The sequence below is a fragment of the Macaca mulatta genome, chromosome 5, assembly GCF_049350105.2.
Source record: "Macaca mulatta isolate MMU2019108-1 chromosome 5, T2T-MMU8v2.0, whole genome shotgun sequence".
In the NCBI taxonomy this organism is placed as follows: domain Eukaryota; kingdom Metazoa; phylum Chordata; class Mammalia; order Primates; family Cercopithecidae; genus Macaca; species Macaca mulatta.
The window spans coordinates 45,418,086-45,562,264 of record NC_133410.1 but is presented as its reverse complement, the minus strand read 5'-3'; the positions used below and the strand labels follow the sequence as shown (position 1 = coordinate 45,562,264).

Below are 144,179 nucleotides of genomic sequence, written 5' to 3'. Positions count from 1 at the left end.
CCGAGTAGCTGGGACTACAGGCACCCGCCACCTCGCCCGGCTAGTTTTTTGTATTTCTTAATAGAGACGGGGTTTCACCGTGTTAGCCAGGATGGTCTCTATCTCCTGACCTCGTGATCCGCCCGTCTCGGCCTCCCAAAGTGCTGGGATTACAGGCTTGAGCCACCGCGCCCGGCCTTTGTCAGTGTTCTTAAGGTAGGGACACACATGATTAAAATAGTACATATGTAGTTTAATTACTTGTATTCAGTATAAACTTTGTTTTCCTTGATGCTTATATAAGATTTGTGTTAATTTAAATTTTGATAGTTATATAGGTGTTCTTCACTTTCAGACTACACCATTGAATTAAGTTAAATAATTTTGAATATGTAATTGCAGAAAACATATGGTATTTTTACTTCTTCAAATGGAATGTAATTACACTAATCCCTTCCTTTCAGAAATTGTGCAATTGTTTTTTCTTCTTTTCTGTTTTCTTTCCCCTTCAGTCATGTGACAAAGAGCAACTTTTTTTTTTTTTTTTTTTTTTTTTTTTGAGACGGAGTCTCGCTCTGTCACCCAGGCTGGAGTGCAGTGGCCGGATCTCAGCTCACTGCAAGCTCTGCCTCCCGGGTTCACGCCATTCTCCTGCCTCAGCCTCCCGAGTAGCTGGGACTACAGGCGCCTGCCACCTCGCCCGGCTAAGTTTTTGTATTTTTAGTAGAGACGGGGTTTCACTGTGTTACCCAGGATGGTCTCGATCTCCTGACCTCGTGATCCACCCGTCTCGGCCTCCCAAAGTGCTGGGATTACAGGCTTGAGCCACCGTGCCCGGCCGACTTTTTTTTTTTAACTAAGTGTAGACTTTTGTTTCTGCTTAGTAGGTAAGAAGCTGTGAAGAATGTCATCACCATCCTAAAATCAATAAAAGATGAATAATTTGAAAATCAGTATTTTTCTTGAGCTTATCAGAGAGCTAAGGTTACAAGGCAACTAAGTAAACTGATTTCCTAAGTAAACTAAAAGGACAGATGAGACATAAGAATTATTTCACTTTTAGCAAAGCACAGAAGAAAAGGGACATCAGCATACAATTGAATAAGGAAAAATCAATTACAAGTTTAAGAAGTAATTAAAGGCTAATTTCAGAGTAACATGTCAGTGTGGAATAGGTGAGGACCCCCAAACAAATGAGATTCATTTACCAGGAAGCTCTTCTTAACAGGACTTCACCTTTTGGGAAGAGGCAATGAATGAATTTCCCCTAAAACTTCCAGAGATAGTACAGCTCTGCCAACAATATGATTTAGGCCTGTCGATATGGATTTTATACTTCTGACCTCAAGTACTGTGAGAATAACTTCTTTTGCTGCAATTCATTATGTTTGTGGTAATTTGCTATAGCAGCCAGAGGAAACTAATGTAAGAGTCTTGAGGGATATTTTTCAGTAGGCCTTTTTCCCCCTCCTGTAAAATGAATTGGAAATTCCAAAATTTTATTTCCTGGAAGAATTTGTGTATCACTGATGCTGTTTCTTCTTTTGGTGTTTGCTAGTGTTTGCCAATGATGTCATCTGGGCATAAAGTTCTCTTTGCTCGAAGGTTGTTAACTACAAATTCCATCTTTGTAATAAATATGTAATCAATCCTGTTATCAATTTCTTTTTGAATGAACATTGGACATTTTTCTATCAGAAATACATTGTGCATTTTATTTACTACTTTCATTGGCCTAAATCTGTTCATAACTATTCTTTATTATCTTTTTAATGTGGGGTTGGCCAGATCAGTCTCACTACCTGCTTTTACATACTCAATGAGGTAAAAATTATTTTACATTCTAGAGAGTTCTAAAAATAAACAAAATTACAAGAATATGCAACAGAGACTGTGTATGGCCTCAAAAGTCTAAAATACTTACTTTTGATCTGTTTTTGGAAAAAGTTTGCCGAAGTTTGCTTTAACATCTGTAGGAGCTACAGATGTTCTCTCTTTCCTGAGTTTTGAGTCATTTGAATCATCTCTTGATTTTGTAATCAGTTTGGCTAAAGATTATAAATTTTATTGATCTGTTTAAAGAATCTGCTTTTTGCTTCATGAATTTTTCTCTAGTGTCTTTTCACTTTTAATGTAAATGTTTTATGTTATCTTTATTATTTATTGTATATAATATAACATCAGAGAAAACAAATTCTCCTTATTCCACATTTTTGTTCTATTTAGACCTCTGAAAGATTCAACGAGGCTGACCCACATAGAGGAGAGCAATCTGCTTTACTCAGTCTGCAGATTCAAATGTTAATTTCATCCAGAAACACCCTCACAGACATACCCAGGATAATGGTTAACCAAATATCTGCATACTCTATGTTGCAGTCAGATTGACACATAGAAACAACATAAATTGGACTTTCGAATTAAACCTTAAACCTACAAAACTTTTAGAAGAAGATGTAACAGGAAATCTTTCTGACCTTGGATTAAGCAAATAGTTTTCAAAACACACTAAGTGCAAATGAAAAAAACAGATTGATAACTATACTTCATAAAAATGATAATCATTTGGCCTTCAAAAGGTACTGTAAAGAAAATAAAAAAGATGAGATACGGACTTGGGGAAAAATTGGCAAATTATATATTTATTAAAAGTATTCTATCTTGAATCCATAAAGAACTCTCATGATTTAGTAGTAATAATAATAATAACAACAATAATAAGAAAAATACACGTATTAAAAATGAAAAATTGTTACTTTTTCCAGGACAGCAGATTGGAGGCAGTGTTAGCATGCCTCCCTCATTTGAAAGGACAGAACAGCACATAGAGATTCACACTGTAAGCTTTATTCCAGGAAGCAATGCCGGAACTTAACAGGAAAACTGAAAGAATCCACAGACCCTCTGAAAGAAGCAGCAGACTATAGCCTACTCCATAAGAAAGGAAAAAAAAATGTAAGTCGCCAAAGTGTAAGAGGGGGAGAGTCTACCTCCAGAATACAAATCCCCACTGAGGAATTGGAAAATTCAGATCATGGGAGAAGGCCTTACCCCTATCCAGAGCTGAAACTGATTTTGGAAGTGAAGAGAAATATGAAAGTAGAAGCAGCAGTAGGAAGTGCCTTGCAGGCATTTCCAGTCTCCAGTATGGACCCAGGGAAGCCATTCCTGGTTATATTTCACAGGGGCCGTTGGAGAAGTCAGTCAACTATCTCAGGGAGGAGCTGCAGGGTGAAAGAAGCTCCCAATTGAATTTTGTGATATAATCTCAAGTGGGAATGAACTCCCTTAACCAGAACCTGAGGAACAAGCAGGAAGTGAACTGCAGACACTAGTGCAAGAGCTGAGCACCTGGCCTTGCAGGCAGACAGGGAGGGCATGATCTGAAAGGTGTGATTGCTATCTCTGTTGGGAAGGCTTATGGCCTGGGGCACGTCTGAGTTCTGTCCATAGACAGCCTGAATCTCAACCCAGTGCTGTTAGGGGAGCACTGCAGAAGTGAGATCTGCCTTGCCAGCTGCATGGGAGCTGGGTGAGGCTTACTGACACCTGTTAGTCCCCACTTCCTTTGAGAACTCTTCTGTGCAGAATAGACAGTTATAGTCCCCTCTGGAACATTACCCCAGTGGCCTAAGAACGACATCCTGACCCTCACTGGGGACATTGCTTGTCCCTGCCAAGGAGAGTCAGAGTACACAGCCTCCTGATTCTGCTCCCAAGTAGTTTTGCTTTTCCACTCACTCTGGTAGCTTAAAATAAAGGACATAAACTTTGGGAGCTTTATAGCTCCACCCATCACCTGAGAAACCAAAATACTTTGCCAGGGAAACTTAGGGCAAGCTCAAATCCCACTGCTACTACCACAGCTGATGCAAGCACCACTTCTTGGCTGGAGGCCAACTGACAATCCATTACAGCACCTCTAGGTTGAATCACACTGTGCCCATGCAGGAGAATACTGCTGTGTAACCTCAGCTATAACCACTGCTTGCAACATCCTGGCTAACCAGAGGTCCTGAGTCTGTCCATGTGACAAATTCACTGCAATTATAACAAGCATTCAAGAAAGCCAGCACACTAAGCCAATCTATAACCAAGGAATTGCACAGAGTCTAACTCACTACTCTGACACTTCCATTAGAGTTGATGCTGGTACCCACTTCTGGGAGACATGAAGACAGGTCACATCACTGGATGCTTTGCAGATATTCCTCAGCACCAACCTGGAATGTGGCAGTCCCTCTGGGTGGCTAGATTCAAAAGAGCAATAACAATCACTGTAGTTAAGCTCTCAGGAACTCCTACTCTTAGGGGAAGGGAGAGAGCACCATATCAAGGGAATACCCAATGGAACAAAAGAATATGGATGGTAGGTCTCGAGTCTCATATTTTTCTGCTGGTGAGAAGTTTCTTACAGCAGAGACACAATTGCAGTGCTGGGCACAGCAGGGCGAGTCTGCACTTCTACTCCAACAGGCACGCAGCCTTTGTGCTCATGAAGAATTTTGGAGAATGATGCTTGTTCTCTCATAGTCCACCACTGCAGACACAGTTGAGGCTTCTCCCATGGGTACTCAGTGTGAATGCACTTTATAGGGAGCCTTTCTGGAACAATTCATGGTGATTGCATCCCCAAAGGTTCAGGCTTGCATGAGAAGCAGAATCACAATTCCTCTCTACTTGGAACATTAACTTTTCTACAGACAAAAAGAGACATCTGTTTTATTTCAATAGCTGGAACACTGAGACAGCAGTGAGACTGGGAGGTGGATAGCTTTCCTGTCTGGCAGGGGAGATGAAGTAATTTCCATCCTTTATCCTGATAAAACCTCAGTATATCAAATTGAGAGCTCTCCCAGCCACTTTCACCAAGGCTGGGACTTCTGCCCACCATGGGGCATTGCATCTACCCACCTGCTTTAGCTACAACTAGTTCCTATCCAGGAATCCCTCCCATACTGGCCTGAAGAATGATCCATCAACTCAGTAAATAAAGTACTGGGCAAAAAACAAATCAATAAGTAAAGTATGCACAATAGGGGAATGAGATACACTTCAAGGGATTCTTGCAATTTCAACCCCAAAGGAAACAGTCAACTTGCTACACACACATACTGTGGATGTAGCAGTACATAACTACTGCACCCAATGTGTGAGAAAGCCAACAAAGACTCTCGATAACTAAGGAACTCAGACAGAGTCTTCACCCCTAAAATCACCAAGAACCAAAATAGGCTAGAATAAACTATAAACATTAAAGTCATGTTGTTAAGAGGGAAGAAGAGAAATTAAAAAATATATAGCCAAGTCAAAAATAAAATCAAGAAAAGTTTGAAAAAATAGTCTACTCAAATGGGAAGGAACCAGAAAAGTAGTTCTGGTAGTATGACAAAATAGGGTTCTATGGTACCCTCTGCAAATATCACACTAGCTCCCCAACAATAGATCCAAACTAAGATGAAATATTTGAAATACTAAATAAAGAATTCAGAAGTTTGATTATTAAACTACTTAAAGAGACGCCACAGAAAGGTAAAAGCCGGAGAAAGGTAAAAGCCAAAATAAACAAAATTTTAAAAGAAAACAATTTGGGATATGAATATAAAATTTTCCAGTAAGATAGATATGATAAAAAAATCAATCAGAACTTCTGAAAATGAAAGACATAAATACATAAAAATTCAATGGAAAGCTTCAACAATAGACTAGAACAAGGATAAAGATTTCAAAGCTCAAAGATAAGGTTTTCAAATTAACACAATTAGACAATAATTTTTAAAAATTCAAAAACATGAATAGATTCTCCAAGAAATACGGAATTATGTAAAACGGCCAAACTTACGTAATTGGTTTTCCTGAGGGAGTAGAGAAGGATAAAAGTTTGGAAAACTTATTTAAGGGAATAATTGAGGATAACTATCCTGGCCTTGCTAGAGATTATTTAGATATCCAAATTTAAGAAACTCAAAAAATTCCTAGGAAATTCATGGCAAAAAGATCACACCAAGGTACATAAGAATCACACTATCTTCTTACGTATCCTTATCTTTAGTCTCCTTAAACAGAAGAATTGTCAACCACCAGTTTTGTATCCAGCAAAACTAAACTTCATAAATGAAGGAGCAACAAAGTATTTTTAAGACAAACAAATGCTGAGAAATTTTTTCACTACAAAACCAGCATTACAAGAAATGTTAAAAAGAGCTCCAAATCTTGAAAAAAAATCAATATGCACCAAAACAGAACCTCCTGAAAGCATAAAACTTACAGGGCCTATAAAACAATAATGCAATGGAAAAAAAAAAAAAAGGTCCTAGGTAACAAATAATATGATAAATAGAACAATATCTCATACCTAAATATAAACATTGAATATAAATCACCTGAATGTTCCCCTTAAAAGATACAGAATGGCAGAACGAATAAAAAAAAACAACCAAATATCTGCTGTCTTCACGAGACTCACCTAACACATAAGGATTCGTATAAACTCAAGGTAAATAAGTGGAAAAAGATATTCCATGCAAATGAAAACCAAAAGCAAAGAGGATTAGTTAGTCTTATGTCATATAAAACAGACTTTAATGTAACTGATACAAAGTTAGGCGCAACAAGACGTTATCACAAATCCTAAACTTTTATGCACCTAACACGGGAGCTCCCAGATTTATAAAACAATTACTACCGAACTTAAGAAATGAGATAGACAGCAACAAAATAATAGTGGAAGACATCAATGCTGCACTGACAGCACAAGACAGATTTTCAAACCAGAAGATCAACAAATTATTTATGGACTTAAACTATACCCCAGAAAAAAAATAGATGTAACAAATGTTTACATATCATTTCCCCCAACAACTGCAGAAAGTACTTTCTTCTCATCAGCAAGTGGAACATTCTTCAAGATATATCATATTGTAGGCCACAAAACAAGTCTCAATAAATTTAAGAAAATCAAAATTATATTAAGTATCTTCTCAAATCACAGTAGAATAAAACTTGAGATCAACTACAGAAGAAATCCTCAAAAAGATATAAATACATGGAAATTCAGTAATCTCTTGAATGATTTGGGAGTTAACGAAGTCAAGATGGAAATTAAAAATAAATCTTTGAAATGAATAATGCTGACACAACTTAACAAAATCTTTGAGATACAGTAAAAACAGTACTAGGAGGAAAGTTCATTCCTTTAAATGCCGACATGAAAAAGTCTGAAAGAACACAAATTGACAACCTAATGTCATACCTCAGGGAACTAGAGAAGCAAGAATAAACTAAACCCAAACTCAGCAGAAAAACAGAAATAAGAAAGATCGGAGCAGAATGAAATAAAATCGAAACAAAATTACAAAAGTTAAATGAAACAAATAGCTGGTTCTTTGAAAAGAGAAACAAAATTGATGTATCATTTGCAAGATTAACCAAGAAATGAAGAGAAAAGATCCAAATAAGCTCAAGTAGAAATGAATCCAGAGCTGTTACCACTGATACCACAGAAATACCCAAGATAGTTCAAGGCTATTATGAACATCTTTATGTGCACAAACTAGAAAATCTATAGGGAATGGATACATTCCTGGAAACACACAAACTTCCTGGATTCAATCAGAAAGAAATAGAAACCATGAACAGACCAATAACAAGCAGAGAGTTTAAATCAGTAATAAAAAAAAATGCCAACAAGTAATGTCCAGCACCAGATGGCTTCACAGCTGAATTCTATCAGACATCCAAAGAAGAGTTGGTACTAATCATACTGATAATACTCCAAAAGATAGAGAAAGAAAGAATCCTCCCTAAATCATTCTATGAAGGCAGTAACACCCTGATACCAAAGCCAAAAAATGAGATAACAAAAAAAGAAAACTATAGACCAATATCCCTGATGAACATAGATGAAAAAAATCCTCAACAAAATAATATACAACCAAATCTAATGGCACATCAAAGAGATAACACATCATAATTAAGTGGATAAAGTGATGGTTTATCATAGGTAAGTCAATAAATGTTACACATCACATAAACGGAATTAAAAACAAAACACATATGATTAACTCAATAAATGCAGAAAAAGCATTTGATACAATCCAGCAACCTTTTATGATAAAAATCCTCAACAAAGTAGGCATAGAAAGGATTTAAGTCAAAGTAATAAAAGCATCTAGGACAAACCCAGAGCCAACATTTTTCTGAATGGGAAGAAGTTGAAAGCATTTCCTCTGAAAACTGGAACAAGACAAGGATGCACAGTTTCACCACTTCTATTCAACATAGAACTTGAAGCCCTAGCAAGAGCAATCAGGCAAGAGAAAGAAAGAAACGGCATCCAACTTGGAAATGTGGAAGTCAATCTTTCACTATTCACTGATGATATATACTTAGAAAACCCCAAAGACTCATTCAAAAGGCTCCTAGATCTGATAAACAAATTCAGTTAAGTCTCAGGTCACAAAATCAATGTACACCAACAACCGAGCTGAAAGTCAAACCAAGAACTCAATCCCTTTTACAACAACTGCAGAACAAAATAAAATACCTAGGAATATATTTAACCAAGGAGGTGAAATATCTCTATAAGGAAAACTACAAAACACTGCTGAAAGAAATCATAGATGACACAAATAAATGAACATATATTTCATGCTCATGGATGGGAATAATCAATACTGTGAAAATGATCATACTGCCCAAAACAATCTACAGATTCAATGAAATTTCCATCAAAATATCATCAGCCAGACACAGTGGCTCATGCCTGTAATCCCAGCAATTTGGGAGGCTGAGGTGGGTGGATCATCTAAGGTCAGGAGTTTGAGACCAGCCTGACCAAGAAGGTGAAATCCCATCTCTACCCAAAATACAAAAATTAGCAGGTGCTGTGTGCTACATGGTGGCAGCTGCCTGTAGTCCCAGTTACTTGGGAGGTTGAGACAGGAGAATTGCTTGAACCTTGGAGGCAGAGGTTGTAGTGAGCTGAGATTGTGCCACTGCACTCCAGCCTGGGTGATGGAGAAAGACTCCTTCTAAAAAAAAATCATTTTTCACAGGACTAGGGAAACCAATTCTAAAATTCTTCTGGATCACAAAGGACAGCACACATAGCCAAATAAATACTAAGCAAAAACAACAAGTCTGGAGGCATCACATTACCAGACTTTAAATTACACTACAAGTCCATAGTTGCCAAAACAGCAAGGTACTGGTATAAAAATGGTCACATAGGCCAATGAAATAGAATAGAGAACCCCAAAATAAAGCCAAATACTTATGGCCAACTGATCTACAACAAAGCATACAAAAAGACAAATTTGGGAAAGGATACCCTGTTCAGTAAATGATACTGGCAAAACTGGCAAGCCATTTGTAGAAGACTGAAACTGGATCCCCATCTCTCATCTTGTGCAAAAATCAACTCAAGGTGGATCAAAGACTTAAATCTAAGACCCCAAACCATACAAACTTTAGAAGATAACATTGGGAAAACTCTTCTGGACGTTGCCCTAGGCAAAGCATTTATGACCAACACCCAAAAAGAAAAGATATCAAAAACAAAAATAGACAAATGGGATCTAATTAAACTAAAAATCTTTTGCACAGCAAAAGAAATGATCAGCAGAATAAACAGACAACCCACAAAATGGGAGAAAATATTCACAGCCTATGCAAGTGCCAAAGGACTAGTATCCAAAATCTACAAAAAACTCAAACAAATCAGCAAGAAAAAAAAAATCCCGTCAAAAAGTGGGCAAAGAACATGAACAGACATTTCTCAAAGGAAGATGAATTAAAAGTCATAAAACTTGAAAAATGCTCAGTATCATTAGGAATCATTATCATTAGGAATCAGTATCATTAGGAATCATTAGAAAAACGCAAATTAAAATCACAATGAGATACTAATTTACTCCTACAAGAATGGCCATAATTAAAAAGTCAAAAAACAATATATGTTGGCATGGAACTGGTGAAAAGGGAACACTTGTACACTCCTTGTGGGATTGTAAATTAGTAAAACCACCGTGGAAAACAGTACAGAAATTCCTTAAAGAACTAAAAGTAGATCTACCATTCAATCCAGCAATCCCACTACTAGATGTCTACCCAAAGGAAAAGAAATCATTATATGAAAAAGACACATGCGCTTGCATGTTTATAGCATCACAATTCACAATTGCAAAGATATGGAACCAAGCTAAATGCTCATCAACCAACAAGTGGATAAAAAAAAAATGTGGTATATATACACCATGGACTACCATCCAGCCATTGAAAGGAATGAAAGAATGTCTTTTGCAGCAACTAGGACGGAACTGGAGGCTTTTATTCTAAGTGAAGTAACTTAGGAATGGAAAACCAAATACCATATATTCTCACTTATAAGTGGGAACTAAACTATGAGGATGCAGAGACATACAAAGTGATATAACAGACTTTGGAGGTGAGGAGGAGTGGGGCGAGTGATAAAAGACTACATTTTGGGTACAGTGTGCACTCCTCAGGTGATGAGTGCACTAAAATCTCAGAATTCACCAGTAAAGAACCCATCCATGTAAACAAAAATCACAGGTACCCTAAAAACTACAGAGATATAAAAAATAATACTAAAAGTTAAAATTGAATGGATTATTCACTATAAAAGAGATATAGATGATAAACAAGCACATGCAAAATCATCATTATTTATCAGGGAAACTTAAATAAAAACCAAAATGAGATTTTATTACACATAAATAAGAATGGTTTTTAAAAACTGTGGCATCAATTGGTGATGAAGATGAGGAACAACTCTCATACATTGCTGCTAGGAATGCAAAATGGTACAGTTGCTTTGGAGAGCAGTTTAATACTTTACTTATAATATCTGAAATGTATATATGTATATAATGTAATATGAACCCAGAAATTGTTCTTCCAGGCATCTACCCAAGAGAATGGATATGTTTATAGCAGTAACTGGAAACAAGGTAAATATCTATTAACTATTTAATGAATAAATACACCTTGGGACATCTGTACAATACAAGACTGTTCAGCAATAAAGGGAACAAAATATTAATAATATATAATAAGGCAGAATCTCAAATTTATTATATTAAATTAAAAAACAGACACATAAGACTACAGAATTTATGATTCCATTTATACTATATCCTGGAGAAGGCAAAAATGTAGGAATAGAATTCAGGTTAGTAATTTCTAGACACTGGCTATTGGAATGAACTGACCATAAAGATGCATAGTGAAATTTGTGGGGAGTGCTCTGTATCTTCACAGTGACAGTGGTTACAAACTGTCAAAGTCAAAGGAATCATATACATAAAAGGATGAATTTTATCCTTTGTAAATTGTACCTAAATAACCATTATTTTACATACCTAAATAGTTTTTAAAGCCATTCTGATTCCATTTTAATTACATCATGATTTTTCAAAACAATTTCATCAATCCCTCATATAAGTAAACTTTATCTCTTAGCCTCATGTTTTTCACTATCTTGAAGAAGATGCTTTTTAATCTCCCTTTAGGGTGACATTGTTCAAGTTAATCTGTACTCTCCTTGCTTGATTGATTTACCAACTTCGAATCTCATACAAAGTATTGCTACCTAACAGGGTGAAGAATGTAAACTACAAGGACATCAAAATGATGGCCCTCCTGCATACTTGTCAGGAGCAAGTTCTAGCAATGTGCTCCGTTGAGCTGTATGAATGGTTGATAAACTTATCTCAAGATAACAATCTCTGTCTTGAATTCCATTATGTAAAAAATTAAAAACCAGACCTCTAAGGCTAGTACATGTGTAAAGTAATGTGGGAAAATGGCAGTATTTGATCTTGTTTCTTACTCATACTGTATTTTTTTTTTTTATTCTAAGGTTACAGGTTTGTGATAATTGCACTGAGACTTGAAATTTAAATGAGGTTGGTTGTGTGTCCAGAATAAAGATCAGTATACAGGCAAATAAATGGCTATATAAATACCTATGGCATTAGTTTTTAACCTTTAAAGGAGCGCTTTATATGTAGTCAAATACTTTCTGCATCAATAATGAGATGGAATCTAATCTCAGAAAAAAAAAGAATGCATAATATTTCTATATAGAGGAGTTCAGAGACTATGAATCTCATCCATCACTTCATTAAGAGGTCATCAGCTCTAAGAGGTCGTAGTTCACCCATGTATGAAGGATTATATTGCCATATAAATACTTAAATTCTAGGAAATATTTTAACATTCTTAGAAAATGATAAATTTAAAAATCATATAATTCATTTATATATTCACTGAAAAAATATATTGTGACTACATCTTGCCACTGTATTTGGTATCAGCAGTTTCAAATGCAGGCCTATGTTTACATAACAATCTCTTGAGAAGCTTCTTTAATGTACATATTTCAAGATTTCACCTATTGAAACTCTACATCAGATTGCACCAAGTGGAGGAATTTTATTTTTACAGGCTCCACTAGGTCTTTCTGTTAAACAGCCAAGTTTGGAGCAGCCAGGTTTTGGTTCAAGAGTAAACAATTATTGTGTCTACTTTTCATTGTTTATAAAGGTAATACATTATCTAACATATTCTTTAATTTAACCTTATTTTTAATAAAATTAGTGATTATAAATTTATTCTTGAAGACTATGACAGATATTTTCATGTTTTTATAACCGTTTCAACCATTTATTTTGGGCAGAATAATTCATAGGCACTTTTAGCGGTAATTAAAGGACTATTACTAAATGAAATACTGACTTCAAATAACTAATAGCATATTGCTAAAATTAAATTCAATTTTCAGAGAATAACAGAGCTGATCATAATGTGTATGATGTGTATGTGTATGATCACTGTGTATGATCACTGAAACGGGCTCTAAAAATCTGTAGTATTAATCGAGTATTTGATTTTGGAGAAATACTTAAAATATTATGCATATATGTCGTATAAATCTGTAGAGGCTTACTCCTCTCCAGCTACTCTACTTGCAAAACATTTTAGTGTGAATTTCCCCCCATTTGTTTCTGTATTCCTTGTTTATGTGCCTCATAATATTTCAGAGATTAATTGGCATACTCTTGTTCTTTGTCACTACCCTAGATATCCAGACAAATGTATTCCTCTCTTTTACCCATGAGATATGACACAATTTCCCTGATTAACTTTCAAGTCTGGTTTTGTCCAACAATACTGCAATATATCATAATTATGAACAACTAATTTGTAGCAAAGCCTTGAAATATCTCAATTGCTAATGAGTAATTTCTTCTCATATTAACCCTTACATATTTCACCATTTGCACTCAAATCAATTGACACGTCTTTAATTTTTACTATGTTTTCATGACTTAAATTTTGTTATTTTGCAGATGATAGTCAAGTAGATACTATGTTAGACCATTCTTGTGTTGCTGTAAATAAATAATTGACTCTGGGTAATTTATAAAGAGAATAGTTTTAATTGGCTCATGGTCCTGCAGGCTGTACAAGAAGCATGGTGCCAGCATCTGCTCAGCTTCTGATGAGGCCTTGGGCTTCTTAGAAGAAGGCAAAGGGGGGAAACAGTGTATCACATGACAGCAGGAGCAAGAGAGGGTTGGGAGAGGTGCCACACACTTTTAAACAACCAGATCTCATGACAACTCACTCACTATCATGAGGACAGCACCAACCCATGAGGGATTTGTCCCCGTGACCCAAACACCTCCCAGCAGGCCCCACCTCTAGCATTGGGGATTACAGTTCAATGTGAGATTTATAGGAAACATCAAAGCTGTATTAGACGGGTAAATTGAGATAAATAGATAATTGACAACAAATTTTCATTCTCTTTTTCATCCAATTTTTTCATACACAAGAGTGTGCCTGTTGTTGCTAGGTACTAGGGACACAAAATTAAAAGAGAGAGTTCCTGGCTGGGCGCGGTGGCTCATGCCTGTGATCCCAGCACTTTGGGAGGCTGACGCGGGTGGATCATGAGGTCAGGAGTTCGAGACCATCCTGGCCAACATGATGAAACCCCATCTCTCCTAAAAATATAAAAATTAGCTGGGCATGGTGGCGTTTACCTGTAGTCCCAGCTACTCGGGAGGCTAAGGCAGGAGAATCGCTCGAACGCAGGAGGCAGAGGTTGCAGTGATCCGAGATTGGGTCACTGGACTCCAGCCTGGTGACAGAGTGAGACTCCATCTTAAATAAATAAATAAATAAATAAATAATTTAGAGAGAGAGAGAGAGAGAGAGAGAAATGAGTTCCTGACACAGTCTTCTATTTAGTAAAATAAAATAAAATAAAAATAAAAATATCACCATAATAAAAATACAAATTGCTATAAATAGACCACATATACAGTGTAGTAGAAGTACAGAAAAACAGATGTTGATTTTTCAGTTCTAACCCTCCTCCCACCCTCCCACCTTAAGTAGGCCTTGGTGTGTATTGTTTCCTTCTTTGTGTTCGTGTGTACTCAATGTTTAGCTCCCACTTATAAATGAGAACATGTGGTATTTGGTCTTCTGTTCCTATGTTAATCTGTTGAAGTTAATGACCTCCAGCTCTATCCATATTGCTTCAGAGGACGTGATTTTGTTCTTTTTTATGGCTGTACAGAATTTTATGGTGTATATGTACCAGATTTTCATTATCTAGTCCACTTTTGAGGAACATCTAGGTTGTTTGAATGTATTTGCTATTTGAATAGTGGTACAGTGAACATACATATACTTGTGTCTTTATGGTAGAACAATTTACAGTCCTTTGGGTATATACCCAGTAATGAGATTTCTGGGTCACACAGTAGTTCTAAGTTCTTTGAGAATTCTCCAAACTTCTTTCTGCAGTGGCTAAAACTAATTTACATTCTCACCGACAGTGTATAAGTGTTCCCTTTTCTCTACAACCTCACCAACATCTGTTATTTTTAAACTTTTTAATGACAGCCATTCTGACTGGTATGAGATGGTATCTTATATAGGTTTTGATTTGTAATTCTCTGATGATGAGTGATGTGGAACATTTTCTTTCATATGCTTGTTGGCCACATGTATGTCTTTTTTTGAGACGCATCTGTTCATTTATTTTACCAAGTTTTAAATTGGGTTGTTCATTTTCTGCTTGTTAATTTGTTTCAGTTCCTTATAGATCTTTGTCATATGCATAGTTTGCAAATATTTTCTGTCATTCTGTAGGTTGTCTGTTTACTCTGTTGATAGTTTCTTTTGCTGTGTAGAAACTCTTTAGTTTAATTAAGTCCCACTTGTCAATTTTTGTTTTTGTTGCAATTGCTTTTAGTGTCTTCATCATGAAATCTTTGCAAGGGCCTCTGTCCTGAACTGTATTTCCAGGTATTCTTTTAAGGGTTTCATAGTTTTAGGTTTTATACTTAAGTATTTAATCCAGATTCAATTGATTTTGCATTTGGTGAAAAGATGGAGTCCAGTTTCAGTCTCCTACATATGGCTAGCTGGTGATCCTAGCACCATTTATTGAATAGGGAGTCTTTTCTCCATTGCTACAAAGTGACTGACTGATAGTCTTAGAGGATGTAACCATTATTGGGCTAAATATGAGGTTCTGCTATAAATAGACTAGACAGTCATCAAGTCAGACAATACCTGGTGAGTAAAATTCCATGTTGTTGAATCTATGTGTAACCTTCATCCCTGCTGCCTTGTTTACTTTAAGAGCACATTCCATATGGACAGGGGTGGCTGGTGAATGGGAGTGACTGATATCCACACAACAGATGATCTTGTTCACCTGATTATGGGTATCTTCCTCTGCTGAAGCTAATCTAGTGAGAATTCACAGATGGAACAAAAATAATATCTTGACTCCCTGCCCATTTATAGAGATCTGTCCAAATTCTTCTCCCTTACTCCTACTTTTTATCAAGTTTAAACTGTGTCCCTTCCAAGTATCTGACCCTTGGCTATAGTCTAGGATTGATGTAGATGCTATCTCTGACTAGCTCTCATTTCAGGAAGAAAAAAACTGCAAACAGGTATACTCTTTGAACTTACTGAAGATTTTTTTCCTTACCATTTTATTCAGAGATACCCTGAAGTAGAATTGTACAACTATGGTTTTCTTTTTGGGTGGTTCAAGTCAATCCTACAGAATCATTTGTAGACAAAGACTGATTTTTTTCTTTCCTCAATTAAACAGTATTAGAAAACTCCTAGTTAAGTTTAAGGGTTAAGGTTAATATGTGGTGAAATGAAGCTAGAGTAAGGTCCATGGACATCTGGCTGACTTGCTCATGGGGCTTTTCTACATCTTCAGGTACCACTCAAGCCTGATATATGTACCACGTGCCCTTTATGATTGACTTCTGTCAATTTTTATTTTATTATTTGTTGATCAGACAATATTAGTTCATTATGAGTAGCTCATGTTATATGGCAACTTGGTGGCTTATAGTAAGTGTTCAATCTCTACTAGATACCAGTAGCAAGCCAGAAATTATTTCTTTAAAAGGGGATAATAATCTTAGGTTTAGCTTATAGCTTTGTTCTAAACGTTTAAAAGTATATTTTGCGATTTATCAATAAGAATCTTCCCCAAAGGGGCATACAGTAACCCTATCTGCTACAATCATGCCAAACATAATTGAATCTTCAGTATCCTGTGGCCCAAGTGAGAGAGAAGCTTGTGCAGTAGTCTGAACTTATTGCAAGCTTTCTTTTTTTCTGAGTCCTAATAAAAAGAATAAAAGTCTAATGCAAAACAGAGTTTAAGCGTACTTGGAAATAGGTTGGAGTAATAAACCTAGATAAAGTATATACTGCCTCCAAAATTGAAAGAGATAAGCTTCTTCCTTAATGATAGGAAGAGCTTGATGCAGCAAATCGCCCTTCAACTTCACAGGTGTATCTAGACATGTGCAGACCATTGAAACCCTAGAAATATCGTGAGGTACCAGGCCCCTGATTTTTTTATGAGATTCTTTTTCTACCCTGTGTGTATGTGTCTTATGAAAGTTCTAGAGTATATCATTCTTCATGTTCACCAGATCCGATCAGCATGGTGTCATCCCTGTAATGGAACAGTATGATGTTTTATAAAACAGAAAGCCAATAAACGTACCTTTAGTCTAGATTATGTCATGGGGCTGGATGTTTGATTTAGCACTGAGGCCTGTCAGTTGGCAGTGTATTGTTAACTCTCTCAGCTGAAAGTAGACTTCTTCTAATGGGTCTTGTCACTAAATGTTTGCTACATACCAGGTGTCAGGGGATTGTTAATTAACTGCAGCAATAAAACCACATCTGGGATAGCAGCTACAAGTGAAATCATTACCTAATTACATTTTTTATTAATCCACCATCATTTTCTTTTATCCATCTGCCTTCCATACAAAACAAATAAGAAAACTGAATGTACATTTGATGAGAAATACCACTCCTTCACCTTTCAAGTCCTAGATGAGGCAAACATGTGGTCTTATGTGTTTCTTATTATGTTGGTAGGTGACAGTAGTTATTATGGCTTCCACTTGGTTTTGTCTCCATAGGTCAAAAAACCTTTTGTGTTCTGCCAGTTTCTATGTTTCTTACCACTGCACATTTTTAATTAGGATAAAGCCACAGGATATGTGCAGAGAGACATAGGCCTCCTGTGGACCCAACCATAATCACAGTTATCACCTGATATTCATAGGTCCTTACTATGACAACTAGACCACAGTGGCATTTTGAGTACCCAAACATTTCTGTTAGCTTGTGCCAGGGCATTACAGTCCCTAAAAGACTGGTTATTCCCTTTCTAAAATATTCAGTCACTCTAATAAATAGTGGCAGAATTTCTTGGAGGAAGACTAGGAAGTAGATTTTCAGTACAATTCTTTGATTGTATAGACACATCATTACTTAAAGGAACCTACACTCTCCTTTATTAAGATAGTCTGGGTCCATAAATTGGTCCACAACTAAAATTGGATAGGAGGTTTGGACATCACGGTGGTACTTGAAATCACATCTCTCATTATCAGATCTATTGCCTTTCTGCCTATACACATCAATAAGACTTTGTAGAACAATCACCTACTTCAGTTCTGAGGACAACATAATAAATTAGCTAACTCTCTTAGTTACATACTACTATGACAGAATAACATACACTTAGCAGCTTAAACAAAAGTTTATTTCTCACATTTCTGGAGTCTGGGAAGTCCAAGAATAAAGGGGCCAACATATCTGGTATCTGGTGAGGGCACTCTTCCTGGTTTGCAGATGGTGATCTTCTAGTGGTATTCTCACGTCACCAAGAGAAAAATCACTTTCATGTTTCTTCTTGTAAGAACACTAATTCTATTCACAGGGGATCTATTTTTATGATATATTACCTACCAAATCCCCCACCTTCTTTTAACATCAAATTGGGAGTTAGGATTTGCACATCTGAATTTTGGAGGGATACAAACATTTGATCTATAACACTAACGCCAAGGATATTTTCACGTCAAACTTCACTGTCTACTGCTAGGGTTCTTCTTTCCAATACGGTAATATTAAATTTAGTGCTCACATTAACTCTTAAGATGATGCTCATTTTATCTCTTATTATTGTTGCCAATTGGCCCCTGCCATTCTGGAATCTTATGCTCATTGAATACAGGGAATTCCTGAGATCCCACTGTTCCCATTGAATTTCAGGAATCCAGTTTGATCATACTATTTCCTACTATCATCCCTGGCCTTTACGTAATAGCCACCATAGAGTTCTTTAAATCTGCTGTAGTTTGCCTCATAAATGCATTAGTGGGGCTGGCTAACAGGTCTTACATGACCAACCCACTCTAACCACCATTTTTTCCTAAAACTTTGGATAACTGCTTTGCAGATCTAAGGACATTTCAACTTCATTATTATAGATTACCTTTGAGTAAAGGTTTAGTCAGCTAGTGAAGCAAAGTGTCAGAAACACTCTTTAGCTTCTTGGTTTAATATATTGAATTCAGAATCTTTGTTTAGTGTACCAATCATTTGAACACATTTATAGTCTTTTCAATCTGATCCAACTGACTTAGAACTCATTTCCATATGGGCTCCACAGATTTCTATCAATAAACACTGGCAATTCTCTTGGCGTGCATGGTACCTCCTCATGGGGCTCTAAATAATTTGGCGGTATTTATATGTAGTTGCTGAGTATTTTGGTGGACCGGAAGCTACCGTGAGACAAATGCGGGTGAAAATATGCAAGTATAAGAAGATTCTCTTTCTCTCTGGACCCTTTCAACCATAGGAAATTATATTATTCTTTAGCTGCTAGCCAAAGCCACATAAATAGACACATCACAGGCTATAAATTGGATGACTAGGGAGTTAGGTAGTGGATGGGACCCATTCAAAGATGCCCTGGGGGCTATTATTTCAATGCCAGTTCTGCAAGGAAGGCATTTTTAAAATAAAATATATTAGGCTACATATGAGGTAAGTGAGTAATTGATATCATAAAGCTCCATCAAAACCTTTAGGGTTTTCATTAAATGTCAGGCTACAATAAATCTCCCAGTGCTGGACATCTTTCCTGTAAGTCTCATATCTTAAACAGGATTATATTCTCTTGAAACATGGCTGCATGAGGACCATTCTTTAAAAACTCTTCACACTTTTGACATTTTTATGGCATGGCCCTTTAAAGTGAAATATGAAAGGTTTTCACAACAATGATATCCTGGTATGTAGTCACTGAAATAGCCAAGTTGGTTTATCTGAGGGGGAAAAGGTGGCCTTGGCAGAAATATGAACAATTTATTTTAAAGCAGATATCATGACTCGTCTGCTGTTCAGTACACTTTCACGTAGCAGTTCGAAACCTGGGCTCTGAAACCTGACTCTCTAGGTTCAAATTTTAGCTTAATTATATAGTTGCTTTGTGACCTGGGAAGCTTACTAAACCTCCTCTCTTCAGTTTCCTTATTTACAAAATAAAGGAAAACTACTGGTGACTGCCTGATAGGATTGTTGTGGGATTTAAATAAGCAAAGTTATCCAAATCAATTAAGATATATGATATGTAGCAAACTACAAGGACTATGTAATTGTTAACTCTTGATATTTTGTGTTTCTTTATTATGCCTTCTCTGATTCTTGTCATTTTGTACTGATCATCAAAAAGTAATAGCAATAATATTAACAACTATATTTCTGCATCACAATAGTTTACAAGGAGTTGCATTAAAATTATTTTATCTTCATACTCACCTGTAATGATAAAAATAATCATTAACTTCATTTTGTAATTGAGAAATTTAAAGTTCAGAGAGATAGGATCTGCCAAAAATCACAAAAATAATTAGTGTAAGCAGAATATAAATTTATGTTACTTGACTCTGCATTTCTTCTTTTTGCAAAGATAGCATAACCGCATGATTCATTATGCTCGCAGGGGTTTACCCTCCTGACTCCACATCCCTACCATTTATTGGGGACAGTTATTTGGTAGACAATTTTTTTAATTATATAATAATATTACCTCAATTCTGCACATTTCATATTAATATCCTAGCTTTTTATAGGAAAGAAACTTGAGTATACAGAAATGGAACATAATACCCGAATTATAGAGATAGTAATGTAGAAATGTTTCAGTTCATCCCTTTCTTCATTTATTCATTCAATAAATGGCTGTGATGGAGACTATTCTAGACTAGGGATAGTGTAAATAAAGAAAGAAACAATAATAACTGGCCATCAATGAGTTACAGTTTAGAAAAGAGATGAAAATTAGACTGGTTGTAAAAATATTTTTAAGAATAAAACTAAAATTTATATCATAGAAATTTTAACAGAATGCAATAGAATGCTTTTTATGAGAGCATAAAAATCCGTCTGCTTTTTGCATTTATGGCATCCTTAGTACATAGAAGAGTGCTTGAAACCCAGGTGCTCAGTGACTATCTCTTGAATTAAATGAATCAATTAATTTTAAAATACATCAAATATCAGGAACGAAAAGTGCTGGGTGTTATTAGATGTTATAATGGTGGAGTTAATTTAAATTGGAGAACTGAGATTTCTTTAAGGATGGGCTAGTGAAGCTGAAAGTGGAAATAGGACAAGGAAATAGCTGAGGAAGGGTGAAAGGTGAGGTGAAATAATTACGATATAGAAAAATCATCTACAAAACCATTGAGTGAAAATGAGGCATGGCAATGAGAGTCTAAAGGGAAGTCATTCTGGTTGGAACATATTGAGAAGAGGAGAGAACTGTAAAGATGGAGCAGGAGAGAGACGTAGGGGCCAGAAGCTTCAGCATCTCACAGGCCATGATAATAGTATTGCATTTTGTTCTAACTAGAATAGGAAGTAATTGAATGGTTTAAAATGGACAGAATTGTAGGTTTTCACCTTTTTTAAGGGCAATCTAGTAGTTATATAAATAATAAGTAAAAGGTAGACAAGATCAGAAATGGAAGGTGACTGTAGTGGTTTGATGGCCACTTAGATTAATTGGCAGTAGAGCTAGAAGGAAGATGAGTATTGACAATAGCAGTAGTAATGCTTGCTAAGATTAACTGAGCATTTAGTATGTGCTAGGCCCTCTTTTACGTGTTTCATATAAACTAACTAATGTAATTTTTACAGTAACCACATGAGAACTAAGGCATTGAAAAAATAAGCAAATAGAAGATCTTGGTTTTGAACCAAGGCCACCTTATGTATGAACCTATGGTTACACAATCTATTTACACTGGATAGTTTGAAGATAAGATTTGGAAATATTTTTTTAAAAGCTTGTGATAAATTAGATGACATATATGTCAAGGGAAAAGAAAAAACTGTAAGATCTCTAGTTGGGCTAGCTAGCTGGTGTTATTTAGATTTATGTGTATGAAGCCCAATAAAACTTCTTTGACTTGCAATATGATTTAAGGAGATATTTTTAAGTTCTTTCAATAATATATAAATATTTGATAATAGATGAGATTGCCAATGATGATAGTGTGATGCAAAAAGAAAAGAGGTCAGTCTAATATTTGAGGAACTCCAAAGTGTTGAGGCAAGGCAGAAAAAGCATGTTAAGAAGCCTAGAAAGAATTAGCAAAAGATGAATGGGAAAAAATAATATAATAACATCTAGGAATATTTTGAGAAAGAGGGGATGACCAAATGCAGATGAGAGATCACACAGGTGAGCGTTAGAAACCTCTACTGGATTAGCAACATGCAGGCATTAGTGTCACAGGGGCAAAAGCTAGATCAGAGAGTTTAGTGAGTGAGTGGCTGGTGAAAAGAGAAGGATGGCTTTAAAAAGGCATGGATGGCTGAGGGGGGAAAAGGAAAAGATGGTGTATATGTGTACTTTAATATTAGACACGAGAGCACAGTTACATGTTTGTGGGAAAATCAAGTAAAAGGAAAACACAGAAGACATAAGAAAGAGTAGAGATAATCAGTGATGAAAGTTCAGATTCAGAAATTATTAATACAGAAACAAAAAAGCTAAAACAACATTGGTCTTTAAATTAGAAGCCAGTGATCCATTCCTATCTGACATCAAGGACTAACTTCTGGACTATATCTTGGCAGCACTCTGGAGGCCAGGTACAGGATTAAGGAGATTGAACAGGTTGGCAAAGAAAGAGTGCAAGCTTTCAGTCTTTTAAAATATCTTTGTGCCGGTCATCACCTCTGTTTCATTATAAAAAATAATCTGATTATATAAACTGAAATGGCAGGGTTTGTTGATTTTGGTCTTGACAAGCAGTGGATCAGAAAAATAATTGCTCCTCATGGTCTCATGGGGAGGAATAAGTCAAGTATCAGAATCTGGAATTTGTCTACTTGGATCTGAACATTAGACACCACTACACAGGAACAGAGATCCCTTCATAGCATATATATATATATGTATGTCATATATATAAAACATATATGTTAAAGTTATTCATTTGCTTGTTTAGTACATTATGCATTGAATCTATATTCATTCTACAAATATTTATTGACTTCCTATTACCCTCTAGCCACTGCTTCATATGAAAGGAATACACAGGTGATGAAAGCAAATTAAGGCCCTACCTTCATAGAGCTACATTCTATGGAGAGAGAGGTGCTAATCAAATATGCACATATACTGTTAAGCACATGACATAATACCAGATCTGATAAGCAGTATCAATCCTTACTATATGAAATTTTAAAACAGAACTAGAAGTTTAGGTAGAAATACAGACAGTTCCCAAAAATGTAATACATTCCATGATGCAGAAATAAAGCATTTGCTTTAGGAGGACAGATAACAGTGTGCACCCATAACCTAGAACTGGTGAACAATGCCTGAGAACACAGCTAATGCTCAAAATTATTAAACATTGTTATATATAGGACATCTCTGTAACGCAGACTAGAGTGCAATGAACAATCAGTAAAGGGCTCTTTGAAAAAAAAAGGCCCATAAAATTAACCAGAAAGAATGAACAGGGATTAAATAGATGATGAAGAGGGAAAGGTCTCCTAAGGAATAGCTTGTGACAAAACAAAAATGGATGATTTTGAGGGATAAGTTTAGGAACTTGAAACTGATGCATTGGTTGAAGTATAGAGTTTTGGTCATGTGAAGAAAAGTGTATCAGGAGAGGTAGAATACAACTCAAAATTTCTCCTTGTTCTGGAGAAAGCAATATCAAGATAATGTTGAAGGTAGGGTGAGCACAACAGTGTCTCCTAATTATCTCATTTCTTTCTAATAGACTGTACATTTTACAAATTAACTCTTCTGTACCAGGTGCTATACTAGAGACTGGAATGAATAATTAGGTTTGAAACCGACCATCAGTGAGGTAACAGTATTAAAATTTTGAGTAATTTTAATTATCCAGGCACTGTTTCAAGTGATATCTGTGTATTAATTCATTTAATCCTTTAAAAAACTTTATAAACTAAGCAGAATTATTATCCTATTTTTTTATAGACAAAGAAACCAAGGCAGTAAGACTTGTTCACCATTGTATTTCTAATTCCGGGCCTAGTTCTTGACATAACAGTTTCTTAATAAATAGTTTTGAATTAATTAATTAACAATGGACAGAGGAATCATGCTGAACCCCTGCTTTACTAAGGTCGTGGTTGAACATATATGATCAGGTCTCTGTCTCGCTGGTTATTTTGTGAGATGATGGTAGAACCTTTGTCCTCAAACTTGGATGCATAAAAAATCTTCAGAATTTCTTGCTAAAAACTATATTTAATGAAGAAGCCCATGAATCTGCATTTTAAAGAGGTACACCATTTATTTTAAGATGATCCCTGAACGAATTTGGGGGAAAAAATTGTTGTGCACTGTGTTGATAGTCATTATAACTGGATATAAGCCTAGTGGATAATGACTGTGATTCAAAGAAGGAGGAGGGAAATGGTGACTTCGATGACAATATAAGGAAATCATCAGTTTTAGTAGACTCTGTTTACTGTTCTCTTCACTCATAAGTCAGGGCTTCTCAGCCTTGGTGCTATTGTCAGTTTGAGCTCTGCAATTCTTTGCTGTGGGAGAGTCTTCTTTTGCATTTTAGTACATATAGCAGCAACACTAGCCTCTACCCACTCAATACTAGTAGCTGCCTTTACCCCCAGATTGTGTTAACTGAAAATATCTCTAGACATTGACAAAAGTTCCATGGGGTCAAGTTGTCACCACTTGAAAACCACTATCATAATGGAAGAGAGCTTTCTTCACTTCCTTACCTATAGCAACTTCTAGTATTCTAACCTAGAATTCTGTAAGACACCTGATCTTATTTCTCCATGAGTCAATGAGTGTGCCCCTCTAAGACACTAGTTTATTTGATGAGTATGATGGACCTTATTTGCTTTATTCAGAATTGACAGTATGTATCTTTCCCCACTTTCCTCCCCACCATACGTACAGCTGGTTTATCAAATCAAATGAGACAGACTGTCAGGGTCAACACATGGGTGGTATCTAACACTATCGTTCCTTTTTGCCAGGTTCTGCAGGATTCAAACCCCCTTTACATATAATAGTCCATATGAAATTATAATTAACTACAGCAGAATAGGATCAGTTTCCCATAAAATATATTATAAAAATAGAAAATATATATCAAAGGAGGAAACATAGAAATGATTAAATAAAAGTACTTGAAATAAATGAATGAATCAAGTTGCAAGTTTCAGCCTAAAACTTGCAAAAACCTGGATTTTGGAGAATACAGGAAATTCTCTCCAGTTTTTAAAAATCTTTTACAAGAATAAACAGGCAAATTCTTACTACCCAAGGAGATATCCTTCACCATTCCTCATTAATTTCTTTTAACTGTTCTCAGTGTCTTTCAGTTGTATATGTAAAATTAAAGAGTAAAATCTTGTTAAAAATTATTGATGGAAGGATTACATCTACTGTTTCATGCAATATTATAAAGTATCATATTCCCATCAATGTTTACAAACCTTACCCAATGTTAGCAAAATGCAAAGAGTAATCAGACAAGTATTTGCTATTCACGACATACTTCTAATGAATTAATTCCTAGTTCTCTATCCAATCAGATCAGTGAATTAGTGTGTACATTCAATGAAACAGTTAAAGAGCTATCCAAAGCACATTCTTAATTGAACCAGTAAAAGAAAAGAAAACCTCAAATTTATATTGCCATCATATTTTACGTAAATTTATTCACCCTAAAATCTATTATAATTAAACTTTGCTGTTTTATAAGCTATTTGATATGGGCTACCTTGACTAACATGCATTGTGGAAGAGAAAAATACTGCCTAATTAATGTGTAGTGTGAGAAGAAAAACAAGGATGGTCAATGTGCATTTCCAGAGGAGACTAAAAGGGTGGAGAATCAATCAAAGACGGGGAGAAATGCCTAGCAGTACACTGTTTGTTATTTCGGGCGAGAACAAGAATCAGTAACCTCATTACCCCTATCCAGTTTCTTCAAGTGATTTCAGTAGGTAGTGCAGCAACAGTTACCTTACGGCCGTGCACAAGCCCTGTTACTTCTGGCTTAAACCGTTTGAGGCAGACAAATATGCTCAGGTAACTGGGTGGTAATTTGCAGTTCAAACCAGAATCTGGCTAATTCCAGGTAGTTGTGGGGTGGATTAACAGCTAAAGACTCCAACCCCAGGAAGCTTCCGTGGGAAGCATGTTCTTGGGAAGGCGTTTTAAGACAGAAGATGGCTGGGCAGAGAAAGCGCCTGCTTCCACCACCTCCAGCGTCTTCGCCTGTACAGTTGTTCCAGCTGCCGGAGGCTTTCTGGTTACCACGGCAACTGTCGGGCTCTGCTAGGAACTCAAAGCAGAGCCTCTGAAGTTAGGTCCAAACACTGGGGCTTAACAGATGCAAAAGAGGATTGGCCATCTAATAGGTCTACAGCTCCTATGGCTAAGACAACCTTTATAAAATCAGACTTTTGTTTTTGTGTTTGCAAGATGAGATAGTTCTTGCCTGGCATCATTCATTAGTGTCATCTTTCGGTGCCCGGCGGGAGAAGACTGCAAATCCTCTCTCACTATTAAGGCGGTGGAAGGGGGATGTAGCGAGCAAAAGTGGTAACCAGGAATGCACGGAGCCTGCTCATTCATTCGTTCATTCATTCAATTACATATTCAACATCTCCTGAGTGCTCATTTGTGCGGGGCATCCTGCCAGGTGCTGGATCTGCAAAGAGAAAGGAGACACCGCCCCACCCACAAAATTAACAAGATGATTAGCACAAATTAACAGAATCCCCGCGAACCTGGGGAAAACCAATTAGGCACTGCCTGCTTCCCACGGGTCTCTCTTGGAAGACAGATTTAGAATCCGAACGCGGGAGAGGAAAGAGGCAGTGGCCCCGAAATAGTCAGACAAGAGGAAGAGCAGAAGGGAAGGAGAAAGCAGCCTCTTCCTAGGGAGGGATTCTGTCAAGGCCACTCAAACGTTTCTCCGCGGCTGCAAGGGAGAAGAGGTTTGTTTTTCTTTTAGAAAAACGGAGCCCTTTTCCCTACTGGGCTCAATTTCTAGTAGGAGAACCCCGCCTCCTTGGGCTACCGATTGGCTCAACTCTTTTTAAGATAATTTATGCCAGCATCCTCTCGGCCTGATTGGCTCGCTGGCTCAATTCTGATGGGAGTCGCATCCTACCTGGTTGGGAGGTGCACTGCCTTTCCACACTCTCCCTTCTTGTACTCAGCCAGCTGCTGCTGAGGTGGGAGGAAAAGTCCTGGCTGGGAGAATTGAGCTAGTGCAGCACACGCATAGAAAAAGCGATTCCGATGGGTCCTTTGAAAGCTTTTCTCTTCTCCCCTTTTCTTCTGCGGAGTCAAAGTAGAGGGGTGAGGTTGGTCTTCTTGTTACTGACCCTGCATTTGGGAAACTGGTGAGTAAATTCAGGGGCTTAAAACTATTTTTTGCTATCTACTCCTTTCCCCTTATTCCTCTGTCTTTTAAAAATTATTCTACGTTAAGTAATTTGTATTTCCTAACACATATTTGGTATTTACCATCGTTTTATTTTCTGATTAGATCTATTCATTCTCAGATAGAAGGAAAGTAACATATTTTTGAAGCATGAGGTTGGTTCAGTTGTTTTTGACTTCAAGCAGAGTATAAATTAGTGAACTAGTGAAGGTTGACTTACTGGGAGAGAGTGAGGGGGAGTAGAAATGACTTTGCCAGTAAATTTGCTGAATGAATGCCACCGATGAACTTTCTGGATGATTCTGCATTTTAAAAACAAAGTTATTTCTGAAACTTGTTGTTAAACAGCGTGATATGTGTGATGCTTTTCTACCTACTGCTATTGCTTTTCCCCTTTCCTGGTTTTTGGTAACTTTCTGGAACAAACCAGTGTTTTACATCAAGAAAGATTGTAAATCTGGCTAAAAAAAAAATCTATCAGCATTAAAAATGTATAGTATCCAAGTAAAAAATAACCGTGTATATTTAATTTGAACCAGGTTTGAGTGTTTTCTTTTAATTGGTTGTCCATCAGTAATTAAAAATGTATGGCCGCATGAATGTCTTGGCTGTGTGTGTGTGTGTGTGTGAGAGAGAGAGAGAGAGAGAGAGAGAGGAGAGAGAGGCAAGAGAGAGAGAGAAGAGAGAGAGAGAGAGAGAGAGAGAGAGAGAGAGAGAAAGAAGAGAGTATTGCCAATCACAAATCTCAAATTTAACAGGAACAAAACTGGGTTGTAATACCTTTCAGTAAAATTTTTAAATCGTTCTGGTAGAAAAATCAAATGCTTAGGTATCATTCATGGATTAAATGTAGGAGTAGTGGATGACTTGAGCTAAAATATGTTGATTAAGATATAGACACTTATAAAGGTCTGGGACATGGTACTCATACCATGCAACTTGTTTCAAATAAATGTACTTTTAACATTACATTATTATAAATGTAATTCTGTATAGAATTCAAAAGTAAAATACAATCACTATGAAGATAGAAACATGCCTTTATAACTACTTGTATCACTGCTAAAATGAATTATTATTATAAACATACGTGTAAAGCTAGAGTGAATTTTTTTTTGCCACACCAGCATATAGAATGTGTATATTTTTCTTCCAGAAAATAGAGATTGGATTAAAGTATGCTAAGTAATATTAGACTTATTAGAAGTTTTTGACATAGTACTTTTTTAGGATTAAAGTTTTCTCTCTCTCTCTCTTTTTTTTTTTTTTTTTACCCTGTTCCCTTAGATTCTTAAATGTTTGACACGAACATAAACATACTACTGGATGAATTATTTCTTATATATGTCTTGCCATAATGGCTTATTCTTTGAATATATTATAGCATTTTATAGAAGATATTTAGGTAGACAAGTATATCATAATATTACCGAAGTAAAAACAGATTTACCAGTGGTTTTCTGAAACAACCTTTTATCATTGTATACAAGTTTTCCTTTCAACCAAATAGGCAAGCTGCTTAGTAAAGAGCATATTATCTATTCCAAGAGATGTTTTATTTTAAATAAACATGTTTTGTTTTGGGAAATATTTGTGATCATTGTAATTGGCTCCAGAACTCTCATCAAGCTCTCAGAGTTGAAGAGATGTGTGCTGTAGGGACAGAGGGCAGGCTTAGAAGCCTGGAGACATGATCTCATGTGGCAAGGGGTCTTTAACCTCTCTGAACACAGTTTCATCTATGAAATGAAGGAGAGTAGTAGACCACATATGACTTATTTAGATTTTCACATTCAACACATCTATGATTTCAACTGAAAAGTGAAATAAGTCAATGGTTGCTTCACTGTTTTATCTAAGTAGTTTTCAAGAGGGAAATTCTAAGTGTGAATGCTATGGACTTTGTAACCATATGTATAAGTGAGAAAGGTATTGTACAGTTAACACATAATTTCTATTATCATAGTAATATAGGTAACTGGGATTATTTTGTCCAGTGAATAAATATACATTAAAAGATAAATTTATAAGCCATTGTTCTAATTAGCCCATAAGGCCTCAGTTATGAGAGTTCATGATATACTGATATACTTTTAAAAGTACCCCCTAAATCCATAATTTTTAAAAATGAGATAGAAAGCTAGCAATAAAAGCCAAATGTGAGCGTGCTTTCCTTAAGATGCATCGTAAACTGTTTTCTTCAGTGACTGGAAAAAGTTTGACACAGAAACACTTTTGTAGGCAAACCAGGAGAATGTTATTAGAACAAGTTTCTTTCTCCATTGGATTCTATGAGACCAAGTTGGGAAATACGGCAATTAAAAGGAAATACAAGCATGCTTTTGCTAAAAAACAAATTTAAAAAATAATGCTGCAATGAACATTCTTTTAAAATAAGTAAAATAAAGTAGCTACTGTTGGGTGAACTTTTTTATCTTTTTAATATTTAGTTGGCGATAACAGATGCTAACATGTATAAATCATGTACTGTCATATTTTTCTCTCCTTTTCCCTTTCTTTTGGTTAGTTTTCCTTTCCAAAACTATCCATAAATAGTTCAGTTTGTAAGCATTTTAGTGTTTTATATGATTTCCAAAATATATCTTGAAAGTCATCTATTTTGGGGACTCCCCAAATTGGAAGCATTTTTTTTTAAAATTTAATCAGTTGCAGTGCTTCGTTTCCTCATTAATTTCCATCAAGAGTATGGAGGAGAGACACATTTTACCTTTTATTGATGAACTATGAAAAACTATCCTATCATTGTAACTAAAACTGTAGTCATGGTTCCTGCGTATCATTCTCTAGGAGATTCTTTGGCATCTTGACAAGTTCTGTAGAATCTCTTCAGCTTGATTTAACTTCTTTGTAATGTTGAAAAAAAAATCTAGTTATAATCGGTTTTTTTAAAAAAAAGTGTTTAAAAAGAGATTTTAGCTGTTACCAAAAGTAACCTACAATAAGCCTTGACTAAGAGTTGTATATTGAAAGAGCTCAAGGAAAAAAATCATAATTTTCTCTTTTCAAAACAATTTCCATGAGTCAATAATCATACTATGTGGCATTCAGTTGCCCAGTTGAAAATATGCAAATAAACTTGCTGTTTAAAATGAATTTTTTCAAGTAATTTCAGTAATATCTTTTGTGTGGGTGGCAATGAAGGAATAATTTTTTAAGTGTCTAGATTTTTGGCTTAATTTTGTAATAAAATGCTGATGATAACCATCCAAACTTGAGAACCAAATGCCTAAGTAAAGATATTCCATGATAGTTAAATATGAAAAGGACTGAGAGGAAAAAGATTTTTGAAGCTAAAATGCGAACGTCATAATTGATAAACCCCCTGAGTACAGAGTCTTTTACTTTATCCAAATGATCAGTATCTTTCTTCTATTCTATACTATGAAGAACCCTTATGATTAAGGAACATGAAGAAATGTTTGATATTTCTTCAAATATTAAACAGATTAATTGAATGTAAGAATATAATGATGAAGGTGGAGGCCCAAAGGAGGAGTGAAAAGAAAGAGTAAAAAAAAAACTGAAAAATGACTCTGGAGATACTGAGAAAGTGATTACCAAAATATGATAAATGACTGCCATGAAATAAAAGGAAGAATGAGCTTCAAGAGAGTAATTCACATATGGGCAGGGTTTCAAGTGAGAATCCTGGCCTTTACCAACAGATCTAAATTCCAGTTTCAGCTCCATCATTTCTCACTGGAGTGATTTCAGACAACTCTTTGAGGCAGAAAATCTCCATTAGTGTGGAGTTGTCATATGCATTTCCAGAAACGAAATTTCCAAGAAAGAAAATCTGTGCAAAGAAACCGACACTTAAAATTTTATATGAAAAGAAAGTCATAACAGATATTCTGTGGAATTATAGTTATTCTAGTATGATATAGCCTAGTTAAAGTGGTTTTAAGTGCAGTAGAGTGAAATATTTGGATCTTTTTGTGTTCTTAAATGTCTTCTAAGTCTTAAATGTCTTTTAAATGGGGCTTATACTTATTCATTGCCAAGACCTAGATTTATGACATGAATTAAAGAAAAACATATATTTTAACCAAAATAAAAAATACACCTCTGGAACTCTAAAAATAAACAGAGAAGTCTAAACTTTTGAAGATAGAAGTTGCTGAAAGAATGGATCATAATCAAGGGAAAATAATTGAAGAGCCAAGAGATTTCTCATCAGCAATACCAGAAGACTATGGGGAAAATGTCTTCAAATCTGAAGTCAAGTACTCTGCCTAGAAGATTATACTTAGCCAAATTACCTAACGAGAAGAAGAAGAAGAATATAGCCTAGATATTGTTATTTTCTCAATTTTACGGATGGAAAAACAGGGGAACAGACATTTTTGTGAACTTATTAAAGGTCATCTTGTTGATAGGTGCTGAATCCAAGACTTAAATCCCTGTGTTCTATACCCCTCCTGCATTTTTAACTACCACATCTCTCAGATGATGAATGCAATATAAGTCAAAACAATGAACATTACTGTTGATAATTAAAAAAAAAAAAAAGGAAATGGAGAAAAAAAGAGAAGAGAAGAGAGTTACTACAGTAAATTGTGAGTTCATTGACAAAATCACATTCAGTAGAAAAATCTACTTTGTACCTATCACATACATTCTGGAGTATTATGGGTAGTGCGAGATTATTTTTAAAAAAATTTTGACACATGAAGTACTTGACGCAGACAAAAAAAAACTATAAGTTAAAAAGTTAAAAGCAAAAATTTTTAATTTACATAAGCTTTACTGAGGAACTGAATGGTTATCTTATTTTAAAAGATGCTATATATAATCATGTTTGAATTTATTGTTTATAGATGTACTAGACAAACCATAACCAAGTAGTGAAAATTGCATGAAGGCAGATTTTCTCCCAATACGACAGTTCTCTAACATGGTAATGGAAACCTTATCACTAGACATGTTCAAGCAGAAGCTTGTTAGTGAGTTGTCATACTCCATAGGAGGCAGATGAAATTTGTAGATTTTTTTTTTTTTTGCATTTTCAAACATTTCATTATCTAAGTCTATCAGTACTAAAATAGTTTAGCCAACTGAAGTCCCATGTTTCAAGAAATAGCACTAGCTATTAATTCATTCAGTAAATACTCATTGAGCATCACCATTCATTCCATGAATATTTACTCAGTGCCCATTGTGTGTTAAGCAGGGTTCTGGAAACTAGATACAATGGTAACAATGGTAAACAAGACAACGCCATTGCCCTATAGTGTTTAAGTAGCATAAATAGGACATATATTATATGCTAGATGAACAGGATACAGAAATCAGAATTCCTGCTCAATGAACACAAACTCTGGTCGTTTGTGTCGAGATAGCATATTAACATAAACAAGTAAACACAATAAAATGCTGTAATTGCTGCTCAGAATTCTAGAGGAGGTATAGTGGGGGCAACAAAGAAGTTGCCATTACTTGCAACTCTGGGAAAATACTGTATGTTCTCAGCTGTTATAGGCATAAGTTCAGGTCAGTATGAGTGAAAGATAGATAGATAGATAGATAGATAGATAGATAGATAGATAGATAGATAGATAGAAGATAGATAGATAGATATAGATAGATATAGGTATATAGATTAAATAGATAGATAGATAGATAGATAGATAGATAGATAGATAGACAGACAGACAGATAGACAGATAGATAGATATCCTTACATCTGAGGAAGGGGTAGGCTATATGTTCTATTAGGGGGGTGAGGATAAGGGTAAGCCATATTATACTGTAGCTAGCTAGCTAGATGGATAGATAGATAGATAGATAGATAGATAGATAGATAGATAGATAGATAGACAGAGAGAGAGACAGACAGAGATGGAGAGAGAGAGAATAAGAAAGAGAGAGGGAGAGAGAGAGATAACATTACCATCTTGTGCCAAAGGTAGATTCTCACAGTTTGGTAGAATTTTTTGTATATAGATTTCCTATATCTTTTAGGTGAGCCTTTACTCTGGTTGTGTAAGATGTGGCATTGAAATAGAAGCATCCTATTGAAGGCTATATAATTTAGTTTAATTTTGAAATCCTGAAATGTAGAAATTGTTACCTCCCAGAAACAATGTATTCTGAGATTTGACATTTCTCCTTATTTGTTAGACAAACATTACATGACTAAGAAGTAATAGAGATTGTGCTATGCAATAGACATATAGAAGTAAATATAATATAGACCCTGCTCTCCAACCTATAGCTACAATAGGCAGATCAGAAAGTTTATGATTATAAAATAGTGAATTTAATATATATTTTAATATTCATGTCAAGGTGTGATTTGTTTCCCTAGATAACTTTAAGACTGCTAGAATCAAGAGTTCTAGCCACTAGGTTAACCTTCGGGTAGATTTCTAGAACAGTCACTAATGATTACAATAGGTAATGGTAATGGTAATAATGGTAAACAAGACAATAGGTACAGTATGCTTAAGTACAGGGATATCTTTCACCTCTTGATCATCCTAGATGGGTATAATTATAAAAATAATTTTCCAGCACATGTAATAGAGTGTGTTGAGTAAAGAATACCTGTTCCAGAAAAGAGCCATATTTACTAGCACTGAGTAGCCCTCTTGGCTGGATTGAACTTAAGTATTAATTCAGATGCCTGTATTTTATAAACTAATTTGTTACCCTGCGCAGGTGGCTTATGAATGTATATTTGTCTCTGGAATTTCTTAGTAACAATTCATTTTGAAAATCATCAGATTGTCATAACTAGAATAGACTGGACTGTTTTGCTTTTTCTATTCACTTACTTGTATTCTCTTAGTTTTTGAAGTGAATAGTCTAAGACAATCTTTTGTCAATTAAAATATTTGACACTCATTTAAGATCACAAAACTTAGAAAATATATATATGTTTCTGTCTTCAGAGGTATGAATTCCCATTTCTTTCTTCCACTTTTAAGGTCTTTTAGTATGTTTTATAATTTAATAAGCTCAATATAATGCCTCCATGTTGCAAAATGTTTAGCAGCCTTGAAGAATGTATCTGAAGCATAGATACCCCAGAGTCTTAAAAAGTGTGAATGTCACCAAGATTTGTATTTTTTCTAAGTCTAACTTACGTTCTGTCAGGCACTATGAAAATGAACTTAACAATAGAGAAATCACTGATAATTTCAATATATTGTCTCTTCAGTGTTCACTTTTTAAATAGACTATAATAAAAATTACATATTCTTTCTCTTACTCCAAAAAGCACTCACATAGAAATGGCCACAGAAGAACATTTACAATTTCTGGGCACTCACCAGCCTTGGTGAAGACTTAATTGGCTGGGTGGTTTGTAGTTTTCTAAACTCTGTTTTAAGGAACAAAGTTGGCCTGCTAAACATAGCAAATAATCAACAAATACAAAAATCTAAAAGTTGGCAAGCTATACTGTTTTATTTGTAGTATTTATTCTTTTACTAAAAATCAATCAAAAAACTACAAAAATTTCAAATTTATAACCAAAGACATTACAAAAAAAATCTGTTTTATAATTGTCTGTTTTTATCCTCTTTCTAAAACCATGCCACTATAGCAATTAATTTTTTAAAATGGATTCTGATATTACTCTTTTTTTAAATTAGCTATCTTATGTCTAATCTTATGTTGAATCTAAATAAATAAACTATGCTCTGATATGTTTGGGAATTTTCCAGACTCCTTTTTGAAAGTAACAGGGAAACCCTCTGTGCTAAAAGCAATTTAAATTGTTACTTGTTTCGTATTTTAGATGTAGTTTTGAAGAGTTCTATATCTTCAACCTTACCAAGGAAACCATATAAAATAGACCATAAATGAAGCTGTATTTTACTTCTTTCTCCTAAATCAATTTTCCACATCTCAAATTATAAAATCATTGATGTATACTTTTATTCATGCTCTGGTCTACAGACAGAAAATTAATTCTATTTTACAGTTTGAGTTTTTTATTCAACCTTATTTTACTTGCTTTTCAAAAATCATTTTCAAGTTGTTGCTGTTGTTGAAACGTGAAAAAAAATGATTTTCCCTAATGTCATAATATTTTTGCTTGCATACTGTAAATGTTAAATTATCTTATTCCATTTCAGTCCTCAAAAAAAAAAATAGCAAAAAAAAAGTTATTTAGACTATACACAAAATTAATAGTAATGTTTACCTCTAGATGGAGTACAAGAAAGTGGTGTTTTTTTGTTTGTTTGTTTGTTTGTTTTTCCTGAGACGGAGTCTTGCCCTGTTGCCCAGGTTGGAGTGCAGTGGCTTGATCTCAGCTCACTGCAAGCTCTGCCTCCTGGGTTCATGCCATTATCCTGCCTCAGCCTCCTAAGGAAGTTTTTGATTTCATGGATCAATGGATCAAAGGTAAGAAGGCAATGGGGACATTAGGTATTTAACTTTACATGTTATTTACCTTGCTTTTACAAGAAAATATGATTAAATTTTATAATTTTAACAAGGACAAAGCTAAAATTAGAGAAAGTTTAATAATACAGTTTGGTACTGTCTACCAGAAAGATATTGGTAGGCTTTCTGCAGCTAGGAAGAACAAAAGAACAATGGTGAAAGGACAGAAGGAAATAGCCCATCTTTTACTTTGATAGTTCTCTTTTTTGTTTCTTTCCTGAGAAGGACCTAGAATAACATCTCTTTTTCCTGGGGTTGGTGAGTTGGTGTGGTCCTGAGGCAAGGGGAGAGTGTGTTTGGTGGCACTACTCATTGATTTGGGAGAAAAAATAGAACCTGATTTATTGATTTAAAATAACTACTTAGGAACTTATAGCCTTTAATTCCAGAATTTTCCATAATTTAGGCAGATGTATATGTATGCATTTGTGTGTGTGTTGTGTGCATCCATACATGTGTATTCTTAAAAACACAAATAAAATCTAACTAGTTTTTTATGTAACTAATATCAAAGATACCTTTCTAGATCAGTATACTTATTCTACCTCTTTTTTGAATGACTATGTCATATTTTATATGATAGATAAATTTTAACATGAAATTATTCCTTAATATATTTTGTTATATTTTGTCATTAACATTATTTTTATGTTCATATATCCATATATATGTGCTTTTAATTTCAATATTTTGATCAATATTACCAAATTATTTACTGTAAAGCAAATTCCATTTTCTACTAATTGTTATAAAAATGCCGTTTATTCATATTATCCTCAGTACTAGATATAACAGATCATTTAATATTTTGCCAATGTGATGGCTAAAGATTGTTGTCACATTTTAAACTTATTTTCCCTTACTACCAAAAAATGTTTGCATACATTTTTATATTTATTGGCCTTTTTCTTTCTTAAATTGTTATATATCAATATTTTATACATATTTTTCTCCCAATTAATGTTTTGTCTCTAGACTTATGCAAAGTGTCCTATTCCAACCATAAGTTCTCTTTAAAGTTTTGTGTGTCAGTTAGTTATTCTTTTGCTGGTTTGATTACATATTGCCTAGGAAGGCATTCTTATCCCAAGTGTCAAAAACATTTTAAATATATTTTAAATTCAATATATTTGAATAATATAATTTAAATAATATAATTTAGTAATATTATTCTTTATTCAGTTTCTTTTTATGCTTAATACATAGCAATTTACTGTGTAAGTTGGGAATCTAATTTTATTTTCTTCAAAAAGAGCTAATTAGCATTTCAACACAATTTACTGAATAATTCTTTTATTTCTAAACTGATAATTCACTTTTATCATATATTATATTTCTATATATTTGGGATCTTATTTTGAAAGCTTAATTTTGTTTTCACTATTTATTGCTACAATAAGGCTTTGATTACAGAAACTTTATTTTGTTTTCTTTTTATTCTTGCCTGAAAATTTCCATCTAAGAATTCCCTTTTTAAATAATATCTTATAAACTCTCATGTTGATTATTCTACTTAATTTTAGTGGTTTTAACCTGTTAAACACAAAAGATGAGATTCTGACTAAACCTATATTAAATGCATCACAAATTTAGGAATCATACGTTAACAATATTTTTATAGGCGAAAATATTTATTTTGTCTTTATTTTTTCTGTCCTTATGTTCCTTAATAAAGTCTTTAGTCTTCTTCACGTAAGACATATACCTTCCCTGTTATAGTTCTGCTTAATCATTTCATATGTTGTGTTGTCATTGTCAAATGAGTAAGTTTTTTTCTTCTGTTTTTATTTTTGATGATTTAGTATTAGAATCTGAAAGTTACGTTTTTTAAATTAGTTTTATGTTAGGTTATCTACCTAATTTTTAAATCAAGGACCACAGTTATAGTTTTAGTTATGTTCTTGATTCATGATAATTTTATCTGAAAATAACATAATAAGCTCTAAATTTTTTTTCTGTTCATTTGCTTATTCATTGATTTTTATTAAATTGAGCACAAACTATGTATCAGATTTAGGAGTAGGTGCTGGGGGTATCACAGTAAATACTTTAGGCTCTAAGGTATTTAAATACCTAAATACATTCAAATTGCTTAAAGCTTAGAGAGGATCATAAATAAATAAGTAATTAAGATACAATATGATTAACTGCATGGTAGAGTTAATCACAGGACAGATTGGAAGCATACAGGGACACACTTACCTAGTATTCTAGGCTTGGTGCTCTTCTGCCATTTCAAGTTTTCTTTTTTTTTTTTTTTTTAAATTTATTTATTATGATTATACTTTAAGTTGTAGGGTACATGTGCATAACCTGCAGGTTTGTTACATATGTATACTTGTGCCATGTTGCTGTGCTGCACCCATCAACTCGTCATTTACATCAGGTATAACTCCCAATGCAATCCCTCCCCCCTTCCCACCGCCCCCCTCCCCATGATAGGCCCCGGTGTATGATGTTCCCCTTCCTGAGTCCAAGTGATCTCATTGTTCAGTTCCCACCTATGAGTGAGAACATGCGGTGTTTGGTTTTCTGTTCTTGTGATAGTTTGCTAAGAATGATGGTTTCCAGCTGCATCCATGTCCCTACAAAGGACCCAAACTCATCCTTTTTTATGGCTGCATAGTATTCCATGGTGTATATGTGCCACATTTTCTTAATCCAATCTGTCACTGATGGACATTTGGGTTGATTCCAAGTCTTTGCTATTGTGAATAGTGCTGCAATAAACATACGTGTGCATGTGTCTTTATAGCAGCATAATTTATAATCCTTTGGGTATATACCCAGTAATGGGATGGTAGTTCAACCATTATGGAAAACAGTATGGCGATTCCTCAAGGATCTAGAACATTTCAAGTTTTCAAAGCATCTCTCTGTATGTTAAGTGATAGGTTCCATTGTATTTTTCTTTGTGCTCATAAAATAATCATAGAACTGAGTGGATTATCATTTCACCTCTTTAAAACACTGGAAGTTTAGTGCTTGCTTCAGCGGCACATATAATAAAATTCTGCAAGTTTGAATCTATAATGCTGTTATTTATCACTCTTTTACCTTTTTTGCTTTCCTGCAGCTTTGTGTACAGTAAAAATTATTCAGAGCTACAACCCTAGAAAGGAACTTTTCTACAAAAGAATTTAGTAGCTCAAACATGAAGGCAAAAAAGAAAATTTATTTACTTTTTGATTTTAAGTCTAAAATCAGTGATTTTTCCTACCCTTTAAAAAACTAGTTCTTATAGTTGTTGACATGAGAGTATCTTGTATCTTCTACTCAGAAAGATTAGAATCATACGTTTCTTTTCTGGAACTTTTCCCTGAAATACTGTGTTTATGAAAATGTGTTTGATGGTTGTAAATAAATACTACGTAACTTGTCATGAACAACAGATCACAGATAGGGCCTGTGGAGACAACACATATTTATTTACTAACAAATATTTATTGAAACCCTGTGTGTGACAGATGCTGTTCTAGAAACTTTTGATGTGTCCATGAACTAGAGATAAAACACCTTCTACCATTTTGGAATTGGCATTCAGGAGGGAGCAATACACAGTAAACAATAAGCATAAATATATAAATTGGAACTTATAAAATTATCTTTTTGTCCAAATGGGCAAATATAATTTAATGGGTTAAAACTATTTCATCCTTTATCATTTATGTATAGGATTTTATAATTAAATTAGAGCTATGGTGATATGGTTAGGCTTCATATCCCCACCCAAATCTCATCTTGAATTGTAATCCCCATAATCCCCACTTGTCAAGAGACACACCAGGTGAATGTAATTGAATCATGGGGGCAATTACTCCTATGCTGTTCTCGTGATAGTGAGTTCTCATAAGATCTGATGGTTTTATGAGGGGCTCTTCCCCCTCCTTTCAGCAGTTTTCCTTCTTCTTGCCTTGTGAAGAAGGTATCTTGCTTCCCCTTTGCCTTCACCATGATTGTAAGTTTACTGAAGTCTTCCCAGCTATACTGAACTGTGAGTTAATTAAACCTATTTTCTTTATAAATTACCCAGTCTTGGGCAGTTCCTTATAGCAGCATAAAAACGGACTAATACATATGGAAACAAATAAGCTGGGCAAGGAAGTGTGGAATTTGAATAGAAGAGTAAATAGTGAGCAGACAGGCTTCAAATATTAAATAATATTTGAACAAATACTAGAAGTGAGTGAAGCTTTCAGTCATGCCAAGTGAGGGTTGGGGAGATAAGCATTTGAAGTGGGAGACCAAATATGGGGGCCTTGTAATTGCTTGTAGTCCTTGTAGTTATTATTTTATATTTTCAACTTTTATTTTAAATTCAACGGATGCATGTGCAGGTTTGTTACCTGCATATATTGCATGATGCTGAGCTTTGAAGTAGGAATAAATTCATCAGCCACATACGAATCATAGTACCCAATAGTTAGTATTTCCACCCTTACCCCATACCTCCTTGCCTTCTCTAATAGTCCCCATTGTCTTTTGCTGTCATCTTTATATTCATGAGTACCCAATGTTAGGCTCACACTTACAAATGAGAACATGGGGCATTTACTTTTCTGTTCTGCAAAAAACACAATTTTCTTGTTTTTTTTATGGCTTTTTTATGGCTGCGTAGTGTATATGTACCACATTTTCTTTATCCAATCCACCACTAATGGACACCTATCAGTTGATTCTATCACTTTGCTATTGTGAACAGTGCTGCATGGAACATGTGAATGCATGTGTCTTCTTCGTAGAATAATTTGTTTTCTTTGGGATATATACCCAGTAATGGGATTGCTGGGGTTGAATGATAGTTCTGTTTTAAGTTTTTTGAGGAATCTCAAAACTTGTTTCCCCATTGGCAGAACTAATTTGCATTACCATCAACAGTATATAAGCATTTCCTTTTCTCCACAGCCTAATCTATATCTGTTTTTTTTTTTTTTTTCTTTTTAGTAATGGCCATTCTGATTGGTGTGAGATATCTTGTTGTGGTTTTGATTTGCATTTCTCTGACAATTAGAGGTTTGGAAAATTTTTTGCTATGTTTGTTGGCCACCTCTATGTCTTCTGAAAAATGTCTGCTCGTGTCTGTTGCCTGTTTTTAATGGGGCTATTTATTTGTTGGATTTTCAACTGTTTAAGTTCCTTATGGATTCCAGATATTAGATCTTTGTCAGATGCATAGTTTGCAAGTATTTTCTCTCATTATGTAAGTTGTCTGTTTTGGTTGTGCAGAAGCCCTTTAGTTTAATAAGATCTCACATGTCCATTTTTGTTTTTGTTGAAATTTCTTTTGAGGACTTAGCGATAATTGCTTTCCTAAGGCTGATATCCAGAACAGTGTTTCCTAGGTTTTCTTCTAGGATTACTACAGTGTGAAGTTTTATATTTAAACTTTTAATCTATCTTGAGTCAATTTTTGTATGTGGTGCAAGATAAGGGTCCAGTTTCAGTCTTCTTCATATGACTAGCCAACTATTCCAGCACCATTTCTTGAATAGAGAGTCCTTTTCTCATTGCTTATTTTTGTCAACTTTGTTGAAGATCATATGTCTTAGGTGTGCAGCTATATTTCTGTGTTCTCTTCTGTTCCATTTGCTTGTGTGTCTGTTTTCATACCAGTACCATGCTGTTTTGGTTACTATAGCCTTATCATATAGTTTAAAATAAGATAATATGATGATTCTGGCTTTGCTTTTTTTCCTTAGAGTTGCTTTGGCTATTTGGGCTCTTTTTTTGTTCCATATGGATTTTAGAATAGTTTTTCCTAGTTCTGTGTAAAACTATTTTGTTACCTTAATAGAAATAGCATTGAATGTGTAAATTGCTTTGCCTAATATGGCCATTTTAATAATATTGTTTATTCCAATCCATGAATGTGAAATGTTTTTGCATTTCTTTGAGTCACCTGTGAATTATTTTAGCAGTGTTTTGTAGTTCTGCTTGTAGAGATCTTTCGCCTCCTTGGTTGCATGTTTTCCTAGGTATTATTTTTGTGGCTATTGTAAATGGGATTACATTCTTGATTTGACTCATAGCTTGAACATTATTTTTGTATAGAAATTCTACTGAATTTTATACATTTTTTTTATCCTGAATTACACTGAAGTGGTTTATCAGTTCCAGGAGACTTTCAGTGGAGTGCTTCAGGATTTTCTTGGTATAGAATCATAAACTCTCTAAAAAGAGATAGTTCAATTTCTTCTTTTTCTATTTGATGCCTTTTATTTCTTTATCTTGCCTTATTTCTCTGGCACTTCTAATCTTATGTTGAATAGGAGTGGTAGGAGTGGCCATCCTTGTCCTGTTTTGGTTATCAAGGGTGATGCTTCCACCTTTTGACCATTTAGTTTGATGTTGGCTGTGATTTGTCATAGATGGCTCTTATTATTTTGAGGTATATTCCTTCAAGTCCTAGTTTCTTGAGGGTGTTTATCATGAAAGGATGTGGGATTATATGTAAAGCTTTTTCCATGTCTATTGAGATGATTATGTGTTTTGTAAATTATGCTCATATGATGAATCACATTTATTGATTTGCGTATGGTGAACCAACTTTATATCCTAGGAAAGAACTTATTTGATTGTGACAAATTAACTTTTTGATGTACTGTTGAGTTCAGTTTGCCAGTATTTATTTTGAGGGTTTTTACATCTATGTTCATCAAATGTATTTTCCTGTAGTTTTCTTTTTTCATTGTCTTTGGTAGGTTTTGGTATCAGGGTGGTGCTGGCTTTTCAGAATTAGTTAGAGAGGAGTTAAAAGGCACAGAGTGGCAGGTTGGATAAATTAACAAGACCCATCCATCTGCGGTCTTCAAGACACCTGTCTCAGAGGTAATAATGTCTATGGGCTCAAAATAAAGTTTAGAGACAGTTTTACTGTACAAACAGAGAGCAAAAAAAGCAGGGTTCACTATGTTACATCAGATAAAACAACGTTAAACCATCAACAGTAAAAATGGACAAAGGAGGTCATTGCATAATTATAAAGGGTGCAATTCAACACGAAGACTCAGCTGCCTTACATTTATATGCACCCAACATTGGAGCACCTACATTTACAGAAGTACATCTAGAACTACAAAAAAATTTAGACAGTCACCCAATCATAGTTGAGGATTTCAACACCCCACTGAAAGCATTAGCTAGATTAAAGGAGAATACTAACGAAGAAATTCTGTAATTAAATTTGATACTTGACCAACTGGAACTAGTAGATATCTGTAGAACACTCTACCCATCAACCACAGAATACACATTTTTCTCATCTGCACATGGAACCTACTCCAAGATCAACCACATGCTCAGCCATAAAGACCATCTCAACAAATTCCAAAAGACCAAAATCATACCATCTACAGTCTTGAACCACAGTGGAATAAAAATAGATATCAATATGAAGAAGATTTCTCACAACAACACAGTTATATGGAAATTAAACAACTTGCTCCAGAATGCCTTTTGAGTAAACAATGAAACTAAAAGATAAATAAAAAAGTATTTCTTTGAAATAAATGAAGACAGAGATATACTAAAGTTTCTGTTATGCTGAAAAAGGAGTGTTTAGAGGAAAGTTTATATGCTAACCGTGTACCTGAAAAGGTTAGAATAATCTCAATTTAATTATCTAACATTGTGCCTGGAGAAACTAGAAAAATAAGAACAATCCAACCAAAAAACTAGCAGAAGAAAAGAAGTAACTAATATCAGAACAGAACTGAATGTAATTGAGACCCAAAAATTTATACAAAGAATCAATGAAACCTTCTCTAAAATGATAACAAGACTGATAGACTGAAAGCTAGATTAACGAAGAAAAAGAGAGAGACGATCCAAATAAGCACAATCAGTAATGGCTATGGTGACATTGCAACGAAACTCACAGAGATATAAAAGATCCTCAGAGACTATTATGGACACCTTTAGGCACACAAACTAGAAAATCTGGATGAAATGCATAAATTTCTGGAAACACACAATCTTCCAAGATTGAATCAGGAAGAAATTAAAACCCTGAACAGACCAACATTGAGTTTCAAAATTGAATCAGTATTAAAAAAGAAGAAGAAGAAAAAAACTACTAATCAAAAAAAAAAAAAAAAAGTCCTGGGCTTTTCACAGCCAAATTCTACTAGTCATACAAAGAAAACCTGGTACGAATTCTACTGAAAATATTCTAAAAACTAGAGGAGACACTGTTTATCCTATGAGATATGGAAAACCCTCCAACTAAGATCCAGGGTTTTGAGCATAGATATGATATGACATGATCTGTATATTAAAAACATCACTATGGGTGTTGTTTTGATAATAGACTATGTTATCAATGCAAGGGCAGAATTAGAGAGATCCAAAGGAGACTTTTTAAAATAATTTGAGTCTTCCTGAAGAATTTTACCTGTGATAAATTCTTCCTTTGCCACTTACTAATAGTAAGAACTTTGGCAAGTTATTTAAAATTCTTAGAAACTGAGTGATCTTCACTTATAAAATTAAGGTAAAATGCTTACCTTATAAAATCCACGTTCATGTTTTCATTCATACAACAAATAATAATTGAGTGCCAACTTAGTGCCCATCACTTCTCTAGTCACTAGAGATGCATCCATAAACAAAAATCTCACACTCATGGAGAGTGTTAAGGATAGTGGTAAAGGACCCCGCACTCATGGATAGTGGTAAGGATTAATATGTTCAGAATCTTAGCACAAAACTTCTGTTACCAGATCATTGTGAATGAGTGAATTTCTTTACTTTTGAACAAATTTTAAGATTCTTGACAACAGAAACTCAACTTTTTGCTCCTACTTGACTGATGAATGAGTGGACTGTATTAAGCAAAGCAAATGTGAATTGAACAAAATCAATTCCTGGTTCAAGTGACTGTGCAAAACACCACTTCTCGCAGGGAGATTTAGTGACATATAAACTGTCTTGTTTCCTGGCTTAAGAAATGTGTATGAAAAAAGTATTAATTCATGTTCCCTTCTAGCCAAAAATTCCCCAATACTATATGTTTCTTAGAATTTTTTCATTCCGTACTTATTACCATCATTTATACAGAATATTTCCCAAGTATTTCCAATTTAGTAACATAAGAATTTTTCTATACTTCTTTTTTTTTAAATTATACTTTAAGTTCTAGTGTACATATGCACAACGTGCAGGTTTGTTACATATGTATATATGTGCCATGTTGGTGTGCTGCACCCATTAACTCGTCATTTACATTAGGTATATCTCCCAATGCTATCCCTCCCCCCTCCCCCCTCACCACAATAGGACCCGGAGTGTGATGTTCCCCTTCCTGTGTCCAAGTGATCTCATTGTTCAATTCCCACCTATGAGTGAGAACATGCGGTATTTGGTTTTCTGTTCTTGAGATAGTTTGCTGAGAATGATGGTTTCCAGCTGCATCTACATCACTACAAAGGACACAAATTCATCTTTTTTTTATGGCTGCATAGTATTCCATGGTGTATATGTGCCACATTTTCTTAATCCAGTAATGTTCCTTCTGATAAATATTTAAAATGTGCAGAACGTGCTAGGAAACCTATTGATTTCCCTTCCCATTTTTTTGTCGTATCTCCTCTAGAATAGATTTTTGTCTATCACATATACATAAACATTGTACCAAATACATAAGTAAATACTTATTCTATTATTGATTCCTCTTATTATAATTAAGTTACATCACCACTTGTAGAATAGTATACTGATAATCATCTAATTTTAAAAATAATCATAGGTATAAATTATTTTAAATGTCAAAGCTTTCAGTAGAAGTATTGTTTGGTTGGAAAGTTTATAGAACATGAGACTTTTGTAGAGTAACAACAAGTTAACAGAATATTTGAATAAAATAAATTAAAACAAGGTAGGATTTCTGATATCTCCAAAGGCAATGTCAAGAGAATCATCATTTCTATTTAATGATTCAAAATTATATAATTTAGTATCACCATCATAATTCACATATGAGAAAAAAGGGAGGGAGATAGGAAGCAATAAGAAAAAGAAGGAGGTTGGGAAAGGAGGTGGGAGGAATGGTGAGAGAGAGGAAGAACAAGAGAAGGAAAGGAAACAAGAAAGGAAGGAACTGAGTGACAATGAGGATGGTGTATGTGTACATTTGTGTGTGTAGAATTTAGAATGATTGCATTAAAATACTAAATAGTAAGATTTATAATCGTTAAAATTAAAGCATTGTGTACATTATTATAAGGTGTTATCTCGGGAACATGTATATTAATCAATTTATATGATTTCATAAAGCTTTTGCTGATAAATGGCAAACTATAATAAGTTTCTAGCTAATGACAAGTGAAAAGAAAATAATATTCAACAGTAAAGATCAATAGACAATTGTAAAACCACATAATGGGTACAAAAATAAAATGAATGAATAAAACCTACTACTTGATAGCACAATAGGGTGACTGTAGTCAATATAACTTAATTATATATGTCAAAATAACTTGAAGACTGTAATTGGATTACGTGTATCCAAGGATAAACGCTTGAGGGGATGAATACGTCATTCTCCATGCTGTGCTTATTTCACATTGTATGCCTGTATATAAACATCTCACATTCCCCTTAAATATGTACACCTACTTTGTACCCACAATTTTTTTAATTAAAAAAATGATGTAAATGTAGTTGTGTTTGGAGCTGGAAGGATGAATTAGGTGACCATGCATGCCAGATTCTTCCTCACTCCTGATTCTTTTTTATATCCAGCTTAATGACCCAGCTGAAAAAATTTTTATAGTAAGCGCCATGTTTTATTTCATTTATAAAAACAAAACAAAACAAACAAACAAAGAAACAAACAAAAAAAAACCAGACTGAAAATGAACTGTTTCTAAGGTCAGGATAGGTCACAAGGAAAGGTGTTAGGTGAGAGAAGAGAAGTTCATATACCTAATTATTGAACTTAACGTATTATCCATCCTGAGCTTAATTCAGTTGAGCACAGTAGAACCAAGCGTTCGTTGTGTTTAAGCTATGAGTGTTTATGTACATTTGAGTTATTAACAGTGATCTTGCTATATTATATTATCAGGAAGTAAATCTCATTTTCTTCCAATGCAAAATAAAACAATGGGAAGAAGTTTTGCTTTTCTAACTCTTTGTCAAAGTCTTTTGTAGTATAAGATTCTTTTCATTTTAAATTACAAAACTGCACTTAGACAAACCAAACAAACCAATGTAAATACATAAATGACTAATTATGGGGTATCACCTGGGACCCAATGAAGGACTGATCAACCAAACATCAGGAAAGCTGGGGATGGGGCATTCTTGGTGGCAGAAAATCCTTCTTTCTCTAGTTATGCCTTTAAACGGGCTGCACTACAAATTAGCTATTGCTGCATTTGTTGGTTAAAATTCTCCACTGTCAGGAATGAAAGGCTGGCTAAATTCTGGGGGCTCAGGTGTCTACCCTGTTCTGAGAAAGGACCTGGGGCTATAAACACACCTGCTTAAGGAACCCGCCTGTTGATTGTTTTCATACCAGGTCAAAGTATAGTTCAGTAGGTGGTCATACTCAAATGTGCCTATAAAACTACTGATTTCAGGAAGAAGATTAAAGACCTACTGTAACCTGGAGAAGAAAACAATTCTAACCATCTAATTGGTTGGAATACGGCTTCCTCACTTGTTTTGCTTTTTGATGATTAAAAAAACAATCAATACAAAGAAAAGAGCATACAGAGATTAACTTGTAGAGAATATCTATCATCTATCTATCTATCTATCTATCTATCTATCTATCTATCTATCTATCTAGTTATCTAGCTAGCTAGCTATCATCTGTCTGTATAACTCTTACGTATTTATCTATACAGGTAAGTAATTTTAGAAAATTAGAAGATTATGTGTCTGGAGATAATGTGATGTTGATCAAACCCATATTGGACATTCAAATTAATTATGGCTGTATAAATATAGTTACAGTTTAATCATGTTATATAGTGTAATAATTTTTCTGAACTTAAAAATGTTCCCTCAAATCAATAATTGTCTTTTTAAAACATCCCTTTTGTTTTGCATATATAGTAACTTAAAATAATTTCCACATTTTCTCCAAATCACCTAAATGTACAGGCAGCCGAGATAGGCAGTTATAGGGCTATTCAAAGTGCTTGGACTATCTTCTACCACATTATGAAAAAACAGCAGTGTGTATATTTGACTGTATCATTCTTCCTTCAGCCACAGCAAATTGACTTTTGCTTCGTTTGCTTTTGTAAGCCAGTTTGGTTTCATTTTCTTTTTTTTCTTTTTCACTTTCATTTTCTTTTGCAAGCCAGTTTTAGAGATGACCTACATCTGCCAATGGTGCATCTGTTTGTTGATCTTGTATCAATAATTTACCCTGACCCTAATTAGAAATGATCATTCTACCAGCTTCCTCAGATATCTATGGTCCTTCTCTTTGTTTGAGCTTTGGATTTCTGAAGTCTCCTTGTTTATAAAAAATGGAGTTTGGGAATTTGATTTTCTGTCTCCATGCCACTTTTGGTTGATTTCTGAAAAAGGAAGGATAGCGTGCCCACTTTACCATTTTCAGGAGGAAGTTCTGAATTACCTTTTATAAATACAGTAATGTTTGATATATATACATATTCATTACCTAAGGGTTTATAGAAATATAAGCCTTAAAAGTTTGATGAGGAAACTGTGCCTCAAAGATTTGTAATGATTTGTTCAAATCCCACACTACCATTAAAAGATTAATACTAATACTTAAGCCTTCTATTTTCCATGAGCTTTCCTCTGGGGGCTGCTTTTAGTCATCTTTGCATCCCCAGCATCCAGAAATGCTGGATGCTCAGCCCACAATAAGCACCTAATAGATATCTATCAAATGAAATGTAATAAAATACTTGTTATATTTGTTTAAAAAGTATTAAAATCCCACCTAGAATGTAGTTTACATAAGGCAAAATGCCCAATACATATAAATAGGTGTTCTATTTTATAATAACTACAGGAGTGTAATGCAATGAAAATTAGATACTATTTCATATCCAACAGATTGGAAAAAGGGATTATGTGACTACACATAATAATATATTATGGCTATATGTAACTTTGTGTCATTCAGGGTTACGTAGTTATATGCTAAAATGTAATAACTAACATTCATTAATGTAACATATTAGTTATTACATTTACTACAACAGGGCAATAAATTCATCATAACATTCATAATCTCTGAGGATGGAGAAGAATGTAGAGCGTTTTGCTTCTTAAACTGAGTATTGGTTTCACAGACAGTTGATGGTTACATCATTATCTACTTTTTAAGAGTTTCTAAAACACTTCGTAACTTCCTTTTACTACAACCTCTATGTATGTTTTGAGTAGGAGTCATTTCTCTAAGTAACTAATATATAATGTGGTAAGTATGATCATTGATACATTTGAATCATTGTAATCATTTTACATGTGAATATAATAATTATATGGAATTTTTGGCACTAAGTAGCTGGGAGGCCTTAGTGAAGTCATTTATATGTTTAGAACTCCAGTTTCCTTATTTTTTAATGTAAGGAGTAGGACATGAGGATACCTACACGCTCTTACTTCAAACATTGTATGCTGCTAGAAATGCTTGGTGTGGGTGCTGACAATTTAACATATATAGAACTTTGGTAGAGATTACATGTAACTAATCATAACTTGAATTTGGTTCCTGATTGCTATATAAAAATACATAAAATATCAGTTTTGAGAATGTACCTGTACTTTTTGTTTCATTCTAACCACTTATGCTTTTTCTCAGCTATCTAAATTGGCACGAATACGGATAGCAAGACCATGCAGTCAATTATGTTTATTAATATTAAAATAATAGGAGTAGCAAAATGACCCTCAAAATTAAGTCTGATCAATCACATTCAAATGACAAGAATAATAGTGGTAGTCATGATTTCTGAACATATTTATTTATTTTCTAATTATAAAGGGCAAAAATTTGGATTTCTTCATTGAATATATCTGCCTGTTATCTGGGTTTTATATTGATTCACTGATTAATTTGCTATTAAAATATTGTTAGCCCCACTTACTTTTAAAAAAGAGGGATATGATAACCTCAGATGGTAACAATATGAATAACCAAATTTTATAAGTATTTTAATAAACATGGTGGATTTTTTCCCTGTGAGGAAATAATGACCAATTAACCCAGAAGTGTTTATGAGGAAGTACCGGTGACAAAATATTTATTATATTTACTATCCAGTGAATTTTCCATACATATACTCAGTACAAGTAGCAACTGTCATTTTTTTTCCAATGAATTATGTAAATGACCTCATCAATCATTTTCACTTGCAATTATAACTTTTTTTCACACTGTGGAGGAAAATAGTCTATCACTATTCCTTCAGGATTTACTCACATTCCTCAGGCACCTTAGTAAGCTACTTTGAGTTTCATGTGTGGTTTCTTAACAGATTAATAGAAGAAGCTCCCTCATGTATCAGAACCAGGATGTTTGTAGTAACCTTTATATGAATGAAATATAGGGTGACTGCATAATCATCTAAAGTAGGCCATTTTGTGATGAGAAGCTGCTATTAAAAATCATTTCAGGACAACAAGTGTAAACCAAGATTTTCCTGGGCAAACCTCAATGAATGTTTACTTTATGCATGAAAAATAATTTATATTATTTGACTGACTTTCTGTAGGCATATTTTTTTTTTCTCTAGCAATAAAGATGGATTTTCTTCATAATTTTATGGCAAAGCATGCCTTGTCATTACTTAAATTAACTCTTTGTTATTAATTTGAAACTCTTGTTTGTTATATAGAAGAGTAATATAGTTATTAAAGGTTTTGTTTCACATATAGTAATTTCCTGTGTCATCAAAGAAATCTGTATGATACATTAAAATAACTGAGTTTAGTAAGACAAAAGGAAATAATAATCATATACTAAGTGACTCAAATATTTTCTTTAGTAAATAAGTACAGGTTGCAATTGAATGTGAGAAGAAGTCTTTGAGAAACAGATGTCAAGATGGCCTTAGACATGTAAAAGAGAAATGCTTGGGAAAGATAAATGAGAGGAGGAGGGAGTAGCAAGAGAGGCTTCAGGTAAAAAAAGATGTTTGAAACATATGAAAGTAGGGCGGGGGGAGAAGTAGTTTGGATCAAAAGAATCTGAGTGCAGTACCCTCTAAGAAAGTTTTGTCCAGGCAAGTAGGAATCCTCCAACACAAATTGTCCTTCAGAGGGGTTCCTAGTCTGGCAGGAATGGATCTGAATTAATATTCCTACTGTGTTCAGTTATTGACAGAAAGCAGCCTGAGACAGCTTGGGTCTGGCGCAGACTCGGGGCTCATCCTTAGTATTGGCAGGCAGCTAATGTTCTCACAGCAGGAGAACCAAGTGGCAAATTTTCAGGACTGCCACAATAATTTTCTTAAGAGAATATGATATTCTACCTCTCTCTCTAAAATACTCGATTTAGTTATTCATTTTATAATTAGAACTTTATTTCAGAGCACTATCTAGTATATAAGAAGAAGTTCATTCTTAGGCATTCACGTCAAATTAACTCTTTTTCACATATTTATGTTATACAATGTGTACATGAAGATTTCCAGATACTATTAACATACAAAAAAATTATATGGTCTCACTAGTATAGAATATTGAGTGTATACATTATTCTATTTTTCCATCAAATCTTTTAAGCCACTTTATACATAGATGACAATTAAAACAAATTGTTTTCTGTTATTTTTCATGTAATATTAAATTATGAAAATAATTTGATGTTTTTACAGACTCTCAACAAACAATAGGTGTGTATTTTTTGTTGAGAAATCGTGATTTAAACATGCTTTTATTGTTAAAAAAATTGTACAATCATAGATAATACTATGATAAGCATCTTAATGTCTGATGCTTTTCTGTGTCATTTGATTGAAAATGTTTTCTCCTTTATTAGAAAATGAGACCATCTAGATCAAGATTATAATTTCATTTGTCTTTGTAGTCCTAGCACTTGGCACATTTTTAGTACCCGGTATTATCTCTACAGATGGATAAAAACACTGGGTCAGAGATTGATATCACAGTGCTCTTTTTGTCATACAGTGTGCAACTCCTTGAGTTTATTATTCTACCTTCTCAGGAGTCAAGAGCTGAGACTACCCTAGCCACATACAATCCAAATGTGTCTGCTGACTATGTACTATAGGTTTTGTTGTGGTCTTGTGAATTAGGAAATTCAAAACTGAATCACCCTAGATTATTCAATAAAAGTATACATTGTGCCAGGAAAACTTTAAGGAAGCAGAAAATATGTCTTCAAATTAAATCAGCATTATTTTAACTTATGAGTCTATTGTTTAATAGTTGTGTGTCCTGGAAATTCTATAATCTTATATTTTCTCATTTTAAGGTAGGTATATTAATTTTTAAGAAATTCTCAAATTATTATTTTTTAAAAAATCATACCTGTTTTTTCCAAATAAATAGTTATCCAAAACGTGTAACTGCTGCAAAAATCTCCCAGCTTCCAAAAAAAATCAGGACATCAAACACACTGTAAGTACTATGTTTTTAAAATTATGATGTACTTTTCAATCACCAAAATAACGCCAATGTAATATTGAAAGTAATTCATGAATATTCTGAACATAACTTAGATAGCTTAGAGAAAAGATGTAGATAAATTATCTATAATGAAATTTCTCTTATGTTACTGTCAAAACTGAGGAAAGATAACTTTGTAGTATTATTGAGGTCAATTTTCATATTCTCTACTGCCTGAGAAGAGGGCAATATAAATTACTATCAGCATGTGGATTTTAGATTACCAAAATATTGCTAGTATTAAAAAAAAAACAGAAAAGGCTTTTGTTTTTTTTCTAAAATCTTCCACTTGATTCAATCGTTATTCAAGGAAAGATCAACTGCTTATATGTGCAGTGGTTTGCCATACCTACTAGATATTTCATTCCATAAAACTGAAATTTGGAGGTGAATGAAAACCTAAAATTTAAGTTATTGCCAATATCTCAACAAGTCCAATTAGGAAATCAAACATTCCAGAAGCACACACCAACAGGGATTCTTAATACTTCAGGTTTTTTTTACTTTTATTTTAAGTTCAGGGGTACATGTAAGGATTTGTTAGATAAACTTGTGTCATAGTGGCTTGTTTTACAGATTATTTCATCACCCAGGTATTAAGCCCAGGCCCCATTAGTTATTTTTCCTGATCCTCTCCCTCCTCCCACCCTCCCCACTCTGATATGCCACAGTGTGTGTTGTTCCTCTCCATTTGTCCATGTGTTCTCATCATTTAGCTCCAACTTATAAGTGAGAATATGTGACAACTCAGTATTTCTAATTCCTCAGCTTATATGTACTTATTTACTTAGAGAAAATAATAGGAAATTATTGGAAGGAAATAATATAACAACATTTCTATACTATACACAAGTTTAGTAGAGCAAAATAATTACTGTAATGATGTACTTAAGTAAAAATATGTTAACTGATCTGTTCTCCAGGAATCTATATAGGGTTATAAGTGAAGTTTTGTAATTACTTTATAATAATGCATCCTTAGAAGTACAAGCTCAAAGCATTTTTACTCATATATAAGTGTATCTCAAATTGAAAACAATATTATAGTGTGCTCATTGTGTAGTGTAGGTATCAGAGCCCCAGTTCCACCAGAGTAGCGCCAGTTCTACCAGGTATCAGAATCCCAGTTCTGAATAAATACTGTAGAAAGCATTAGGTATTTACTGCTAGAGGGAAACATATCTTTGAATTATATGTGAATAACTGGAAAATTACAGAGTTTACTTGATTTTACCAAGTTAATCCACTTCTTACAGAGTTTTTCTTCATTTGCAAAGTAATGCAATATGGTAATAGAAGGACCATAGGGTTTGGGGTCTGAGAGCTGGCCTCTGACTACTAGAAAGCTTTCTTGAGGTTGCGTAAATAGCACATTCTATGTGCTTTAGTGATATATTTACTTGAGGGGGCCAGAATTGTTTTGGCAGAGATTTTGCTAAGATTGTTTAACTAAGGTGTTGGTGGTGGGAGAAACTGCTGAGATTTGGAATAGCGGAACTGAGGCATACGTTACTTAACATCTCTCGATTTGTATTCTCAAAGCATTACAAATAAAATTGACCATCCGGAGGCTATCTGCCAAGACACATTAGGTTGTGCTGTGGTAACAAACTACTTCCAAATCCCAGTGGCTTCCAACCCTAAATGTTTATGTCTCACTCAGATTACATGTCCATTTTAGTTCAGCTGTGGCTCTGTCCATGTCACCTTCACTCTGAGAGTGAAGTAATGGAGTAGCCTCTGAGTATGACTGAGTATCACCTGGCAGAAGGATAAGAGAGATGTAATAAACTTCACTGCTATTAAACCCACTGCTTGGTAGTGATGCATGTCAGTTATATACCATTAGCCCAAATCAATCACAGGGTGAGACCTGAGTTCAACAGGACAGGAATGTATAATCCTCCTGCAGGAAGGATTATTACCGATTACAGGAAAGTTAAAAGTTAGTGGGGTGACAAGCATAATTATTTCACAAGAAGAGGAGAAACATTGTTAATAGTACAGTTATTAATCTGTGGAAGATAACTATTAATATAATTATTATAAAGATGAAATAATATAGTAAATTCTTTGAAAGTAAAATTTTAATTTATGCTGTTAAAATCTCATAAAATTTTTTATGTCAATATAAAGATTTTAACTTCACAAGCATCTGCATAAGCATCTTAACAAAAACATCTTCACAAAAAGCAAATAGAGGGCAATGTGAATCTGATGATACAATGAAGTCCACCAACCATCGCACAGATAGCCAACAAAGCAGATGTGATACCCAGGTTGTTACAGCTGATATCTGGGAAATGGAACTGAGAATTCAGGATTTGTTTGACCACTCCACTTTCTTTCACAAAATGAGAGGACAGCACTAAAAAAATACCAAAGAGGTGGCAATCAAAAGTAATAACACTTCTCTCAAGGCCAGGGTAGTCCAACATAAACATCTCGGACTGGCCTGTTCTCTTGTATTCAAATGCTTGATGTATTTCTTAGCAATTCAAATCAGCTTGATAGGTTAAGGATAAAACGAGTGGGGGCTATATTTGCTAAGGTGTTTAGATTCAAAGCAAAAGAGTTCTGAATAGGTACTGTAGAAAGCATTAGGTATTTACTGCTAGAGGGAAGCACATCTTTGAAATATATGCGAATAACCTGGAAAATTACAGATTTACTTGATTTTACCAGTGTTAGTGTTTAGTTTTTCGGACCCCTTTTCACTGGAGAATGAGAGATTTCCTAAAATAGGTGTGTTGTTAAGTCTAGAATGACCTTACTCAAATGAAGATGGAGTTACATATGGGCAATAAAGAGAAGAGTAATTTATTACTTTTGATGAATTCCTTTATTACTGGATGTTTCTATCATAATTCAGAAGTCAGCTGAATCTTTTCACTTTTAAGCACACAGGTGTATAAGAAAGCAATCGTTGGAGAGGTAATACTTGAGTCTCAGTTTTGCTGATAAACAGATTTGTGTTTTTGCTATTTTTCTGTGGTCTTTGGTTTTCTCATTTATAAAAATAACATTGGTAAAATCAAGTAAATCTGTAATTTTCCAGGTTATTCGCATATATTTCAAAGATGTGCTTCCCTCTAGCAGTAAATACCTAATGCTTTCTACAGTACCTATTCAGAACTCTTTTGCTTTGAATCTAAACACCTTAGCAAATATAGCCCCCACTCGTTTTATCCTTAACCTATCAAGCTGATTTGAATTGCTAAGAAATACATCAAGCATTTGAATACAAGAGAACAGGCCAGTCCGAGATGTTTATCACTTCTAGTAAAATGTGATAGTTATGCTTCCTCCCAAATATATGTGCAAGATGAGTCACCTATTGATAATTTGATGATCATAAAATCTTTGACAAAGTTCTTGGAAAAAGATGGCTGGGTTCTTCCGACTTAAAAGAAATGAGCAACAGTATGTACAACAATGTTTTCCTTTTTATTCAAACCTGTCTTTACTCAATTTTTCTTAAGTCTTCTTTTCTACCCATCCATTTTCTATACATTTTACCAGACTAATTATTACATCTTTTCCTGTAACTCTTTACCTTTTAATTTTTATTTTGGTTGTGATGGTTTAAGGTCACCACATATGGGTGTACAGATTGTACGCTATGCAAATTTAGGGGACACCAGTCATATTTTGGGGGAATAGTTTTTATGAATGTTAATGACAGTTGTGGGAGTGCTAAAAATGTGTTTTATTATTTTAATATTGTGTATTTCTGGCACAGAATTCTCATTTTTTGAGTATTATGTCAGGGCACTTTGTATGACAAATGTGTTGGTCTTACTAAATATAATGTTATTGTGTAATACCTTTTTGTCTGCCATTATGACTTTCCTACTCAATTCTAATCTCCTTAAACCATACTTTCATACATGATTTGAATGAACTTTCTACCATCCATTTTTTCTTTGAATTATTTAGTGTTGATAAGGCAGATGATGAAGATGATGAGGATTTAACAGTGAACAAAACCTGGGTCTTGGCTCCAAAAATTCATGAAGGAGATATCACACAAATTCTGAATTCATTGCTTCAAGGCTATGACAATAAACTTCGTCCAGATATAGGAGGTAAGTTTGAGTTACCATTCTGGGAATTTGATGACTATTAAACATATCATTACTGGTACTATTTTAATCATTTTTTCTTATTCTTTGAGTGTGTGGTGTATGTCAGAAAATCTGCTGAATTTGAGGATTATTGGTTGGAATGGTCACTAATGTTTTGAGGAGTTCACAGTCTGAAATAAGAAGAACGAAAAAAAATGTAATTATTTTCCAACTGCTACAACAATATCTGACAGAGTTTTGATAAAACTGCCTAAGACTGAGAAATACTTCATAAAAGAGCTAATATTTGAAAGATAAGATATAGAATAATGACCATTTTTACAAATAATGAATATTTTACATTCTCATTTCCAAAATTATAATTTTTCATGCCATATTGCACTGGGTAAGACTAGAGTATAATGTTGAATAGTCTCAAATTGTTTCTGATACCTGGTAAAGCAATCCCTATTTCCCTAGTAGGTATGATGTTTGCTTAAACGTCTTTTTTAAGGACAGTTTTTTTCTTTTTTTTTGTTACATTCTCTTCTTATTTTGCTAGGGTTCTTTCTTTCCCTACACATCTACAAGTATGTGTGATGTGAAAACACAGTCTTCAAAACAGGTTTTTTTCTGAGTATATAAAAATGTCAGAAAGCTAGAGAGAAATGTGTTTAAGAAACTGAACGGTGATAGGGAAAAGAAACAAAAGGGAGAATTTTGTGCTCAACCCTGGCATCATATATTAGTAGTATTTGCTATGTATCTATATGGGCAGTGAATTTCTTGCATTTAATTAATGTTTGGTTTATTTTAGTATTTTGGAAGTTTCACGTTTTTGTTCTAGTTTTACCTTCGTACTTTTAATAGCCTTAGTCTTTCATTTATTAGCTCTTTATTCAGGATTCTCAGTTGTTATTGATATTATTTAACTCCCACATACTGTCCATACAACAATTAATGATCTTTTTCTGTTTTCTTTTTTTCCTTCTCCTTTGCTTTATTATTTTTAATTACATATTTGTCACAATATGTACTATTTGCAAATTTGTTTAACAGCATTTTCCCAATCTTTGTTTTAGTCTTTGGGCTCTATCAATGTATGCTGGAGGCTATATTCTTTAGGAAGCTAACACAAGAACACAAAACCAAATACCACCCATTCTCACTTATAAGTGGGAGCTAAATGATGGGAATTCATGAACACTAAGAAGGGAATAGCAGACACTGGGTGGAGGGTGGGAAGGAGGGGAGGAGCAGAAAAGATAACTATTGGGTAATGGGCTTCATACCTGGGTGATAAAATAATCTTTACAACAAACCCCTATGACATGAATTCATCTACGTAACAAACCTTCATGTGTAACCCCGAACCTAAAATCCAAGTTAAATAATAATAAAAAAAATTCTTATCATTGGTCTATTTTGCTAAAGTTATTTTAGTCAGCTCTTTATTTAGTAGATTTTTCAGAAAGTTGTTATATGTAAAAATTATTTTTCTATTGATTTGAAACTTGAAGGGCTTAGTGGCTATATAGAAAATCCTCAATTTATGTTTTCTTCCACTGACTTTTCACTTTCATAGCCTAATCACACTGGTAACTTGCTTTGTGTGTTATTTTTGAAAAGTCTAATGCCAGTCTGTTATTCAGTCCTTGTAATTTACTTAATCTTTTTTTTTTCCTCCTGCAAGCATTTAAGATTTTTTAAGAAACCTTTCAAATGAAGTATTTTCTTAGTATATATTTCAGAGTTGTTCAATTTGGGTAACCGTTTTTCTAGACACTGTTAAATTTTTTCAAAATGTAATTTCAGGTTTTTTTTTCAACCTTGGGAAAAGGCATTTACTTACGTATGTATGTATTTATTTAGGAATATAAAGTTGAATATTTGTTCTGTTACATTGTTTTGGTTTTCTTCTTCATGAATTCCCACTGTAGGTGTGTGAGTCACACTTTGCCTGCTTTGTATCTGCACAATATTCTCTGTGACTTTCTGACTTCTCTTTATGTCATTTGTATTCTCTTCATTTTTTTCCTGCCTATTATTAAGCTGTTTTAGTTGATTCATTGGTGACCATCATAATTTTGTCTTTTTCTTCTGTTTTTTTGAAGTTCAACCAATTCTTTATTTATTTTTTCCTTTTTGTGTATGTGTGTGTGGGTGAGAAATGTATTTATCTTGCTGAGTTTCTGAATTATTTTATTCAAGGTGATTTTTTTCTTATTCCTAAATTTTTGTTTGAATATACTTAACTGTGGGGAGTATTTTCTTACAGTTTCTTCTGCTTATTATTTTGTGTAGGAATTTTCCACAATTGATTTGTATTAGATCTTGATATCTTATTTCTGCAATAACTATTTTGTCCTTTTAATTTTGTGGTTTGTGGGTGTTCTACAAGATCTTATCTTATTGATGTATTTTAATGTAATGATAGCAAAGTTCAGACTGTGGATTTGACTGTGGTCGGGCAGAAATTCTATTACCTCCAATTCATTGATTCTTCTGTTACTTGTAGAAGCATGAGGTAGTCCCCTTGACTTTTCCTTGTCACTATACAATTTCCTAAGCTCACTTCTGTTTTTGTTTTTGACATTTTTCGTGGCCCAGAAACAACCTATTTTGAATATCACTCTTTTATATCACACGTACTTGTAGATCCTTTTCCTCTTAGTTCTTGTACTGATCTCCAATATGTTTAAATACTTTCGTATTAATGGTATACTTACTTTCTTCAGTGGACTTTGGGATCTACCTTAGGTCCATCACTGACTTGCTTCTGTCTTATACAAAGCCTATTTCAGGCTGCTGTGCCCACCATAAACTGTTGCCTTAGAGTAGAGGTGAGACAATGTTTGAAAGATTTGTTTCTACGATTTGGTATTTGGGATCTTATTTGTTTGCTTATTTGACTTTTATGCTCATTTTGAAGTGTGGGCATTTTTTTTCTTCAAGTTATGCTGAAGACTTAATTTTTGTTTACTTCTATTTTTCCGTTTTTTTGTTTTTTTATACTTTTTGAAGGAAATATTGGGAGATGAAGACACAGGGAATTTATGTAAATTTTCTCATGTACTGCTTTAGAGTTTTACAATTTATTTCTTTGTAATTTCTACTTTGTCGTATGCAGTAGTTAGTGAATATTGTTTAATTTTAAAAATTAGCCGGTGTTCTATGTATATTTTTGTTATTGATTTCTACATTAATTTAATCTGGGTCTGAAAACATACTTAAGTCAGATTTGTAATTCTTGTTGCTCAAATAATCTATACATCTACTGAAAGAATTGTGTTAAAAATCTCTGACTACAATGGTTGAGTTAGCCTTTTAAAATTTTTTTAGCCCAGTAAGATTTTGCTTTATACATATTGAAATTGTTTTAGGTACACACAAATTTAGGACTGTTATATCTCTTTTTAAAAAAGAAGTTTAACTTTTATTTTTATGGATACATAGTGGATGTTTATATTTATGGGGTACGTGAGGTATTTTTATATACAAATACAATGTGTAATAATGACAACAGGATAAATGGGGTATTCACATCAAGTGTTTATAATTTCTTTTTGGTACGAACATTCCAGTTATAATCTTTTGGTTATTTTTAAATGTATGATATATTGTTATTGATTGTAGTCATCCTGCTATGCTATCAAATAATAGATCTAATTTATTCTATTTGACTATATTTTTATACCCATTAACCATCCCTGCTACCCCACCTCACTACTCTCTGGTAACCATCATTCTATTCTAACTATATGAGTTCAATTGTTTTGATTTTTAACCCCTACGAATGAGTGAGAACATGTGATGTTTGTTTTTCTGTGCCTGGCTTGTTTCACTTAACGTAATGTCATCCAGTTCTATCCATGTTGTTGCAAATGACAGACTCTTATACTTTTTTTGTGGCTGAATAGTAATCAATTGCATACATATACCACATTTTCTTTGGGATGGTTACACCTTCTGTTAAATAACAGTTTTATCATTAGAAAACAATCATTCTGGTCTGTAGAATACATTTTGCTGTAACATTTAATTTGATTGATATTATATATCTACATTTGTTTTCTTTGAGTTATGATTTGACTTTTATTTATTTATTTTTTTTAAGATGGAGTTTCGCTCTTGTTGCCCAGGCTGGAGTGCAATGGTGCAATCTTGGCTCACTGCAACCTCCTCCTTCCGGGTTCAAGCAATTCTCCTGTCCCAGCCTCCCGAGTAGCTGGAATTATAGGCATGCACCACCACGCCCAGCTAATTTTGTATTTTTAGTAGAGACGTGGTTTCTCCATGTTGGTCAGGCTGGGCTCGAACTCCTGACCTCAGGTGACCCACCCGCCTCAGCCTCCCAAAGAGGCTGGCATTACAGGCATGTAATGGGATTACAGGCATGAGTCACCACTCCTGGCCGATTTGACTTTTTAATCTTTTTTCATACTTTAGTTTTCAGCATTTTTGTGTCCTTCATTAAGTAATTTCTTTTAGGAAATATGTATATTGCTTCCGTTTCCTAGTCATCAAGTCTGACAATTACTTTCTTTTAAATAGAGTGGTTAATGCAGATATGTTTAAGGTAATAATTGAATATTTTGTGTTAAATCTACTATCTTTCTATTGTTTTCTGTTTTGTTAATCTGCTTAATTCATTCTCTACTGCTTATATTTTTCTCTATTTTTCCCTTTTTTGAATTGATTAAATATTTGTAGTTTTATTTTATCCTTCTATCGTTGCATTGTATACATATTCATTTATAAGTTTTAGTCAGTAAAATATGCACTTTATTACATTTAATCAGAAATCAGTAATTATCATAATTCAAAGAAAATTCAAACCTTTTTCCATAAACTACAGAATCATTTTGCTATTATGTCCATATATTTTATTCTATATTTATCTGAAATACCAAAAGACATGATTATTATTGGTTTTAGGTGTTTAAAAGCAATTAACTTATACCAATAAATTATCCTTTCTGGTGTTAATTCCTTTCTTAAATACCCTATTTCCACTTATAAATATATTATCTGCAGTATTTCTTTTGGTGCGAGTCTCTCGAAATGGAATATTTCAGTTTCATATGAAAATTATTTTGTATTGCCTTCATTTTGAATATTTCCAATGGATATGGAAACCCTGTTATCTCCTTTCCAAACTTCCTAAATATCACTCAATTTTCTCCTGACTTTTACTATTTCTGTTGGGGAGTCACATTTCAACATTAATCTTGATATTTTGAAGATAAAATGTATTTTATCTCTGGATAACTTCAACATTTTCTTAGTCTTTGATTTTCTACCGTTTTATTTTAGTGTCCCTAGATTTGTTTTGTTTCATATTTATATTGAGGAGTTTATAGGACCTCTTGAATCTGTGGGTTGAAACATAGCTGCTTTTGAAATTCTTGGCCTGTATTTCGTCAGACATTTTTCTTCTGTCTCAATTTCTCTGCAACTCCACTGCGGGTATGTTTGACCTCTGCCGTGTCATTACATCTCATACGCTCTTCTATAGTTTTCTCTCTACTCTATTTGTGTTTCAATCTGCTCTTTATTACAGACCTCATTTCCCATTCAGTGTTTCTCATTTGTAGTATTTACACCCAATTTTTATATCATTTTCAGGTATTCTATAATATTTGCAATCTTTTCATTTATTTTCTTACATATATATTAACTGAAGTTATTTTAAAATCTTTGATCATTACAATGTCTTGATAACTTGAGTAACTTTATAAAATTTTATTTTCCATTGTATCTCTCTGTTTAAGGTTATGTGGTTGTATTTCATGGAATGTTTCTTAATTTCATGTTGAATGTGAGTAGGGTATGTGAAAAATAATGGAGATTCTACATGGTATTATTTTCTTCCAGAGAGGACTTAATGTTGTTTCGATAGTGAGATTGAGTAAAGAAAATCACTGTCATTTGGTCAGAACTAGCATAAGTTCCTTGCTAAAACTTTTATTTTGCCTAAGACCCAACCATTTGAGATACATGGACTGACAGCCTGAGGTTTGTTCCAGGATCCTCTCTTCTTGGTTGGCTAGACATCCCTAAAATAGCTCAACTCTCTTCATGTTGTTTTAGATGCTTAGGAGCTGCTTATATTTGGTTTGTCAACATCACATATGTACAATTTAGAAAACAAAAAATGCCTTGAGGGGAAATCACATGTAGAATGTTTGATTAAATTCTGTGTGTGTGTGTGTGTGTGTGTGTGTGTGTGTGTGTGTGTGCGCGTGTGTGTGTATTCCAGGGAAATCCTAGCTGTCTTGATAGCCCTTAATTTCAAGTTTTGTCTCTCTAGCCAAATAAAAGAGCTAAAAGTTCTAAGCTGATCTGTTCTGTTCAGTCACTATTGCTGTGCTGTCAAACAGCAAATATATCAAGGGGAAATAGTGGCCAAAGAATAATGTAGAACTCATCTCATTTTCATTATTTTCGGGAAACTGTTACATCAAATTCTAGCTATCTGGTTTGCTGTGCTTTCTTCACTATCTGTGTGTTTTTATTAAAAAAATGCATTTTATAGTTGTCTTTATGGTGGTGGATATTTTGATATCAATTAAACAACAAAGGAAGCATCAGAAGTCTGTATTTCTGTTTTACTCCTTATACTCTACTATAATTATTTTGTGTCTGTTTTCTCTAATGTAAGTTCCCTAAAACTATAAATCACTGTATTCTTAATTGCTAAATCAATGCTTAAAATATAAACCAGGTTCTCTTAATATTTACCAAGTATTTGTAGAATAGAATCCATTGTATATAGTCTTTTTTAGTCCATGTGTAGGTATTTTGATAGTTGCCCTGCTCCATGAGTTTTGCAGTTTAAGTACATTTATTTCAGATCAAGCTATAAATGTTCAAATTTTATATCCACTTGGGATAGCATCACTGTGTTTAATACATTAAGTTAAATATGTCCTGGATACCTTGATAACTGTATCATGCATAGTGGCATTTTTTTCTGTGCATCTGACTGTATATACATCATAGGTGACTTAATGTTGAAATAATTTTTGTATGTATAGCTTTCTGTCCAAAATATGTTTTAGTAACCTTTGTCTTTGGTGTTGCTATGAAAACTTATATAACCAACTTATTGAGGTCTTCTGAACTTAATGGAGAATTAACATAAAAAGGTTTTGTTCATCCAGTTAAGCTTCTATTGCTTTATGATGAATATCATAAATGATGATGAATATCATATGATGAATATCATGCAGTGGCATGATCACAGCTGACTGCAGCTTCAACCTCCTGGGGCTTAGCTTAGCTGATCCCCCCACCTCAGCCTGTGGAGTAATTGGGACTAGAAGCATGCCACAGCCCGCACAGCTAATTTTTGTATTTTTTGTAGAGATGGGGTTTCACCATGTTGCCCAGACTGGTATCAAACTCCTGAGCTCAAGCGATCTGTCTGCCCCAGCCTCCCAAAGTGCTGTGATTACTGGCGTAAGCCACCATGGCCAGCCTATTTTCCTACTTCTTAACAACTTTTTCAAGTAGATTCTATGACTTTCCAAACAGTTTCAGTTATTTAAATAGTTCAACCTAATATAAAAAATTTAATATCCAGATTAAAAGACATCCTCTCCTGAGACGCAGGGAAGATAAGCCCCACTAGGGTGACACTGTGGGAGTCGGAGGATGGTAAGAAAGGGAGTAGTGTGGCCTGTTGTTTTATTCCATCTCTTTATCTCTTCTGTGTTTCTAGTGATGGGGACATGGGGGAGATATAAAGAAGACTAGTCTACATGTTTTAACTGGGCATAGTTGCAACCTTAGTCTTGTTACTCGTTACTTCTTTTTGGGATAACGCCAACTGGCCTTAGGTGTAAGTTAAGGGCTAGATGTGTAAATAATGACTTTTATGGTTAGGAAGTATAAATAATTTTTGTTGTTTTTCATAGGCATTTTATTGGCTCAATTCCCTGGCTTAGGAAATCTGGATGCTTATCTGTATCTTCCACCTGCCTTAACTCCTTTCAGCAGCAATCTAGTCGGAAGATATGTGCTGCTGATGCACAACTCTCTTGAGGTCAAAAATCCTGTGAGATGCTGCTAACCACGTTATTTTCTTTTGGCGTGCTTTATAGCCACAAGAAAACAAAATATCCTAAAAGTGCTGAAGAGTAGATGTGCAGCTCTTCCTCTGCTTATTCTTCTTTAAGTCCTATCACTTCTAGGTTTCCTTTTTCCCGATCAGGTATGGGAGCAAGAGCAGGTTGCCAAATCTGCTGCTTAAATGTATATTTAAGTAGAGAATGAGAAACCAGTCTTCAATTTTCCTGAGAAGACATTCTAGGGAGTACACACACACACACACACACACACACACACACACACACACACGCCATTTAAATATAGATATATGGGGTTTGTTTGTGTGTATTTTGTAGTGGGATATACACTACATGACACCTGTATTATAAGGTGCAAAAAGTAATTTATAATGAAATATTTGAAATTCTATATGAAAATGCTCAGGTTTAACTACACTGAAGGAAATTATGAAGCTGCCAGATGCTTGCATTTATACAAAGAATGACTGTATATTAGAAAGCCCACATAAATCAAGAGATATAAGTGTGTCTTATCAGTGACTCCAGTACTATGAGCAACATTGTAGTTGATGATATGGCTAGGTAAAATGGTGTAAAACATTTTGTAAAATTCAGAACAAAATAAATACCATCTTCCTGTGTTTTATTTTTCAGGAATTCCTGGCAAACACAAAAATACTTCGTGGTTACATGTAAAGAAACTTATCTTCTAGGTTCAGACTATAAGGCATACTGTTTTATACTGTTTTACCTATAAGAATGCAAGACAGGATATTCAAAATCTTGTTAAATATGGGACAATTTTTCATCGCATATGACTGTTTTATGAAGTTCTAGGACTTCATCCACTAAACACTATTACTAATAATCCCAATTTTTGTGACGAACACAAACAGCTGCCCAGAAATTTTCAAAATAATTTACAGGAGACATGGTGTTCTCATTGAGAACCACTGGTGAACATTGTTCAGTAAAACTTACTGAAATGATAGAAATGTTGTTCTGCATTGCCCATTTTTGTAATCTCTGGCCACAAGTGGCTGTTCTGTACTTGAAATGTGATTAGTGTGCTTATGAAATATTTTTATTTCATTTAAATGCAATTAATTTCTATTTAAATTTAAACAGCCATATGTTTCTACTAGCTATAGTATTAGCTCAGCCGTAAGAATCTACTTATCCCTATGCACCTTTTCATCCATATATATCTACATGTAACCTGGGAAGGTTGTCAAGTGGTGTTTGACATTTCCTTGTTATTTAAGGCCTCAGAAGTATCTAAACTCAAGCTTGGCGTCTATCTTTGGGTCAAGGACTTCTACTGTATAGTCTAGGGAAACTGGAATGTGTTAATCATAAGTCAAAGTCTATGTGTGATATGGGCCTGGAGTTTTCCTTCTTGGGACATGTTTATAAGCTCTACCATTTAATAACTATAGCCTTTCTGTTAACTAGATCAAGATTTTATTTTTCTCAATTTTATAACCTGTAACATTATTTGCATTTTTATTTACTTTTGAAAAATTGATTTCCTACTGACTTTTTCCTGATTCATGGATTATTTTGTAATGTTACCTAATATCTAAATATTTGGGGATTTTTAAAGATATATTTTTTGTTAATAATTTCTATTTTAACTTCGTTGTGGTCAGAGAATATACTTATATTATTTCAACCTTATATAAGCATGATACAATAATCAAAACCAGGAAGATAATATTGATATGTTACTACCAGTGAATACTTGGCCCCACTTCCCAATTGTCTCAATAACATATTCACAGAAGGATGATTCAGTTCAGAAATAATACTACATTTTTGTTGCTTCACTGGTGAATTTCAAAAAATATAGAGGAAAGAACTACTATAAGTCTTACACAAATTCTTTCAAAGAAATAGAGAAAGGATACTCCACTCATTTTATTAAACTAGCAAAATCCTGATAACTAAACCAGACAGGGATATTACTAGAAGAAAAATTATACACTCATATCTCTCATGAATGTATCAGTTGAAGGAAACAGTTGGTACATTTATGAGAAGTGATTATTTGCAGATAAAAACAGTTGTCTCCCTGAATAAACTTTCAGAAGATCTTCATAGAGGCTGCTCTGCCTATGGAGTAGCCATTCTTTTATTCCTTTGTTTTCTTAAAAACAACAACAACAACAACAACAACAACAAACACTAGCTTTCACAATAAAAGAAAATATTCATAGAAATTTGAGTAGTTAGATAAAAAGTAATCTGTATATGGGCAAGGACCAGAAGACGGTCCAAAAACAACCAGTTGTGTAAGAGTGCTCACCTAGTGGTTGCTTTCTTTCTTGGAATTGTACGTATGTCATTTACGAACAATAATATACTCGGTTGAATGAAATATTTAAATTTGAAGTAAAATTTATATAACATAAAATAAAGAAAAAAATTATGTATGATAACTTCAATATCTGAATAAGTGGGACTATTTCTCTTTTTTAAGGCCTATTCTGTGACAGTAAGAAAACCTATAAAACTCTACAGGATTAGAGTTTTTAATTGACCTAAATTAATTTTAATATACAAAAGTGACCGAAAATCTACATAATCTGCTAAAGGTATCTTAGTTAAATTAGAATAGTGTGTCCAAGAAAGCATGATTAAAATCAATTAGAAAGAAAATATTTTTTAAATCTATTGTAGTTTATCTTTTCTCACTGATATACCAATTACCCACCTCTACATTTGGCTCTCCTAATTATTGCCTTTGCTACTTGGAATTTGAATGCGGAAACTTCATTGATCACACTGCTTTTCTCTTTTTAAAATTTTAAATTTTTCTACCTGTTTCTATTTTCTGGATGGTCTTTAAATTGCCCTGAACCTCTATTCTTTCTATATACTGACTCCCACTGGGAAAATATCTACTTATATCCTGTGGAGCAACTTAAAGCAAAGTTCTTAGAATAACAGCACAGAAAGAAACCTTGCAAAAATAATCCAGTGCCATCTCTACCTGCCTTCACACACACATATATGTGTGTGTGTGTGTGTGTGTGTGTGTGATTTGCCGTGGCAGTACATGGTTTTCCCATGCATTGTTATGCTATTGCAAAAAAGAGATCTTTAATCTCCATGTGTATTGATGAATTAAACATAGTCTGTGCTTACTTTCAAGATGTTATTTAGAGTCTGGAATGACAATTCTCTGTTAGTTTTATTTTTCTAGTTTTAAATTAAAATATAATATTTTAGTTTTTGAACATCACTCATATCTTGCAATTGAATAAACTTTGGATTGAGAAAATGATAGTACTAAGAAAGATTACTTAGTCATTTCCAAGAAGTGAATATTTATGTAATATTACTCGTAAGTATTGTTCATACTATGAATCAAAGCAACAATGAGTCATTGTTAAGAAGCAATTACAGATTTCTGGGTTTTTTTCTTAATTATATTTTAAAGCATGTCACCAGTCGTGATTTCAAAACTAATACTGCTGCAGAGTCAAGGATCAGATCAAATAGCATGTCAAGTTTACAAAATGGAAAACAGAATAACTCAAAAAGATTTGTCAGAGCTTTCAAATACATATTTAACAATTATTAACTAAGTATCATCTATATTAGTAGCAGTATTGGACTTACTGATGTGATTCTTCTTTTGTCTCATTCTGGGTGCACTTGCTGTATGCACATCATAAAATACTTCACTGTCTCTCATTCTATGTAACTCATGCCAAGATGCCAAAGTTAATGTTTTTCTAACGTATATGTTTATCTTATAATTGGCTAAGAAACGTTGATATCAGGAAACCAAGACAGTTAACTTATATCTATAACCTTCGACATCATAAATGTAGAAAACATTTATACTCTAAAGAAAATTGTCCCAGGAACAATTTCTCTCTCAATGTAGACAATGTTCAGCTTTGAGTATGTAAAATAAAAGTAGGCACTTGACATTTGCTGATTTATCAGTTTAACTGAAAAAAAAAGTCTTATTATATAAGAATGGTATATTGTTTATATCAGTTATAATCACTTATAAGTGATAATCAACATACTTACAAATGGAACTAATAAATCTATTGCCTTGTTTTTAATTGACTTTCATAAAAATCATTCTGTTAATCTAACTATAATTAGCTTAATTTTATATTTATTGGCTATAATTCATAGCTAGTCAGAAACAAATTAGAAACAGTTAAAGCAACTCATCTCAGAAGTCATCAGTCTACGTTACATTGTAAAACCTTCCATAAACCGTATGACCTACTTTTATTTAAGATATCTAATTGATGGCTAGCAAAGGAATTGCATTTTCAAGTATTGTGTAGATCTAGAAACATAGTTTTGTATACTAAAATTAAATCTGTGTTATTAAATATGTATGCCATATAATAAAATTTTTGCTTGAGGAAAAACAAACTATGTAAGTGTCGTGTGTTTTATTAAGTGTATTTTTAATTGCAAGGGGTAAAAATATTATTCTAAAATTTGATAGACATTGTTTTGCAAAATGCTTCACATTTTTCACTGATGTTTGGTAGCTTGAGGGCTCTGTCAGATTGAAAAATGCCAAGATCTGGAGACTGAGACTGAGTAGATATTCAGTCTGGCAGACTTGTGTGTGTATTTAAAGAATAAGTACACCTTGCCTGGTCAATCACAGCGTTGCGATTATGAGTGAGAAGTACCCTGTCATATAGGAAACATGGATGAAGTTTGAAAAAGATAACTGAGCATGAATGACTAAAAACATGCCACAATAACAGAAACTTTCAGTCTACAAGGTCATTTTTCTGCATTATCTAATGTGCTTTATCTCTATATAATTATCTGTGACTGATCTGCAAAATGTAAAGATTGTTTTTATAATGGCTACATTTTCACATTTCATAATAAAATATGTTTTATGATTGAAATGGTAAGATGTAAGTAGTTATTAAGATTTCTTTAAAAATAAGATTTATTTAAAACAATGTCTAATCATATCTTTGACCATTCTTCTTGTTGGTATTTTGCAGTGAGGCCCACAGTAATTGAAACTGATGTTTATGTAAACAGCATTGGACCAGTTGATCCAATTAATATGGTGAGTAAGAAATATTAAAAATAATTATCTGCCATTGAGATCTCTCAAGTGTATACCTCCAAAATAGAATTTGTATATGAGTAATTTTTTATACTTAATTCTGAATGAATTCAGATCAACATGTACAATTACTTTGTGCCAGGTATTGGCAACTGGAGCTAAACTACACCTGTATCTAAGAATCTGTGTCTTGTTATTCCAATGTGCTGTGTTTGGTAGAACTATGCAAGGGCATAACAGATTATCATCTGATCCACCAAGAAGAGGTCCCTGAAGAAATCTGGAAAGAAAAAAATCAGAAAGCCTGAGGGGAAAGTAGTCAATCAGAGAGAGAAAACAAAGGACTTACTGGCAGAGAAAGCAGCATGCATAAAGTCACAGAGGAATGAAACAGCCTCATAAGATCAGGGGAACTTCCAGCAATTTGATGTTACTGGAATACAAAGTGCAAAGTAAGAAATTGAGGCAACAGGGATATTGAAGGACAGTCTTGTAAGCCATCGTAATAGGAAGCTTGTAAATTGTATTATGTATAAATGATATCCCTTGGGATAAGAGAAATGACAGGAAATATTTTACCAGGGGAGTATCAAAGGCAGATTTACATTGCTTAATACATTTCTCTTATAGTAATATAGAAGATGGAGGTAAGAGTCCAAGTTAGGGTTACAGAGACCCATTACAGTTTATTGTATTAGTCCGGACAAGAGATCTTCAAGGGCTTACTTACTGTAGTTGCAATCAAGCTGGAGATGACAATAATACATTAAAAAAAATAGGTAATTTTTTGAGAATTTGGTGACTTATTATGTGTAACCTGGCTCCAAGGTGTAGAAATGAAGATACTTTGAAGATGGTAGAGTTATTATCCCACGTAGGAATACAGTGTAGGCTTATGTGCCCCAAATCCTCATGGTGCATTCGGGAGGAACTGTCCAGCAGCATTTTGCCTTATAGATCTGCTATCAGGGAAGATGTTAGCACAAAATATAGATGTAGATGAGAAAGAGAAAGAAGACAAGAAGAATATAATAAAGCTTAAGACATCAAGAATGTGTGAGATGATCTAAGAGAAGATTCAGATTAAGACGATCGCAGATCTGAGGACCAGATGGTGTAATGAGATGAATGTATATGAAATATAGTTGCCAGAAAGAGAAGCACAGAAAGGGGACATATTCAGAAAAGTCAGAAGGGTAGGAACAAAAATGAGAGAAGATGGTATTACAAAATCTGAGAGAGTAAAGACGATAAAGAAGGAGGGAATCATAATGAATTACAAATGCACATGAGAATACAATAAAATGGATTAGATTGTGATAACTGGCATTGGCAAGTAGGTGGTGTTAATTATCTTTGTTAGGAGAAATTCAGTTGGAATGGCGAAGGCAGGAAAGGGATAACAACTGGATTGTACATCCCTCCTTCATCTTCAAAAGTGGCCTCATGTCCAAACTTTTTGCCATGGAGCCCTGAGAATATATATGGTTCTTTCAGGGATAGTCATATAGTCAAGTGCTGATTTCTGGGAGCTAGGGAGTGAGTGGGAATGTAGATTTAATTTTGTAAACTACTATTTTGAGAAACATGGCTTAGAAGATGAGATAAGAGTATGGGGGTAGAGAAGGTAGAGGAGAGAAGAGGAGAAATAAGGAAGGGAGAGAGAATATGAGAAAATATCAAGACAGAACAATTTAGAATAAAAATTGAGAATGTGTAATATTCATTCTTTATGTTATATACATAGAATAAATAGTATTTTATTACTAATGAAGAACAAAATTAACAATGCTAATATAAGCAACAGGCATTATTTTAAAAAAGACTTTACAATGTTCAGTTCCAAACGCTAATGATCCCATTTCTGTGAGTCAGACTACTGAGTCCCGTTGAATGCATTCAATAACGTCTTGTACTCCTCTCCTTCGCTTTTGCCTTTGGTATTAGTTGGCTAGGGTTGCCACAAAAAAGTAGCACAGACTGGTGGCTTAAACAACAACAATCTATTTCTTGCAGATATTGAGGCCAGAGGTCCAAGATCAAAGCCTTGGCTGGTTTGGTTTCTTCTTAGGTCTATCTCATTGGCTTGCAGACAGCTGCTTTCTCACCATGTCCTCACATGGTCTTTTCTCTGTGTCTGTGCATCCCTGGTGTCTCTTTGTGTATCTAACTTTTCTCTTCTTATCACAAGTCATATTGTATTAGGGCCCACCCTAAAAGCCGCATGTTGACTTTAAAGGCCCTGCCTTTAAATGTAGTCACATTCTGAAGTTCTTGGGATTAAGTCTTCAACATATGAATTTAGGGGGTAACACCATTCAGCCCGTAAGACATCTAAAGATAGTTCTCAAGTATTTTGCTGATTTTCTTCTTCATTTTAGCTATTCAATATTACAACAGTTAAGTCTTCTCTTTATTACAGGTTTTATTGCTTTACAGCTGGGGAACCTTTCTGGTATGCCTAACGGTTACCTATGTCTGCTCACTCCTCTGGTGTGACAGTCACACTCAGTTTTTCTCTTACTTGATGCAATCTTCACATGACTCTCATTAACTTTTACAGCTGTCTGCACTGATTATTGTAGTGACAACATTTTAGCCATGCCATAAGTGACATCTTTGTCACCTTAGTACAAGCAAATATGAACTGGCTGTGGATAAAATTGAATTTGAGAGGATAAAGTAATGTTCCAAAAGATTGACCTAGAAGTTAGTCTTAAATTAGGGGCTAACATTCAGGGAAAAGTCGAGGCTGGGGCCAAATCTTTGTCAGGAATTTGCCAAACCTCTGTGAGATGGGGAAAACAGCCTTAAAGTGAAAAGAGAAGAACAAAGAAACAAATAGCAGACCTTAGGGAACGCATGTATTTAAGGACCTGAAAGACAAAGCTGAGATAGTAAATGAAACATCAAGGTTGACAAGAAAGTGACAAAACAATGCTGTGGAAACTAAGGGAAGAGGCAGTTTCAACAAATCTTTTTAGTATTAGTTCTACCCAAAACAAATTAGTATATAATCAATTGATTTTTACAAACAGAAAACTTTTAATATATATGTGTAATACGTTGCATTTTTTTTAACAATATGCAAATATCAGATTTCATAAAGTAATACATTGCTAAAATGTTATTTTTTTTTGGTGGAATATTGTAATGTTTAGTTTCTAAGTAACCAACGCCTAGAGAAAATAAGACTGAGCATATGGGAAAATCTGCATTTTCCTGAATTGTATATTTTTTGTTTGGGGATTATGTTTTCAATTTGCATGAATACATTAAATAAAAACATGGTCATTAAAGTAAAGAGAAACACGATTCAAGGATATATTAGTATTCTAGAAACACTTTGACAAGAATGACTATCAACAGGCTTCTACAATGATCTTCCTATATAAAAGATTACTGTGTTAATGATTTAGTTTCCCCAGTGGAGCAAATTACACACTTACACCCTTCAACAGTGATCATTTAAAAAAAACTTAATTAAATAAAATTACTATTGAAACTAGTGATACTAAAACAGGTGAAAATAAATAAATAAAAGAACCCCACGGAACACTTGATAATGTTTATTAAAAAGAAAAGCATTGTAATACCAGGGATGAATAAGAAATAGGTTATGTAGAAGATTATTTTAACTAAACAATGCAGGGAAATTAGAATTCACTTTTCATAAAATGAGCAAAATTGTTTTGAATGTGAGTGTAATCGAGGAAGCAGATTTAAGCATAATTAAGAAAGCAAGAGGGTGTCACTGCCTTAAGTACTCATGTAATTTAATTTACTAGTAAGAAACAAAATTAATATATTAGTTTAATTTTTTAAGTTAGCCAAAATTTGTTTTGCTGCAAAATGGGTGTTTCTTTTTAAACTTAGATACATAAAATAGCATTTCCATAGATTTCTGAATAATGCTTAAAATGACATTATTCTACAATGGAATATGCTTTTCTTTTTACAGTCAAAATGAGTAACAGATGCACTAATGAAGACGGGGAAAATAGAGTAACTTGGAAAGAAGCTGTTCAATTTTATATATGGTTTGATTAAAACTATCTTCAATATAAGCAGAACAAAAATATGCAATCAGAATTGAAGTGAAGAATATGTTACTAGAGATTATTAGATAAAATAGTTATAACCTCGTAACTTTTCAGATTTGGGGGAGATTATGTATCTTTACTCTTCTGAGTAAATATCTCACGATGTTGGCTGCCCTCTGACTAGCAAGTCCAACACTCAAAGGCCATAGCAATTCTTTAAAGCCAAATCAAAATCAGTAAGAGCTCCAGGAAATTCAAGATGATATTATGGGTATCTAACAGGAGGCTACAGCATAAGATTAGTAAGTACAAAAGTAGCTACAACTAAAAATTCCAGGTATAATTTGGACATGAATTTAATTGTAGGAACTGGTATACCCCTATATAATCCAATATTAAGAGATGACTAATATGGATGCTTTGAAAGTAAGGGACAAGGAACAACTAATAAAAACTACTTAGATCCCAGTTCTCACCTGCAGAAGTTAATTTAAATATTTTCTAACTGCAAGAGTGATATGTCACACAGTCCTAGAATATACTTCTGAAACTGGATAGAATCTTCCTGCTGGGAATTGAAACAGGACAGGATCTTCCTGCTGGAAATTCTGATTTGTCTTAGTAATGGAGACAGGGCTGAGGAACAAGGGCACCAGCTACGAAGACGACAATTTAAAAAGGAGCTGGGAAGTCACCTGGGCTGTGCTTCAAAATAACTGCCTGCTGGAGAGGACTACAAGAGGGTGAGCAGTAGGCAAAGAGGATCAGGCAAACTTAGCAAATGACAGAATGCTTTCTTTCTGGCCTGCGCAGAAATATGTAACAGGAATGTCCATTTTCAGAATTTTTTTAACAGAAAACAAAAATCTAATTGCTCTCTACACAAGGAAAAAATATCTTTTTAAACAAAAATGTATGCAGAGCTACAGAAATCACAATTATTATTTATTATAGAATGTAAATAAGGGATTTTTCTCAGTAATAATCATTTTTCATTCACTTAAGTGAAATGGTCAAGTATCCAACCTTAATGTTAAATTGACCTTAGAATCTCTAAAAATTATCAAAATAATTTTATTTCTTAATTCAAATACAATTATATATATATTTCATTGTTTTATTTGTCTGTCGTATATTTATTTACCATTTATTATAGTGACAATTGGTTCATTGTTAAAAAAGATATCGGAAAAGATATGTCATCCTTTCTTCAGAAGAGCATAAAACCTAGCAGGGAAGATGACTAAAAATGCAAATTAGACCAAGACAGAAGGGAAAACGCAGGAAAAATGCTGTGTACGAATCTATACATATTTTAAATTGTAAATGGTGATCCTAATGCTATTTTCTTCTAAAAATGTTTTCCATAAAAAGAGTTTTTTATTATAAAAGGAATACATACTCAATCTGGGAAAATTAGAAATTTAACTTAGATAAAAAAAAAAATTTAAAATATACTGAAATATTATATCTAGTGGTCACCATTGTTATGATCGTAACCGTTTTACCCAATGCTTTTTTAACCTCACTATTTTATAATATTATGTTTTTCTATGTGTTATACTGTGTCATTACTTTTAAAAAATTAATTAAATGTTGCATATTATTTAGTAATGAATTATTTTACATGTGGAATATTTCCAATTTGCTGTAATTGAGTAATATTATTATTAAATATTTTAGCCACCATTATTATTTCTTCAGGCTATATGTATACATACCCTAGACCTCTCATAGATTTTGGTCAAATATTGAAAGTGAAAATTTTGAATTTTTAGAAAACAAATTCAAAAATTGTTTGAATTTTTTGACACTTCAAGATAGATACCTCAAGGTAGACAGTCTTGAATTGGTTACTATTTTTTTTAGTTTTTTATGGGTTAGCAATCATAGAGTGTTGTAGAATGTACTGCTTGGTAATTCTGTCCTCAGGGTAGGTTTGTGGCCAATGTTCTGCCAAAATGAATGTCTAGTTTGCTTCAGCTCATGACTATCATAAATGTACTTAAAACTTGGTTTTTGGCCTTTAACCGGCTGCTCCAAGTCACTATTCCAAATCTCACATGTTATAGCTGATTCAAACATACTCTTATGATTCCTAATTTTTTACACCTTTATTTACACATTTATTAATCAGAGAAGAGTGACTTTGCTAATAATATAAAAACACACAGAATAATATAAAAACATATATATCTAAGAAAAAGTACATACATATCTAAGAAAAAGTAATTTAGCATACACACACACACACACACACACACATATATTAATATGACCTAAGGCACATTTAGGCAGTTCATATTTTTTCATGTTAGGAGATTACATTGTAAAATTGTGTAGAGCTACATATATTAGTTGCACATTGAATTTTGAAAATGCTGGCTGGGCACAGTGGCTCACGCCTGTATTCCTAGCACTTCAGGAGGCCGAAGCAGGAGGATCACTTGCGCTCAGGAGTTCAAAACCAGCCTGGGCAACAGAGTGAGCTCTTGCCTCTAATTTTTTAAAATAAAATTTTAAGTAAAATTTTAAAATAAAATGTTAAAAATAAAATTAGAAATTAAAATTAATAAAAAGAATTGTGAGAATGCTTATCAGAGAACTCTAGTCAACCAGGTTTGGAGGTTACTAGTCCAAGCCATTTTCACCTATAAATTTAGTAGGGATTAGGCAGGATTAAAGGAAGGTACCAATGGTACTTACAGACTGAAAGTATTTTTATGAGGAAAAGTCATTGAAAGAAACCATGTTCACCTCAGACTTTACCCCTCTTATAGGTAGGACTTTTTAAAAAATACATTAATCTAATATTTTATAATGTTTTCATGATCATAGAGTCTTAGAGCTGGGAAAGATAGTAATTACGATCTTGCCTTGTGCCCACATTTTGCCAGTAAGAGTGTATAAGTGACTTGGTCAGCACCCTACTCTAGTAAATCTCAGAATTATGACAAAATTTTCCCATTCCATCCAGTCAGTGTTCTTTGTACTACACATTACTCTTACTATTATGCATACTTTGGATATATTTAGTATTTGTTATATTGATTATCTGGAAATTATTTAAAATTATGTATGTAATTAAAAGACAATACCTTATCCCTTATTCAATGTGCTATTTTTACATCTAGAACAGCAAAGGCTTAAAATAATGTAGTAAAGGTTTTCGTCTTAGATTGACAATGAATTTGAACTAACACCAGCTGCTCTTCAGTTTAATTAAAAAGTGCAGTAGAGAAAACTTATGTAAATGTCTTGACTTTTGACATTTTGTTATAATAAAAATTGTAACAAATTACCATAATTGAAATTGTTAAAACTCTTATGATAAGCCTTGGATTTCCTGGTAGAGGTACCTAGCTTTGTGATAGGCGCAATAGGATTCAAACTCCTGAGGTAAACAGAAGAAGCAAGTGCAAATAATGCCCCACTAGCACGATACAATGTTGGAAAGTTCTTCATTTTCTGCAGCTGGGCTATGGACAACAGTAAGCATTTTATAAACTGGTAATAATATAAATAATTTAAAACATGAGTCATGTGGACTATTTCTGAATATATCATTTCCAAATACAGTGTTCTCTCTTGCTCAGATAGACAAGCTAATTCAGACATCAATACAACATTTGTAGTACAGGGCAGTCACAGATGTAGAAACACTTTTCCCACTCAGCTCATCCAGCAATTAATCTAGCTATTTAGCATTGAACCAATCTATAACAAATGTTGCATATGTGGATAGAAAGCATGTTTGCCTACTGGCGATGAAGCTTTTCTAGGAAGCAGAACCTTCATCTGAATATCAATCATTTATCACAGAGAACTTCTTACCATGCTGTTAGCTGGTAATAAACTGTAATGGGGAATTATAGTTTGAGTGTGTTTATACACCAGTCCCTCCTTATCTGTGGTTTTGCTTTCTGTGGTTTCAGTTATCCATAGTCAACAATGATCCAAAAATAGGTGAGTACAGTACAATAAGTTATTTTGAGAAGAAGGTAGAGATCACATTCATAGAACCTTCATTACAGTATTTTATTAAAATTATATTGTATCATTCATTGTTGTCAATCTCTTACTGTGCCTAATTTATCAGTTGAACATTATCATAGGTACGTATGTATAGGAAAAACATAGAGTATATAAGCTTCCCAACTATTCAGGGTTTCAGGTATTCAATGGGAATCTTAGAATGCATACTCATGAATAAAGGGGATCTCTTGTATATTTGTTATCATACTATGTTTCATACTTAGGAAGCGTGGTCCATGCGGGTTAGACTTATTCAATCATTTATTCATCCAAATACCCCACAGTGATAACATAGATACAAATGCCATGAAAGTAAAAAGCAAGATGAAAGAAAGGTAAGTATGAAATAAGTGACCAAAACTACTAATTGTCAACATATAAATTTCATCTCTGTGGTTTAAAAATTTTTGCCTCATATGGATGACCTGAGTTATGGTAAAGAAGTTAATATTGGCCGGGCGAGGTGGCTCAAGCCTGTAATCCCAGCACTTTGGGAGGCCGAGACGGGCGGATCACGAGGTCAGGAGATCGAGACCATCCTGGCTAACACAGTGAAACCCCATCTCTACTAAAAATACAAAAACTTAGCCGGGCGCGGTGGCAGGCGCCTGTAGTCCCAGCTACTCGGGAGGCTGAGGCAGGAGAATGGCATGAACCCGGGAGGCGGAGCTTGCAGTGAGCTGAGATCCGGCCACTGCACTCCAGCCTGGGTGACAGAGCGAGACTCCGTCTCAAAAAAAAAAAAAAAAAAAAAAAAAAGAAGTTAATATTGTGGAGTACATGATCAGAATCTCTTACACTTTGTATGATGTTGAAAAAGCTTCCTTCTATCTCAATTACAATCAGGGAAAAGCAGGAAAAGAAATGAGAAGATAGAGCTTGGCAGTATAGAATAGTCACTGGGCAAAAACAATTTGATGGAATCTGGAAAACATTAGCTTTCTCTGCTTAAATGAAAGGCTATCAAATATATATTTTAATTAAATTTAATAAAGGTTTATGAAAACATGTCTAATTTATCAAAAATATTAGGCTCAGTTATTTACATGTTTTTGGATAATTATTTTAAAAATTATGTTATGGCATATGACAACTCAGCATAAACTAACTTCATGAAATACTTTACTCTGTTGCCAGATTGCTAGATTTTAAATAAAAATTATATTTTCATAAATATATCTAAAATCTGTCAAATATTAGTATTTTTACTAAGAACTGCTCCATTTCAAATCAGTATTGAGTCTCAGCGGAGGCAAAGGGAGTTTAAAATAGGTTTAATACCTAATGTAAATGACGAGTTAACGGGTGCAGCACACCAAGATGGCACGTGTATAACAAAACTGCACGTTGTGCATATGTAGCCTAGAACTTAAAGTATAATAAAAAAAACAGTAAAGATGCACTTAAATGTCAGAAAATAAAAAAATAAAAACCAGGTAAACACATATCTCATTTAATTAAGAAGTTCATTGCACATGCGAAGCTAGCATCACAATGGATTTTTTGTCCTTATTTTCTTGAAACATCACTCAATACTCATGTTTTCAGTGTAGATCACTTCTTTCCAGATTTCATGGTCATTCAGGTCAAGTTCAATGTGCAGAGAAATAAATAGAGACAATAACCTGTACGTAATGGATTTTTAATATATTACATCCACTCAATTGAGAAATGATGAAGCAAACTTCACTGACAGACCAACAGATGGGACAAAATGACAAGAACACAGATTTTCATAGAGAACATGAGATGGAGGAATATGTTCCTTCTTGCCGCAGTATAAATTGTCCCTTGTCTGGAAAAGAAACACATGGGTAATTTTTGAAAAGTGCTCTGAATCCATGGGTGTCTATTCCTACTGTTAATAACTCTGTGATGGTTAATTTTACATGTCAACTCGGTCAGGCTATGGTCCCCAAATACAGTTATGTATCACTTAATGACAGAGATACATTATAAGAAATGCATCTTTAGTCAATTTCATCATTGTAGAAACATCATGGAATGTACTTACACAAACCTACATGGTATAGCCTACTACATACCTAGGCTGTATAATATAGCTTAATGTTTCTAGGACACAAACCTGTTAAGAATATTATTGAACTGAATGTTGTAGATAATTGTAACACAATAAGCATTTGCATATCTAAACATACCTAAACACAGAAAAATACAGTAAAAATATGGTACAAAAGATAAAAATGGTATACCTGTATAAGGGACTTATTACTGAAGGCTTGCAGTCAGGGAAGTTGCTCTGGGTGAGTCAGTGAGTGAGTGAGTGGTGAGTGAATGTGAAGGCCTGGACATTACTGTGCACTATTATAGACCTTATAAACACCGTGCACTTAGAATACACTAAATTAATTTTTAAAATTTCTTTCTTCAAAACAAATTATTATTGGTTACTGATTTTTTTTTATCAATTTGTTATAAATTTTACATTTTCATAATAACAACTTAAAAATATTTTACAGCTGTACAAAGTATTTTCGTGTCATTATTTTGTAAGCTTTTCTTTTTCCTTTTTCCTTTTTTTTTTAAAGCTTTTTCAACATTTTGTTAAAAACTAAAAAACCTACACATTAGCCTACATAGTCAGAATCATTATCATTACTGCCTTCCACCTCCACATCTTGTCCCACAAGAAGATCTTCAGGGACAATAACATGCATAAAGCTGTCATCTGATCTGATAACAATGCGTCATCTGGAAGACCTACTGAAGGACTTGCCTGAGGCTGTTTCACAGTTAGCGTATATAATGGTACATATACAAATTGTATACAAATACATGAAATGCATAAATATATAATATACATTACAATATATTTATATATAATATTATATATAACATATAATATGGGTGTGTATTTTGGTTTATGTATTTATTATGCTATACTCTGTCATTTTACAGTTAACATATATACATGTTATGTGTATATATAATACAGTTAACATATATATTTGTTTTGGGTGTGTGTGTATAAAGTAGAAAAAGTATAATCTGAAATAATGATAGAAATTATTGTACGGTAAACATGTAAACCAGTAGTAAGTTAGTTATTACCAAAATATTATAATATTATAATATTACCAAATATGTACTGTGCATAATTGTATGTATTATACTTTCAAACAACTGGCAGCACAATAGGTTTGTTTACATCAGCATCACCAGAAAGATGTAAACAATCTGTTGTTCTAGGATGTTAGGATGGCCACAACATCACTAGGTGGTAGGATTTTTTCAACTGCATTGTAATTTTATGGGACCAACGTTGTACATGTGGCCCATCATTGACTGAAAACATCATGTAGTGCATGACTGTATTTGGCTAAATTGCAGTCGAGATGTTGCTGTGAAGGTATTATTTAGATGTGATTCACATTTAAATCAGTAGATTTTGAGTAAAGCAGATTACCCTCTATAATGTAGTTGGGCCTCAACCAATCAGATGAACACTAAAAAGATTGACTGAGGTCCCTCTAGGAAGAAGAGACTCAGGCTCCAGCCTGCCTTTGGCTTGAAGACTGAAACGTAAACTCTTCCCTGACTCCCTACCTACTAGTCTTCCCTGCACATTTTGCACTTTCCAGCACCTACATATTATATGATTCGACTCTCTTTTCCCTTTCTCTCTCTCTCATCTATCTATCTATCCTGCTATCAGTCAGCATCTATACGTCTACCCATTTATCCTGTTGGTTGTGTTTTTGTGGAGTACCTTTACTAATACAAGCTCACAAGAATAGCTTTCTCCCACCCCAGAATTCAGGTATGCATGTACTATATCTATTCCAAGTTCTGGAAGCTGACCTTGTCCTCTCTATTTTATTGTAACTTCTTAAGAACCGGGAGTTCATTCATAGGGTTTATAAATCCCTACGGATTGTATTATTTCATCTTCTATTCTATAGAGTTTAACTGTTCTGTGAATATAATGTTTGATATTTTACTCTTTGAACTTGTAAACAGAATATTATATAATATATATTCTGGAAATATAGTTATGTATTTCCAGAAGGAAATGTTGATTGAGCACGATGCAGAAAATTAACACATGAAGTACTAGGATTTTCAGTTCATTATTCTCAGTGCAGTGTTCAGAGCTGTTTCTAGGTTGCAGGGTCAATCATTGGAAATTGGTAATTTTAGATAATAGTTGCCAAAAAGCTCTTCCAGATGTAGGATAGCCTGTATATTTGAGGAATGCACATTCCCTGACATAAAGAAAATGTGCTACTTTTTCATTATATATGACTTGCATTCTTTATTTTCCATTCTGCCCTGCACTTTACTGCCTCTTTGCCCTCTCCCTTCCCTCCACCATTTACTAGTTGATGCATAAATCAAAATATTTCCAAATCTTACAGGTTTCAGGTTAAATGCAGTTTCTGTCATGAAGTCTTTCTTAATTTCCCCTAACTAAAAAAATCTCTACTATTTCTATTTCTCTTTATACCCCTTTTACATTTTATTACTTTCCAATTTTATTATGTATATGTTCATACCAAGAAGGCTTCATTTTCATCTTTGTGAATCCAGTACATTATAAAAGTAACAAGAACATTGAAAAAATATTTGCTAAAAATTAATTGATGAATGCACATGATATTATGTGCCTTTGGAAGTCTACATTCATAGACATAAAAAGAGAGCACAAAGGGTTAGTAGGTAAATCTAGAACATGTGTCTGATTTTTGAATCACCCTCATGTATTGCTGATGATTTCAATGATTTAAGCAATTGGCATAACCTCTTTGCTCCCTATTTCTTTTTTATATTTCAAACTTAGAATAACACCAAATTTTTTATTTACCTTATCCTGCTAGAATTCAGAAGCTGGTGCTTTTACAATAATTAAGCAAACTGGAGCTGATATTTGTAAAATTTTACCACTAAAGGTATTTCTTTGTCCTGTGGATTAGCTGTACTTGTACTTTTTCTCCACATGTCCATAGCTCCATTACTGCTAAAAATTATTAGGCCTACCATTCTGTTTTGGCCATGTGACTAGACAGTTTTGGAAGAGATTAATGCCAATATAGGAAGAACAAATCAGGATCCATCAAATTTTGTGATGAAATTATGTAACTAGGTTAATTGCTTTGGCAGGTCTTGAATTTTGTGTGAAGTTTCTCCCATTACTAGAAATACAGTAATACTGAATTTACTAGTAATTTGAAATGTGAGATACAGTGCTTAATTGCAAACTGCAATGTAGTGATGAGACTGCACTACACCCTTATCAATTATGATTTGATTTTATTAAGTTAGGAATCAAAATGGCTCACTTCACATTTATTCATTAATGCTGTTTTGTCAGCTAACTTGCAAGGAGATACAGTACATTTTGTAAAATGCATTGGATGTCAAATTTTAAATGCACTGTTTCTTATCTCAAAATGTTTATCTTAGAAGCTGTTGTATTTGTTGTTCTGAGTAAACAGAAGTTCCATTTTATGTTTTGCTTTTGCTTATTTCTTGTGTAGATATTATAACCTGTGAACAGGAACATGAAGTACGAGAGTAGTTTGGTCGTTTTCTGGAAATTATACTAATACAAATGGGCAAACAAAACTGGATTTTTTTATTATGTGTAACATGGCATAGATTTTAATGGTCTTCTTATTTCAGTGAGGCATTTATTAACAATTAGCAATTTAAAAGGACTTATAAGTATTAGCTTCTGCAAAGGGCTTTGGATGGATGGATTATCAAGACATATTCTCTGAGTCTTTCTCTTCTTGATATTGGATTGAGGGAACAACTGTGAGTAGAAAACTTTTTCCATTTCTGATCGTTTGGAAATCATAAGCCTTCCAACAGTGATTAACACTTCCAGAATCAGGGATTTTAAAAAGGTCCTGCAGCTGCTAAGCAGTATTGACAGCTGCTTTGGAAATCCCAGCCTTAGACAAATTGGTTCTCAAGTGCCACCTTTAAGGTCCTGTGAATTAGGAATACTGCAGCTAAGTACAACTGCCAGGTAGCATTACATTCCCTCTACCAACTAGTGTTGAATATTTGCCTAGCCGCAATCCTTACTAGTATCTTGAGTAGTTTCTGCTGTTTGATCCCACATAAAAGTACAACATAATTCTGGTGAATAAAGTTGACTAAATGCTCTTTCCAGGGCATTTAGTTCACCATAGAAGGATTATGAGACTTCTGTCTATTTGTATTTGCCATTAAAATTAGACACCATGTCATTAGCGTAGGTTACATGGTTAGACTGAATAATTAGTCATTTGTGGCAGGTGAAGAGGCTGCTTGGATAAATTATAACTGATTCCAAAGACAAGACATCTGACCTGAGATACAGGCAGGTAGAGTGGGGATCAATGATAACTTCAGTGAAGGTGTTCAATAATTTTTCACAAGGTTTAAAGAATAAAGGATACACCAGTGATAATGTGTATAAGGTTCTCTAGGACTTCCTAAATGCTTGCGCAATTTACGCATTACCCCGTTAATATTACTCAATAAGATGATTAAACATCTATAGCATAAATATGAATTATTATGTATTATGGGATGTGGTTTGCCTTATGACTCAGCCTGACCTACAAACACAGTATATAAGCAAGGTTGTGGCTATCAGATTTATAAGGCTTACATGGTTGCAAAAGTACTTTCAGTCTATATTCCACAGCACAGTTTGATCCGTGCCATCCCATATTAAGTTGAAAAAAATAAAATTTTATTTATCTCCCTAAGTTACTCTAGCACGGCAATCAAAATTATGTAAAGAGAGGGTGATGATGCAAGCATTTTTGTGCACAAAACTTCGTATTTTAAATCCATTAAAAACAACAACTGACATAATATAGATGTTAAATAAATAGGTAGATTATTGAATGATCACACATTACTTCATTATATAAATAAATTATTCAGAATTATAAGTGTATATACTTTAAGCACTTTATAAAACATACATTTCATACTCAATTACATAGTTTCTGGTCCCTATTGTATTTTAAATAATTATTATATATAGGCTTTTCCAGAATTGTAACATTGTTCATCCAACATAGATAAAATGAGGTACCCTCTCAATTTATTTTTATATTCCAGTTAAGCAAATTGTAATTTTAAGTAGTCTGCCTGGAACCTAGGAATTGATCCAACTTCCCTATAAATAAGTTGAATCTACTTTGTTTACTTATTAATCTCTCATAATTTGTTTCCATTTTTCATTTATTCACCATATCCTCAATTATACTTCTATTTCTTATATTAAATATTTTCCTTCAGGAAAATTGGCCAGTTGCTAATATGACATCAAGTACAAATAATCAATCTCTCTCACCAGAAGTAACTTATATAATACCTCATATTTTTCAATTTACTTATTCTTTTAAATATCAAAAGTATATCCATATACATGCAAACATACATACACGCACATATATACACACACACATACACACACACACACATAGTTCATATATATTGTGTATATATATTATATATGTATATATATATTTTATATATGTGTATATATATCTTATATATATGTATATTTACTTCCTCCATGGCATTGATTACTGCTGCATTCTTGTTCATTTTATTTATTTTAAATGCCTATAATATGGCAGACTTTTTGTCAGTATACGAAGGTAGATAACATCCGATTATCTACTCTTGAAGGTTCTCTGTTAAAAATGAAATTTCCTAATTACAGTTACTATGGACAAAGGTTTTGCTCCAACCTTGGAACGCATCAGACATCACTATAACCACCATTATATGCATTTGTTATGGGTGTGGACTTGGGATGTAGCCTGCAGTGGCTCAGTTTCCATATCAACTGCTTATTAGTTCTGTGATGTGAGAATTATTATTTTATATTTCTATTAATACATGTTACTGAAAGATAATGGTTATATTTCACATAGTTGCAATAAGGATTTAGTGACATGACACATGCAAAGCTCTTAAATATGTTTGCCATCTTATAATAGCTCAGTAAATTAGTTTGTGGTTGCTTTAAAACATTTAAAACTAGTAAATATAAATAATTGGAATTAACTTTTTAGACAAAAAACAATGTAAAGCCTCTTAAATAATTTGGTTGGGTTTTGCATCTAGATTTTCTTTTGTTTATGATTTTTGTGATTTAAGCTCTGTATAAATTAATATAATTATTAACATTAAGATAATTTGATTTTAAGTTTAATAAGTACATCCTACATACTACAAAATCTTGAGTAAAATTCACACAAAAAAATTAAAAAGAATAAAGTAACACTGGGCAACAATAACTACTGGAAATCTTGGATTTTATTTTACACGATTCATGCAAACAAAAAGAAAGTTTAGCCCATGTGCGGTGGCTCACGCCTGTAATCCCAGCACTTTGGGAGGCGGGAGGATCACGATGTCAGGAGATCAAGACCATCCTGGCTAACAGGGTGAAACCCCGTCTCTACTAAAAATACAAAAATTAGCTGGGCGTGGTGGAGGGCGCCTGTTGTCCCAGCTACTCCGTAGACTGAGGCAGGAGAATGGCGTGAACCCGGGAGGCGGAGCCTGCAGTGAGCCGTGATCATGCTACTGCACTCCAGCCTGGGCGACAGAGCCAGACTCCGTCTCGGAAAAAAAAAAAAAAAAGTTTAAAATAATGGCATTTTTTTTTTTCCTCCAAAAAGACTGAGTTTAACTGTTACTTGCAGAAACTTTACAATATAAAAATTCAAACTTCTGAGAAAAACAACTAAAATAGTAGCTTTATTAATATGTTGTTACTCTTCTTACATTTTAGGAATACACAATAGATATAATTTTTGCCCAAACCTGGTTTGACAGTCGTTTAAAATTCAATAGTACCATGAAAGTGCTTATGCTTAACAGTAATATGGTTGGAAAAATTTGGATTCCTGACACTTTCTTCAGAAACTCAAGAAAATCTGATGCTCACTGGATAACAACTCCTAATCGTCTGCTTCGAATTTGGAATGATGGTCGAGTTCTATATACTTTAAGGTAATATTTGTTTAAAAATCTGTAGTTGCTCTCATTTATTTTCCATACTAATATTTAATCAACTCTAAATTTTTTATTTCTCAAAGTTGCAAAGTCAAAAGTATGGAGCTCCTTTCACATGCTGAAATATAATGTGAAATATTTTGGCAATACTTTTTTAAGCTCAGTTATTATTATGTGAAAAGGACTAAAAGCAAATAGAAAAAATTCTTTGATTTTCTTCCTTTGAAGCAGAAGAGGTTGCAGCATAAATATTATTGTTTTCTTAACCTGCCATGTAAATAATTGAGTAAGATTTCCTCTAAAACCCCCTCTGCTATAAAATTTTATAATACTCTAATTTTCAACGATATAGTAAAACATCCCTAAGAAAGGATTAAATGAAGGTTGATGTATAAGGTTCAAGTTTATTTAGCTCATTGCCTTGAACATATCTGCTTATTAAGAACCGTTCTTCATGGAAATATATTCATAATAAATTAAGAGAAAAATTATCATACTTAACCATTTATAATCTGCTAATCTGCTGTGTTTGCACATGTGTGTTAGTTGATATATTGAAGTATGAATTATTACGTGTAAACGCAGAGATCATATTGAAATGTATACAGAGGTAACTTAGTTGAATGAAGAGGAAATTGTTAGAATTCTCATACTCATATATAAACGTAATATCGCTATTTAAGACTTTGAGACTTTAGAATCATTAATATATTCTAATACATCACAAACTATTATCATAAGACACATTCTTGTTTTAAAATTAGACAGGGAATTTTTAATGCTTCAAATTATTTATCTTTATTTAATACTTTTTTTTCCATCTAAATAGATTGACAATTAATGCAGAATGTTATCTTCAGCTTCATAACTTTCCTATGGATGAACATTCCTGTCCACTGGAATTTTCAAGCTGTAAGTAACAAAACACTTGATAATTTCATAGAATTTTAACCTTAGAAGCTGTTTATTTAAAAATGAAATGAAAGAAAATAAAATATGATTTTCAAAAGTGTACATTATGTTCAATTCTTTTAGATAAAATAATTACAAATAATATATTTGCTTCTTGTTTTTAAACTAAAAGATTACAATAAATGTGTAGTGAATGCATATGTTTCATTAAAACATTCTTTATAACATTTAGTTTTATTCCAATGCTATTTGCTTATTTTTATTAAATAAAGGAGTATTGAAAATAGATTTTTATTCAAATGTTTTTACATAGCCACTAAAAAAAAAAAGGTGATTCAAATTATATTCATCTTCCTGGAGGCAAGATTTCACTTTAATATATTAGATTTTGAAATGTGTTTCAAAAATTCATTGGGCAAATAGTATTTACTATATGAATAGCAAATATTTGAGACTACTTTAAGAATTCAGAAAAAAAAAGGTAGAAATAAGTTGACTTAATTAAAAAAGATTGATTCATAGAGAAGTGGTTAGAGGTGAATAATTAGAGTATAAAAACCTGGCATTTTCTTTCTTTCTTTTTTTTTATTATTATACTTTAAGTTCTAGGGTACATGTGCACAACATGCAGGTTTGTTACATATGTATACTTGTGCCACGTTGGTGTGCTGCACCCATCAATTCGTCAGCACCCATCAATTTGTCATTTACATCAGGTATAACTCCCAATGCCATCCCTCTCCCCTCCGCCCTCCCCATAATAGACCCCCGTGTATGATGTTCCCCTTCACGAGTCCACGTAATCTCATTGTTCAATTCCCACCTATGAGTGAGAACATGTGGTGTTTGGTTTTCTGTTCTTGTGATAGTTTGCTGAGAATGATGGTTTCCAGCTGCATCCATGTCCCTAAAAGGACACAAACTCATCCCTTTTTATGGCTGCATAGTATTCCATGGTGTATATGTGCCACATTTTCTTAATCCAGTCTGCCAGTGATGGACATTTGGGTTGATTCCAAGTCTTTGCTATTGTGAAAGTGTGGCAATAAACATATGTGTTCCTGTGTCTTTATAGCAGCAGGATTTATAATCCTTTGGGTATATACCCAGTAATGGCATGCCTGGGTCATAGGGTATTTCTAGTTCTAGATCCTTGAGGAATCGCCATACTATTTTCCACAATGGTTGAACTAGTTTACAATCCCACCAACAGTGTAAAAGTATTCCTATTTCTCCACATCCTCTCCAGCACCTGTTGTTTCCTGACTTTTCAATGATTGCCATTCTAACTGGTGTGAGATGGTATCTCATTGTGGTTTTGATTTGCATTTCTCTGATGGCCAGTGATGACTAGCATATTTTCACGTGTCTGTTGGCTGTATGCATGTGTTCTTTTGAGAAATGTCTGTTCATATCCTTTGCCCACTTTTTGATGGGGTTGTTTGTTTTTTCTTGTAAATTTGTTTGAGTTCTTTGTAGGTTCTGGATATTAACCCTTTGTCAGATGAGTAGATTGCAAAAATTTTCTCCCATTCTGTAGGTTGCCTGTTTACTCTGATGGTAGTTTCTTTTGCTGTGCAGAAGCTCTTTAGTTTAATTAGATCCCATTTGTCAATTTTGGCTTTTGTTGCTATTGCTTTTGGTGTTTTAGACATGAAGTCCTATGTCCTGAATGGTATTACCTAGATTTTCTTCTAGGGTTTTTATGGTATTAGGTCTGACATTTAAGTCTCTAATTCATCTTGAATTAATTTTCATATAAGGAGTAAGGAAAGGATCCAGTTTCAGCTTTCTACTCATGGCTAGCCAATTTTCCCAGCACCATTTATTAAATAGGGAATCCTTTCCCCATTTCTTGTTTTTCTCAGGTTTATCAAAGATCAGATGACTGTAGATGTCTGGTATTATTTCTGAGGACTCTGTTCTGTTCCATTGGTCTATATCTCTGTTTTGGTACCAGTACCATGCTGTTTTGGCTACTGTAGCCTTGTAGTATAGTTTGATGTCAGGTAGCGTGATGCCTCCAGCCTTGTTCTTTTGACTTAGGATTGTTTTGGTAATGCGGGCTCTTTATTGGTTCTGTATGAACTTTAAAGCAGTTTTTCCAATTATGTGAAGAAAGTCATTGGTAGCTTGATGGGGATGGCATTGAATCTATAAATTACCTTGGGCAGTATGGCCATTTGCATGATATTGATTCTTCCTATCCATGAGCATGATATGTTCTTCCATTTGTTTGTATCCTCTTTTATTTCACTGAGCAGTGGTTTGTAGTTCTCCTTGAAGAGGTCCTTTACATCCCTTGTAAGTTGGATTCCTAGGTATTTTATTCTCTGAAGCAATTGTGAATGGAAGTTCATTCCTGATTTGGCTCTCTGTTTTTCTGTTACTAGTATATAAGAATGCTTGTGATTTTTGCACATTAATTTTGTATCCTGAGACTTTGCTGAAGTTGCTTATCAGCTTAAGGAGATTTGGGGCTGAGACAATGGGGTTTTCTAAGTATACAATCATGTCATCTGCAAATAGGGACAATTTGACTTCTTCTTTTCCTAACTGAATACCCTTAATTTCTTTCTCTTGCCTGATTGCCCCAGCCAGAACTTCCAACATTATGTTGAGTAGGTGTGGTGAGAGAGGGCATCCCTGTCTTGTGCCAGTTTTCAAAGGGAATGCTTCCAGTTTTTGCCCATTCAGTATGATATTGGCTGTGGGTTTGTCATAAATAGCTCTTATTATTTTGAGATACGTTCCATCAATACCGATTTTATTGAGCGTTTTTAGCATGAAGGGCTGTTGAATTTTGTCAAAGGCCTTTTCTGCATCTATTGAGATAATCATGTGGTTCTTGTCATTGGTTCTGTTTATGTGCTGGATTATGTTTACTGATTTGCATATGTTGAACCAGCCTTGCATCCCAGGGATGAAGCCCACTTGATCATGGTGGATAAGTTTTTGATGTGCTGCTGGATTCGGTCTGCCAGTATTTTATTAAGGGTTTTTGTATCAATGTTCATCAGTGATATTGGTCTAAAATTCTCTTTTTTTGTTGTGTCTCTGCCAGGCTTTGGTATCAGGATGATGTTGGCCTCATAAAATGAATTAGGGAGGATTTCCTCTTTTTCTATTGATTGGAATAGTTTCAGAAGGAATGGTACCAACTCCTCCTTGTACGTCTGGTAGAATTCAGCTGTGAATCCGTCTGGTCCTGGATTTTTTTTTTTTTTTTTTTTGGTTGGTAGGCTATTAATTATTGCCTCAACTTCAGAGCCCGCTATTGGTCTATTCAGGGATTCAACTTCTTCCTGGTTTAGTCTTGGGAGAGTGTAAGTGTCCAGGAAATTATCCATTTCTTCTAGGAAAAACCTGGCATTTTCTTTAAAGGAAATGATTATAACCTTTCCATAGCTATACTAATTTTATTTTACATTTATTAACATATGTATCATCACAGGTATTTTTATAACAGTGTTTTTCTAGATACACATTGTATCTAAAACACATTGTATTCTTAAAAAATACAATGGCTTATAAAAACGTGGTTGCTTTTACCCACAAATTGTCTAATGCTATACTTTTTCTTTTGAAAGTTGTTGTTTTAACAGATGGCATTCTAGAATGTGGTAGAGTGTAATATGACAATTCATTCATAAGTATAATTCTACTTCTTCACTTACTAAATTTCCACATATTTTTTGCCTTTTATTAACGATGTTCTTGAATTTTCTTAATGATATATTCTCATTAAAGCATTCTTTTATATTAATGATCTATCTCACTGCTTTGATTTTTAAATAGTAACTTTGTAATGAATTAAACAGCCAAATAGCAACAAATACTTGATTGATAGAATTCAAGGAACTCAAGGAAAAGTTCATTGTAAATAATTGATATAGCAGTTGTTGTACTTCATTCTAGAAGCCATTCTTAAATTTTGGTGTGACAGCTCTCCGGTTTTGATTGTTGTTAATGGTAATTAATCATTTATCTTTGTGAGTTTAATTGGGTGTCAATAACAAACATATAATAATCGTAGCTTTTTTTTTTCAGGCACTCTACATGGGTCCAGTAGAGAATTAAGCTCTCTGTATCTAATATTTCACAACAAATATGTGTGGGAGATTTCATTATAGTCCCAATTTTAAAAATTAATATCATGAGATTCAGAGTGACAATTTAGCCAACATGTTTATTTGTGCCCACACTACTATATACTATGCCTATACTCTATTGACTCTAAAACTTTTTAAAAGTAAAGATAGAAACTATGGAAATCAAAATGGCTTCAACTGTAGAGAGCAAGTGAAAGAAGATGGAGAAAAGGAAAGATTTAAATAGATCAGCAGAGATGATAACTGTTTCATTGCATGACTAATAGAAATCCTGGTGCAAAATACATGTTCTTTGGGAAATATTGGATATACTATTTTTGAAATTTCAAGTTAGTGAATTCTCTTTCTGTAATGTGCTACCAATCTATCTGTTGAAAGCAAAAATTTTATACCATTAAAATATTCTAAAACACGCAGGTGACCACACATAGAAAGAACTTTTTAGCTACAAACATCTACATGAAAACTATATAACGGAAAGGTAAATTTGCAGACGATTTTGACCTGAGGACATTGACAAAACGTGGTTGATTTCCTTCAAGTTCTGCTTTGATGGGATTGTAAGATGGCATAACATAATCTCCACATAAAGTTGGGATACAAAAGCCTGACCAGTTGAGAGCACATGAAGAATTACCTGCTACACACACACACACACACACACACACACACACACACAAAAAAAAAAAAAAACCACCAAAAGCTAAAAGGGAGGTTGCCTCCCTCTGAAATCAGCATACAGGGTGAAATGATTCTTCTTGAGAGAATCTGATTACATGTCTACCCTCAAATAGATTTTTAGCCCAAATTTCTTTCACTTGGTTGCTTCAAAAAGTCCTCAAATATATTCCTGACACAAGGCAGAAACAAAAATATTTTTTAGAAAGATGAAAGGATATACTTCTGTTCTAGACAACTGCAAAGTATACAAAAACATTTTCAACACAAATAACTAACAAAGGACTGGTATCTAGAATACATAAATCATTAATATAAAAATAGAGGAAAATTAAGAGAAAGTAAAAAAATAAATACTGGGCAATTGAATAAGCAGTTCCTCAAAGAAGCAATCCAAGAGTCTAATAGGCATACTTTTTTTTTTTTTTTTTTGAGACGTATTCTCGCTCTGTCGCCCAGGCTGGAGTGCAGTGGAGGGAGCTCCACTCACTGCAAGCTCCGCCTCTCGGGTTCACGCCATTCTCCTGACTCAGCCTCCTGATAAGCACACTTTTTAAATGCTAGGTTTTATTATTAATCGGGAGAATGTGAAATAAAATACACTTCATGGACGAGTAAAATTGAAGAAGACTGCATATATCAAAATTAATGAGAATATGCATTCATGTGAACTTTCACACTCTGGCTGATAAGAGAATATGTTAGTGGCCAGGCATGTTGGCTCACGCCTATAATCTCAGCACTCTGGGAGACCGACGGGAGCGGATCACCTGAGGTCAGGGGTTTGAGAATAGCCTGGCCAACATGGTAAAGCCCTGTCTCTACTAAAAATACAAAAAAAAAAAAAAAAAAAAAGAAAAAAAAAAAGGTAGCCATGCGTGTTGGTGAGCACCTGTAGTCTCAGCTACTCGGGAGGCTGAGGCATGAGAATTGCTTGAACCTGAGCGGCAGACATTGGCAGTGAGCCAAGATCACGCACTGCACTCCTGCCTGGACAATAGAGTGAGACACCGTCTCAAAAAAAAAAAAAAAAGAGAGAGAGAGAGAGAGAATATGTTAGTATACTCTCCACGGACAAAAGATTGGCACTACCTCATAAAGTTGATATTATGTGTAATCCATGACCTAACTACTCCATACCTAGATGTATATCCTAGAGTAACCCTTGCATATACACGTTTGGGGAGGCATGTATAATAATATTACTAGTAGCAATGTTGGTTATAGCCAACAGAAAATATCACAAATGTCTAAAACAGTATAATGGATAAATTTTGGTGTGTTTTTACAATGGAAGAAATTTAGCTACATACAACATTGATGACTATCACGATATATTAAAAAAGACATTCTTAGACAAGGTAGCATGAGGAAAAAGAAGAAAAAATAATATGCAAAAGAATGCCTTAGGTATGGCAATGATCAAATAAAATTCAAAGTAACCCAAACTATCCTATACTTTTCAGAGATGCATAAGAAAAATCTACATTAAAAAGAAACAATCATTGCAGAAATCAGGATAGTTATTACCTCTAGATTGTAGAGGGAGTACTATTTTGGGGTGGACATATGGAGTTTTCTATATGTTAGCAAGTTTCTATTTCTTAATTTAAGTAGATTACATGGGTTATCATTATTTGATCCATGTATGATTAGTCATTAAACTCTGCTTATTAATATTTATTGTATTCAAATGTTCTATGTTTGGCATATCTTATAATAAAAAAAGGAGGAAAAAGTTCCAAGAATTTACCTTTGGATAATGTTGGTATTGTAATGGTATCAAATTTGGATCTTGCTAATCTATGTATTTTTTTTTCTATAGATGGATACCCTAAAAATGAAATTGAGTATAAGTGGAAAAAGCCCTCCGTAGAAGTGGCTGACCCTAAATATTGGAGATTATATCAGTTTGCATTTGTAGGGTTGAGAAATTCAACTGAAATCTCTCACACAATCTCTGGTAAAGATAATACTCAAATAGTGAATGATGCTACTATTAAATGACATTTTTTATTTTAAATATATGGATTGGGATTTATATTATATGGCCAAAATAAAACATTTTTTTTTCTTCCAGGGGATTATGTTATTATGACAATTTTTTTTGACCTGAGCAGAAGAATGGGATATTTCACTATTCAGACCTACATTCCATGCATTCTGACAGTTGTTCTTTCTTGGGTGTCTTTTTGGATCAATAAAGATGCAGTGCCTGCAAGAACATCACTGGGTATGACACATAATATTATGCTATAATATCATAGAACTTTAAAAAATCATTTTGATGTAATAAAAATTTATAGTCACATTTATTAAATATATTCTTCTGGAATACAGTCAGGAAAAAAATTGACAGAAACTAAAGGACAAAACCATGTTGAAAGAGATATGTAAAAAAAGAAAAGTATAAAATGGAATTGTAAAGAACTTGAAATTTCAGAAAATTCCTTCTTTTTTCTGCTAATGAAGACCAAAGGAAGCATAGATACATAGCAAGAATTAATACATTAAAATCATACATAATTCCTAAATCTTATTTTGGTTGAGTTTTTCTATCACTTTTCATCAAGATTTTATTTCATGTTATAGCTGAGTCACTAATAACCATTGTTTTATTTGCTGGGGTATGTGGATGGCTTTAAAATAACCTGTTTTATGACATTGCTAATGAAGTCAGTTGTTCCAAAGGGCAAGCAGCTGAAAGGAACAAGAAGCTCCCTGGCTTCTATGGCTTCTGTCGTGTATAAAGTGTGTACTTATTCTGTGAATGCTTGAGAGTTGCCTGTACAATAACATTGATTAACAGGGTAATTGTGATTAATACTTGACAAATAGATTTTCACTCTTTTTCTGTAGCAATCTATTGTAATAATCAAATCATATAACAAAATAAGTGACTAATTATGATATAGTTATTTAAAAGAAAATGATAACCTGCAATCAGGTATTGATGCATGAAGAAAACTTATTAATCAATTGACTCACCCGCCAAATCAGTGAAAGACACATGAATCGCACTGCTCATAATTGTGTCTTAAAAATATGTAAAGAAAGGTGAGACGGTTTCTGTTTTTAACCACAAAGAAGATTTTATGTGGTTTCTATGATAGCTCATAAATGATTCCATCTAATAAATACAGTAAAATGCAGGTCACATAAAAGTGGCAACAACAATGCTTGAGGCACATGGGTCTATTCTTGAAAATGAAGTTCTCTTGGGCATCTAAACAGGGGTATTGAAATAGCTAGTGGACAAAATCCATTCATACCTTAATTTTGTTTCCTTTCATTGTTTACAATTATTTTATATTCTAAGTCATATAAATTATTTTAGGTTCTTTGTATGCTACTATAAGTATAACTTAAACAGAGTATTTTTGTTTCTATTTCCATATTTTTCTGGGAATGTAAATTAGTATAATCACTATGCATAACAGTTTGGAAGTTTCTCAAAGAGAATTTGAATGGATTATTTATACCACTGGGTTTGTATAAAACTATAAGCTAGAGTGTCATGAAGAGAAGAGCCAACTGTGAAGTCATTTTTGCATAAATTTATTTTTATTCAATATTAGCACATCAATTGTAAAGATAACCACAGCCAGATGCAACTTAACAAATATCTTTTGTAATTGTGGACCCTAAGATAGAGAATTACAATTGCTTTAAATATAAATACACACACATATCACTGAAGGACAATTTCCTGAACTCAATGAACTCAACCTTGCATTTTACTAAAATATATCAAATGCTTTCTGTAAAACAAGCAATGTTTTTGGTGCTGCAGTGTTAACAGTGAAAAAAACTTTAAAAAGTTCATGTTTATGGTGTTTACATTTTAGTAGAGAAAACAGGTAATGTTCAAATATAAAAGTCATACAATAAAATTTTAGTGAGTCATGAAGGCTGTGAAGAGATAGCAAAATCAATGTTTAGAAAATGACAGGGTGTGCGTGATGTGATATTTGCTATGTTATATCGTGGAGTCTTGCAAGATACCTCCGATGATGTGGCATTTGAGCAGTGACCCAAAGAAGTGTGGTGCTCGCCTGGTGGATATTGGGCAGAAAGATATTCCAGGCAGTGGGAACTGTATGGTTTTGAAGCCAGATCTTCCTGCTATGCCATGCTTTGGGGTTCAGAAAGATGACAAATATGGTTGGAGCTGAATGAATAGTCACAGAAAATGAATTTGGAGAAGTGGCCAATAGTTTGATCATGTAAATTTTTGTCGGCCGTTTTAAGGACTTTAAATTTTATTTCAAATGTGATGGGAGATTATTGTAGTATCTTGAGTAGGGGAAGCCATGGAGAAAATAACAATGATATCCAAAATGTTTTCTCAATATCCTGCTAATATCCTAAATGTTTTTTATTCTAATGGACTCAGAAATATTTTCATAGAAAATCCACCATGTTCTTCTCAAGGTAATGGCAGTGATAATAATTACTAAATTAAATAAATGTCTGAAAGCAAAGTTCTGGTTAGTTTTGTTTGCCTTATTAAAAAAGAATGTAACAGAAACTTAATAAAGTAAAATTTATTGCAGTCATGGATAATAACGAAACCACGCTTAGGATTTAAGACTTTTTAGATAGAAGACATAATTGTGGAGGCAAGAAACACTTTGGAAACCTATTTGGGCTGACGATGGTAACAATGTGATTTAATAAGCTTGTGTGGGAGATGAGGGAAAGGAAGAATTGTATATGTTATTTTTTAAGCCTTTTCCATAACAAAGCCTTTAAAATATATATTTAGCTTCAAAATAATTGAAGTAAAAGCTGTAAGGAATAGTGGGAAAAATTAGCAAATCTGCAATCATTAGTGTTTTCTCATTCATTGTCAGAATTACAAGAAAAAGTTAATTAGGATATAGAAACTTTGAAATTATCATAAATACATTACCTGATTGATATTTATAGGTTACTACACCTAACTTCAGAGCACACAATATTTTCAAGTGCATATGGATCATTAAACAAGATATTACTAAAATTCAAAACACTAAAATTTTCAGAGTATATTTTCTAACAAAAAAGGAAGTAAATTAAAAATTAATAAAAATAATATAACTGATAATGGCTTTGTATATTTGGAAATTTAAAAAATAGACAAATAATTAAATTAAGTATCTTTTGTGTATATTTACTACAAGTACAAAGCAAGATATTACTGTGTGTGTTTGTTTTTTGAATGAGAGGCACAAAGGAGTTGAAAAACTGTTAAGATCAGAGAGCTAATAGGTAGAAGAGTCAGAGATTAAACCTAAATTTGTCTCATAATTCCAAATTCATCACAACTGTATCGACTTTAATATTTTCTCCAATCCTAAGAAATTATAAAAGTGAAACGACAGGCTTGTGAGTAGAATTGTTAGGGTATGTTTCAGTGGAGACATGAGGGGAAGAGGTGGTTATTGCCTTCACTATACCAAAGAGACTGTTGCTGCAGCTGTTTTTGATTTACTTTTCATCATAGACGTTGCCACTCTATAAATATTGGTCAAATTAAGAAGCATTTAGCATTATATTTAGTACTTTTAAGAGAGTAAACAATTCTGCTCATGGGACCATATTTGCTGCGAAAAAGAATGAGGATTATGGAAGTTTAGGCTAAAAGAAATATAGCATGTGCATCTGTAATTTAGGAGACCTAAGATTAATAGTGGTAAGAACCACACGAAGACTGATGAGAAACAGATCCCTTCAAGGATACACATGCAGGGTTGGGGTCCTGGGGGAAATCCCAATTATACATGCTGACTTCTCAAAAATAAAAGCATTTACTCTGTGCTTTCAAAGCAGTATTCCCTTGATATAACTGTGCCAGTATTCCTCACTTAAACATTGAGATTAAAAAGTAGGTTTAACTCAAGTTATTATATAACAAAAAGCTATGTTAGTTTGGATTAATTTTGACTGCATATGTATGGTGGGAAATGCCAAGTCACTGTCACTTCAATTAGATAGAAGAATATCTGTTGCTTATGTGAAGTCTAAGGGTTGGTATTTCAAGGTGATACAATGCATTACAGTATGAGAAATTCAGGCTCCTTCTAGCTTTCTCCTGTATTGTGAGTCATTTTAATTCCCAATATTATCTAATGTTTTCAGATAGTGCGGTTGGTCTGGCGATTGTATTCCAGCAGAAGGCAATGAGAAGGAAAGAAAGACATTCCTTGTTTCTTTAATGCTGTCTTTAGGATATTGTGTGTTGCTTACATTCTTGACTTGGTTGCCTTTGACTAGATCTCAGCCCGTGGCCACACTCAGCTGCAGAGAGATGGCAAATAAAGTTGTTTTGGGCAACCACATGCCAGCTAAATATTTGATATTCTATTACAATGAAGGAAGGGAAGAAAGGATATTGGGAGTCAACTTGTTCTCCGCAGTAATTTAAATGATTAGAACTCACAGAAACAAAGAGCACATTGGACACAATGTAGCTATGGCTACCAATAATTATTTCTGTAAATTACTAGTAATCATATTTTTTTCCATTGTTTAATTTCACTCACAAAATTGCCAAATCAGATGGAATAATAAATGTGGTCTATTATTTTTCATTTCCTATTTTGTTTCCTCTCTCCATAGGTATCACTACAGTTCTGACTATGACAACCCTGAGTACAATTGCCAGGAAGTCTTTACCTAAGGTTTCTTATGTGACTGCGATGGATCTCTTTGTTTCTGTTTGTTTCATTTTTGTTTTTGCAGCCTTGATGGAATATGGAACCTTGCATTATTTTACCAGCAACAAAAAAGGAAAGACTGCTACTAAAGACAGAAAGCTAAAAAATAAAGCCTCGGTATGTTAAAAAGAAAAATTTCTATTTTATAAACCTTGACTTACTTAGAGATACTCTTTTGAATATTTATGTGTTTGTTTACAGAAATAGGGACACTTGAGACCCATAACCAAAGACAAATAAAGTTAAGATGAAACTGGAGTACCTAACATCGCTCACCAAAAAAAAAAGTGTATTTCTGTTTTTTAAATATCTCCCATTGGATCCCCTGTGTACAGAGTGGCTCATTATGGCCTAAATTTTCCCACAGTGGTAGATTCTTTGTACCTCAAACATTATTTGTGATTTACCTTTGATTCGATTTTTGTGTTAGGATTTGCATTTCTAACAAACTTACCTTACTTTTAGTGATGAAGATTCCTCTTTAATGGTAGTATCCAGCTGTTTTTAAAAGTCATGATCACAACGTTCTTTTTTTGTTTTTGTATATTTGTACTATTTTAATCTCCCATCTCAATCCAATGATTATCTTAACTTATATTACATCAAGTTTAATTTGTTATAATGGATTCTACTGATTCTAATATACTAATGTATGGGATTATTGACTATGATTATGCTTTATATTATCAATTATAGCAACATGAAAGTAATATCTAACACATGTTGAATGTTCCTGACACTCTGCAGAGCATTTTACATGCATGACTTCATGTATGCTTAGAGCAACCCTCTAAGTAGAGGTTCAATGATTTGCACAAGAACAGCCTTAGTAAGCGAAAGATCCAAGACACAGACCAGAGCTCAAGCTTGTGACCCTTCCTTTATATATCCTGTTCTCATAGGGCTTAGAAAAGTAGACATTTATTTTTCTAAAATTAACAAGAAAACATTTAATTTCAGTAAATTCTTTCAAAGATTTGTTTCAAAATATTCAAATAAGTGAGAAATGGATCAAACAGCCAGGCATTAGTGGCAAGCTTGTAAGCCTCCCTTAATATATATAATGAATTTTCCCTATTATCTAGCTTTTAAAGTTCTAGGAGTCAATGCATTTTTCCCTAATCTTTTTTCATTGGTTTCTTTATAAAACTCTGCTATACTTTTAAGTTATGTTTTACTTTTCATGTTATATTCCAAGAGATAAACCAGGTGTATTTTTCTTTCAGAAACCCACAATATTCCAAGAAAGCAGAGCACATTGCTAGCAGTACAAATTTGATAATTTGCATTGTAGAATTAGCCCATGATTCCATCAACTTCACGTCATTTTTGTTCATAGGATGTTTTGTCTCCCGAATGGACAAATCAGAAGTCAACTGTAATATCTATTGTTAAATTTTCAGATAAAGAAAAATGAATGCTTTCTACTATTTTCCTTTCATGAAAGCTATGCATCTTCTCTGGATTTTCCATTTTATCATTTACTCATCTACATCTATGTTGGATTATTGCCTTGAAAGTTTTATTTCTGGAAATTTTCAATGGAAATGTTTAGAATAAAAATAACTAAGATAGAGGCCAGGCAATGTACAATCTCACATCCATTCTCTAATTTAATTCTAAGAATAAATAATTTAGGTACTACTATTATATTACTGAGGGACACAACCAAAACATGGCTACTCTAGGACAGTAGATAATCTGTTTGACTGCAGATCATGTACACTCAGCCACAGTTCCAATGGCACATGTACTCAAGAGAGCTGGATTATTCTAGTGTAGACTTTAAACTTATGATGCCATTCAGTCATTCATCAACTATTTATTAAGGACTTCCATAATCTAGTAATTGCTCTAGAATAGTTATTTTTTTTAATCCATATGTTAAGTCTTTCAAATTTAGCATCAAGCCCAGGTCGCAAACTACTAATTATGGAAAGCTAAAGAACAAAAATCAAATGATAATATTGAAGTACTAAATGGCAAATAGCAACAGTTAAATTGACATATTATAATTGACTACTTGAGTACCAAAAATATTTTATTTATTGCCATTCATAATGAAGTTTCATAGTCTCTTTTCTTTGTTCAATTATGTGCTTTATGAGCTCTTTAAGTCCTAAACGATATTTTGAGTGAAAAACCAGGATCAGTAATCAAATCTGACTCCTTGCATGGTTCAGTGTACAGCCATATGGTATTGCTAATCAGGTAAATCAGAATGTACTTTTAGAAGGAATAGGCAATTCTGTTTGCTGTTGTCTCAAATTCTCTATTTAAGAGCTTCTGGAATCCACATTTTTCTTTGGATGCAAGATGTTGTAGCATCTTGCCATTAAGCCTGTGTTAAATATTTGTGACTTCACCCCCTCTTTCCCTGCTTTCTCTCTCTCTTCCTCTTTGTCTTTTCTTTAATATCCCCATTTTCTTTATTAAAATTCAGAGTATAATGTTCCCCTTCCAGAGTCCAAGTGATCTCATTGTTCAATTCCCACCTATGAGTGAGAACATGTGGTGTTTGGTGTTCTGTTTTTGTGATAGTTTGCTGAGAATGATGGTTTCCAACTGCATCCATGTCCCTACAAAGGACATCACACACTGGGCCCTATTATGGGGAGGGGGAAGAGAGGAGGGATGGCATTGGGTGTTATACCTGATGTAAATGACGAGTTCATGGGTGCTGACGAGTTGGTGGGTGCAGCACACCAACATGGCACACAAACCTGCACGTTATGCACATGTACCCTAGAACTTAAAGTGTAATAATAATAATTAAAAAAAAATGTGTACAGTCTTGTCTCTAATCCTCAAATACTGAATGTCACATATAACTGGAAAAAAAACTCTTTTAATGTAAGAAAACAAGAAAACATCAGCAATTTTACTGACCTTCTGTGATCTCATTTGAACCTTGTCTACACTTGTAGGCTTAATAATCTATTTTAATAATGCTTGTATAAATTGATTTCAAAAGTAAAAAATAAAAATAAAAATAAAAATAAAAAATAAAAAATAAAAGCTACAGTTTATGGCACACACAAAAAATAAAATTCAGAGTAGTTTAAAATCCAGCATTTTCTCTTTTTTAAAAAAAAAATTGTTTAGGGCTATAGTCAGGCTGGGATGCAATATTTTGGCTAGAGAGCTGTTGAAAGGTCAACATGTCTGTTATTAAGCAAAATTAAAATCCTTTTCCTGACATCTTGTTGACTGCTTAACGGAGAATCTCAGAATGTTCAGATTTTTTTCTTTGGAAGAGATAATACTTGAACAAAATAGATTTTTACCTTCAATGAACACCCTAAAATATAAATTGATAAACACCCTTTTAAACTTACTCTCCACATGAAATATTGAACCAGCTTGCTCTCTCTCTCTTGCTCTCTCTCTCTCATTCTTTCTTTCATTTGTCTGTTATGCTCGCTTTCTATTTTTCCTTCCTTGCCTTTCCTTTCTTCCTTCCCTTTTCTTCCCTTCTTTCCTACCTTCTTGTCTTCCTTCCTTCCTTTCTTCCTTCCTTCCTTCTCTATTCTGTTATCATATTTTTCTTCCTTCTATTTTATTGTACATGTCAATGACATTTTGGATTGTTTCATACGCCCATCCAATATATATTTTTATTACTAATTGGTAAGTATGTAATTCAGGTGTATTTGTGTCAACATTTATTTTCAAGAAAATCTAAAAAGTTAACTTAAATATGTTGAACTATGGAATCAAGACATGTTATGCAAGAGATAAAGGCCATAGAAAGGCACTAGTAATAAACCAGCCATTGCCAATTGAAGAGTAGTTTATGTTGAAACTTGAATATTCAGCCCATAGGCTATCAGAAATCTCAGAAAACCATGTTGCACCTACTTCACAGTTCTGCTATAGCGATTTGAGGAGGAACTTACTTATTTTTAGTTTCCTGATTTTATTAAGATGTGAAATTATAGAAATTTATTTCTCCAGCTAAGACACTATGGAGACAAAAAAGAGAACGTGTTCTTTGCTTTGAGGGATGATTACATCCAGTTGTGAAAAAATACATCGCAAATACAAATATAATAAGATGCAATATAAATAACAGTCCAAGATAAAAATCAAAATTAAACAAAGACTCTGTGAGGGAATTAACAATTAGATGAATAATGTCTCATACTTTTACAGAAGCAGGGTATTTTTACAACATATATATATATATATATGATGTTTTATTATTTTTAAATAACAATATTTTTATTTTTTTATTTTTTATAAAAACATAAAATGCATTTTTAAAGAAACTGTTCTTGTGGAAACAGACAAGTATCATAAAGCCAGACCTATGTGGCCTATGCCTAGCATCCCAGGCAGTCTTCAGACTTCATGTAATATGGCCTGTGAAACACTGAACAGGCACACAGTGTTGAAAAGAATCTTGTGGAGAGGAGAGGATTCCTTTCATTTCATGTGTAAATAATTCATTCATAAAGCATGTAAGCTAATGGAAGTTTGGCAGGGAAAATTCCAGAGAAAGTATGGCTTCACTGAAGTAATTTTTTGAAGAATAGTTGCAGTTTTTAAGATAGCAAATTAGGAAGAACATTTAAGATACAGGGAACTATGTCAGCTGGGCTGAGCCTTACATGTGAGAACAAAAAAGTACACTAGTATACGTCCCAAGCTATGTTGTCCAATATAATAACCACTAACCACATATAGATAGGTTGGGTTAAAGTAATTAAAATTAAACAAAATATAATATTCGGTATCTTAGTAACCCTAGTCACATTTCAAGTGCTCAGTAGACACATGTGACTTATGGCTATCATATTGAAGAGTGTAGATGTAGAACATTGTCATCACAGAAAGTGCTATTGGGTAATCTTTGTCTTGAAAATAGGAATCTTAGGAAAGAAAATAACCTATGTTGAGGATAGAAGAGTGGTTTACGGCCAGGTACTACAAAATCTTTAAAGCCATGCTAGGAATTTACATTTTGTCTTGTTAGCACTGGCAAGTTATACACGTTTTTAAGCAGGATGGTATATTTCTATGTATGTTTTCAGAGGATAATTAGAAGTAGTATACAGTATATACTTGGATGACAAAAGAGGCAGGGAGATAAATTTGAAGACTATTGCAATTGTTCCAGAAGTAATATAATACTAAAAGCTGAAATCAAGATATTGGGATGAAAATAATGCATAGCAAGTGTTTGGTTCCCCCTGGCCCTGCCCCATACCACAGTCCTCACCCACAGCTCCTTTTCAGCAGAGAAGATTTTCATTTCAGTCAGTGCATGCCTATTGAATAAACATTTGTCTACCTCTCAGAGTACTAAAATAATGAAAAGCTGTATCAATCCACAGTTTCACAACTTATAAAGACTCTTTCTTATAATAATATTTGGCAAAGCTCCCAGGAAGGATTATGTCATATTGGTGAAATGTGAAATACAGCAAGAAGGTTACTTAAACAATTGTAAAGAGTCGGTGCATAGTGGGATGTTTTCAATAGATAGAATAATCATTTAGTACCAGTTGTGACAATGGCCACATGATGCTTCCCTGAAGTGTATAGATACCACCAACAACAGCTCTTTTTTCTACCTTGGCTTCCAAAGAACACTCTTTAATATTTATATTTCTATTTAAAACATCATAGATTATTACAGCCGAAAAGGACCAGATTAATCATTGAGTAAAATTCCCATTAAAAAAAATTAATTTTAACAGTAATAGTGGAGCACGGTTGAAACTAATAAACAAATAGAACAATTCATAAATGTACAAATAAAGAAAATATTCTACCTAGAACATTTTGAACCAAATCTAAGAAGCAACTACATTGTAACCATTTCTGTTTTCACATTCTTGTGATAATTACCTTCTCAGTATTTTAACTTGCTATTAATAGTTACTGACTTGGCACGGTGGCTCACTCCTGTAATCCCAGCACTTTGGGAGGCCAAGGTGGGCAGACCACAGGGTCAGGAGATTGAGTCCATCCTGGCCAACATGGTGAAACCCATCTCTACAGAAATACAAAAAATTAGTCTGGCACTTGATTAATTTTAAAACTTTAAATAATATATTTAAATCTCTACTTCTGAATTCATTATTGTGATTAATTGTAGTGCCAATTTTATTATTCTTTACAGATAAAATTTTTTCTTTTCTTACCTGAAAATTTTCTTCATCGCGCTTTATACAGTGTAAAAAAATTCTTAAGGATTCATATATTTTCTGTGTTTTGACCTCTTTCATTTCCTCATTACTTAATATTCGTATGTGTTATTTTTGAGAATGTTATCAATTCTTCATTCCAATTTAATTCTATTTTCTCCTTGGAAACTGCTGGTAGTTAGATTTTAGACTTCCTAGGTTCAGCATATATTCCAGATTTTCTTTTTATCATATCTTAAGCCATTTTTCCATACTATGAGCAGTTTTTTTCAAGATTTCATTTTAAAATTTTTAGCTTATTAAAAATTTACAATAACTTTATGAATTTCAGAGAGGTCTTATTTTCTAACTGTTTTTTGTTCATTTTTCCTTAAGTGGATGTATTACTTCCTCAAGTAGTTCTGAGTGGACTAACTAGATATATATTCTCATATTTATTAAAATATTAGAATCAGTAATTCCGGCTGTTCATTTTCACTTTTTTCCTTTGTATTGTTCACTTACCTCAAAACGTCTTCACGATTGCTCCTCAAATAGGCCCAGTAAGTTTGGTATGTAACTGTCAAGTTTGTAGCCATTGGATTTTACTTTCATACATGTGTTTGTGGGGCATGACATCTGATTCCTTCCAAATATACACATATACATTCTAAATAATAAGATGATGGCACAATACTAGGACATTCCAGTTCCAACATCAAGAGCCCTAACCTTTCTCCTGGGATAGTGGAAGGTTCTTCTCATTTTTAGAAGTTATAGAGTTTAGACTGAGTGAACGCCAACCATCGTCATCTTTATTCTCTACATGCACAGTAGGTGAGCTATAGTTCAAAGGAGTGCAGCTGATCTGGAGGTGGACATTTAGCTAACACCATGTTTTCCATCCTATTCATTACTCCCATTCTTCCTTCCTTATATTAAGAGTCTCTGACATTTTGATGGGAAGAGTAGATTTCACAGTCATGTTTTCATTTACTGAGCCTTTGTGAGATGTATCTTCTTTCGGTCTGCTTTATCCGTTGGCCTATTTCCGTCTGCTTTTGGTACTTCAGAAATTTATCAGGAATTCTAAATGCTGATCGGCAGCTCCTCATCACCAAGTTTCACCTCCTGGAATTTTTTTCTTTTTTTTTAAGACAAAGTTTCACTCCATCACCCAGGCTGGAATGCAGTGGTGCAATCACAGCTCACTACACCCTCATCCTCTTGAGATCAAGCCATCCTCCCACCTCAGCCTCCCAAATAGCTGGGATTGCAAATACATGCAACTACACCCAGCTAAATTTCTTTTGTTTCCTCTTTTTGTAGATACAGGGTTTTGCCATGGTGCCCAGGCTGGTCTCAAACTCCTGGGTTCAAGAAATCTTCCCGCCTCAGCCTCCCAGAGTGCTGGGATTACAGATGTGAGCCAATGTGCCCAGCCTTCTCCTGTTGATTTTTCAATGTTAATGGTATAATCTATAATTTTTGAACATCCAACTTAAACAGGATTTTGTGAAGGAGGAATAAACAGTGCTTAGTTTGGCATTTTCACGTGCAGTATTTTAAATGGGAAATTAGTAATATTATATAGTCAGTCTTTCATAATAATATAATCATCAAATAATATTTGCTATTCATATTACTAATATTTAGTAATTTTAGCAGATGGTATAATAATTAGCAGATGGCATAAGTAATTGTATGTAAATACTGATTTATTTATCACTTCGCATTTGTTTGATATTAGTATATTTTGGTGCTTTAAGATATATCCTTAATAGTGGAAATGGGATGAGTTTCTCAAAATAGCAAGCTAAGCTATATTCTTAGTAATTTTTGAAATTTTTTAAAAGTATATTTTAAAAACTTATTTAAAGTAGAATATTCTATTCAATTATGTTGTTACTTTTTAAATTGCTTTAACTGATTTATTATTTTTAGTGTTTATTTTTTTATTTTAAATTTAATTATCTTTTAATATTTATAATTTTTTAATGTTTTTGGGGAAAGCAAGTCTATACTTGAGGAATTAAAAGATGGGTGGCATAGTTGCATTTCAGATAAATAAGACTTGGAATGTATATATTTTTCTGATTAATTTCTCAGTGTTTTAAAGGTCAGAAATCTGGGTTTCATCAATATTTTGTTTTACTGATATTGTGTTAGATTTTTGTCTATTTTTCTCAGCATTTCTATGTCCATTTCTGTTTACTTTCATCATTCATTGATGTGTAGTTTATTTCAATTCGTGAACTTGAATTTTGAGGGGATGGGGGTGGAGGCGGCAAAAATCTAGAAAACTGCTAATTTAAAATATATTTGCAATAGAACTCTCCATGACACTGCTCACCAGAGATTAGTTCTTTTTTTAAACAAACCACTTGCAGTTTTTCTTCATTTTAGTGCATTTAAAAATGTCATAATTTCTCTCATGAAAAACTAATATCCTCTGAAAAACACACGATATTTCCATTTATGCTGTTTCATATATGGAATGTGTTTTCTACCACATAATCTTAAAATTGCCTCCTAACAATTTTTTAAAATTAATTTTCATTCTGATTAGCATAAGAGCCAATGCTATTCAAGTATCAAGTGACAAGGAAATAGGTACCAATTCATCTCCCCCCCCCCCTTTTTTTTAACATGATTTTAGTGCTCCATTAAAACTTAGGGATGTAGTCAACTATCCCCAAGTTCCATCCACAAAAGATCTGTCATTAACATTTAATAAGATACTGCCTCTGCTCTTTATGATATAGCTAAGCAAGTTTAATCATGAACTTTTTTGTGTTTAGGGCATTTCTCCTTATCCTCAAGGTGCACATTTGTCTCTAATATGAATATTGTGACCCGCATGATGTTTTAATCTTTTGAAAGTATCACTAGATGTGAATATTTGCTTCCTTTTGCATCTACTGGATTTTTAATATTTGGTGACTTGGATTCTATGTTTCTTTTTAGAAATAAAATGGACATGAATATAGGTTCACATTGTAAGAAATTTTAAACTTTCGTATATAAATGTAAAAATGTTTTTCAGAAAATATTTAATTTTGTTGACCTGACTATTTCAAAATTTAGGATGAGAGCATGTAACTCACATTTGCATGAGAAAAGATGTAAGATCCGGTTAAAACAATTTTTATAAAATTGGCACTGATTTAGTGTTTAGATAGTGAAATTGCTGAATACAGTAAGTTGTAAGATTCACATCTTAAGATAACCCTCAAAATATGTTGAGTTCTGAAAAATGAAGAATTACTAAAGCTGAAATATTCATATATTACTTGCCAGCTTATTAAAGGAGTCATTAATTTTTTTCCAATAACATTTTTATGTGGTCTAGGACTTTTTTGTTGTTGCTATTATTAATGTTTGTATGTTTATCTTAGCATGAATTTCATAATTAATTGTGATATAGCCTCATCAGGAATAAACAGTAACAACTACAACAGTAATGTTGTTACCTACTGGCAGGTGATTACTTGCTATGTTTCAAGTATTTTACTTAGTGTTTTATGTCCATCATCCAATTTAACAATCAAGCAAACCTACAATATTTTTAATGCCACTTTTGTACAGAAGAAAACATAGAAGTCAAAGAATAATACTTTCACTCTTTAATTATTTAAGTATTATTCAAAATCAAGTATTATAAAAATTTAACATGTTCCAAATAAAGCTGTTAATAATAGTAACTGTTATTACTGAGCATGATGAAGCATTGATCATTTTACATAAGCCATGAAATTTGCTTATCATAACTGTCACAGAAATTAGGTGCAAATATAATTCCAGCTGTGAAGACAGCTACATTGGTAGAATGAGCAGAATTTGAACTCCAATTGTTCCCAAGTCTGAGCTTTTAATTACTACACATCCCTCTTTCCCAAATATGGTGCCTTGTGCTTACCCATCACAAACCCCATAACTTTTTTTTGTCCATTCATATCTTCACAAAACTTTTGCATTATCAAAATGTTTTCTTTGCTACTTATTCTCATTTTTATTCAAGAAAACAAATAATATATAATAGCAAAAAAAAGACGTGTATAGCAGTGTTAATGTTTTAATGTAAACTAGAATATACGGTTCATTTTTATTTTAGAATCAGATCCAAGGTAAATGATATGTTGGTGGGTCAACTTTCTAAAGGTATAAAAATATATTTTATTTTTCAGAGGTGTTTCATTTCTGCATACTAGAATGTAGCAAATGTTCTGTTACAAAGCAAATTATAATATAAAACTTGTTATAATTGAAAATACTGGATTTTTTGAAATCAAGATTATTTTCATTACCTATCAGTCTCCCAGAGTTTGTGTTAAGGGAGCAAATTGATCTTTCCTTATGCTACTTTTTTGGTGTCAAACATTCATTTATTATTTTGACCAGATGACTCCCGGTCTCCATCCTGGATCCACTCTGATTCCAATGAATAGTGTTTCTGTGCCACAAGAAGAAGATTATGGGTATCAGTGTTTGGAGGGCAAAGATTGTGCCAGCTTCTTCTGTTGCTTTGAAGACTGCAGAACAGGATCTTGGAGGGAAGGAAGGATACATATACGCATTGCCAAAATTGACTCTTATTCTAGAATATTTTTCCCAACAGCTTTTGCCTTGTTCAACTTGGTTTATTGGGTTGGCTATCTTTACTTATAAAATCTACTTCATAAGCAAAAGTCAAAAGAAGTTTGACTAAATTCAATAGAATCTTTTGTCCTTCAGTAACTTGAAGTTTAAATTTAAAATGCAGAGAAAACAATGGTTAAAATGTGAGTAGTATTGTAACTATGTTAAGGCCTTCAGAAGTAAATAAAGTAGCAGGTTTCAGGCTAATTTACATGAAACTGATTAGTTGCAAAATGCAGTAGATTAAAATACTCACCTATTTTTATTTAAATTTTCTTTAATTTACTTCTATGTTGTTATAATTTTGAATGTTTAAGTTCTATGATTCATGTTTTAAAGATGGAATTATTTTAATACATATTTTGTTTAAATATAAACTATAATTGTTTTGTAATGTGAGACTAATGACTAATATTTATGTAGCAACTTTTTTGCCAGAAAAAAGATTGTTAATTTGTTTTTTCTTGCTTTTCCTTTGCTTGCCCTGCCTGAAATACAGTTAGTTGATAACATAAAGCCATAGTTTTCTTGGATTTGCTTCCAAGATATTGTATTCCCAAGAAGAAATTGATTTATTTTTAACCTATCAATTACAGAAGACTTATGAAAAGGTCAACTTTTACCTGTCTTTTAGTCCAGTCCATTTTCTGGCACAATATTAAACAGAACTCCAGTTACATTTACTTTGGTGATTTGCAAACTTGGAAAGAAGCCACCAGTCATTTTTTAAGAATGTAAGATGGAAAAAATCAGGTAAAATCTAACCATTTTATTCTCTGCTTCATAGCATTTATAATGTATAATGAGGTTAACAATGAAATATTAAAATCTGCAAATGCAAATTAATGCAAATTAAATGCAGAGAGAAATTTTCTTTTCTTTATGTTTTATGAAAGTGTTGCAGTCCCTAAAATAAAAATATTGAGGAACGGTGCTTGTATTTACTCATGTGGTTAAAAAATTATTACCTGGAAAACTGAATTGCAGGTCATATTGAGGACAAAATCTTAAATATGTGCTATTAGCATTGTTTTTAGACTAGTAATATTCAGAAAACAGTTTTTGGCCTGCATTACATATTGCTTCTTCCAGCTCCAAAGTTTTGGACCCTGTCAGTTTTGCAACTACATTATACATTATTATAATATTATTTTTTTCTAGAAACTGGGGGCAGCCTCAAAATCATCTTAAAGAGGGAGTTTTGTTAGAGGCATCTTTATGAACATGAGTGTGAGATCTCTCTAAATTCTTAGCGTCTCACTGGATGTAAAATCTATCAGTTAATAGTTTTAAAAATGCCTCTTTTTTTAAACAGAGAGTTAAATTTAGGCTTCAATCATTATAATCCTGTAAGTAGCTTGACATATCAATTGTTTATAAGATTCATCACATAAATTTCTGGAGAACAAACAGGTTTTGCCTGGAAATAACCTTTAAATGTTGTTTCTGTTGCCAAGACCAATGATCATGATGAAGAGTTTTATGATCACAGCCTATCTTACTTAAGGTTTGAGAGGGAACCTGTCACCTCTGCAATTGTCACTCTAGTTTTTAATGTTATAATTCTGCTACATGGTTAGTGAATGTCTGGCATGATTATACACATGTATTGGAAATATATAGTTTTTAAATTATTTATTTATTTATTTATAGTTTACTGTGTGTTCCAAGCTAACTCTAATTTTTTTCACTTGCTCATAAACTTCTGAAAAAAAAAAAAAGCATGAATCAAATGGTAATGCCCAATATCCACTGACCCTGCTTTTTCTTGAATGAACAGCCAAATTAAACTTTGGCCATGTATATATTCATTTACAGATTATCCATACATTCATTTTAATAACATTGAGTACTGATGGATGTTTTTAAAGTGAGCATTCATTTAAGGATAAATAAAAAATAAAGTACTCATAAAGAATAAAGTACTTTACTAAAATATTGTGTGGCTATTTTCATGTTTGAAGCTATAGCTTACTAATTATCATGAGACAGTTTTGATTTTGGGACTCTTTCAAGTGTATCTGAGCATGACTATATTTTAAAATACTTAAAAGTGCTTGATATAAATAGTTTTGCCTTCAGAACCGCAACTCTATGTAATATAAAAAAAATAGCTTTGATTTTCTCATTGGTGTTTCATTAACTTGGTTTTAAATGTTGATAATATTTACAAGTGGAAATAAAATTTGTAAAGATGCCTTTCCTTGTATATACCATCAAGAAAGCACTTTGTTTTCAAAGCAAGTGGTACTTTGATCTGTTTCATTTAAATGTGTGATCAGAAAGAATGGTGTACAAATGTTATTATTTCTAAAAATAAGAATAAAAAGGTAAAACTACATTTAGACTTCTTTTTCAAGAGATCAAATACAGCTTTTTTTTTTTTTTCAAAGCTGATTCAGTTCATTTCCTGTTCCTCTCTTCCAAGTATAAGTTTCACCACCTTGAGAAATAATTTTTAAAAAATCTTCCTCTTTTCTCTGGGGAGTTATATAATAATTTCTTGAATTAATTGGAACTTGAATTTCCTGGATGCTTTAAATGTTTTTACTTTTAGACCCCAAAAGTAGATATAAAGAAATGGGAATGATACCTGGAGCACAAGAAATAGGATCATTTGTAAAATTGTTTGTTCATATAAACCTAACCTCTAAATATGTGACCAGGATCTAGAAATTCTGAGAGGGGAAAATGTGATTGGCATAGTTTGATTCTTTTGGATTTATGATGACAGGGTAACATTTTATTCATCTTTGAATTCCACGGACAAAATTAGGCTTATTTTAAATTAATTTTTGTAAACCCAAGTAAGTTCTAAAAAAAGTAAAAAGTACATAAAATACTTGAGAATTTAGCAGGGTCAGGGAAAAATTTCCCGGTAAGTCTAAAGTTTTGATATAAGTGAGAATTAGACAATTCATTGGAGGCATTTTAAGTTAAAGACATATTTCATTAATAAGTTTTTAAAATTGATCAACTTTAAATTAAAGCACAATAAATGTGTATAAATATGAAGGCAATCATAAGGATTTTTTTGTTTGTGTTTCTATATTCTGGCATTACTATATCATCATAAAATAGACAACGTTTGTGTCTCAAGAACAAGAATAAAATTGAAATCTGCATTCATGCCAATTCAGCATCAAAAATAATGGGCTACAGTTCTCTCACACCAAGGGCCCCATAGTTATAAATGTGAAATTATGTTCCAGGTTAAAATTTGTGAAAAATAAACAAAATACTTTGATTTTACAAGAGAGGAGCTTTAAATAAGATGATTTTAGTAGATTGAAATAAACAACCAGTATTTAAGTAAATGTATAACAAAATGAATAAGTACATGCATAATATTTTCAAAGTTCTATACCAGTGCCTATTTTTACTCTTGCAAAATTTCCTATAGCAAAATACTACATTTGAAATTATTTCGCTGGTTTTAGCACTGGGATTTAAGTTACCCAGTAGACTCTTAAGGCTTTACTGTTTGTCTCATTAGAAACATTTATTTCTGACCTACCTAGTTTTCTTCACATCATCAAATTTATTCAGCTTCTCCGTGCTATACCGTATGATGGCCAGACATACTTGGTATTGCCATTTCTGTTGGACATTCTATATTGCTTTTTACTGCTAGGGAGATCTTGCCAGGCTTCTATACAGTTATAAAAACCATAACCAAATCTTTATCAAGGACTTTCCAAATGGAGTTTTCAAACACTATTGACCACATTGCTCTAGCTAATGTAAGGTCAGCTCTGACTTTTTGTGTTTGCATTTCGGAAGTGAGGTAACCTCATTCAAATATTTATACAGCATTTTCTGTGTACAAAGTACTGTTCTAAATACAAAAGGGAATATAAAGATGAACTTTCAAGGAACATATAATGTAGTCAGAAAGATGAGAGGATTAGTTGTACAATTTAAGGAAGGGAGGATAACTCTGGGAAGGTTTTGTGGAAGATATGTGTTCAGAGATGGGAGTTGGAGATTTAATTAATAGGCGAGAGGGACAGAGATCACAATTTCCAGTTGGGTAAACAGCTTGAAAAAAGAAACAGAAGCATGGGCACAAATGAAAATCCTATTGTAATTGGAAGTTAAGATTCATTTAAAGACAATGAAAGGTTAGGTTAGAACAGTAAACTGAGAAGTACAAATGTGGACTTCAGAAGACTAGGGGAAATTATAAAGTCATAAAAAGTTCACAGAGATACTTGAGTACAAAAGAGACAGTATTAAAATTTCTGCAGAAGTTTCATCTTATTTGTGTGTGATCATTTGGAATATAACAAGCCAGTTAAAAATATAGGCTTATAGTGGCTAATATGAGGATGAAATCAGTACTCTCATGACAGAAGTCTTCAGAGGAGACGGGGGAAGATAGCCCCAAATAGAAAGAAAAGTGGCAGATATTAAGCTTTGACTAATAGACAATATAACTGAGAGACATGGTGTATTGGGTGGAAGGGATCCAGTAGTAGACACTTGTTGGCATGGAGATGGGCACAAAGACACCACAAGGAAATTCTGGATGCCATACAATCTTGTTTCGTGTTCCATTTTGATCAAAGGCTTATTTTTCCTATTGATTTATCTTTTCCACACAAAAAAGATGAAGAAGAATAATCTGAAATGTAAATAATAAGTGATCTGTCTAGATTCTTATTTTTTAAAAATGTTCCTCACTAAAACGGTTTTCTATTCAAATAACGTTTTCCAGTTTTCTAACTGAGAAATATATATATATATATATATATATAGACAAAGAGAACAAGATAATTGCGGGTAGAAATAGTCTACTGTGTGTAGACAAATCCAGAAAGTTGATTTCTCATCCTCAAACAATTTCTGAAATATTTCTGTCAGAATAAATAAAAGAATTGTTGTTGTTTGACAATAAAACATACCTGGACCCTTTGAGTGTGTGAATAGTAAAGGCTGTGATAACTGAAATGCAGTTAAGCAAAAAGGGCTAATTAGTGGACTTTTAAGACATGATTTGCCTAAATGGAAATAGTTTGGTTTTCAATCCTTCACTGTAATAACACTTATTTGCATCCATTAAGTGCGTGTAGTCACTTCGTATAATAAAGTTTTATGGCTTGTGATTATAATGGCTTCTGTTATTCTGCTACTGCATCATTGTTTTGAGGAACATTTGTAATTTTGTGGCAAAGGTGTCTCAATTTTTCAGTGTTCTTTACTCTCATGATCCATAGTACAAAAACATAACAGTAACTTGTTATAAATAAAGAGTCACATTCTCTTAAATTGTGTCTTTCTTGGTAGCTTTCATACAGATATATCCCTTCACTGTTTCAGAGTATGTGATCATAGCTTTCGCATTGAAGTTCATTTCTGATCCATGTAATTTCACATTTGTTTTTCAATTAAGAGCCTTAAAAAGTTTCTTCTTGACTGAGACTTTTGAAAAGGAATTTAACTTGAAAATCTGAGGTAAAGATAATTGAAGCTTATGCATGATTTTCACTGCTCTATGAATGGATTATTCTAGCTATTTGTGATTTTACCCTGATTTGAACGACCAGGTATTCTTCAGTAGGTGTGTCAGTGAGAGCAATATATGTTAGTTAGGATGAATATCTAGATCATTCCAACTATCCCATGTTATAAAAAACTCTATTCCACTTGAAGGAACAGTTACTGAAAGAAAATTAAAAGTCAGAAAATCAAGAGATAAGATATTTTCTGCTTCATCCTCCTAGTTCTCCCTTCCCTGTTGCCACAGTACAATATTTTTTAGAAGTTTGTGATTCTTCTCTCAGGTCCAAAATAACAGATATGCTATTTTCATAACACTGAAGAAGGCAGGGGATGACTGTTGTTTCTGCAGTACCTGCTGTACGTCTGGAACTACAAATGCATTATATATTAATAACTTAGTTTTCAAAGCAGAGAACACTATTTAACAGGTGAAAAGACCGAGACTCAGTATAGTGGACACATTCTCCAAGCTCATATACCTGTAACCTAAAATTAGATTTAGGTACCTGTAGCCGTAAAGACCTTCTCTTTCATTTACATGGAAGGACTCTGATGGTAGAGTGACTGCACTTATTCCAACACTAGAACATCTTTCCTTCACAAAAGAGAAGCAAAGACCTGAAAAACAGACCACTCTATTTGCCTAAAGCATAAAACACTATATTATTCAGTAACAGCATAGTAGCATGCTCTTTTCATCCTTTATTTCTAAAGTGGATTTCATTTCAGCTGAAACATTTTCAACATATACTAGATCTGTTCTTAAAAATTACTCCTGATATTCACTCAAAATATAGAGAACTCACTTTTAAAGAAAGATATTGGCAAACTATGGCCATAGCAGTGACTAATGGGACACAATCACCTTGTTCATTCACTATTGTCTATGGCTGCTTTTTTGTTATCGCAACAGAGCTGAGTAGTTTCAACAGAAATTAAATGGCCCATAAAGTCTAAATATTTACACATTGTCACTTTGAAGAAAAAAGTTTGCCAACTATTGTTTTAGAAAAATTTTACTATACTAATTAACAAGCACCACGTATTTAAAGTACATTTTTAATATTTTTAATTTTTAACTTTAAAAGAAAAAGATCATCGTTGAAGGTGTGAAGTAATGCAATTAAAAATCCACTGTACTCTTAACTTCTCTCAAAGAGACATTAATTAAAGCTATGCCCTCTTTTTTAAGACCTGTAAAAAATTATTATAAATCTGTTTCATTAATGAAAATATATGCTTCATAGTTATTTCAATATTATTTGAAGTAGATAAAATAGGTTAATATAGAGAGAAGGTTGTTGTCACCACTAAAATTGACACAAGATACTTTAAGTGAAAGAAAAGTGAGAAATGCAAATATTAAAGTAATTTTAATGTTTTCCCTCTTGAGGCAGCATAAGGTATGTTTTCCCATTAAAGTTGTTTGTGTCAATATGAAATCTTGCTTTTAACAATACTTTTATGCAGCACTAAAACCCAAGCAGCCCTTTATGAATAATTTCATCAGAATAAATATTTAATTCACTTTGTACATTACTTATAGTCTTTTCTTTTGCATTTCAGCATGTGCATTTCAACTATTAAAATTTATATTTAAAATAGTCATAAAGAGTAGTTTGTTTAAAAAAATTGTATACTCTGAATAAAATAGGAGAGCCTCTTAAAGTCAACACCATAGAGTAAGGAAGTTTAGTCATGCTATACTGAATGTTTACCTTAAATAAAATATCTGAATGTTGATTCAAGTCACTACTAAAATTTTCTTACATTCATACTGAGAATTTGATTTTTAGTATTTAATTCTCTTTACTTTTTGCCTTCAAATACTTTAGCTAAAATCTCAATTATTACCTAGTCTATCATTTTTTCAAATTACTATCATAATAAAAAAGATTTGAAACTGAAGATCTCTGTTTGTGTTAACATTGATAACTAATATTAGCATATTGTTTTACTGTACAAACATTTTCATATTAGTGATATCAGTTGGCCACTATCAAAGTCTATGGAATATGAGGTACCAATATTAAGCCCTCCATCTGACAAAGAAGAAACTAATGAGCCACGGAACTTGGGTGACCTACACCATATTACGCATAGCAAGCCCAAGACTTTTGCTTATATATTCTGTGTTTACAAGGCAAACCTCAGGTTTTACGGCATATTATAAAAGAATTCAAATGATTTATACCACATACATAATATCTCCCATCTTCCTTGACTTTGTCTCTTTAAGGATGAGTAAAGAAGGTATGAAAATTTGTTTTCATCCCAAGATATTTTTTATGTGTTTTTTAGTAACGATCCCAGAAGAATCAGACATGCAAGTCATGTAATTAGAGGAGGGTTTAATGAAAGGACACTTAACAAAAGTATAGGAAAGAGTTACAGTTGGGTTATCCCCCTAGGCTCTTTCAGAATCCTGAAGCAAATTACAAAAGGAGGAGGTAGAGATAAAGGACCAAGGGAAGGGAGTAGTTGTAAAAACCTATAAAACGCTGTGTGGCCAACATGGTGAAAATCCGTTTCTACAAAATACACACACACACGCACACAAATTAGCCGAGGGCCTGGTGGTGTACACCTGTGGTCCCAGCTACTCTGGAGGCTGACTCAGGAGAATCGCTTGAGCCCAGGAGGCAGAGGTTTCAGTGACCCGAGATCGTGCGCCACTGCACCACTACACTCTAGCCATTGTCAGGGAGAGTTAAGTCTCAGGAAAAAAAACAAAAACAAAAACAAAAAACTCTGTCTGCAAAACAACATCTGACAGGAAGTGTGGCCTTCATCAGTTAAGGATATAGGCAGCTCCAATAAGGCTGCTGGAGGGAACTTGTGGAGCAAATATTCCAGTGGCATGACTTCATTTCCTCCCTCTGCTCTTCTGCTAGTCCTTCCCACTGGAACACCCTAAGCAGAAGCCAGATGGCAAGGGGACCATTGATCTAAGCCATACATCTCTTTTCTGGAACACAGTACAGAGGGCAGAAGGGTGGAGAGAAGATTTGGAGGGGAAAATGGAAATACTTAGAGTATGTCAGGATATTATTAGGATTCAGAACAGATTAAAGTTAGTGTACTTTATGGTCACATATATACTTTCCTCCTACGTGAAAAACAGGAGCTAGAGGCACCCCTAGCAAATCTCAATTCTCAGCTTCATGTTACAGGGTCCTATAGCCATGGCTTAGCCAGGATGACTTGGCAAGCTTGACCGGTGCATCAAAGAAGACTGTTCTTTTTCCCTCTGGCTCTGTATTTTCGGATACTGGCAAATAAAATTTTTGGCACATTGATGTAGTAAATTTTGAGACATATGTTTGTTGTAAGAGCCAAAAACTAATTTACTAGATTTCTTAAGTTTACATGTGTTGCCAAAGGTTCTGCTAGCCAAGAATATATATTTTGGTCTACATTACATACCTTCTTGGACAATTTGTAGGAAAGAAAAAAAAAAAAAACTGGTCTTCCTGGCTGTTCCTTTCTTGCTAGGAGTATAACAATAACAGTGGCATAGTTTCTGGCTAAATAATTTAGAATCAAATAAAAAAACAAATAATAACCAGAATATTATGAACAAGCTGATATGAGCTATGCAGAGGAATTTAATTGAAGCCCAAATGGGTGAAAAAAAATCCAGGCTTAACTAATCAGAAGCTAACCTGAGATGTAAAAGATTATTAAGAGTAAGCCATTTAAGTGATGGTATGGCGGGAAGCAAGAGAATATTCTAGAGTATAAAAAGTGATAATTTTAATTTTAGTGCTTCTTTATCCTCTTTCATCAGCGTCTCAAAGGCAGTATTCCTTATTTTTAAATGTGTAATTGGGCATTCTGTACTATTTCATACAAAAAAACTCCTTTAAAAATGTATTCTCCCTACAACTTTAACTGTATGAGTTTCTTATTGTCTTCAGTTCTTGACAGTATCTATCACCCATGATTATTACCCACCCTCCCAGACTTTCTAAACACCTCTTAGCCAATATTGCAACAAAGAGTGCTTGGCAGACTACCCACATTATATTTAGGCACTAATTTAAATGAATATGAATTTATTGCCACACTGTACGTTTCCCCTCTATATAAAAGGAAGTCTTAATGGAAGCAACCAATTTCACTTGAAATTGTAACAACTGTTTTAAATTGTATTGCTTATCTTGCAGCTGGTTTTATGTGTATAGATACTGGATTGAACTCTGTAGGCAGATCATTTCTTGAAAGGTTGGCTTTCGTTAGCCCTAGTAATTTTACTTTGATGAATAGTCTTATGATCTATCATAGGACTAAATACAATAGAATCCTTTTTAATTTTTTCTTGTCTTGACACTAAAATAGAAACTTTGATGCATTTCATAAAAGTTTATGGAAAGTTCTAGAATTACTAAGATGACTATGTAGTTCGGTATAAATGTAATACAACTCATTTCTCACTTTGGTGCATAGTTATTCAATTTTTCCTATGGAGGCATGTGCACACAGACACTCAAGTGAGAGAAGAATCATTAATTTTTATAGAGTAAAATATTATGTACTGAGTTTTTACTATATGCACAAAATTATTTAGAAAACAGAATTGGGCATGTACCAAAGTGTGCTGATATTATCGATTGGCCCTGCAATTGAACATTTACCTACCACATACACACATCCTAGTTTAAATTTAATTTGGCCACTTTTAACAAATAACTGTAATACATGAAATTGAAATGGGAATAGAAGTCATGTTAGATATGTTTTTCTATGAGGACTTATGAGAAGGAATGGTTTTTGGGAATAAAGAATGGGAACACAAAAATTAATATGACAATAAGAAAACATAATCATAGCCAGTGCTGAATAAAAATGTGACAGTGCCCTAAGGACTGTATTTATATTAACCAGTTTTATCCTTACAACATCTCTAAGAAATAGCTACCATTATTATTTTCACAGGAGAAACCTGGGCCACAGAGTGGTTGACATGCCTACCCAAGGACACAGAGATAGCGACGTAGTGGTTGACATGCCTACCAAGGACACAGAGACAGCGATTGTAGTGGTACAACTGGGTTTAAACCCAGGCATGCCAGGCTGAGCCTATTCTCATGAGCACTCTAGCAAATTGCCTCTCTACGAATCCAGGTTCCACATACCCAGACTAAGCCCTAAAGCATTATTATGAACATATTTTGTTGTGGTCACTAACATTGGAGTGCAGAGTCAGCAGCATACACATGTCCAGTATAAGACTGAAAACAGAATATTTAATTAAGGTTCTGAAAAATTGGATAAACAACATTATTTACTTTAATCCATATAACTGGAAAATCAAAGGCCACATGTTAAATGCCCAAGCACAAGATTGCAGGGATGAATTGGAGACAAAGCGGTAATCACTAAACTGGGTCTACAGATTAATTAATTAATTTATTTATTTATTTATCCATAAGTTATTGGGTACAGGTGGTATTTGGTTACATGGGTATGTTCTTTAGTGGTGATTTGTGAGATTTTGATGCACCCATCATCTGAGCAGTATACACTGCACCATATTTGTAGTCTTTTATCCCTCGCCCACCTCCTGCTTTTACCCTCAAGTCCCCAAAGTCCATTGTACTATTCTTATGCCTTTGCATCCTCATAGCTTAGCCCCCATATATCAGTGAGAACATATGATGTTTGGTTTTCTATCCCTGGGTTACTTCACATAGAATAATAGTCTCCAGTATTCTCATTCAGGCCACTGCAAATGCTGTTAATTAATTCCTCTTTATGGCTTAGTAGTTCTTCTCATATATATATATATATATATATATATATATATATATATATATCGCAATCACAGGCTTTTTACCACTTGTTGATTGATGGACATTTGGGTTGGTTTCACAATTTTGCAATTGTGAATTGTGCTGTTATAATCGTGCATGTGCAAGTATCCTTTTCAAATAATTACTTCTTTTCCTCTGGGTAGATAACCAGTCGTGGAATTGCTGGATCAAATGTTAGTTCTACTTTTAGTTATTTAAGGAAACTCCACACTGTTTTATATAGTGGCTGTACTATTTTACAATCTTACCAGCAGTGTAGAAGTGTTCACTGTTCACCACATCCATGCCAACATCTAATGTTTTGTGATTTTTTTTATTATGGCTATTCTTGCAGGAGTCAAATGGTATTGCATTGTGGTTTTGATTTGCATTCTCCTGACCATTAGTGATGGTGAGTATTTTTTCATATTTTTTTGGTCATTTGTTTATCTTATTTTGAGAATTGTCTATATTCATGTCATTAGCCCACTTGTTTATTGAATTGTTTCTTTTTTTCTTACTGACTTGATTGAGTTCGTTGTAAATTCTGCATATTAGTCCTTTGTCAGATGTATAGATTGTGAAGACTCTCACCTACTCTGTGGATTGTCTGTTTACTTTGCTGACTACCCTTTTATCATGCAAAAGTTCTTTAGTTTAATTAGTTCCCAGTTATTTATCTTTGTTTTTATTGCATTTGCTTTTGGGTTCTTGGTAATGAAATCCTTGCCTAAGCCAATGTCTAGAAGGATTTTTTTCCAATGTTATCTTCTAGAATTTGTATAAATTCAGGTCTTAGATTTAAGTCCTTCATTCATCTTGAGTTAATTTTTGTTTAACGTGAGAGTTAAGGATCCAGTTTCATTCTCCTACACGTGGCTAGCCAATAATCCCAGTACCATTTGTTGAAAAGAGTGTTCTTTCTGAACTTTATGTTTTTGCTGGCTTTGTTGAAAATCGGTTGGCTGTAAGTATTTGGGCTTATTTCTAGGTTCTCTGATTCTGTTCCATTGGTCTATGTGCCTATTTTTACACCAGTACCATGCTGTTTTGGGGACTATGGCCTTATAGTATAGTTTGAAATAAGGTAGTGTAATGCTTCCTTTGCTTAGTCTTGCTTTGGATATGTGGGCTCATTTTTGGTTCCATATGAATTTTAGAATTGTTTGTTCTAATTCTGTGAAGACTGTTAGTAGTACATTGATGGGGATTGTATTGAAATTGTAGATTGCTTTTGGCAGTATGGTCATTTTCACAATATTGGTTTTACCCATCCATGAGCATGGGATGTGTTTCCATTTGTTTGTGTCATCTGTGTCTTTCAACAGTGTTTGTAGTTTTTCTTGCAGAGATCTTTTGACTCCTTGGTTAGGTATATTCCTAAGTATTTTTGTTTTTTTGCAGCTCTTATAAAAGGGGTTAAGTTCTTGATTTGATTCTCCACTTGGTCACTGTTGATTTATAGAAGAGCTACTGATTTGTATACATTAATTTCTGGAAACTTTGCTGAATTATTTAATCAGTTCTAGGAGATTTCTGGAGGAATCTTTAGAGTTTTCAAAAGGGCTTCCAATACTATGTTGAAGGTCAGTGGTGCACGTGGGCATCCTGTCTTGTTCCAGTTTTCAGAGGGAAAGCTTTCAACTTTTCCCCATTCAGTATTATGCTGGCTGTTGCTTTGTCATAGATGGTTTTTATTACATTAGGGTATGTCCCTTGTATGTTGATTTTGCTGAGAGTTTTAATCATAAAGGATGCTTGATTTTCTCTAATGCTTTTTCTTTATCTATCGAGATGATCATGTGATTTTTGTTTTAAATTCTGTTTATGTGGCGTATCACATTTACTGATTTGTGTGTGTTAAACCCTCCCTGCATCCCTGGTATGAAACCCACTTGATCATAGTGGGTTATCTTTTTGATATGTTGTTGGATTTGGTTGGTTAACTAGTATTTTGTTAAGGATGTTAGCATCTATGTTCATCAAGATTATTAATTGGTCTGTAATTTTCTTTCTTTCTTTCTTTCTTTCTTTCTTTCTTTCTTTCTTTCTTTCTTTCTTTCTTTCTTTCTTTCTTTCTTTCTTTCTTTCTTTCTTTCTTTCTTTCTTTTTTGTTATGTCCTTCCCTGGTTTTGGTAATAAAGTGATGCTGGCTTCATAGAATAAATTAGGGAGGATTCCTTCTTTCTTTGTCTTGTGGAATAGTGTCAAAAGGATTGGTACCAATTCTTCTATGAAAGTCTGGTAGAATTCTGCTGTGAATCCGTATAGTCCTGGACTTTTTTTGTTGCTAATTTTTAATTACCATTCTGATCTTGCTGTTTGTTATTGATCTGTTTAGGGTATCTAACTCTTCCTGATTTAAGCTAGGAGGGTTGTATTTTCCCAAGAATTTATCCATCTCTTCTAGGTTTTCTAGTTTATGTGCATAAAGGTGTTCATACTAGCCTTAAATGATGTTTTGTATTTCAGTGGTGTCAGTGTAATATTTCCTGTTTCGTTTCTTAGTGAGGTTATTTGCATTTTCTCTCTTTTCTTGGGTAATCTTGTAAATGGTCTATCAATTTTATTTCTCTTTTCAAAGAACCAGCTTTTTGTTTCATTTATCTTGTGTAATTTTTTTTGTTTCAATTTCATTTAGTTCTGCTTGGATCTTGGTTATTTCCTTTATTCTGCTTTGTTTGGGTTTGGTTTGTTCTTGCTTCTCTTGAGGTGTGGCCTTAGAATTTCAGTTTGTGCTCTTTCAGTCTTTGTTATATACGTGTGTAGGGCTAAGAACTTTCCTCTTAGCACTAGCTTTGCTGTATCCCAGAAGTTTTTTGTTGTTGTTGTTTGTTTGTTTGTTTTTATTTATTTTCTTGAGATGTAGTCTCACTCTGTTGTGTCCAGGCTGGAGTGTAATGGTGTGATCTTGGCTCACTGCAACCTCCACCTCCGGGTTCAAGCGATTCTCCTGCCTCAGCTTCCCAACTAGCTGGGATTACAGATATCTGCCACCATACCAGGCTACGTTTTTGTATTTTTATTAGAGAATGGGTTTCACCATATTGGCCAGGCTGGTCTTGAACTCTCAACCTCAGGTTGTCCACCTGCCTCGGCCTCCAAAGGGCTGGGATTACAGGTGTGAGCCACTGTGCCTGGCCTCAGAAGTTTTAGTAGGTTGTGTCATTATTGTCATTCAGTTTGAAGAACTTTTAAATTTCTTTCTCGAGTTCATTTTTCAGCCAATGCCATTCGGAAGCAAGTTATTTAATTTCCAGGTCTTTGCATGGTTTTAAAGTTTTCTTTTGGAGTTGATTTCCAGTATTATTCCACTGTGGTCAGAGAGAGTGCTTGATGTAATTTTGATTTTCTTAAAATTTTTGAGGCTCATTTTGTGACCTATCATATAGCCTACCTTGGAGAACGTTCCATGCACTGTTGAATAGAATGTGTGCTCTGCGGTTGTTGGATGAAATGTTCTGTATATATCCGTTAAGTCCATTTGTTCCAAGGTGTACTATAAATTCATTGTTTCTTTGTTGAGTTCCTGTCTTGATGAACTGTCTTGTACTGCCAATGGAGTACTGAAGACACCCTCTATTATTGTGTTGCTATCTCATTTCTTAGGTCTATTAGTAATTGGTTTATAAATTTGGGAGTGCCAGGGTTAGGTACATATATGTTTAGAATTGTGATATTTTCCTGTTGGCCAAGACATTTTACCATTGTATAATGTCACTCTTTGTCTCTTTTAACTGCTGTTGCCTTAAAGTTTTTTTTTGTCTGAAATAAGGATACCTACTCCTGTTCTCTTTTGGTACCCATTTGCATGAAGTGCACTTTTCAACCCTTTTTCTTGTAATGATGACTTTTGGATCCACAACAGTAATAACAAGCAATACTGTGTACCCATTGAAAATGTGACTCTACATTCACAAGCCCAGTTTCTAGTCCAGCTCCATTAGTAAGTGACAATATAGCTCTGGGAAAACTACTTAAGCTCTCCAAGCCACACTCTTCCCAACTGTAAAATGTGGATAAAAATAAAAGCCCTGATCATAGAGGATGTGCAGCAGACACTGCAAGGTGCTAACATACACACAGTCCCTAGCTTTTCTCTACTATAGAGGCAAAGGAAGAAAAAGTATTGTACCAAACATTTGTATATAGTCTAAAAGTGATCATATGACCCAGGTCTAATGAACAAGATATTAGAAAGTGTCTGAGTGGTCTTTCTGTTAAAGACAGACCACTTTTTTTTTTTCTTGCTTCTTAAGGAATATACTAGGCTGGTGTGTAACATCAATCCTTGGAATTTCAGGTTTGGTCTTCTCCTTCTCTGTTATTCAGAAACAAACCTTGGAGACGCAAAAGTGAATGTACAGAAAGATTATTTATCTACTTCTAAATTTCCGTATGTGCTTTAGGCTGTGTATCCCAGAATTTCTTGTCTTCATGGATAGAATAACACACACACACACACACACACACAAACACACACACACAAAAACTCTGTTCATTTAAGATACTGTATAGGCTTACTGTGAACATTAAAGGAAGTAAATGGAGATAAGCATTTAGTGAGGTGACTTGTCTGCAGCAAAGTATTATTAACTGACAGCCATGGCTAGTTTAATGTGCTTCTTATAACCTTTCTCTTCCATATTCTATTACACTGAGTGTGTGTTAGAAGAAGAATGTACTGGTATCGATATACCTGTGGGTCATAATTCAATATTTTAGCATTCTTTTAACCTTTGCCAGTATATATCATGAAAAGCCAATTGTACTACAGGTTTTCCCACTTTTTCTTGAGCTAAATCCAATATATTCTAATTGATAAGCTGAAAAGTTAGGAAAGCAAACATTCAAGAATGGATGTGAATATATTTTAAGAACTTTTATAGGGTTAAAAATCATTTCTGGTATGGATTTTACAGTTGCAATAAAAAAAATAGACGTGCATCTGGTTTGGACTGTTTTGATGAGGCTTAAAATATCTTGGGGAGAGTAGGGTAAATTTACCATATGCTCAAGCCTTAGTTCATTGATTGGTTTATTGAGCCATGCTGACTTCCTAGTGTAAAGCTGATTCATTATGTGATTCATCATAGGAAAAGCTAATAAGAAACTGAAATGCTTTCTCTACTTTTCTGCAAAGTGTATGTTTCTTAATGGTCTTTAAATGATGTAGTTTTCAACCATGACCTGCATTCCTTAAACTACCAAGATGAAAATTAAAGTAACATCTAAACTAAAATGATATATTCAATGAAGTAAAGATGTTTCTGGCTTTTTGAAAGGTGGGTATAGTCTATCATATCTCCAGAATTCCATTATTTACTAAAACTACATACATGGTAAGTTGTATTTTCCAGAAATGGTTCCAAAAATATTCCCCAATGCATGCGTTCTTATGATGCAACTTTGACCTAACTTCCATTAAGAGGTCAGACCTGTTATTTCTTTATAATCCTGGTAGACTTGGGACTCTGGTAGAAGTAATGTTATGAGTATTGCAGTGTTAGATCATAAAAGATAACACATTTGCTTGATTCTCTTGAGGTTCCTGGTTCAGCAAACAAGCCAGCATACTGTGAAGGAGCCCAAAATAGCCCATACTCAGAGATCACATGAGAGAGGTAGTGCATAGGTTTTCTAGCCATTAGGCCATCAAAGGTCTCAGTTGACAACCAGAATCAACTACTCCACATGTGAGTAAAGATGACCCCAGAAAACTCCTGCCGTCAGGTACTGAATCACCTCTAGATTTCTAATCTTCCCTGCTGATGCTCCAGGCAAGGTATAATCAGGATAAACCATCCCACCTCCCCTACTGTGCTATATCTAAATTCTTGATCTACAAAAACTGAGTCTGTTAATGTTATTGCTTCATGCCGTAAGTTATGGTGTACTTTGTTAAACAGTAATAGTAACTGCTACAACTTCTTTTCATTAGAAGTTAAGAAACTTCAAGTGATGGAGCCAGGATTCCTTAGTAATATTAATGCTGTAACCTATGTATTTATATATATTATCCCTCCAATTATGCTGAATGAATGTAAGCTTCATGAATGTGTGAATATTTATATTCATCTCCTTAAATGGCTTCTAAGCCAAATAGGTTACCTAAATGTATAATTTCTAAATCAGCCTATTTGAGGCTGGTAGACTGGTAAATATGGTAGCAAACTGAAAGGAATATGCATTTCTAACTAGTGTCATTTATCCTAACTAATGGCATTGATATGAAAATTTATTTCAAGATTCTGGGAAAAAACATACACATATACTATATATCTGTTGTTTCTACCTCCATAATTAATTTTTCTCTACCTGTACTGCTCCAAAATAGGGAATACCATTTTCATGATTTCTCCCGAATTACTAAATTGGCTCAATATTCTGGTTTTTCTACTTCCATTCTTGTTCACTGCAATCAATTTTCCACAGAGCAGCTTGAGCCATTTTCTGTTTTTGTTTTTAATATAAATTAAATCAGGCACTTATTTCCTAGAAGGCTCTGCAATATCTGACCTTGCCAACATCTAGAAGTTTGTCTAGTGCCATTTTAAAGACCCTAAGGTGTTCACAGCTAAGAACCTGGTATTTCAGCCTAAACTGTTCTTTCCCTGTGATTTCTAGGCGCTAAGGTGTTCACACCCCTAAGGTGTTTTAGCCTAGACTATTCTTTCCCTTATGATTTCTAGGCCCCTTCTTATCTTTTCAATCCAAGCCTAACTGTACTCCACTGGAAGCATCATTTGTGTACCCCATAAATGTGGGAACCCCCCACATTGAGCCCCATTTATTCACATTAGAGCACTTATTATAGGCAGTAACTTTTATAAATAAACACACATTTATATATTTCACATATATATACATGCCTGTCCTCCATATTGACTTCATAAATAAAACCAGGGTTCAAAATAGCTACCACATAAGAAGCAATTAATAATTATTATATAAAAGTGTCATTGAAATAAAGGTTCCAGAGAAAACTAAAAGTCATAATTATACTGGTTAAATATCACATACATATACACAGAGACATATATATGTAACGAATGTTAGAAAAATTATTTTTAAAATAATGGAATGAAAGCTGTATTTCATCATGCAAATGAACAATATTTAATACTATCATTATCAACTAGAAAGAAAGAACATGGATTGAATAATAATTCAATAAAATAATAAAATGAACATAAACAATGGAAAATAGAAAAATAATACAGATAAAGACAGAACATTATATATTTATAAACAAAATATGAGTCGATTTGACAAATACAGGCAACAAATAATAAATATAAATATTAGGTCTCTCCCCAGAGTCCTTAGCACATAACTTCTACAACCCTTGGATTTCTTGAAAGTTAGGGGTTCCAGGAGAATCTTTTGTTCTAATATTTGATATCTGAACTGGTTCTTGACACAGAGCTCCTAAGACCTTTATAATTTCCTGAGTGATAGAAGAATCTGATACAGAGCTCTTAAATCACTTGGAATTTCCTCGGTGATAGGAGCATCTTTTTATCTAATGGTGCGACTCTTGGTGTGCTCCTGGATGAGTGCTCATTCCTAGAAAGACCAAGCCATGATTATAAACTTAGAGCTTTTATTGTTCATCTGTATCATTTATTAATAAATCAGTAAATGTAAGTAAATGTTACTGAGTTCTGTGAGCCACTCTAGCAAATTAATCAAATCCAAGAAAAGGGCAATGGGATCTCAGATTATGGCTGGTAGGTCAGAAGCATAGGTGACATCCTACTATTTCTTGTGACTGGTGTCAGACATTGGGGGCAGTCTTGTGGGACTGAGCCCTTAACTTGTGGGATCCTACTCTGTCTATAGCCAGTTAGTGTTAGAATTGAATCAAATTAGAGACACCCAGCTGATGTCTGCTGGAGAATTGTCTGGTGTGTGGAAAAATACTGCCACACATCTGGTGTCAGAAACATAGTGCTGAAAGACTATCTAAGAGAGTAGGAGAAACACTTTGTTTTTTTCTCTCTGTTCGCAGGTAAGCAATTTTAAAAGTAAAATAGAAAACAAAAACACAAACAAGAAACACTGGCAAATGAAGTGAAAATAAAGAACAACACTCATGTAACAAAAGTTGGAAATGTAGGGAAGATAAAACATCAGCTAGAGAACTACTTGAAGCATCTGGGAATACTTTGTACAATTACACGATGGTAACAAGGCAGTATGGAATACCTAAGATTGACATGAAAGTATTAGCTACAAAACAAGAGCAATGTGAATTAAGGGAAAAAGGCACTGAAGCCAGAGAAATTAAACAGTGAATAATTTCAATATTTCAATGGACATAATTGAAATATAGTTTAAAACTATTCATCTTTCACAGAAAATTTATTTTAAATTATGAAAATAAATAGAACTAAGAAAACTGTAACTCTGTTGCATTAGTGTGTAGAAGCAACACATTCTTACAGACAACTGAATCAAACAAAATTCAGCAAACATACTTCCATGGCTGACAGAGAATACTACAGAGACATGTTACCAGGATCTTCTGAAATGGCAGTCCAAGAGTGTGATCGGCAATACCTCACAGAGATCACGAAGATATAGCTTCAGACAGCATTTTCCTGATGCTAGGTTTTCATTTCTGCAGGCTGAATATTTAGTATGACATCTCATACAGTGACAATTTAAGTTAGCTCAAGACTTCGAAAAAATATCATGGTAATAAATGTGTTCATATACAAATCTATTTCTAATATTTCAAGGAAAAAAGTTCAAGAAGAATAATTTATTAATTATTTCTTTCAGGCAAATTTACCATTATTGAAGACATTTCAAATCAAGTAATATATTGAAGAAACATGTACTAAAGGTTTTCAATAAATATTAGTTTTTGCAATTCATAAAAATTTATTCCAATTTGAATATCTAAGCTTATGCAAGCTTTCTCTTTAATTTTCTTTCCCACAAGAAAGTGTCATACAGTATATGTTGTTCACGGCCATCTGGAAAAGCATATGAGCTGTTTTTATTGAATTCTATTATTTGAAAAATTCCTGGTTGGAGATGAAGGTGAAGGTAGGAAATAGAACCAGGTCAAAGAGAAAACTCATTGTCAACATGGGATTAAACAATGACAATGCTTGATACATGATTTCATTTAATTCCAGTAGTACTGAAGGTCTTAATACTAGAGTTGTGTGTTTCAGGTCATATTGCTGGTAAATGGTAGAGTGAGATTTGAATTTAGATGAAGCTGGTGGCAAAAACAATACCCATGGTCTTTGCTCCAAATCATATATTTTTTCATTTTATATTTACCTCAAATTAAGTAGTGTGTGTGTGCATGCACATGTATGAATGACAAACTGTATGTGTGTAGACGTCCTTCTTTTATGGTTTGATATGGATAATAGTAAGAGAAATGTGGTTACTTCCATTAAAACAAAACAAAACAAAAAAACAAGAAGCAATTTACAGAAACATTACGAACTGTGGCTGTGTATTTGAGATGTAATAAACATAATGGAATCATTTTCTAAGTGATATCGTTTTAGAATAATATTTTATTTCCAAATTATTGAAATGCCATAAACCTACTATTATCTCAAAATACATTAGCAAAATAATATATTGAAGGCAAATTGCCCTCAGCATTAATGAGAACAGCTATTAATGAACTAATGCTTTAAACAGTCATAAAAATCAAGAGCAATTTTAACAAACTTCAAATTTTCTAATAAATTGAAAAATGGGAATAATTAACATGTTTAGGATAATCACAAAGTACTTGAGGAATCTGGCTACTGTTTTTGTTCCTATTCAAATATGTTGAAATCTAATTATGATTTCTTTGGCATTGATTTTCGTGGTCAGAAGCCACCAAAATCAAGGAAACATGGGAAAACTTTGGACTCAGCTTCTTTCCTTTTGCCTCCCTGGATTATTCTATTGTTACTTCTAACTTTCAATGCTTATAAATAACTATAAAGCATCTTCACTAAATGTTCAACATTGAATTTCAATGGACATTTACACAAGGGTAGTTTAACTAATTTCAAATTATAAAATGCTTTTTGTTTTCCTTATTTGGTTTGTGAAACTCTGAACTGTGCTTCTATTAATAGTGCTCATTGTATATATATTACACTTAGTATTCTTATAAAAACCATGAAAAAATGTTTGGTTAGAGCCAAACAGAGCACCATCCATTTACTCTATTCAATCACATTAAATCTATGACTCCAGTTCTCGATTCCCAGTTCTCTCACATTTGGATGCAGTCCAAGTATTTTGAATCTCATTTTGAAAATCTGAATCAAAAGTCCTTCCAATACCTTCTGCTATTTATTACTTTTTCAGTTACTTTTCTCAGAGACAGCATGACATCTTCCAGCCCTAAGAATTAGAGTAGAAACACTTGGACTCTGAAGATCCAACTTTCAAAACTAAGAGCCACCAAAGCATTTAAAATACAGTTGATATTATCGAGAATAAATAGATGATCTTTTCTCACCACATATAAATATATTTTTTATTTATATTACTGGGTTCCAAACAATAGGTATGTTTTATTCATCCTTTTTATGTGTCCTCTTTGAAGTAAATACAAGAAGCTCATCTTGTAAAGGAATTACTTCCTTCCTTGGTGCATATGTAGCAGTGAAATACAGGGAAATATGTATCTTATGATAGTTGGTTTCTTCAAGAAGATGAATCCAACATGAAAAGAGATATGTGAGAGATTCATTAGGAGGAATGCCAGAGAAGGATGAAAGAAACAGCCAGAGAAGACAGGAAGAGCCTCAGACTGTGATGCATGTCTAACACCTGTGAGGGAAATAAAGAAAGAATTGGGTAGGAGGATTCTGTGACTACAGCACAGCTCCAAGAAACATTTGGTCAGGCCAATGAGGAGTCCTCAAGCCAATTCACCTGTGAGAGGAGTACTTGGTCTCCTAGAAATGTCTTGGAATTGTGATGCTCATCATGCTCATTCACTGGCTGAGTACAACTTGAAAGAAAAGTATCCTCAGTACAAATACTATAGTAGATTCAGAGCGGCAGCAGTGTGGGTTACTAGTCAACTGTGCTTTCCATGGTGGGAGATGTGAGTTGTGCATTAGTATAGTTTTCGCATATAAAATTCAGTAAGATTCCTGACCTAAAGGTTTAGCAAATAATATAGATTATTACTTAGCTTCTAAATTCCAGTGCTATTTTTTTCCGTTTCCTCATATTCAATGATAGAACACTCAAGTCTCCTTTTCGTCTATAGATCATATAGATGCCACTGATAGTTTATTAGCGAAAGCAATGCTTCTCTGCATTCCAAAGCAGGCTGAATAAGAATGTCTTGGAACATATTTCCCTATTATATAGTGGGTTAATATAATTCAGAAATTCCCTACACCATCTACATTAGAGATGTCAATCATGGCACCTGTGTCCCTTGGACTTGTTTAAATACAGTTGATTGCAAATCATAAATGACTTCCTGATCCAAGGGCAGCTATTCTTTTGAATGTCCTATAATCTAAAATGATATTTTTTGGGTGTTAAAAAATAATCTTGGCAGTCTAATCCTCACTTTCAAGACTCCAAATTGGGAAACAGACAGAAAATTATACATTCAGCAATGGGTACTGAAAATACAAGATCATGGTTCAGGAAAAAACCCATCCCTTGTGTAGCACATTTCAAATACTTAAATCTGCTTTGATTGATAATAGAATACAAAACTATGTCATGTAATTATCCTTTACGTTTCTCCTGATATTCCACCTTCATCTCCCTCTGCTGGACTCCAGGTCAACTGGCTTTCTTTAACTCCTTAAATGTTCCCAGTTCTTTCCCACTCTGGAACTTTAAATATTCTGTTTCTTCAACAGTTTTTCTGGTGGACCAACATCTCTTGAGGCTAACTTCATTTACTTGAGGCCACTCATTCTAGTCCTAGAGTCAAGAAATACTTGTGTGCAGACTTGGAATTCCTTCAAGATGATAGTTTTTCAACTCGATGCTGTAACTTCCATCATTTGCTTTCTGCTCTGGTACAATGGTGAGAGAAACAGTCAGATGGCAGCCTGATTAGCATGCACAAAGTTGCTACCTGGAAGTGCCAGTAGTTAAAAATGTCTGAGTAAACTCTCAACCAATGAGGAAAGGGAAGTGATGAATCTACAGTTCTTTCTGTGGTATCTCTCAGGTGGAAAATTATGGGCAGTATCCTATATATTTATCAGAAGGTTTTGGAAAGACTAAGCCTCAATTGCTCATGGCTGAGACCAATTCCTCCTTCTTTTATGATTCTCTCTGCTCTTTGAGTTACCTGGAAGATGTTTATGGCATAGAAAACAGGCTGCTGAGCAAGGTAACTTTAGTTGGAAAAAAGATATAGTTACCATTTATTGAAAACCTGTGATACAAGATGGGTTCAATGGTTCAAGCCCGTAATCCCAGCACTTTGGGAGGTTGACGTGAGAGAATGCTTTTGCATGTAAGAGATAATCTTGCAAGTCTTAAACCCAGGAGTTTGAGACCAACCAGGGCAAATTTTAGAGATAACATGATGAGACTTGTTGAGTTTATTTTAATTTTTGGAGTACTGATATATTTATATAGAGGTTTCCCAAACCCAGTAGAAAATGTAGAAGAGGAATCGGAACTGAAGAAGCACCTGCTAATGTAGTAATTATATTACATAAGATTATGTACATAAGATGTACATAATATACATCAAATGAAATAATTGTTAATAAATATCTCAAAATAAAACTTGTGCATTTTAACTATTACTTAGTGTGTTCAGGTGTAAAACATGTGAGGCTAAAAGGCAAAAACATTATTCATTTTATAATACCCGGTGTTTCTAGACATTCACAGCAAGAAACAACCTATTGTGGCATATCATTCATTAAATGCTCTTGATAAACAATGCTATCATTAGAAAAATCATTCATAAAGTCTTACTTTCCTAAATAGTGCATCACAGAAAATATTTAAATTGCATAGTGAGAAAAATTATTGATACGAATTGTTCAAATTAGTCAAAATCAAATACATTTCAGCACCTTGGACACAGGCATCCATGTTACTGCCTTAAAATAACTATGTTACCATACAGAGTGTTTTTGCTGTGAAAAAATATGTTTTCCAGCTAGAAATCTGTCAAATACTAGTACTTATCTCATAGCAAGATTTTAACAATTTATGGTACACATTCAATTAATGTTATCTAATGTGGTTTCTTATTGTTTTCTTTGTTCCTCAAATATTCGTGTTATGAATATATTTTCTTAGAAATCTTCTCATGGCAAGCAATCCCTTTATCTTTAAAGTATTACCTATACTATGCAATAATTCTATTTTAGAATATATAAAGCATTCCCATATACATTGTATCAATTCTGAATCCTGTCAAAACATAGGTTTCCCAAGGGCAAAAACTTTTGTTCATTCATATGAGTTACCTGTCATTATGTAAGTTACTTATCATTGTTTTCCGCAGAAGAGTTTCTGGAACATGGTAGTCCTTACTACTGCATAAATTCACGAATTTGAATCTTACAAAAATGGAAGTCAACTGGCTACTGTTTACTAGTTTCATTTCACAGAATAAATAGTTGCTTTGTCTTCAAGTATGTTTTTCCTTTTTCTTATCCTAGCTTGTCCCTCCTAAGGCTTTTCTGGACAATGTCCTTACCCTTGTCAAGGACTTTCTCTAAGATCTCTTCTCAGGAGGGGCATCAACTCAGCCATCAGAGATCAACTGAGGTTGGCCTCCAAGTTTCAATCACACTGTGAGAGCTAGCATCATAGCAAATAGATTAGTCTTTAGAATTAAATGTATCTAAGTTTGTAGACAATGTCTATTACATAAAAGCTGCATAAACTTTAATGAGTAATATATTTGATCTGGAACTCACTATTTTCATTGTAAAATTGCATTGTGCTATTAAGGATAGACAGACTATGTAGTGCTAACAATCGACTCCAAAATTTGAGCAAGAACTGTTTATTTCTCACTTCCATTGCCTATGAACCCTGTTCGTTGTCACTACTTAGGAAGATACACTGGCAGAGTAGCAACCATTCACATGTTGCTTGTCACTATATCAACTGTGGAAAAATGAACTCTCAATAACTGGAAATGTGTTGTAAACTAAATTAGTGACAACTATTTCCATCTATACCTTGCATAGCTTTTAAAATAAAAGTTGGAGATAATCAGTTTTTCTTTCTCTCTCTCTCTCCCTTTTTTAAGAGGTGAAGTGTCACTGCGTTGCCCAGGTTAGTCTCAAACTCCTGGGTTTAAGATTTTCAAGATTATCTTTTATATGCAAAAATATTCCCCCACCTGGACCTCCAAATATGCTGGGATTACAGACATGAGCCACCAAACTCAGACTATATCAAGTTTTCCAATAAATGTTATTAATATATCCTTTCCCCAACTAAATTTGTCTTTTTCAGCAGGCTGTTTTCTATGTTATTCCGTAGATTTAGTAACAGGAGAGAGATCTTGTCTTTTGAAGGCCTCTGTTAAGCACTTATATACCTCTTTATAACAATGGGAGTTTTCTAGGGCATCTTCGTGCTTTCCTTCTGCTAAAATAAATGAGTTCATCTGAACAATAGTAACTACTTACTTTGTGTGTGTCTTATTGTTTACAAGGTACATTAGGGATCTTATTTTATTATAATCTTAATAGTGTTAAGAGATAGGCCAAAAGTATCACTAGCTCCATTGCACAGGTAAGGCAATAAGAACTAATTATTGTTTGAAATTTAAAGAAGTAGTAAAGTAGTGCCAAAGATTTGACCTTTATAAATCTAATTCCAGAGCTCACTCTGCCACAACACCATTCCTCTTTGATTAGTGAACTCTCCCTTTGGCCAGTTCAGACACCTAGTCCTGTAGATGTGAGGAGAGAGAGATGATTTCTGGTAAGAGAAGTGCCTGGGTCCACAAGGGGGAAAAAAAAAAAAAACCTTCGAATAAAGAAATATGAGGCCAGTAAGCCTGGTAAACAGCCAAGAAATAAAGGGACAAAGACACTGAAAGCACTGAAAGATGGGAGGGAAGGTGTCAAACTTCCCTAAGTATAGTCCTCCTCTAGTCACATGGTAAACCCAATATATTCCACCAAAAGGTTAACAAATGTAACATTGTAATAAAACTAATATTGCAAGATTCAGTTACACAGCACACTACATAAGTCATTTAAAACTATATATGCTAATTGATTCCCATAATAATGTGGCAATCAAGTTAACTTTAGAGATGAAGAACTTGGGACTCAGTGGTTTAGTGACGTTAATAAAAATAACGAGCTATCAAGTTGCAGAGTAGAAAATAGAACCAGATTTTGAAAACAATTCCCATTTAATTTCCTTTACATAAATTTCAGTGAACTTTACTTGTCATATTTAAGATATTTTGGTCCTCTGACTCCTAATGACAATATTAAAAATATAATTAAGAATAATATTTGATGGGAGTCCAAGGTGGGTGGATCACCTGAGGTCAGGAGTTCAAGACCAGTGTGACCAACATGGTAAAACCCTGCCTCTACTAAAAATACAAAACTTAGCCAGGCGTAGTGGCATGTGCCTATAATCTCAGCTACTTAGGAGGCCGAGGCAGGAGAATCACTTGAACCCAGGAAGCAGAGGTTTCAGTGAGCTGGGATCTTGTCACTGCATTCTAACCTGGACGCAGAGTGAGACTCTGTCCAAAAAATAATAATAATAATAAATAACAGAATAATATTTGAGTAATCTTAAAATTATTATGCAATATAAGTTGCTATATAAAAGCTAAGTAATCTTAGTAGACACATTTTATTTGTAATAACAGTGTATAAATAATATTTTTTATGTATTTAGATTCAAATCAAAATTGCCTTTGAGTAAATTTCAGTATTTTATCCTCTTAAGAAAAGCTTAGAACACACTATGTATTAATAGATAGATTTTAACGTAGATTAAACTTTGTTTACCAATTTTTGTACTGAACAAGCAGTAAAAATAAGTCTGAAAAAAATACTTAATTGCTGTTATATTTGAGTAATTTGTAGTTATAACACTGATATAGTTTGGATGTTTGTCCCTGCCCAATTTTCATGCTGAATTGTAATCTCAGGTATTGGAGGTGGAGTCTGGTGGGAGGTGACTGGATCATGGGGGTGGATTTCTCATCAGTGGTTTAGCAATATCCCCTTGATTCTGCCCTTGCAATAGTGAGTGAATTCTCACAAGATCTAGTTGTTGTAAAGTGTGACACCTTCCCCTGTTTTTGCTCTTGCTTTTGTCATGTGACATGCTTGTTCCTGTTTCAGCTTCCACCATGCTTGTAAGATTCCTGAGGATGCCCCAGAAGTCAAGCAGATGCTGGCATTATGTTTCCTATACAGCCTTTGTTTATAAATAATGCAGTCCCGGATATTTCTTTATAGCAATGCAAGAATGGCATAACACAAATACCAGCTGTCTTAGTTTGTTTCATGCTGCTGTAACAAAATACCACCAGGATAAATACTCAGGCTGGATAATTATAATGACTATAAATTTATTGGCTCACAGTTTTGGAGGCTCTGAAGTTCAAGACTGAGTGGGCAGCATCTGGCAAGGTCCTTCTTGCTGCATCACCCATAAAGACAAAGAGAAGGGGAGAGAGAGAGAAAGAAAAGGGGACCAAACTTCACCTTTTATAAGGAACCTATTATTGCAGTAAGATCATTAATCCACTCATGAGGACAGATCCCTTATGGCCTAATCACCTCTTAAAGCTCCCACCTCTAAATACTGTTAAAATAGCACTTAATTTTCAACATGAGTTTGGGAATTCAGTTTCCAACACATGCCTTTTGGGGGACACATTCAAACAACAGCACCTAGTGTGTGGCTTATCATTCATTCACTTGGGCTATAGGTATTTAGTAATCTTGTCAGAAGAATTAACAGTAGAAAAAAATAATAAATAAAATAAGATTTGTTAATTTATTAATTCATTAATTTACTGACCACAGCATTAGTGGGAATATGACTGCATTAACAAATGGGCAGAAGAGCACTTGTCTACAAAAAATGCTTACAGAATTTTTAGAATAACTACCTGAATACGGAGAAATGTTAAGAAAATCATAATCCAGGTCAAATGCAGGACAACACCTCAATATAAGTTAAAGTTACACAGGGTTGGTAAAAAAGAAAAATATTGAATCTGTTCTGATAAAATATATAAAAGGATAATTTACACTATCAGGAGCTTAGCTGGGAGAAATAGCTGAGCTGCCAGGGGTTGGAGTAGCTAATTAAAGCAACAAGCCAAAAGTGAGAGTTAAGCCTTTAATGAATTATTGCAATGGTATATGCAAGCATCTTAAACAGGAAAAACACATCAACTCTCCCTCCCTGTTTATTCCATTTCCTACCCACCACCATGAAATGGCATACTAGGGAATCAGCCAAGACGTGGGGGTCATCTGTTTTTTGAGGGAGCCAAGAATACAAGGCTCTAAAAGTTGTATAGACCCTGGGGCTGGGAAAGAAGTATGAGAGTTAAGGGAAAGGAATGGACAAGTCCAGGGTCTGAGTAAGGGTAAGAAAATGTGCCTTCATGTGTTCCCCCTCCTCCTCAAAAGGAGGCCTATGCAGAGGCACCTGAAGAAGGCCTCAGAAAGGGAAACCTGAGATTAAAGGCTCTGAGACTAGGACCACAAATATGAGAAAGAGTATGACCAGCCAAAGGGGCCTGAGTCCTTGTTATCAACTCCCCTTCCCTCAGAGGCTGCAAGGTACTGGCTGTACCCCAAGTCTGGGGAGGGCTGGGCAGCTTTCCCCTGTGAGGCCTGCCAGGTAAAGCCTTTGTAATTGCCTATGGCCAGGCCTGAGAAATAGCATATAGCTTTTAAAGCAGTATCCAGACTCCCCATACATGCTATTCTCTTTCTGTGGAGCCAAAATGTATTCCATTTCTTTCTAATTCTAAAAAATAAAATGAATAGCAATTCATAGGAACTGCAAGCAAGCAACTATTCTTTTACTTGGCTTTCAAAGATATAGCTTTACTTTCAATCATTGCAAATATGGGACTTGATAGATCTGAGGAAGTAATTTAATCCTGCATTATATTTTTAGAGTATAGGAATTTATACTTAGATCTCAGTCCTTAGAGTAGTTTCTCTATAGTTCACTCTCTTCCTTGGTAGTTTTATCTAGTAAATGCTACCTAAATGATAAAAACTCCCAAATTCACATATTTTCCACGAACTCTACATCTAGCTGCCAACTTAACATATTTACCTAGTTGTCTAATAGGCATCATAAGCCGTCCTCAAACTCTAGATTTCCGTCTCCTCAGACATGCATCTCCTTTAGTCTTCCTCATCTTAGTGAAAAATAACTTCATCCTTCAATTTAGTTGCTCATGTTAAACAACTTGGAGTTGTCTCTGACTCCTACCTTTAATTCAAACTTCCCATTCAATAAATCAGCAAATCTTGTCGGGTCTACCTAAAAGTATGAAGATTATGGCAACTTTTTAGCACATCCAAACTTGATGGTAACACATCTGGATTGACAGACTTTTAATTTGCCTCCTCTATTCTCCACACCCCCATGAGAGTGGTCTTTTGAGATGCATGCAAATCGGCTAATTTTAATCATCTCCTTGAAACATTTCACAGTAGCCTCCTCCACCCGCCTTATTCAAGATTTTGCCCTTAGTGGTTTCAGTTACCCACTGTTAACCATGGTCTCAAAGTATTAAATGGAATATTTCAGAAATAAATCACTCATAATCTTTAAATCATGTGCCCTTCTGAGTAGTGTGATGAAATGTTGTACCATCCCAGTCCATTCCACCCAGGACAGAAATCAACACTTTGTCCCAAGTATCCACATTGTATAGGCTACCCATCTGTTGGTCACATGGCCATATGAGCCGCAAGAGCCACTGTTATAGTATAGCAGTGCTGTGTTCGAATAATCCTTAATTTACTGTTTTACTTAATAATGGCCCCAAAGTACAACATTAGTGATGCTGATAATTTGGATATGCCAAAGCACTTCCTGTAAGGAAAAAGGGGAAAGATCTCAATAAGAAAAGAAAAAAAAATGGCATGCTGTGGGCGCTAAGATATATGGTGAAAACAAATCTTCTATCCACAAAATTGTGTAGAAGAAAAAAAACATGTAGAGTATATACATAAAATAAAGGTTCAATACTACCCCTAGTTTCAGTCATCGACTGGGGATCTTGGAATGTGTCTTCTGTGGATAGGAGGGGGCTTCCTATCCCTTTTAGGTACAAATCCCAAATGCTTAAAATGGCCTGCAATTTTACTTGAAATAACCTCTTACTACCCTCTAGACTTAATCTATTTTCACTTTTCTCCTTACTCATCTTAGCCTGGTGCCACTAGCTTCCTTGCAATTTGCTCAAATGCACCACACAACTCCAGTCCAGGCTTAGTACTTGCTGTTCTTTCTGCCTTAAAAATGCTTCCTTATGATACCTTTATGACTAGCCTCTCCAATTTCTTCAGGTCTCTGTTCAAATATCATTTTATCAAGAAGTCTTACAAATGAAATCTCCTGATAAAATAGCAACCTCATTCCTCCCTTTCCACTCCAGTTGATAGTTGCTATCTTCATAGACTTTTCTCTCGGGTTTTTGGTGACAATTTTGAATGAATCAAATGAGTAGCCACAGATTCTTTTTCTAAATTTTCTGTTACAGTGTTACTATAAATTTTTTTTATATAAAATTTTAATATGTAAAGCTATTGTGTTAAACACAAGGAGTGGTGTTAAATTATTTTGAATGTATGTTTTTCCAGTTTTATTTTCACTAAGATAAACCTCTTAGTAATTTTCTTACCAAATCAATATATGAACAAAAGTTTAGCTTTATATAAAAATAAAATTATCATAAGGATAAAAACTGTTTTGTGAAATACTGCATTCAAGAGGAACAAGCTCCTCAAATATTCTTATTCATTCAACCACTTAAATTTATAGAAAATGTTCATTTTGTTTCTTTTCTGTGTCAAATTCTAGGTTAGCCATTCCATAGGCAAAAATAAATTAAAGCAAATTTAATCATTTACCCTTTTCAGGAACTTGATTTGCCTAATCTAATCATAATTGTTATTTAGTCAATTAAGTAGGCCAGATGTTTATTTGGACATACTAACATATACCTATATAGCAGCACTATTTAAAATTACTTCATACTTTATATTTTGTGATAACAGCTAATTATCTTTATCTTGATTATCTTTTTTTTTTTTTTTTTTTTTTTTTTGAGACAGGATCTTTCTTTGTCACTGAGGCTGAAGTGCATTGGCACAATCTTGGCTCACTGCAACCTCCGCCTCCTGGGTTCAAGTTATTCTCATGCCTCAGCCTTGAGAGGCATGTGCCACTCACAGTCATGTGCCACCATACCCAGACAATTTTCGACATTTTTAGTACAGATAGGGTTTCGCCGCGTTGGTTAGCCTGGACTTGAACTTCTGACCTCGAGTGATCCTCCCACCTCAGCCTCCCAAAGTGCTGGGATTACAGGCAAGAGCCACAGCACCCGGCCAACAGCTGATTATTTTAAAATGATTTTCCAATGATTCTGATTTTTCAGCAATTCAGATAACACACCCTAATTCCACCTTAGTGAGGTTTGATATTATCATTTATATTTCTTCCTTTTAAAAGATTTCTTTAGGCCCTTTTAAAATAAAGCAAATTTGTTCTTGCAATATCTTATCAAGCTAACTAACTGGCATAATTTTTTTCAATCTCTTTTGTTAGATGGAAATATTCATATTACAAGGATGTAAACTCATACAACATTTGCTATGATTATTAAATCATGAGGAACAGAATTATTTGCACTATTTTTAACGAAAGCCTACATTTATATCCTTTGACTTTAAATATACACACTCTGATAACAGAAAATGTTTATACTTTCTTTACTAATCAGTTTCTTCTATACTTCTTCCATGTAGGGTTTCTTTAAAGCAGTAAGAGTTTGGACAATTATACCTTATTATTTATAAGAAAATGAAGTTTGTCCAGGTAGATGTTTTTAATAACATATGTTCTGTTTCTAGAGAGTTCATTTTCAAATGCCTTGATGTCTGACTTTCCTATTTCAGAAAAGCAAAGAAATTTGGTAAATCAAGGGATTAGCTAACCATTTTAATAAAACATGTGATCAGATTCATCCATTCTGAAAGCAGTCCAGTTTCTTTCTTTAGTTTTTTAAACTTGTCACTTCACGTCAGCAGCATCAAATATTATCTCAAGTTAGGTTTTTAAGTAGTGGTAAGACACATGTTCATTAAGACAGGAAACTGACTCCATTAAGTTTCAAATCATATCATTCCATATATATCATATTCCAAAAATTACCAAATAAATGTATATTTCTATAACTAATGTTTACTTTTAAATCTCAAGTCAAAATTATCTAGTGGTCTTACACTACCTTCACAGAGGCTAAGAGAAAATAAGAGATATAAAAAATGAAAAAAGGGCCTTTAGCTATTGAAACTTACAATGTTATTAGGTATAATGAGGACACAGTCAGCTAAATATTATAAAGTATCTTAGAATGTAAAAGTTACATTATCCTTCTAGTCAATCTTATAAAAACATGATCAATGTGGAAAAAATAAATTCATAAAACTGCTATTAGAAAGTTTTCTTATAAGATTCCTATTACTTCTTATAGATTTCCTAATTGCTTTTCAACAACTAATCAAATATAGCCAACTGTTTTTAAATAATTAAAATGAATAAAAGTACTGTTCATCAGATCATTAACAATAAAATGTTTAAACTAAACAACTATAACAAAGAAAAAAGTCATGGGGTATAGGCAAAATAGTCGATTTTATACTTGGATATTCTCTGCAATTTACTAAAATGATACAAAAAAAAAAAAGAAAATTGAGATAGAACATGTGGCACTCAGAATTCATTAAGACAATAGTTAATGACTCCAACGATTAGAGATGGCAGTGGAGAATAAGCTGCACAATTTAAATAACTGGGCAAACTGTAACCAGAAATTAAAGTCACACTCTTACATTTAGAATATTTGGAGCAGGGGAATAAAACCACCAGCATTCCATCCAGACTTCAATAAAACTTTTCTACAAAAACTTATTCTTTCTAATTTGAATGGGCTGCATAATAAATTCTTGTTCATAATTTTACTTAAAAGAATTGTTATAATTAATGTAGAAAAATTGCTCTATAAACATCATTCTTGCCTGAATTTATTCTTATTATGATGTATGTATGAAGAATGGTAATTTTTCTACAATTGTAGAAATTGTAATTTTTACATTTATTAATTGATATTCTACTGTACAGAAAAGCTTTTCTTTCTATCTGAATTTGTATGCTTGTTTTTTGCTACTAGCATGTGTATTTTCCAGGGTTCTAAGGCCTGAGAACCAGAAGAGCTAATGCTGTAGGTTCCAATCTGAAAGCTGGCGGGCTCAAGACTCAAGAACTGATGTTTCAGTTTGAGGCTGAAGACCAGGAATGAATGAATGAATGAATGAATAAATAAATAAATAAATAAATAAATAAATAAATAAATAAATAAAAATTCAGCTCAAGCAGTCAGGTAGGAGCTTCCTCTTACTCCTTGGAAGATGGGGCACCCTTTTTGTCCTCTTGGGGTCTGCAATTGATTGCATGAAACCCACTCATATACGGACGACAAGCTAATTTACTTAGTGTACTGATTTAAATGTTCATCTTGTACAGAAACATTCTCACACACATACAAAAATAGACCAGAAAACCAAACACCGCATGTTCTCACTCATAAGTGGGAGTTGAACAATGAGAACACATGGACACAGGAGGGGAACATCATACACCGGGGCCTGTTGGGGGGTGGGAGTCTGGAGTAGGGATAGCCTTAAGAGAAATACATAATGTAAATGAAGAGTTGATGGGTGCAGCAAACCAACATGGAAC

At 33.7% G+C, this 144,179-nt stretch overlaps 1 protein-coding gene across 1 annotated transcript; it reads left to right on the top strand.

Annotated features, from left to right (window-relative positions):
- Positions 1 to 27,120: 27,120 nt before the first annotated feature.
- On the top strand, positions 27,121 to 110,821 carry GABRG1 (gamma-aminobutyric acid type A receptor subunit gamma1). The gene is made up of 9 exons (XM_015138325.3): positions 27,121 to 27,327; positions 56,355 to 56,503; positions 69,567 to 69,634; positions 86,489 to 86,709; positions 87,542 to 87,624; positions 94,240 to 94,377; positions 94,495 to 94,647; positions 99,018 to 99,232; positions 109,651 to 110,821. Exons 1-9 carry the CDS (start codon positions 27,224 to 27,226, stop codon positions 109,915 to 109,917), a joined length of 1,398 nt encoding a protein of 465 aa, XP_014993811.3. The 5' UTR covers positions 27,121 to 27,223; the 3' UTR covers positions 109,918 to 110,821.
- Positions 110,822 to 144,179: the final 33,358 nt, after the last annotated feature.

Coding starts and splice junctions, on each gene's coding strand:
- GABRG1 (XM_015138325.3), top strand. CDS start 27,224: ATGGGTCCTTTGAAAGCTTTTCTCTTCTCCCCTTTTCTTCTGCGGAGT. Junction 27,328..56,354: donor ACCCTGCATTTGGGAAACTG/GTGAGTAAATTC, acceptor TGAATTATTTAG/TGTTGATAAGGCAGATGATG. Junction 69,635..86,488: donor CAGTTGATCCAATTAATATG/GTGAGTAAGAAA, acceptor CTTACATTTTAG/GAATACACAATAGATATAAT.